General features: G+C 50.8%; 2 long non-coding RNA genes across 2 annotated transcripts; both read left to right on the top strand.

Moving 5' to 3' along the window:
- The first annotated feature begins 32440 nt into the window (after positions 1-32440).
- Positions 32441-76042, top strand: LOC147091593 (uncharacterized). The gene is made up of 2 exons (XR_015075150.1): positions 32441-32642; positions 75699-76042. It is a non-coding gene; the product is annotated as an uncharacterized LOC147091593 (long non-coding RNA).
- A 55385-nt stretch (positions 76043-131427) lies between these two features.
- LOC147091592 (uncharacterized) lies at positions 131428-143504 on the top strand. The gene is made up of 2 exons (XR_015075149.1): positions 131428-131646; positions 143159-143504. It is a non-coding gene; the product is annotated as an uncharacterized LOC147091592 (long non-coding RNA).
- The last annotated feature ends 675 nt before the right edge of the window (positions 143505-144179 follow it).

Raw genomic sequence — 144179 nt, 5'->3', positions numbered from 1 at the left:
GAGGTTTGGTCTGGGGCATGGGGTGGAGGAGCTGTGGGCTGGGGCTTGGGGTGGGGGAGGTGTGGGCTGGGGCTTGGGGGGAGGAGGTTTGGGCTGAGGCATGGGGTGGAGGAGCTGTGGGCTGGGGCTTGGGGTGGCGGAGGTGTGGGCTGGGTTGGGGTGGGGGAGGTGTGGGCTGGGGCTTGGGGTGGGGGAGGTATGGGCTGGGCTTGGGTTGGGGGAGGTGTGGGCTGGGGTTTGGGGTGGGGGAGGTATGGGCTGGGGCTTGGGGTGGGGGAGGTGTGGGCTTGGGCTTGGGGTGTGGGAGCTGTGGGCTGGTTCTTGGGGTGGGGGAGGTGTGGGCTGGGGCTTGGGTTGGTGAGGTGTGGGCTGGGGCTTGGGGTGGAGGAGGTGTGGACTGGGGCTTGGGGTGGAGGAGGTGTGGACTGGGGCTTGGGGTGGGGGAGGTGTGGGCTGGGGCTTTGGGTGGGGGAGGTGTGGGCTGGGGCTTGGGGTGGGTGAGGTGTGGGCTTAAGCTTGGGGTGGGGGAGGTATGGTCTGGGGCTTGGGGTGGGGGAGGTGAGGGCTGGGGCTTGGGGTGGGGGAGGTATGGTCTGGGGCTTGGGGTGGGGGAGGTGAGGGCTGGGGCATGGGGTGGGGGAGGTGTGGGCTGGGGCTTGGGGTGGGGGAGGTATGGTCTGGGGCTTGGGGTGGGGGAGGTGAGGGCTGGGGCTTGGGGTGGGGGAGGTGTGGGCTGGGGCTTGGGGTGGGGGAGGAGTGGGCTGGGGCTTGGGGTGGAGGAGGTGTGGGCTGGAACTTGGGGTGGGGGATGTGTGGGCTGGGGTTTGGGGTGGGGGAGGTGTGGGCTGGGGCTTGGGGTGGGGGAGGTGTGGGCTGGGGCTTGGCGTGGGGGAGGTGTGGGCTGGGGCTTGGGGTGGGGGAGGTTTGTGCTGGGGCTTGGGGTGGGGGAGGTGTGGGCTGGGGCTTGGGGTGAGGGAGGTGTGGGCTGGGGCTTGGTTTGGGGGAGGTGTGGACTGGGGCATGGGGTGGGGGAGGTGTGGGCTGGGGCTTGGGGTCAGGGAGGTGTGCGCTGGTGCTTGGGGTGGGGGAGGTGTGGGCTGGGGCTTGGGGTGGGGGAGGTGTGGGCTGAGGATTGGGGTGGAGGAGGTGTGGGCTGGGGCTTGGGGTGGGGGAGGTGTGGGCTGGGGCTTGGGGTCGGGGAGGTGTGGGCTGGGGCTTGGGGTGGGGGAGGTGTGGACTGGGGCTTGGGGTGGGGGAGGTGTGGGCTGTGGCTTGGGGTGGGGGAGGTGTGGGCTGGGGCTCGGTGTGGGGGAGGTGTGGGCTGGGCTTGGCGTGGGGGAGGTGTGGGCTGGGGCTTGGTGTGGGGGAGGTGTGGGCTGGGGCTTCGGGTGGGGGAGGTGTGGGCTGGGGCTTCGGGTGTGGGAGGTGTGGTCTGGGTCTTGGGGTGGGGGAGGTGTGGGCTGAGGCTTGGGGTGGGGGAGGTGTGGGCTGAGGCTTGGGGTGGGGGTTGTGTGGGCTGGGGCTTGGGGTGGGGGAGGTATGGGCTGGGGCTTGGGTTGGGGGAGGTGTGGGCTGGTGCTTGGGGTGGAGGAGGTGTGGGCTGGGACTTGGGGTGGGGGAGGTGTGGGCTGTGGCTTGGGGTGGAGGAGGTGTGGGCTGGGGCTTGGGGTGGGGGATGTGTGGGCTGGGGCTCGGGGTGGAGGAGGTGTGGTCTGGGACTTGGGGTGGGGGAGGTGTGGGCTGGGGCTTGGGGTGGAGGAGGTGTGGCCTGGGGCTTGTGGTGGGGGAGGTGTGGGCTGTGGCTTGGGGTGGAGGAGGTGTGGGCTGGGGCTTGGGGTGGATTGAGGTGTGGGCTGGTTCTTGTGGTGGGGAAGGTGTGGGCTTTGACTTGGGGTGGGGGAGGTGTGGGCTGTGGCTTGGGGTGGGGGAGGTGTGGGCTGGGGCTTGGGTGGAGGAGGTGGGGGCTGGGGCTTGGGGTGGTGGAGTTGAGGGCTGGGTCTTGTGGTGGAGGAGGTGTTGGTTGGGGCTTGGGGTGGGGGAGGTCTGGGCTGGGGCTTGGGGTGGGGGAGGTGTGGGCTGGGGCTTGGGGTGGGGGAGGTGTGGGCTGGCGATATGGGTGTAGGAGGTGTGGACTGTGGCTTGGGTTGGAGGATGTGTGGGCTGGGGCTTGAGGTGGAGGAGGTGTGGCTGGGTCTTGTGGTGGAGGAGGTGTGGGTTGGGGCTTGGGGTGGAGGAGGTGTGGGCTGTGGCTTGGGGTGGAGGAGGTGTGGGCTGGGGCTTGGGGTGGGGGAGGTGTGGGCTCGGGCTAGGGGTGGAGGAGGTGTGGGCTGTGGCTTGGGGTGGAGGAGGTATGGGCTCAGGCTAGGGGTGGGGGAGGTGTGGGCTCGGGCTAGGGGTGGAGGAGGTGTGGGCTGTGGCTTGGGGTGGAGGAGGTGTGGGCAGGGGCTTGGGATGGGGAGATGTGGGCAGGGGCTTGGGATGGGGAGGTGTGGGCTGGGGCTTGGGATGGGGAGGTGTGGGCTGGGGATATGTGTGGAGGAGGTGTGAACTGGGGCTTGGGGTGTAGGAGTTGTGGGCTGGGACTTGAGGTGGTGATCCATGTAAATGGCTGGCGGACTGGTCCAAACACCTGCAGTTTACCCAACTTTCCCTGCCACATGTGCCCTACTACCCATCCCCCTTGTTATTCTGCTGTAACCATTTGCACCTCCTCTAGACCCATCTTCTCTTTCTTTAATTGTCCCATTTGCCTTTCACCATCATCCCGTTTGTCATTGAATCACTCCTGCCCTCCAGCCCATCGCAGACTTTATTAATTCCTTATGCACGCGCACTTCTCTCTGATTCTATCATTGCATTACTACAGTTAATCTCTGATATCTTCCTGTTCTGATAAAAGGTCATCGACCTGAAATGTTAACTCTGTTTCTCTCTTCACAGATGCTGCCTGACCCACTGACTGTTTTCTGCATTGTTTATTTATTATATTAAAGCTAGTATTAAGTCAAAGGAGGAAGCTTAAAAGTTTCCAGAAAAAGCGGTCAGCCTGAGGATTGGCATCTCTTTAGAAAACAGCAAAGGGGGACCAAGAAATTGATAAAGAGAGGAAAAATGGAATAGGAGCACAAACTAGCGAAAAATATATAAACGGATTGTAATAGCTTCTATAGGTATGTGAAAAGACAAAGACTGCTGAATGTAAATGTAGGTCCTTTACAGTCAGAGACGTGGGAATTTATAATGGGGAATGAGGAAATGGCTGAGAAATTAAATTAATTCTTTGTTTCTGTCTTCCCGGAGGAAGACACAAAAAGCCTCCCAGAAATACGAGAAAACCAAGGGTGTGGCGAGAAAGAGGAACTTAAAGAAATTATTGTTAATAAAAAAACAGTACTAACAAAATTAATGGGAATAAAAGTGGATGCATCTCAAGGACCGGATGATCTACATCCTATGGTTGTGAAAGAGGTGGCCATTGGAATAGTTTACTCAATGGTTGTCAACTTCCAAAATTCTATAGATTCAGGAACTGTTCCGGCAGATTGGAGGATAGCAAATGTGACCACGCTATTTAAGAAAGGAGGGAGAGAGAAAGCAGGGAACTACAGACCTGCTCGTCTCACATCAGTAGTTGGGAAAATGCTGGAACCTATTATAAAGGATGCAGTAACTGGGCAGTTAGAAACTAATAGTCAGATTGGGCAGAGTCAACATGGATTTATGAAAGGGATATCCTGTTTGACAAACCTATTGGAGTTATTTAGGAATGCAACTAGTGGAGTCGACAAAGGGGAACCTGTAGATTTGGCGTATTTGGATTTACAGATGGGCTTCGATAACGTCCCACACATGAGGTTGGTGAACAAAATTATGGCATATTGAAATTGTAGTAATATACTAGCATGGATTGAGAATTGGTTAACAGACAGAAAACAAAGAGTAGTGATAAATGGGTCCTTTTCAGGATGGCAGTATGTGACCAGTGGGGTACCGCAAGGATCGGAGCTTGGGCTCCAGCTATTCACAATCTATATCAATGATTTGGACGAGAGCACTAAATTTAACATTTCAAATTTTGCTGATGACATAAAGCTAGGTGGCAGTGTCAATTGAGAAATGGAAGTGAAGAGGCTTCAAGGGGATCTCGACAGTTTCAGTGAGTGGGCGACAACATGGCAGATGGATTATAATGTTGATAATTGTGAAGTTAGCCACTTTGGTAGAATAAACAGAAAGGCAGAGTATTTCCTAAATGGTGAAAGATTGGGGAATGCAGATGTTCAAAGGGACCTGGGTGTCCTTGTTCATGAGTCACTGAAAGTGAATGTGCAGGTGCAGCAAGCCATTATGAAGGCAAATGTTATGCTGGCCTTCATTACAAGAGGATTTGAGTACAGGGGCAATGAAGTCTTACTCCAATTATATTGTGCCTTGGTGAGACCACACCTGGAGTACTGTGTACTGTTTTGGCCTCCTTACCTAAGGAAGGATATACTTTTCATAGAGAGACTGCACCGAAAGTTCACGAGATTGATTCCTGGGATGGCGTGACTGTCGTAAGAGAAGAGATTGAGAATGCTAGGCTTGTATTATCTTGAATTCTGAAGAAAGAGTGGGTATCTCATTGAAGCATGCACAATTATTACAGCCCTTGATAGGATGGATGCTGAGAGATTGTTTCCCTTGGCTGGCGAGTCTAAAACGAGAGGCCACAGCCTCAAGATAAAGGGTGGGCCTATAAGGACTGTGAAGAGAAGACATTTCTTCACACAGAGCGTGGTGAATCTTTGGAATATTCTACCCCAGTGTGCTGTGGAGGATCAGTCATTGGATATATTCAAAACAGAAGTCGATAGATTTCTGACTAGTACGGGATATGGTGATAAAGCTGGTGAATGGAATTGAGGCAGAAGTTCAGCCATTATTTCATTTAATGGCAGAGCAGGCTCGAAGGGCTCTAATATTCTAATGTTCTTATCAGATTTACAGCAGTTTCAGTATTTAGCATTTGCTCATATACTTCCGCCTGGATATTAACAGAGGTGGGTTATGTACGATGGCCGGAGGATACGGGGTGGATGCAAAATATCAGAAAGGATACCTGGAAGTCCAGGTATTCCTGGACGTTCGGATGTCTTAACCCAACAGAGTATGCCCTTTGTACTTGACTGGTTTCCTACCCCGGAAGTCAGCCTGATTAACAGTCGGGCGTCCCGTCGAACGGGGACAGGGAGACTCTGGAGCAGGACCAGGTTGGTCCGATCGATGTAACTGGGTTGGATGGGGTGTCTGATACTATGGGGTGACCATTCAAGAAGTCGGTAATTTGACTCATCCCGGGGGGTTTGACCGGTCCCTGGGGTTTGTCCGCTCCCGGGGGGTTTGACCGGTCCCTGGGGTTTGTCCGCTCCCGGGGGTTTGACCGGTCCCTGGGGTTTGTCCGCTCCCGGGGGTTTGACCGGTCCCGGGGGTTTGGCTGGTCCCAGGGTTGTGAATGGTCCCGGGGGGTTGACCGGCCCCGGGGGGGTGTCCAATCCCCAGTCTTGGGGATATTGGAACGCAACCAAAATCACGGACTCAGGGATCTGACTGGTCCTGGGGGGTTGGACCGGTCCCGGGGGTTTGGCCGGTCCCAGCGGTTTGAACAGTCCCAGACGTGTGACCTTTCCCGGGGGTTTGATGTGTCCCAGGGGTGTGACCAGTCCTGGGGTTGTGGCCAGTCCTGGGGACGTGTCCAATCCCCAGACTTGGGGATATCTGAACCCGACCCCAAGTTTCTATCCATGGGGGGGCTGGGGTGTTGATTAGAGCTTGGGGAGTGGGAGTAAAATAATTCCCAAGGCCCAAGATGGCCAGCTAGCCATTATTTAACCTGTAAAAGAGATTGGCCTAGAAATTGAGTTTGCCTCCACCAGGGCTGTAGCGCCCGAAATTTAGCGCCAGCGTTAATTACCGCTGCGCCCACCAAAAATTCAGCTGCGCCACGCCCAGACGGCTGCGGGCGCTAATGGAGGGTGTCAGCGCCTCGCAATGGGCGCTGAATGCAGGATTGCGGTGCTAATCCCCTGCTGTGGCACCCGATGCGGTGCGGCAGGCTGGGGTACTGCAGGCCTCCTCCTTCTGTTAAGGAGGAGCTGCCTGCAGCCGACCGCTGGCCGGTGGAATCGCACGAAAAATGAGCCCGGCACCTTGGAGAAGTGCCGGGCTCGAGGCGCACACACATCTGTGCAGCGGGGGGGTGGTGGAGGAGTCCGGGGAGGGAGGTGCGGGCAGGCGGCCGCTGGGAAAGTGGCCAGCCGCCGCACCACCTTAATGCGCCGGCGCTAAGTCCAGCAAGAAACTTTTGAAAATCGTTGGTTGCGGCTGCCACGGGCGAGGCGGCCGCAACTGAATTTCGGCGTCCGGCCGCATTACCACGGCAACCGGGACGCTGCACACACCGATGACGTCATCGGTGCTGGCGCAGCGCTACCGGCTAACGCCGATGGTAGGGCCCAAATCAATTTCCGAAGCGGCTATAATTCCGGCACAAGGCCCTCTAGCGCCTCTAATTGGGCGCTAACCCCACTCAATTTCTAGGCCATTGAATCAGATGCTGCCCGCCTCTTTAAAATATTAGAATTGCGAACCAACCTCCTGGGAGCGGTTCGCTGCCCGCCCCCTTATCCCTTCTATGTTAAACTCGGAAGTGGGTGGGTGGAGGTGGGTTGAGTTCGGGACGATATTCTTAAATTTTCACCTCTGACCCGAGCCCAACCCGCCATTTTTGGGGTGTTAAATTCCAGCCCTTACTGTCTGGGCTCAGTCACGGAGAATATGTGCTCATTAATTTCCAGTCTCTTTTCCCTTCTGTGTTTTACAGTGAATTTGCTGGCGATTGTGATCCTGTCCCAGGGAAAGTGCGGGCTCTCTACCTGCACCACTCGCTACCTGGTGGCCATGGCAGCGGCGGATCTCCTGTCCATTGTCACTGAGGTCATAATGAGGAAGATCAATGATTATTATTTCCCACTGAATTTCCTGTCTACCTACCCTATGTGTTGTGTTCTCTATGTGCTGACCCGTGTAGCCATGGACTGTTCTGTCTGGTTCACCGTCACTTTCACCTTTGATCGATTTGTGGCCATTTGTTCCCAGAAGCTGAAAAGTAAATATTGCACCGCGAAAACTGCGGCTGTCGTTCTGGCAACAACCGCCACTCTGCAATGTTTAAGAAACGTTCCCATCTACTTTGTAATTCAACCCGGGGAGATAATCTGTGTCCCAATCCCTACCTTTTATACTGATCCCGGGTGGGTGGGGTTTTGCTGGTTTGTTATAGTTTTAACCCCATTCCTCCCTATTGCTATAATTTTGTTGCTTAACGCTCTGACAGTCAGTCACATTTTAGTGGCCAGTCGGGTCCGTAAAGGACTGAGAGGTGAGAGCAAGGGAGAGAATCGCAGTGACCCAGAGATGGAGAGCAGAAGGAGGTCTATGATTTTACTCTTCGCCTTATCCGCAAATTTCATACTGCTCTGGCTGGCCTATGTTATAAATTTCTTATATTATACCATTACAGGAACAGATCCCTTTTATTACAGTGGTTCCTTATTTATCTTTCAACAAGTTGCATATATGCTGATGCATTTAAGTTGCTGCACAAACACATTTATTTATGCGGTGACCCAGTCCAAGTTCAGAGAGCAGGTGAAGAGGGCGGTGAAATATCCATTTACCCCAATTATTCAATTCATTATTAATCAGAAATAACTGATCGCAGCCCAGAGGCGGCTCGCAGTGTTTCCAGCCCAGGAATGTAATATTCAGCCCCAGACTGCAATCCACTAAATTACACCAGCAATCCCTGGAGATCTGAAGATACAGCCAGCGGCGGGGCCAGCACTTTGTTCAGGACTCTGCACTGTTTCTGATTGACATTCCCACATTGTCTTTTGGGACAGGACCATTGGCTTTCTGCTTTCACTCTGAGCTCTTTTGTATAGAGTCCCGCCAGTGATTGAGGTCAGCAACTCATTCGCAGCTTCCAGAGTAAGAGCCTGGTCAATAGATGGGCAGACAGAGCTGAGCTGCAGTTCAGAGGATTATATTACATGGAATATACAGCACACAAACGGGCCATTCGGCCCAATCAGTCTGTGCTGGTGTTTCTGCTCCACACCAGATTCCTCTCATTGTATCTACCTCATCTCAGCCGCTCAGCATATCATTCTATTCACTTTTGTCTCATTTACTCGTCTAGTTATTTTTGAAAGAAACTGAACTATTTGCATCAACCACTTCCTGTGCTAGTATATTCCACATTCTAACCGCTCTCTGAGTTAATATATTGCTCCTGATTTCCCTATTGATTTATTAGTAATTATCTTGTATTTATGAGCCCAAGTGTTGCATTCTCCCACATGTGTAAACACTCTCTCCACTTCTACCCTGTCCAACCCATTCAAAATTTTCAAGATCTCTATCAGGCCTCATGAAGTCCTCTCTCTTCTATAGCAGAAAGGCCCAACCTGTTTACTCTTTCCCGATAGCTGCAATCTTGCAGTTCTGGTGCCATCTAAATAAATATTTCTAAGACTGAAGCTATTGGCCCCCTTCGCAAACCCCGTTGCCTGAACACCAACTCCATTCCCCTCCTTAGCCCCAGTTTGTTGTTTGCAATTTTGGTGTCGGATTTGACCAGGGGATGATCTTCCGACCAGATATATACTCCATCACCAGGACGGCTTACTTCCACCTCTGTAACATCGCCGAACTTCGCCCCTGCCTCAGCTCATCTGCTGCTCAAACCATCATCCATAGCTCTACACTTGATAACATCAACACTTTCCTGGCCGTCTTCCCATCTCCCACCCTCCATAACTTGAGCTCTTCCAAAATCTGCTGCCTGTAACCTAACTCACACCAAATCCCGGTAAACCACCACCCCTGTGCTAGCTGAGCTACATTGACTCCCTTTCCATAGAAACAGCGAAGATAGGAGCAGGAGTAGGCCATTTGTGACCATTTAATGAGATCATGGCTGATCATGCAAATTCAGTACCCTGTCCCTGCCTTCTCCACATATCCCTTGATTCCTTTAGACTTAAGAAATATATCTAACTCCTTCTTGAATATATTTAATGAATTGGCCTCAACTGCCTTCTGGCAATGCCTCAATTATAAAATTATCATCCTTGCTTCCAATTCCCTCCACGGCCTTACCCTCGGTACCTCTGCAGGCTCCACCAGCCTTCCAAAAATTCCGAGATCTCTGTGCTGCTCTACTTCTGGCGTCTTGCACATCCCAGTTTTAACTGCCCCACCAGTGGCGGCTGTGCTTTCAGCTGCCTGGGCTCTAAGCTCAGGAATCCCCTCCCTAAATATCTCTGCTTCTCAAATCTCCCTCCTCCTTTAAGATGCTGCTTAAAACTTACCTTTTTAACCAATCTTATTGTCATCATCCTAATATCCTCTTATGTGGCTCGGTGTCAATTTATGTTTGATTAAACTCCGTGAATTGCCTTGGGATGTTTTCGTACATTGAAGGCGATATATAAATACAAGTTGCTGTTGTTGTCATTATTTGTTGCACTTTCCCCAGCGCTTCTATGTCATTTTTATAGTATGGAGAGCATTACTCCTCACAGTTCTCCAAGTGTGACCTGACAAGGGTCCTATACAAGTTTAACACAATTTACAAATTAATTACAGCACAGAGACTGCCCATTCGGCCAAAAATATCCATGTTGGTGTCCATGCTCCACACGAGGCCCCACCCACCCTCCTTCATCTAACCCCATCAAAATATATTTCTGTTCCTCTCTCCCTCTATGATTCATGCTTATCTCTCTGCCTCTTAAATTTATTTAAATTATTCATATCAATTACTCCTTGCGGTAGCGGGCCCCACAATCTAACCATTCAATGGGTGAACTGGTTTCTCCTGAAGCACCTATTGGATTTATTAATGACTATTGTAAAGGAATGGCCCCGAGTTCTGGTCTCTTCCACAAGTGAAAATATCTTCTCCACTTATACACTATCAAACCTTATTGTCATCCTAAAGACCTTTATCGGGCATCCTTCCATCTTAACTCTTCTAAACAAAAGAGAACCAGCCTCTTCAATCTTTCCTGATACATATAACCTCTCAGTTCAGGTACATTCTAGTTATATTCATAGAGTCATAGCGGTACAGAAGGAGGCTTGTCGGCCCATCCAGTCCATGCAGGCTCTCTGTAGACCAATCTAGGAAATCCCATTACCCCACTCTATCCCTGCAGCCCTGCAACTTTATTACCCTCAAGTGCTGATCCAGTCTCCCCTTGAAAACATTGAGTGTCTCCACTTCCACCACTTCCATCTTCAGCGAGGTTCAGGTCCTCAACACTCGCTGTGTAAAATAGTTTTCCTCACAACCCCCCTTTATCAATTGCCCCAGACATTAAATCTCTGTCCCCTAGTCCTTGTTCGATCAACTATTGGGAACAGCCTTTCCCCATCTAGCTTATCTAAACCCGTCATACTTTGCACATCTCCAGCAAATCACACTTCAACCTCTTTTGCTCTACTGAAAACAAATTCAGCTTCGTCAACCTGTCCTTGTAGCTAAGATCCCCCATCCCCGCAAAGATTCTGGTAAATCTCCTCGGCAGCCTCTCAAGTGCCTTCACATCCTTCCAAAGGATAGTGACCAGAACTGAATGCAATACTCCAGTTGTGGCCTAACCAGCACTTTATACTTTTGCACTCAATACATCTATTTATGAAGCTGAAGATTCCATATTTTTTGCTAACCACTCACTCAATATGTCCCGCCACCTTTGGGGACCTGTGCACATTAACTCACTGCACACTCTTTAAAACTGTGCCATTAAGTGTATATTGCCTCTCCCTGTTACTTCTGCCAAAATGCATCACCTCACACTTCTCTTTATTAAATTCCTTCTGCCAGTTGTCTGCCCATTCTGCTAGGCTTTCTATGTGCTGTTGCAGTCGATTGGTATCACCTCCACTCTTTGCTACACACCCAAGTTATGTGTCATCGGCAAATTTAGAAATTCTACTCTGCATTCCAATATCCAGGTCATTTATAGATATCAAATAAAGCAGTGGCCCCAGCACTGACGCTTGGGGAACACCACTGTCTACCCTCCTCTAGTCTGAAAAACAGCCATTGAACACAACTCGCTGTTATCTGCCCTTTAACCAATTGCTTATACAAGCTGCCACTAAGTCACCTTTTTCATGAGACTCAATTTTGTTAACCAGCCTTCTATGTGATACTTTGTCAAACGCCTTCCGCAAAGCCAAGTAGACAATATCCTTTGCATCCACTTCATCAATCCTCCCTGTTACTTCATCAAAAAATCTATTAGACTAGCCAAACATGATTTGCCTGTTACAAATCTGTGTTGTGTAAGATTCGAAATTTTCAGCAATAATCACGCAAGAAAACAGGCTAAAATAAGACAGTTTATTGACCAAAGTAAGCTTGCACAGAAAAACCTTTGATAAAAGGGCATACAAAATGGCCGCCGGGCCTCGTGATCAGTTTCTGGACCATTTGATTTCTGTTACTGCAAGCCAGACAGGCTTGTGGATTGAAGACAGTAAGCCCGCGAAAGCCAGTATCGGGAAACCGAAACTCAGGGAAACAGCATACATATTCAATGGATTATAAGTACAAGATAGTTTCAGGCAAACAGGATGGGGCCCATCAAGATATGGGCGGACAATGCATGAACACTTAAACCCATTTAATGTACAAAGGAAAAACCGTTTAACAGCCATCAAGGGAAATCTCCAGACCGATCAATATGTGAACCGAGTTACGGTGACAAAGTAAAAGACATTAAAAGACATTATCGGCCAGGAAGGGCAGTTAAGTTATCACCGGCTCCCATTACAAGACAAAGCGCCCCTGCAGAGATTTCTGCCCGCCAAAATATTACAAAGACTGGACTATGATCTGGCGGGAGATAATGCTGGCCCAAAAAGGGTATAAATATGGATTTTGAAAAGTCCATCAGGGCCTCTTCTACCTCGGTAGCTTCGGGATTCGATCAGGAAGTTTCAGACGGACATTTCGGAAGGGACAACGTGGTCGGTGTTCAGCCAGACAAGGCTCGGCCGTGACGAGAAGATGACGAGGGTGGCCCGGGTACCGTTGTCGGGAGATCATCGACGACCCTGGCCGAAGAAGAAGACACCCTCAGGAAAAACGACGATCCAGGCCGGAGAGAAAGGACATTCCGGGCCTAGCTCTTCCGTGCCCCAACATCCCATTGAGGTGTTGTTCTGTTCCATGAACCCAAATCCACAACAGACTTGGTGGATTTCAGCCATGACAAGCGCTCACCGAGGCTGTGTCCACTGCCTCATCGCCTGAGAGAGAGAGAGAAAAACAAGCTGCGCCAGAAGTTTCCAAATCCACGTGACGACGGAAAGCTGTGCCATAAAGGCTGTGAACCCCTCCTTTTTTTGCGATTCTGATAGTGGTGAGCATGATCCCGAGTTCCTCAAGTCGAAACTTAGTTTAGGTATTAGGGGAGGGAGTAAGGTTAAATCTTAATGTGTTTCCCCTTTTACAACGTGCCGTGTGTTCCCCATTTCCATAGAGTCAAGTTCATAAATTTGTGCATGATTGTAGTTACTTTAATCTGTGCCTATGACATGTATTTTGTAATGCTTCAAACTGTTTAAAAATAAAAGCATCAATTTCGTGCTGTTCAACCTGGTCTATTGAGTCCTTTCTCTGCACTACAGTTCTCTGCATCTAAGTCCAAGGTCTAGAACCGTAGGGGAGAGTGGGTCAAACCACTCAAGGGTAATTATTGCACAAAGCCTGGCAGGAGACCAGAACGAGCAAGGGAAACCCCCTACAGAAATGGCGACCGCAGCAGGACCTTGGCAGCAGGAAAGCAGTGTGTTAGATAAGGTCTGAATAAACAAAATGTGATGGATGAAAGAATAGCGGATTATGTTTTTGGAAAGGTAAACCTCACAAAACAATGGATATCTGACCTATTAAGGGATAGGCGCCCGCTAGACGCAGCCATCAAGTGGACAGAAAGCAAAGAGCACAATAGATCTGTAGAAAAGGCGGTCTGGCTGATGTGCTACAAGAAGCAAGTCCAGCTTTTGGACCAGGTCGTTGTAGCACAGACTGTCCAGATCAAAGGGCTACTGACAGAAGTAGAGGAAAAGGTTGCGGGAGGTCAAAAACTGATTGAATCGCTTAACGCGCTGAATCAGGAACGCCAATCCACAACTCGCCACCACGAAACCCGGGTAGAGTATTTAAAATGTCAGGTCATTGAAACCAAGGCCTGTGAAGGTAGAATGAGAGAAAGGTGTTTCCGTCTAGCTAAGCAAATAGAGACCCAAGAGGAAAAACTTCTGGGAGCCAGGGCAGCATATAAGATGGCCATGGAGGATAGATCTGAGAGCACCGACCACAGCGCTTGCCGCCGGGAGCAAGAGGACCTGAGAACGGCCCTAGCCAAGGCAAACGGGTCGGTGTGTCTCGTAAACCCACCAGCGAGCCAGCTATTGCTAGCCAAGGAATCCAAAAGACCGATTCCACAAGAGATAGTTCAGGAACCAACCCCCGAACCCTCTGAGCCTCCTGCTTATGATGAGTCTTGGACTCCGGGAAAGGAAACGGAGACGGTAGATGAAGAGATTCTTGAGGAAGAGCCACCCCAGGTAGCAGAGTCAGGACCGGCACCGATGTGTCCCACGTGACACCGGAGGCTCGGTCCAGGCGCCAATGATGGCGAGGACGGACCCCTTGTGAATCAGATCATAATGCCCCACAGCGCACAACAGCTGAGGGCAATGATAAGTCACATCCCAAAACTCTCCGAGTCAGGAGATCCCTCCGTCCATTTTAGGGACGTGGAGCAGACCGCAGCAGTTAATGACTGCGACGGGGTTGAACAGTCTAAGATGCTGCTGTTCTCCCTGGACAGCTCGCTCCTCCAGTGTCTCCCTGACGAGAGCAAGAGAGGGCACAGGGAATATGAGTTGTTACGGGACGAGATCCTGGAGATTATAGGAGAGAGTGACGGAACTCTGTTCCTCCGTTTAGAAAAGACAGTGCAGCTAGAGGGAGAACCCCCACGGGTTTTCGCCGGAAGGTTATGGCCCGTGTATCGGCGCAGCTGCCCGGGAGGACCGGACCGGGACGTGCTAAATGATGAACAAAGGGCTCATTGGCTCCGGTGCCTGGTAGCAGGTTGCTTGCCAATAGTGAGGGAGCAGGCCAAAGCATGGTTTGACCCCACTAACGCCCGCTCCACGGAAGACGTAGTGCTCGATCAGCTCACGATCAGTTACAGGAACAACAAGGGTAGGAAAATGCCTGCTTTAAAAGGAAAGGTACATGAGGCAAGGCCCGCAGCTTCTGCTAAAAAGGAATGGCATCAGGAGGGGAATCACCCTCCCCAAGCCAAAAGCAGTTGTTACGGGTGTGGGAAGGAGGGTCATTGGCGCAAGGACTGCAGAAATCCATGGAAGGATAATAGAGGGAGATTCCCCGCAGCCCAGGCCCAAGCCCAGACCGTTGCCCCAGCACCAGCCCAAAACCCAACCGTAGCCCCTGCCCCAGCAACAGGAGGTGGTGCGGTTGTGGACCCCGCTATGATTGAGTCAATTTTAGAGACTATGCGGTCTCTGATGACCTCGCAGAGGAAGGTAGCAGTCGCCAACAGCCCTATCGCTCCTGAGACCCCAACCGAAGCACCTAAATGACTGACGCCTGCGCAGCCCGTCTACTTGTGTCTGCTCCGCTATGACGCCTGGAGAAGACCTGTGGTGGAAATGGAGGTGGAAAGGGAAAGGGGTAGTTACCTGTTGGATACGGGAGCTTCGTGCACCGTGATCCACACAGCTAGACCTTTTGCCTCACCTCTGTCCACCCAGGCTCCATTCTCAGTAGCGGGTTTCACAGGCAGAGAACAGGCTGGCGCGTACTCCATCCTGCTCTCCATTCATTTGGGAGCACTCCACACCACATGGACGTGTATCCTATTGAAGTGGAGTGAGGGGGGTGGAAAAGGCATCCTCGGGGCTGATTTCTTGGTGGAACACGGGATCCTCGTGGACCTGAGAAATTACTGTCTCTGGGGAGCCGAGAGCGGTTTAGGTAAGGTAGTTGTAATCCCAGGGAGGGAAGAAAAGGGGGCCCTGTGCACCATGAAGCCGTCAGGAGGGTACAATCTCGAGCTCATGATAGCGAACATCCCAACGGACTTGCAGGCATGTGTGCCGGAAAATCTGACCGCGTTTGCCACCCACAAGCATGACTGTGGGAGAGTCACTGGGTTTGAAGTCAGCGTAGACGGGGACCCCATGACCCGACCCCAAAAGCAGTATAACTTCCCCAAGGAGGCAGAACCCGACATGGAGACCGCAATATCTTCATTGGTGCAGCAGGGCGTATTGAGACCAATAGCCAGTCACGTGAACTCCCCCTTATGGCCGGTAAAGAAGCCGGACAATTTGTGGAGAGCCACGGTGGACTACAGAGTCCTCAATAGTAACATCCCAGCCTGCGCGCCCACGGTAGCAGCAGTTGCAGACCTAATAGGGAGTATTCCAGCATCGGCGACCATGTTCACAGTGCTGGATATCTCAAATGATTTTTGGTCCATTCCGCTGCGGCGGGAGGATCAGTACAAGTTTGCTTTTACTTTCAAAGGGCAACAGTACACTTGGAACTGCTTGCCACAGGGTTTTCACAACAGCCCCAGCATTTTCCATCAATGCATAGTGGGGAGTTTAAAAGAATTTAGCCAGCCCAACCAGATAGTACAGTATGTGGACGACTTACTCCTGTTCACGGACACAAGGGAGGAGCACGGCCCACTATTAGCCGAATTATTGGAGCTGTTAGAAAGGAAGGGTTTCAAAGTGAACCCAAAGAAAGCACAGATCGGCCAGCAGGAAGTCAAATTCCTGGGTCTGGCCATCCACGCTGGAGAAAGAGCCATAGATAAGGCCCGAAGGGAATCAATACAAGATCTGCCGATCCCCAACACAGTAACAGGTGTAAGGTCCTTTTTGGGATTGACCGGGTACTGCAGAAATTTCATCGAGGACTATGCTGCCACAGCAGCCCCGCTACTCCGACTCTTACACAAGGGAATCGAGTGGTCTTGGGATGAGGGGTGCCAGGCAGCATTTGAGAAGTTGAAAAGAGATCTGCAGACCGCGCCAGCCCTAGGGGCCATAGATGGGGGAGGGGAGTTTTCCTGGAGGTAGCCGCTAGTGGGGACAGCCTGAGCGCCGTGCTGCTCCAGGAATGGCACGGCAAGCTGAGACCAGTAGTTTATTCCTCCAGGGTGCTCACGGATGTAGAGAGGAGTTTCTCCAATTGCGAACGGCATCTCCTGGCCACGCATTGGGCTGTGAACAGATCAGTGATCTTCACAGGAACCTCTCCCATTACGCTCCTCACCCATCACACCCCCACAAAGATGCTTCTGGATGGAAGGATTAAGGATGGGACCGTAAGCAGCGCTCGGATGGCGCGCTGGACCCTCCTCCTTTCCCAGATGGATCTCAAAGTTAAAGGCCTCTGCGAGCCAAAGCTCGCAGCCAACATGGTATATCCCGGAACAGCCCATCGGTGTTCCGTAGAAGGGGTATGGGAGGTCAACATAGGTTTACGGGCCGGGATACACCCCGCAGGCCGCGAAATCTACGTAGACGGTTCCAGCACGGTATCTGCTGGTGAACAACTCACAGGGTGTGGAGTTTATGACCCTGCGGCAAACATTGCCCTGGCAATTAAGCTCCCCAGCACTATGAGCGCACAGCAGGCTGAACTGTCCGCGGTGGCGTACGTGGTTACCCACCCCGAGATTTTCCCAACCCCATACATGATTTGCTCAGACAGCATGTTCACGTGCAATTCGTGTACGGAGTACCTTGCCATCTGGTCCCGCCGCGGATATACCTCCGCGGACGGGCGGCCTTTAACAGTTAAGCCTTTGCTGGAAAAGATCCTGGCAGCTGTGGGGGAGGAAGGGGAAGTGTTCATCCATAAGGTGAAGGCTCATTCCACCACAGAACCCCGCAGTCAGGGCAACCAGCAGGCGGATGCACTAGCCAGGGAGGGGGCCCGCAACGGCATTCTCTGGGATCCCTATGGACCCGGACCCATGGCGGTGATCCAAGGCAGGGAGGGAACTCCAGGGAACACAGGGGTGACACCGCCCCCAGACCTAAAGACCGTCCAACCCTGGATCCCGCCCTAAAAACAGTCCTAAAAGCCATCACAGAAGGCAAGCAGGTAGAGGGTCCGTACAGTACGGCAGCCCTCTCAGTCAAAGAAGGCATGCTGTTCCGAGAGGAGCAGTGGGTTGTGCCGCAGCAGCACCAGAGGGAATTCCTGCAACTGGCCCACGAGGGTCCAGGGGTGGGACACCCCGGGCCTGAGGTTACCTGGCAATGGGTAGAGCAGGCGGGATGGTGGCCGGGACTTCGGGACGATGTCTGCGAGTTCTGCACAAGCTGTCTTGTGTGCGCTGCAAACAACCCAGACCCCCACAAAAGGAAGGTGCCCATGGGGCACATCAGGAGGGTAGAGGGACCATGGCAGTCGATTCAGGTCGACTACATAGGGCCCCTGCCCGCCGCCCAGGGAGGATATAAGTACTGCCTTATCCTGGTAGATGTGTTCACCAAATGGGTAGAAGCCTTCCCGTGCAGAACAGCTACGGCACTGGGCACTGCTAAGATCCTGATTCGGGAAGTGTTCTCACCGTGGGGACTTCCCCGTTTTGTAGAGTCTGACCAAGGGAGTCAGTTCACCGGTCAAGTAATGCAGAATGCCCTCATGCTCTTGGGCATTGAGGGGAAGTGGCACGTAGCATACAATCCCCAGTCATCCGGGATTGTTGAACGCATGAATCGGACCCTCAAGGAAAAGCTGAGGAAAGAGACAATGGGCTCGCCCCAGAAATGGGCGGAGGTCCTGCCTTTAGTCCTCATGGGGATCCGGGCCAGCCAGTACAAAAGTACGGGGTATTCCCCGCACGAATTAATGACTGGAAGGATCATGTGAACACCCACCCATGTACTAGCCCCGGTGCTCACTGAGGGCTAGCTCCGAGAGGTGAAGCGAGACAAATTCGTCCAAACCCTTTTGGAGCGCCTGAAACAGATTTATGGGCAGGCGGCTGGGAACATGGGAAGACAGCATCAGGGAAACCGACTGTTACTGGAACCTCGTAAGCAACAAGAGTGGGTAGTCGGAGACCAGGTCCTGGTTCGAAACTATGCCAGGGTAGGGAGTTTTGAACCATTGTACATGGGGCCTTACAGCATTGTAGACAAGGCCAGCCCCATGGTTTATGCAGGGAAGGTGCCCCGACGTACCAAATGGTTTCACATTAACCAGTGTAAACTGTTTAAATCGGGTGCACAAGGGCCAACAACAGGGACCAGGTCTGAGAACAGAAATCCTCAGCCTGTAACAGAGTCACAGACCACACAGGCTGGAACAGTAGCCTGCATGAAGGGAGGGGCCACCCCATCGGAGTGGGAGGTCTCCCCTTTAATTTGGGATTCGGACGAGGAAGAGCCCGAACAGCTCGACCACGCCTTAGACCCAATCACGGAGGAGGAAGAGTCAGAGGACGACGATCCCGCCCTCGACTCAAGCTTGGGGGAGGTAGGGAATGGGGGCAGAGACTCACTACCTGTAGGGACAGGTGAGGTGGAGTCGGAAGCCACAAATCCCGGCCCCGGGGGGGCGGAGCCAGAGGGAAGGGAGCTGGAGCCGGCAGCTGTGGTGGAACCACAGGCTGTGACGGTGACAGTCCCAACCCCCGGTCCATCAGCCCCGGGAGCCTCACCCAAAGCAGCCCCTCGTAGGCTGACTCGAGTGCCCCAGCCCAGAAGGTTTTGGCCAGATTCTCCCTATCCTTCCCAACCTCGGTCTAGAGCAGCCCCAGAAAGGCATGGTTCCCGTTCAACAGCGACAGGCTGCGGGGGATCAAAGCCGAAGGTCAGTGCAGCCCCACCACAGGGTGCGACACGCTGCAGCCCTCACAGGAATTCAGTAGGCCGCCCGGCAGAGGGCGGCACTGTACATAAGTTAAGTTAGGTAATTATGATGATAGTTTAAGGAATATAAAGTTTACGGTGTTAAGAAATGTTAAGGGTACGATTTTGAAGTCTGCCCGGTATGTGTGCTTGTTTGGAAGCGGGGTCCAGGAACCCGCGCGTCCATTTAATTAGGCCAGCACCTATTGGGAGCCTGGCTACTCATTTTATTGGTTACAGAAACCTGGGATATGATGAAAAAGATTCTCATCGTGTTCGTAGTGATCGGGTGCGGGTGGGCCTACCGGGGCCGCACCAAGGACGTCATCATCTTCGGGTGCTCCGGGGACACGGCCCCCATCACGACGGATGGGACAGGGGAGCGAGAGGTTGAGGAAACCGCCACCTACTTCCACCAGGGGAGATGGCCAGGTTGGCTGGGGACGAATTCTACGGAATACTCCAGCAATTTCAGTTTTGCCTACCAAGAGACTTCGTTAACGTGCCCTCGGGTGAGGATCCTTGCACCCAGAGTCAGCGTTACCATGGGAAAGAGGATCTGTCTGGTGTGTAATGGGAACGTACCACTAAGGCGATGGTGGTGGCTGCAAAAGCTGGGAAAGGACATGAAGAATTCTACGGTCGAGTGGGAGCGCCTGGGTAATAATACCCATCGGACTATTACGGGGACTCACGGACAATTACGTGTGTGTTGGGACAAATGGTGGGAACCAGATGAAGGAATATATGTCTGTATGTGGGGTTCAAAACGCGTTTGCCCCAAGGGCGTAAGCATCTTCTTCCAGAGGCAGTGGCAGGATGAAGGAAAGGGGATGAGATGGGATGTCAGCACTCGGGCGTGCGGAGCCCCATACTCCCCTATTCCGGTAAATGCCACTGAACTCATCACCCGCCCATGCAAGCCCCTGCCCACGCTTCCGGTAGCACTAGCCCAGAAAGAAGGGTGCCCCACCACCACCAAGGGACCCGGGAACGGTTTAGTATTGGTACCCACCGGTCAGGTGCTGTACCAAGGGGTGCACTACGTGGTAGCCTCAGTGATTTTAAACCGCACTGAAGTACGATTGCCGGAGTGGTGTACCAAAGAAACGGAACAATTATACCACGTCCTGTTAACCCGAATGTTTAGACAGTTTTACGAGTTTGACTTTGCCGACATCGACAAAGACAAATTATACACCACACCACCGGAAGTTTTGGATCGAGTCGGGAGGCAAAGAAGGGGTACAGTAAATGACATATTCACTGATTTTAATACCTGGACATCTGTCGTCAATGCTCTAGATAACGTGGAGCTGCAGACACAGATCAACGGTTTAAAAGCCCAGTTAAGGAACATACTGACAGACGAAAATAAGGTAGTGGGTTCTGAGTTACATGAAGACCAGGCCATGACACTACACTTTAAGGAAATAATAGCTGAGCTGGAGAAACACGCGAGAACGGTAAATGCGCTCATTAAGGAGGATCGGAATGCGTCCGATCAAGCTGCGCAAAACGAGGTCTGTGTGCTATACGGGGCGTGGTTACTGGGCGAGGGCCGCAGTAATCTTGAGGATTTAAAACAGGGTTTGGTCCCGTCCTGGATCAGCAACAAGCACTTGCAAGCGCTCCACCCTTTTGAGAATGCATTAAGCCCGTGCCAGCTCAGACTAGCTGCAGAAGCGTACCCAGTCCCAGTGGACTGCGGACGTTTGAATCATACTATCATGGGAATAGTGGTAAGAATGCCGGTGTTGGGTCCCGCAGCAAAGCCCGCCCTGGTATACAGGGCAGAGAACATTGGAGTCATTCAGGGGGGCGCGCACATTCATTACACAGTGGTCCCACCTTACGTCATCAATGGGAGCGTACGATGACAGGCACCGACCTCTCGGGGTGTCGGAGCCGGGGAGCACACATCATCCTGTGTCCCCAGCACTTGAATGCCTTTTTGAAACCACAGTGCGGGTTCAGAACCGCAAGCGCGAAGCCGATAAATTGCACCATGGAGGCAATGGCAGAGGACCATGTGCCCCCGCAGGTAGCATATATCGGGGGTGGGACATATTGCGTCACCACCGCAGCGCCTCACTACCGCTACGGACAGCACGAGTGGTGTTCGATCAGTGATAGCAGTTTCTGTTTCAAACCCAGGGCCGAGGTTCAAGTGGCACAATAACGTATTGTCCCCATTCCTGCACCCTCCACCGTTCACCTCACTGTAAAAGAGAATTTCACGGACTTGCAACGATTCGTCGCGCATTTTGGTTATGTCATTCCCCCTCTTCCCGAACACCTCACCAAGATTTTAAAAGCCGTTATAGTTTCACAGAAACATTTTTACACACTGGAGCAGAAGACTTTAGAGATAGGAAAAGACATATTGGACATAGTCATCCCACCATGGTGGGACTTGTTCACTAACATAGAGATCCCAGCCTGGATTAGAATAGCATCCCACATCCTAGTAGTGTGTCAGGTTTTAATTGTGATATTTTTGCTGTTCGTGCATTGCAAGAGAGGCAAACGCCTCCAGAGGCACGAGAACACAGGAGAATGGAGATAACGCTGTGTGCGAATGGGGGAAGAAGACACCCCACTTTTAGCTGCTAGTATTGAAAGTTAGGCGACCCTCCATTTTTAGACTTTGGCCATTTGCGCGTTTTTTTTTTAAGTGTATGAATATTGTTATGTTATTAGTCGTTGTTAAGTTTTTGGATTAATAAAAGGTGTATGCAGGTGGTGCAAGAGGGTATCAACCCCTGCACATCTGACAGATGAATGTGTTATAGTTTAAGAAGTACTGCCTATGATTGTCCAAATGTGCACAAGGTAATTTTCGGTTTTTTCGGAAATGGGAACTGCATGTGTCGTGAGGGTCATAGATAGTTAAGTGCCAGGAATGTTTGGATGTGGGGAATCAGGGAAAATTTGCTCACCAAGGATCATTGATACCTCTAGCAAGCTATCAGTATCACAGGGGGGCCTGTAAGATTCGAAATTTTCAGCAATAATCACGCAAGAAAACAGGATAAAATAAGACAGTTTATTGACCAAAGTAAGCTTGCACAGAAAAACCTTTGATAAAAGGGCATACAAAATGGCCACCGGGCCTCATGATCAGTTTCTGGACCATTTGATTTGTGTTACTGCAAGCCAGACAGGCTTGTGGATTGAAGACAGTAAGCCCGCGAAAGCCAGTATCGGGAAACCGAAACTCAGGGAAACAGCATACATATTCAATGGATTATAAGTACAAGACAGTTTCAGGCAAACAGGATGGGGCCCATCAATATATGGGCGGACAATGCATGAACACTTAAACCCATTTAATGTACAAAGGAAAAACCGTTTAACAGCCATCAAGGGAAATCTCCAGACCGATCAATATGCGAACCGAGTCACGGTGACAATGTAAAAGACATTAAAGGACATTATCGGCCAGGAAGGCCAGTTAAGTTATCACCGGCTCCCGTTACAAGACAAAGCGCCCCTGCAGAGATTTCTGCCCGCCAAAATATTACAAAGACTGGACTATGATCTGGCGGGAGATAAGGCTGGCCCAAAAAGGGTATAAATATGGATTTTGAAAAGTCCATCAGGGCCTCTTCTACCTCGGTAGCTTTGGGATTCGATCAGGAAGTTTCGGACGGACATTTCGGAAGGGACAACGTGGTCGGTGTTCAGCCAGACAAGGCTCGGCCGCGACGAGAAGGCGACGAGGGTGGCCCGGGTACCGTTGTCGGGAGATCATCGACGACCCAGGCCGAAGATGAAGACACCCTCAGGAAAACCGACGATCCAGGCCGGAGAGAAAGGACATTCCGGGCCTAGCTCTTCTGTGCCTCAACATTCCATTGAGGTGTTGTTCTGTTCCATGAACCCAAATCCACAACAGACTTGGTGGATTTCAGCCATGACGAGCGCTCACCGAGGCTGTGTCCACTGCCTCATCGCCTGAGAGAGAGAGAGAAAAACAAGCTGCGCCAGAAGTTTCCAAATCCACGTGACGACGGAAAGCTGTGCCAGAAAGGCTGCGAACCCCTCCTTTTTGCGATTCTGATAGTGGTGAGCATGATCCCGAGTTCCTCAAGTTGAAACTTAGTTTCGGTATTAGGGGAGGGAGTTAAGGGTAATCGTAATGTGTTTTCCCTTTTACGATGTGCCGTGTGTTCCCCATTTCCATAGAGTCAAGTTCATAAATTTGTGCATGATTGTAGTTACTTTAATCTGTGCCTATGACATGTATTTTGTAATGCTTCAAACTGTTTAAAAATAAAAGCATCCATTTCGTGCTATTCAACCTGGTCTATTGAGTCCTTTCTCTGCACTACAGTTCTCTGCATCTAAGTCCAAGGTCTAGAACCGTAGGGAAGAGTGGGTCGAACCACTCAAGGGTAATTATTGCACAAAGCCTGGCAGGAGACCAGAACGAGCAAGAGAAACCCCCTACAATGGAATTCCACAATACCAGCGCTTTCCTCTCATCTGGCACTTCATTCGCCTTGCAGTACACTTCTATGCGTTCGACATATGTCATCCAATCTTCGACTTCATTGTCGAACGCTGTGATACTGCCACTCTTCGGCATCCCTGGGTGTGGTTAGACAGGCTCAAAATGGCATTTTCCCGCGCTCTCCCCTCTTCTCCGCTGCGGCTCAAAATGGCGTTTTCCCGCGCTCTCCATTCTTCTCCGCTGCGGCTCAAAATGGCGTTTCCCGCGCTCTCCCTTCTTCTCTGCTGCGACTGCTCGGCCCTTGAACACCAGCTGTGCTCTGCGCGTTTCCCTTTCTTCCCTGCTGACGCTGCTCGTCCCTTGAACACCGGCTGCGCTCTGCACGTTTCCTTTCGCGCCTCTCTCTCTTCTCCCGTCGACGCCGCTCGGTCCTGTACACCGGCTGCGCCCTGTGCGCTCTACCCTCTCTCTTCTCCCATTGACGCCGCTCGGTCCTGTACACCGGCTGCGCCCTGTGCGCTCTACCCTCTCTCTTCTCCCATTGACGCCGCTCAGTCCTGTACACCGGCTGCGCCCTGTGCGCTCTACCCTCTCTCTTCTCCCCTCGACGCTGCTCGGCCTTTTCTGTGCCGTCGGTCAGCTCTAGCCGCCACTGTCTGGGAAGGGTCATAGAGTTTTACAGCACAGAAAGAGGCCCTTCGGCCCATCGTGTCTGCGCCGCCCATCCATCCCTGTCCAGTCTAATCCCATTTTCCAGCATTTGGTCCATAGCCTTGTATGCAATGGCATTTCAAGTGCTCATCCAAATGCTTCTTGAATGTTGTGAGGGTTCCTGCCTCTACCACCCTTTCAGGCATTGAGTTCCACATTCCAACCACCCTCTGGGTGAAGAAGTTCCTCCTCAAATCCCCTCTAAATCTCCTGCCCCTTACCCTGAATCTATGCCCCCTTGTTATTGACCCCCCTACTAAGGGGAAAAGTTCCTCTTTATCTACCCTATCTATGCCGCTCATCATTTTGTACACCTCAATCAGGTCCCCCCTCAGCCTTCTTTGCTCCAAGGAAAACAACCCCAGCCTGTCCAGCCTCTCTTCATAGCTGAGGCACTCCATCCCAGGTAACATCCTGGTGAATCTTCTCTGCACCCTCTCCAAAGCAATCACATCCTTCCTATAGTGAGGCGACCAGAACTGCACACAGTACTCCAGCTGTGGCCTCACCAGCATTTTGTACAGCTCCATCATAACCTCCCTGCTCTTATATTCTATGCCTCGGCTAATGAAGGCAAGTATCCCATATGCCTTTTTAACCACCTTATCTACCTGTTCCGCTGCCTTCAGGGATCTATGTACATGTACACCAAGGTCCCTCTGACCCTCTGTACTTCCTAGGGTCCTACCACTCATTGTGTATTCCCTTGCCTTATTTGTCCGTCCAAAATGCATCACCTCGCACTTTTCAGGGTTAAATTCCATTTGCCACTTTTCCGCCCATCTGACCAACCCGTTTATATCGTCCTGTAGCCTGAGGCTTTCCTCCTCGCAATTTACCACCCCACCAATTTTCGTGTCATCTGCGAACTTACTGATCATACCTTTTACATTCTCATCCAAATCATTTATGTAGATCACAAACAACAAGGGACCCAGCACCGATCCCTGAGGTACCCCACTGGACACAGGCTTCCAGTCACAAAAGCAACCTTCGACCATCACCCTCTGCCTCCTGCCACTCAGCCAGTTTAGGATCCAACGCGCCAAGGCACCCTGGATCCCATGGGCTCTTACCTTCTTGACCAGTCTCCTATGTGGGACTTTGTCAAAAGCTTTACTGAAGTCCATGTAAACCACATCCACAGCATTTCCCTCATCCACCCCCCTAGTCACCCCCTCAAAAAATTCAATCAGATTTGTCAGACATGATTTACCCTTGACAAAGCCATGCTGACTATCCCCGATTAATCCTTGCCTCTCCAAGTGGAGACTAATTTTGTCCCTCAGAATTTTTTCCAATAATTTCCCTACCACAGAAGTTAGGCTCACTGGCCTGTAATTCCCTGGTTTATCCCTGCTACCCTTCTTGAATAATGATACTACGTTAGCTGTTCTCCAGTCCTCTGGTACATCCCCTGTGGCCAGAGAGGTTCTGAAAATTAGTGTCAGAGCCCCTGCAATCTCCTCCTTTGCCTCCCACAGCAGCCTGGGATACATCTCGTTCGGGCCTGGGGATTTATCCACTTTTTGGCCTGCTAAAACCGCTAGCACCTCCTCCCTCTCGATGCTAATATGTTCAAGTATGTCACAGCCCCCTTGCCCGATTTCTATGTCTGCATCGTCTTTCTCCATAGTGAACACAGATGCAAAAAATTCATTTAAAACCCCGCCTACCTCATCTGGCTCTACACACAGATTGCCACTTTGGTCCCTAATGGGCCCTACCCTTTCCCTGGTTATCCTCTTGCCCTTAATATACTTATAAAACATCTTAGGATTTTCCTTTATTTTGCTCGCCAGTGTTATTTCATGGCCCCTCCTCGCCCTCCTAATTTCTTTTTTAAGTACGCCCCTGCACTTTTTATACTCCTCTAGGGCTTCTTCCGTCTTTAGTCTTTTGTAACTGCCAAAAGCCCCCCTTTTATTCCTAATGCATTTTTGTATATCCCTTGTCATCCAAGGTTCCCTTTGCTTGTTGGTCCCACCCTTGACCTTTACAGGAACATGTTGGCGTTGTACTCTCTCTATTTCCCTTCTGAAAGTCTCCCACTGTTTTGATGTGGATTTTCCTATAAGTAGCTGCTCCCAGTCCACTTTGGCCAGATCCTGCCTTATCATATTAAAATCGGCCTTCCCCCAATTTAGAACACTTATTTCCGGGCCGTCTTTGTCCTTTTCCATGACCACCTTAAATCTCACCGAATTATGGTCACTGTCGCCAAAATGCTCTCCTACTGACACTTCCACCACTTGCCCGGCTACATTCCCTAGAAGTAGGTCCAGTACCGCCCCCTCTCTTGTAGGACTTTCTACATGTTGGCTCAAAAAGCTCTCCTGGATGCACTTTAAGAATTCTGCACCCTCTAAGCCTTTCACACTCTGACTATCCCAATTTATATTGGGGAAGTTGAAATCCCCCACTATTATTACCCTATTATTTTCGCACTTTTCTGAGATTTGCCTACATATCTGTTCCTCTATCTCCCCCTGACTGTTTGGGGGCCTATAGTACACTCCCAGCAAAGTGCTTGCCCCCTTTTTGTTTTTAAGTTCTACCCATATGGCCTCATTAGAGGAACCCGCTAATATATCATCCCTCCTTACAGCAGTAATTGACTCCTTAATTAATATTGCAACACCCCCTCCCCTTTTACACCCCCCTCTGTCTCGCCTGAAGATTCTATACCCCGGAATCTTGAGCTGCCAGTCCTGACCCTCCCTCAACCATGTCTCCGTGATAGCAACAATATCGTACTCCCATGTGTTCAACAACAACTTCAGTTCATCCACCTTATTTGCAAGACTCCTTGCATTAAAATAAATGCCTTCCAGCCCTGCCATATTCTCTTTTGCCTTCACATATTTGCTCTGCCTTCCCAGCTGACTTGTTTTTCCCTCTGTATTTGGCTGTAAATCACCCCCTACTATAGCTCCACTCTGTACCCCATCCCCCTGCCAAGTTAGTTTAAACCCCCCCCAGCAGTGCTAGCAAACCTCCCCGCAAGGATATTGGTCCCCCTCTGGTTCAGGTGTAAACCGTCCGACTTGTACAAGTCCCACCTTTTCCAGAAGCAGACCCAGTGATCCAGGAAACTAAAGCCCTCCCTCCTGCACCATCCCTTTAGCCACGCATTCATCTGTTCTATCTTCCTATTCCTATACTTACTAGCACGTGGCACCGGGAGTAATCCAGAGATTACAACCCTTGAGGTGCTGCTCCTTAATCCTTCACCTAGCTCCCTAAATTCTTGCTGCAGGACCTCATCCCTCTTTTTACCTATGTCGTTGGTACCAATGTGGACCACGACCACTGGCTGTTCACCCTCCCCCTCCCCCTAGACACGAGACTGCAGGTCTGCGCCGTACCTGTTGCCAGCCCGTTTCGTTGGACCACCGTGACTGGAGAACCAAGCCCAGCTCTCAACAGCCTCCCCTGCGATGCTCAATCTCTGCTGGATGACTGGGCGGTTGCTCGTGGTCGACGCCCGTGCTTCTGGCCTCAACTTTCTTCCACTGTTCTCCAGGAGCGAATCCCTGGGAGGTAATGCAGAGTTGCAGGTAGGTTCGAATCTGCCTCGTCGCCAATGTTAGATCCGTGTATTTTTGATGTAGGGTGTCCTTCAATAACTAGACACGAGACTGCAGGAACAATCAACAGGTATTTAGTGGATGAGGGTTACTTTAAAACAAAACATACAGATCCCTACTCAGGGTTTATATACAGGTGTGGTCACTGCCGGTACTACAGTATACAGGAGCTGTAAAAAGTAGTTCTCCCCTTAAAGGTACATACACTACAACTACCATAAGTTCTTGCCGAATTTGTCTACAGTACTACACCCACTGAACACCCTACTGCAAACGGGTGTGCCATGGAAGTGGAATGACGAATGTAAACGAGCTTTCCAGAAGTGCAAAGAATTGATCACATCAAAAGAGGTGTTGGCTCATTCCAACCCAGCACTACCAATTTGGTTGGCGTGTGATGCATCACCCTATGGCATTGGAGCGGTGCTGTCGCACAAATTCCCGGACGGCTCGGAGAGGCCTGTAGCCTTTGCGTCTCGGTCACTAACCTCAGCTGAGCGTAACTCCACCCAGATTGACAGGGAGGCCCTCAGCCTAGTGTGGGGAGTGAAAAAGTTCAACCACTATCTGCACGGGCAGAAGTTCACCTTGCTGACAGACCACCAACCACTTGTCTCCATCTTTAATCCAAAGAAGGGCGTGCCGGTGATGACTGCGCAATGGCTACAAAGATGGTCGCTTTTTCTAGGGGCGAACCAATATGAAATCGAGTATAAGGGCACGAAACAGCATGGAAAAGCTGATGGGCTATCACGCCTGCCACTGCCTACTGCGGAGGAAGCACCAGCAGTGGACCCTGTCGAAATATTTCATTTGACTATAATTGAACGCTTGCCAGTAACTAACGCTGATATAGAGAAGGAGACCCGACACTGTCTCAGGTATATGACTTGACGATGAAGGGATGGCCAACACATTCTCATCCAGAAGAGAACAGCTGTCAGTATGCCAGGGGACCTTGATGTGTGGATCCCGAGTGGTAATTCCACCCAAGTTAAGGGAGAGAGTGCTCAATGAGCTTCACGAAGGCCATCTGGGAGGGGTGAAAATGAAAAGCCTTGCTAGGGCTTATGTGTGGTGGCCGGGGATCGATCAGCAAATCGAGGACCTGACAAAGAGCTGCTCAGGATGCCAGAAGGTCCAAAATGCACCACCACATGTCCCTCTAGACCCATGGGAGTGACCCTCCTCTCCATGGCAACGGGTGCATATTGATTTTGCTGGTCCATTCATGGACTCAATGTTTCTAATAGCCGTGGATGCGCACTCGAAATGGCCTGAGGTCATCAAAATGACCTCCACCACCACGGAGAAAACTATTGCAGTCCTGTAAGATTCAAAATTTTCAGTAATTTAATCACGCAAAAAAACAGGGTTAATAAGACAGTTTTATTGACCAAAAGAAGCTTGTACAGAAAAACCTGTGATAAAAAAAGGGCATACAAAATGGCCACCGGACCTCGTGATCAGTTTCTGGGACCATTTGATTTGTGTTACTGCAAGCCAGACAGGCTTGTGGATTGAGGACAGTAAGCCCGCGAAAGTCAGTATCGGGAAACCGAAACTCAGGGAACTGAGCATACATATTAATTGGATTCTAAGTACAGGACAGTTTCAGGTAACAGGATGGGGCCCATCAAGAAATGGGCGGACATTTGAATGAACACTTAAACCCATTTACTGTACAAAGGAAAAACCGTTTAACAGCCATCAAGGGCAATCTCCAGACCGATCAATATACGAACCGAGTTACGGTGACAAAGTAAAAGACATTATCGGCCAGGAAGGCCAGTTAAGCTATCACCGGCTCGCGTTGTAAGACAAAGCGCCCCTGCAGAGATTTCTGCCCGCCAAAAATATTACATAGACTGGACTATGATTTGGCGGGAGATAAGACTGTCCCAAAAAGGTATAACTGTGGATTGAAAAGTCCATCAGGGCGCTTCGCTTCAGATTCACGCTTCGGGAAGACGCTTCTTCTACCTCGGTAGCTTCGGAATTCGAGCAGGACGTTTCGGGATGGACTCTTCGGTTAAGGCAGCGTGGTCGGTGTTCGGCCAGGCAAGGCTCGGCCACGACGGGAAGACGACGAGGGTGACCCGGGTACTGTTGTCAGGAGATCATCGACGACCCAGGCCGAAGGAGAAGACACCCTCAGGAAAACCGACGACCCAGGCCGAAGGAGAAGACACCCTCAGGAAAACCGACGACCCAGGCCGAAGGAGAAGACACCCTCAGGAAAACCGACGATCCAGGCCGGAGATAGAAGGACACTCCGGGCCTAGCCCTCCAGGGCCTCAACATACCATTCGACCAGGAACTTTCCCTGTGCAGTTCTGCAACATCACATCGGTGATTGAGTCTTCCATGGGCATCCAGTTCTTAAAGTCACGTCGGTAACGGATTCAGCCATGACGAGCGCTCATCGAGACTGTATCTGCTGCTCCATCGCCTGAGAGAAAAACAAACTGCACCAGAAGCTTCCAAATCCACGTGACGACGGAAAGCTGTGCCAAAAGGCTGCGAACCCCCTTTTTGTGAATCTGAAAGTGGTGAGCATGATTCCGAGTTCCTCAAGTCGAAACTTAGTTTAGGTCTAGGGGAGGGGGTTAAGGGAAATCGTAATGTGTTTCCCCTTTTACAACGTGCTGTGTGTTCCCCATTTCCATAGAGTTAAGTTTATAGATATGTGCATGATTGTAGTTATTTTAATCTGTGCTTATGACATGTATTTTATAATGCTGCAAACTGATTTATAATAAAAGCCTCCATTTCGTGCTATTCAACCTGGTCTATTGAGTTTTTCTCTGCACTACAGTTCCCTGCACCTAAGTCCAAGGTCTAGAACCGTAGGGGAGAGTGGGTCGAACCACTCAAGGGTAATTATTGCACGAAGCCTGGTAGGAGACCAGAACGAGCAAGAGAAACCCCCTACAGTCCTACGGACCATATTTGCCAGGAACGGCTTGCCAGAGCAGATTTGCTCTGATAACGGACCACAGTTTGTGTCCGAAGAGTTTCGAAGATTCATGAAAAGGAATGGGGTAAGGCATTACACATCTGCCCCGTATCATCCAGCCACAAATGGATTGGCTGAGAGTTTCGTACAAACCTTTAAGAAAGCAGTAAGGGCCATGTGGGATGATGACATTCCACTGCAGCATAAGGTGGACAATTTCCTGTTAGCCTACAGAAATGCGTCACATGCAGTCACCAACCAGAGCCCAGCCATGATGTTCTTTAACCGAAGGTTGAGATCTCGTCTGGATTTGCTCAGACCAAATGTACGAAGCGATGTTGAGAATAAGCAATTCCAGCACATCAATGAGAAGCCGACAAGGAGCTTCATTGTAGGGCAACCAGTCTTGGCCCGTGAGTATCAAACAGAGAAGTGGCAACCAGGAACGATATGCACACGACAGGGCCCACTAATGTACACAGTGGACGTTGGGGAGAACATTGTGAGGCGCCACGTCGACCAGATCCTAGAGTCACAGGAACGAGTCAACCCCATGTCTCGCGTACCTGGGGATGAACCCGACGTACAGGTAGCATCTACTTCAGAAACAGTAGCAGCGGAAACTGATGAACTAACCGACGAAAGGGGGTCAGAATCGCCTCCGCACCAAGAACAAGAACCTCAGGAAAGGCGCTATCCAGAAAGGATCAGGAAGCCGCCCCAAAGACTGAATCTATAAATGGACTATTTCAGTTTAATGTGCATGTTAAAGTGTTAACTGTTATTTGAATGTTATGGGTACTGCTAATCTAAAAGGGGAGGAATTGTAGTGTATGTACCTTTAAGAGAGAACTACTTTTACAGCTCCTGTATACTGTAGTACCGGCAGTGACCACACCTGTATATAAGCCTTGAGCATGCCTCTGTACTGTCAGTCTTTAGACTACCCTCCTCCAGTAAACACCTGTTGATTGTTAAGTTACAGCCTCCGTCTAGTTATTGGAAAACATCATACTTTAAGAATCACGGATTCAACACCTAGATTCACCAGAATGATACTGGGGCTAAACCGGTTTAATTAGGAGGACTTGTTGATGAGTCCTCTCGGTAACCCCTGCGAGACACCACTAGTCACATCCTTACTCTCTGCCTCCTGACGCTCAGCCAACTTCCTAACCAGGTCAATAATTTCCCCTCAGTTCCGTGGGCTTCTACCTCAGTTAACAGTCTCTTATGTGGGACTTCAACCAAAAAATAACATCGACTGACATTCCCCTGTCCACTAACCTTAAAACAAGAGCCAGGCCTTTCAGGGGTGACATCAGGAAGCACTACTTCACACAAAGGGTGGTGGCAATCTGGAACTCTCCCCCCACTCCCCCAAAAAGGCTGTTGAGGCTGGGGAGTCAATTGGAGCTTTCATACCTGACCCCACCCACCCACCCACACACACAGAGAGCAGGAGAGGCCCAGGCTCGATCCTGGCCTGCACTGAACCAGCCGGCTCCGAACTAGGGGCAGTGCGAGGTGAAGATGCCTGTAACAAGGATGATTGTGCAAGGAGGGGGTTGAACTGGACAGTGTCAGACCCCCCCCGGCCGTGTCACAAGGAGGGGGTGACGGCGAGGTCACAATGCCCAAAGCTCAGTCCCCTCAGGCTGAAGGCCGAGCCAGTTGAGAGGCGCGCGGCATTTCCTCTCCCTCCCTGTCCAGCCCATGCTTGCTGCCACCAGCCCGCACCCTGGAGATGAGATGCTGGGCCAACAGGTCTGGCTCCTGATCAAATTGCTGGGCTTTCTCTCCCTCGCCATGCTTATGCTGTGGTTAGGAATTATTGAGATGAAAACCAACGCCGAGGTTCGGGCCAGACGTCAACCCACAGGTACTCCGGTCTCCCAGGACCCACGAGGCAGGGCGAGGGAGCTTTACTCTGTATCTAACGCGTGCTGTGCCTGCCCTGGGAGTGTTTGATGGGACAGTGTAGAGAGAGCTTTACTCTGTATCTAACCCGTGCTGTACCTGCCCTGGGACTGCTTGATGGGACAGTGTAGAGGGAGCTTTACTCTGTATCTAACCCGTGCTGTACCTGCCCTGGGAGTGTTTGATGGGGACAGTGTAGAGGGAGCTTTAATCTGTATCTAACCCGTGCTGTACCTGCCCTGGGAGTGTTTGATGGGACAGTGTAAAGGAAGCTTTACTCTGTATCTAACCCGTGCTGTACCTGCCCTGGGAGTGTTTGATGGGGACAGTGTAGAGGGAGCTTTAATCTGTATCTAACCCGTGCTGTACCTGCCCTGGGAGTGTTTGATGGGGACAGTGTAGTGGGAGCTTTACTGTGTATCTAACCCGTGCTGTACCTGCTCTGGGAGTGTTTGATGGGACAGTGTAGAGGGAGCTTTACTCTGTATCTAACCCGTGCTGTACCTGCCCTGGGAGTGTATGATGGGACAGCTTAGAGGGAGTTTTACTCTGTACCTAACCCGTGCTGTACCTTCCCTGGGAGTGTTTGATGGGACAGTGTAGTGGGTGTTATACCCTGTATCTAACCCGTGCTGTACCTGCCCTGGGAGGATTTGATGGGACAGTGTAGAGGGAGATTTACTTCGTATCTAACCCGTGCTGTACCTGCCCTGGGAGTGTTTGATGGGACAGTGTAGAGGGAGCTTTACTCTGTATCTAACCCAGTGCTGTACCTGCCCTGGGAGTGTTTGATGGGACAGTGTAGAGGGAGCTTTACTCTGTATCTAACCCGTGCGGTACCTGCCCTGGGACTGCTTGATGGGACAGTGTAGAGGGAGCTTTACTCTGTATCTAACCCGTGCTGTACCTGCCCTGGGAGTGTTTGATGGGGACAGTGTAGAGGGAGCTTTAATCTGTATCTAACCCGTGCTGTACCTGCCCTGGGAGTGTTTGATGGGACAGTGTAAAGGAAGCTTTACTCTGTATCTAACCCGTGCTGTACCTGCCCTGGGAGTGTTTGATGGGGACAGTGTAGAGGGAGCTTTAATCTGTATCTAACCCGTGCTGCACCTGCCCTGGGAGTGTTTGATGGGACAGTGTAAACGGAGCTTTACTCTGTATCGAACCCGTGCTGTACCTGCCCTGGGAGTGTTTGATGGGACAGTGTAGAGGGAGCTTTACTCTACATCTAACCCGTGCTGTACCTGTCCCGGGAGTGTTTGATGGGACAGTGTAGAAAGAGCTTTACTCTGTATCTAACCCGTGCTGTACCTGCCCTGGGAGTGTTGGATGGGACAGTGTAGAGGGAGCTTTACTCTGTATCTAACCCGTGCTGTACCTGCCCTGGGAGTGTTTGATGGGGACAGTGTAGTGGGAGCTTTACTGTGCATCTAACCCGTGCTGTACCTGCTCTGGGAGTGTTTGATGGGACAGTGTAGAGGGAGCTTTACTCTGTATCTAACCCGTGCTGTACCTGCCCTGGGAGTGTATGATGGGACAGTGTAGAGGGAGCTTTACTCTGTACCTAACCCGTGCTGTACCTTCCCTGGGAGTGTTTGATGGGACAGTGTAGTGGGTGTTATACCCTGTATCTAACCCGTGCTGTACCTGCCCTGGGAGGATTTGATGGGACAGTGTAGAGGGAGATTTACTCCGTATCTAACCCGTGCTGTATCTGCCCTGGGAGTGTTTGATGGGACAGTGTAGAGGGAGCTTTACTCTGTATCTAACCCGTGCTGTAGCTGCCCTGGGAGTGTTTGATGGGACAGTATAGAGGGAGCTTTACTCTGTATCTAACCCGTGCTGTACCTGCCCTGGGAGTGTTTGATGGGACAGTGTAGAGGGAGCTTTACTCTGTATCTAACCCATACTGTACCTGCCCCGGGATTATTTGATGGGACAGTGTAGAGGGAGCTTTACAATGTATCGAACCCGCGCTTTACCTCCCCTGGGAGTGTTTGATGGGACAGTATAGAGTTTGCTTTACTCTGTATCTAACCTTTGCTGTACCTGCCCTGGGAGTGTTTGATGGGACAGTGCAGAGGGAGCTTTACTCTGTATCTAACCCCGTGCTGTACCTGCCCTGGGAGTGTTTGATGGGACAGTGTAGAGGGAGCTTTACTCTGTATTTAACCCCGTGCTGTACCTGCCCTGGGAGTGTTTGATGGGACAGTGTAGGGGCAGCTTTACACTGTATCTAACGGATGCTGCACCTGCCCTGGGAGTGTTTGATGGGACAGTGTAGAGGGAGCTTTACTCTGTATCTAACCCCGTGCTGTACCTGCCCTGGGAGTGTTTGATGGGACAGTGTAGAGGGAGCATTACTCTGTATCTAACCCGTGCTGTACCTGCCCTGGGAGTGTTTGATGGGATAGTGTAGAGGGAGCTTTACTCTGTATCTAACCCGTGCTGTACCTGCCCTGGGAGTATTTGATGGGACAGTGTAGAGGGAGCTTCACTCTGTATCTAACCCGTGCTGTACCTGCCCTGGGAGTGTTTGATGGGACAGTGTAGAGGGAGCTTTACTCTGTATCTAACTCCTGCTGTACCTGCCCTGGGAGTGTTTGATGGGACAGTGTAGAGGGAGCTTTACTCTGTATCTAACCTGTGCTGTACCTGCCCTGGGAGTGTTTGATGGGACAGTGTAGAGGGAGCATTACTCTGTATCTAACCCGTGCTGTACCTGCCCTGGGAGTGTTTGATGGGACAGTGTAGAGGGAGCTTTACTCTGTATCTAACCCGTGCTGTACCTGCCCTGGGAGTGTTTGATGGGACAGTGTAGAGGGAGCTTTACTCTGTATACAATCCATGCTGTACCTGCCCCGGGAATGTTTGATGGGACAGTGTAGAGGGAGCTTTACTCTGTAACTAACTCGTGCTGTACCTGCCCTGGGAGTGTTTGATGGGACAGTGTAGAGGGAGCTTTACTCTGTATCTAACCCGTACTGTACCTGCCCTGGGAGTGTTTGATGGGCCAGTGTAGAGGGAGCTTTACTCTGCATCTAACCCATGCTGTACCTGCCCCGGGATTGTTTAATGGGACAGTGCAGAGGGAGCTTTACACTCTATCTAATCCGCGCTGTACCTGCCCTGGGAGTGTTTGATGGGACAGTGTAGAGGGAGCTTTACTCTGCATCTAACCCGTGCTGTACCTGCCCTGGGAGTGTTTGATGGGACAGTGTAGAGGTTGCTTTACTCTGTATCTTACCAGTGTTGTACCTGCCCTGGGAGTGTTTGATGGGACAGTGTAGAGGGAGCTTTACTCTCTATCTAACCATGTGCTGTACCTGCCCTGGGTGTGTTTGATGGGAAAGTGCAGGGGGAGCTTTACTCTGTACCTAACCTGTGCTGTACCTGCCCTGGGAGTGTTTGATGGGACAGTGTAGAGGGAGCATAACCCTGCATCTAACCCGTGCTGTACCTGCCCTGGGAGTGTTTGTTGGTACGGTATAGAGGTTGCTTTACTCTGTATCGAACCCGTGCTGTACCTGCCCTGGGAGTGTTTGATGGGGCAGTGTAGAGGGAGCATTACTCTGCATCTAACCCGTGCTGTACTTCCACTGGGAGTGTTTGATGGGACAGTGCAGAGGGAGCTTTACTCTGTATCTAACCCGTGCTGTACCTGCCCTGGGAGTGTTTGATGGGACAGTCTAGAGGGAGCTTTACTCTGTATCTTTCCCATGATGTACCTGCTTGTGAGTGTTTGATGGGACACGAGAGGTAGCTTTACTCTGTATCTAACCCGTGCTGTACCTGCCCTGTGAGTGTTTGAGGGGACAGTGTAGAGAGAGCTTTATTCTGTATCTAACCCATGCTGTACCTGCCCTGGGAGTGTTTGATGGGACAGTGTAGAGGGAGCTTTACTCTGTATCTAACCCTGTGCTGTACCTGCCCTGGGAGTGTTTGATGGGACAGTGTAGAGGGAGCTTTACTCTGTATCTAACCCTGTGCTGTACCTGCCCTGGGACTGTTTGATGGGACAGTGTAGAGGGAGCTTTACTCTGTATCTAACCCCGTGCTGTACCTGCCCTGGAAGTGTTTGATGGGACAGTGTAGAGACAGCTTTATTCTGTGTCTAACCCATGCTGTACCTGCCCTGGGAGTGTTTGATGGGACAGTGTAGAGGGAGCTTTACTCTGTATCTAACCCGTGCTGTACCTGCCCTGGGAGTGTTTGATGGGATAGTGTAGAGGAAGCTTTACTCTGCATCTAACCCTTGCTGTACCTGCCCTGGGAGTGTTTGATGGGACAGTGTAGAGGGAGCTTTACTCTGTATCTAACCCGTGCTGTACCTGCCCTGGGAGTGTTTGATGGGACAGTGTAGAGGGAGCTTTACTCTGTATCTAACCCATGCTGTACCTGCCCTGGGAGTGTTTGATGGGGACAGTGTAGAGGGAGATTTACTCTGTATCTAACCCGTGCTGTACCTGCCCTGGGAGTGTTTGATGGGACAGTGTAGAGGGAGCTTTACTCTGTATCTAACCTGTGCTGAACCTGCCCTGGGAGTGTTTGATGGGACAGTGTAGAGGGAGCTTTACTCTGCATCTAACCCGTGCTGGAGCTGCCCTGGGAGTGTTTGATGGGACAGTGTAGAGCAGCTTTACTCTGTATCTAACCCCGTGCTGTACCTGCTCTGGGAGTGTTTGAAGGGACAGTACAGAGTTTGCTTTACTCTGTATCTAACCTGTGCTGTACCTGCCCTGAGAGTGTTTGATGGGACAGTGTAGAGGGAGTTTTACTCTGTATCTAACCCCGTGCTGTACCTGCCCTGGGAGTGTTTGATGGGACAGTGTAGGGGGAGCTTTACTCTGTATCTAACCCGTGCTGTACCTGCCCAGGGAGTGTTTGATGGGACAGTGTAGATGGAGCATTACTCTGTATCTAACCCGTGCTGTACCTGCCCTGGGAGTGTTTGATGGGGACAGTGTAGTGGGAGCTTTACTCTGTACCCAACCCATGCTGTACCTGCTCTGGGAGTGTTTGATGGGATAGTGTAGAGGGAGCTTTACTCTGTATCTTACCCGTGCTTTACCTGCCCTGGGAGTGTTTGATGGGTCAGTGTAGAGGGAGATTTACTCTGTATCTAACCCGTGCTGTACCTGCCCTGGGAGTGTTTGATGGGACAGTGTAGAGGGAGCTTTACTCTGTATCTAACCCGTGCTGTACCTGCCCTGGGAGTGTTTGATGGGACAGTGCAGAGGGAGATTTACTCTGTATCTAACCCGTGCTGTACCTGCCCTGGGAGTGTTTGAAGGGACAGTATAGTGGGAGCTTTACTCTGTATCTAACCCGTGCTGTACCTGCCCTGGGAGTTTTTGATGAGACAGTGTAGAGGGTGCTTTATTTGTATCTAACACGTGCTGTACTTGCCCTGGGAGTGTTTGATGGGACAGTGTAGAGGGAGCTTTACTCTGTATCTAACCCCGTGCTGTACCTGCCCTGGGAGTGTTTGATGGGACAGTGCAGAGGGAGCTTTACTCTGTATCTAACCCCGTGCTGTACCTGCCCTGGGATTGCTTGATGGGACAGTGTAGAGGGAGCTATACTCTGTATCAAACCCGTGCTGTACCTGCCCTGCGAGTGTTTAATGGGGACAGTGTAGAGTTGGCTTAACTCTGTATCTAACCCGTGCTGTACCTGCTCTGGGAGTGTTTGATGGGACAGTGTAGAGGGAGCTTTACTCTGTATCTAACCCGTGCTGTACCTGCCCTGGGAGTGTTTGATGGGACAGTGTAGAGGGAGCTTTACTCTGTATCTAACCTGTGCTGAACCTGCCCTGGGAGTGTTTGATGGGACAGTGTAGAGGGAGCTTTACTCTGCATCTAACCCGTGCTGGAGCTGCCCTGGGAGTGTTTGATGGGACAGTGTAGAGCAGCTTTACTCTGTATCTAACCCCGTGCTGTACCTGCTCTGGGAGTGTTTGAAGGGACAGTACAGAGTTTGCTTTACTCTGTATCTAACCTGTGCTGTACCTGCCCTGAGAGTGTTTGATGGGACAGTGTAGAGGGAGTTTTACTCTGTATCTAACCCCGTGCTGTACCTGCCCTGGGAGTGTTTGATGGGACAGTGTAGGGGGAGCTTTACTCTGTATCTAACCCGTGCTGTACCTGCCCAGGGAGTGTTTGATGGGACAGTGTAGATGGAGCATTACTCTGTATCTAACCCGTGCTGTACCTGCCCTGGGAGTGTTTGATGGGGACAGTGTAGTGGGAGCTTTACTCTGTACCCAACCCATGCTGTACCTGCTCTGGGAGTGTTTGATGGGATAGTGTAGAGGGAGCTTTACTCTGTATCTTACCCGTGCTTTACCTGCCCTGGGAGTGTTTGATGGGTCAGTGTAGAGGGAGATTTACTCTGTATCTAACCCGTGCTGTACCTGCCCTGGGAGTGTTTGATGGGACAGTGTAGAGGGAGCTTTACTCTGTATCTAACCCGTGCTGTACCTGCCCTGGGAGTGTTTGATGGGACAGTGCAGAGGGAGATTTACTCTGTATCTAACCCGTGCTGTACCTGCCCTGGGAGTGTTTGAAGGGACAGTATAGTGGGAGCTTTACTCTGTATCTAACCCGTGCTGTACCTGCCCTGGGAGTTTTTGATGAGACAGTGTAGAGGGTGCTTTATTTGTATCTAACACGTGCTGTACTTGCCCTGGGAGTGTTTGATGGGACAGTGTAGAGGGAGCTTTACTCTGTATCTAACCCCGTGCTGTACCTGCCCTGGGAGTGTTTGATGGGACAGTGCAGAGGGAGCTTTACTCTGTATCTAACCCCGTGCTGTACCTGCCCTGGGATTGTTTGATGGGACAGTGTAGAGGGAGCTATACTCTGTATCAAACCCGTGCTGTACCTGCCCTGCGAGTGTTTAATGGGGACAGTGTAGAGTTGGCTTAACTCTGTATCTAACCCGTGCTGTACCTGCTCTGGGAGTGTTTGATGGGACAGTGTAGAGGGAGCTTTACTCTGTATCTAACCCGTGCTGTACCTGCCCTGGGAGGATTTGATGGGAAAATGTAGAGGGAGATTTACTTCGTATCTAACCTGTGCTGTACCTGCCCTGGGAGTGTTTGATGGGACAGTGTAGAGGGAGCTTTCCTCTGTATCTAACCACGTGCTGTACCTGCCCTGGGAGTGTTTGATGGGAAAGTGTAGGGGGAGCTTTACTCTGTATCTAACACGTGCTGTACCTGCCCTGGGAGTGTTTGATGGGACAGTGTAGAGGGAGCTTTACTCTGTATCTAACCTGTGCTGAACCTGCCCTGGGAGTGTTTGATGGGACAGTGTAGAGGGAGCTTTACTCTGCATCTAACCCGTGCTGGAGCTGCCCTGGGAGTGTTTGATGGGACAGTGTAGAGCAGCTTTACTCTGTATCTAACCCCGTGCTGTACCTGCTCTGGGAGTGTTTGAAGGGACAGTACAGAGTTTGCTTTACTCTGTATCTAACCTGTGCTGTACCTGCCCTGAGAGTGTTTGATGGGACAGTGTAGAGGGAGTTTTACTCTGTATCTAACCCCGTGCTGTACCTGCCCTGGGAGTGTTTGATGGGACAGTGTAGGGGGAGCTTTACTCTGTATCTAACCCGTGCTGTACCTGCCCAGGGAGTGTTTGATGGGACAGTGTAGATGGAGCATTACTCTGTATCTAACCCGTGCTGTACCTGCCCTGGGAGTGTTTGATGGGGACAGTGTAGTGGGAGCTTTACTCTGTACCCAACCCATGCTGTACCTGCTCTGGGAGTGTTTGATGGGATAGTGTAGAGGGAGCTTTACTCTGTATCTTACCCGTGCTTTACCTGCCCTGGGAGTGTTTGATGGGTCAGTGTAGAGGGAGATTTACTCTGTATCTAACCCGTGCTGTACCTGCCCTGGGAGTGTTTGATGGGACAGTGTAGAGGGAGCTTTACTCTGTATCTAACCCGTGCTGTACCTGCCCTGGGAGTGTTTGATGGGACAGTGCAGAGGGAGATTTACTCTGTATCTAACCCGTGCTGTACCTGCCCTGGGAGTGTTTGAAGGGACAGTATAGTGGGAGCTTTACTCTGTATCTAACCCGTGCTGTACCTGCCCTGGGAGTTTTTGATGAGACAGTGTAGAGGGTGCTTTATTTGTATCTAACACGTGCTGTACTTGCCCTGGGAGTGTTTGATGGGACAGTGTAGAGGGAGCTTTACTCTGTATCTAACCCCGTGCTGTACCTGCCCTGGGAGTGTTTGATGGGACAGTGCAGAGGGAGCTTTACTCTGTATCTAACCCCGTGCTGTACCTGCCCTGGGATTGTTTGATGGGACAGTGTAGAGGGAGCTATACTCTGTATCAAACCCGTGCTGTACCTGCCCTGCGAGTGTTTAATGGGGACAGTGTAGAGTTGGCTTAACTCTGTATCTAACCCGTGCTGTACCTGCTCTGGGAGTGTTTGATGGGACAGTGTAGAGGGAGCTTTACTCTGTATCTAACCCGTGCTGTACCTGCCCTGGGAGGATTTGATGGGAAAATGTAGAGGGAGATTTACTTCGTATCTAACCTGTGCTGTACCTGCCCTGGGAGTGTTTGATGGGACAGTGTAGAGGGAGCTTTCCTCTGTATCTAACCACGTGCTGTACCTGCCCTGGGAGTGTTTGATGGGAAAGTGTAGGGGGAGCTTTACTCTGTATCTAACACGTGCTGTACCTGCCCTGGGAGTGTTTGATGGGACAGTGTAGAGGGAGCTTTACTCTGTATCTAACTCCGTGCTGTACCTGCCCTGGGAGTGTTTGATGGTACGTTATAGAGGTTGCTTTACTCTGTATCTAACCTGTGCTGTACCTGCCCTGGGAGTGTTTGATGGGACAGTGTACAGGGAGCTTTTCTCTGTACCTAACCCCGTGCTGCACCTGCCCTGGGAGTGTTTGATGGAACAGTGTATGGGGGGCTTTACTCTGTATCTAACCCGTGCTGTACCTGCCCTGGGAGCGTTTGATGGGACAGTGTAGAGGGAGCTTTACTCAGTATCTAACCCGTGCTGTACCTGCCCTGGGAGTGTTTGATGGGACAGTGTAGAGGGAGCATTACTCTGTATCTAACCCGTGATGTACTTGCACTGGGAGTGTTTGATGGGACAGTGTAGAGGGAGCATTACTCTGTATCTATCCCGTGCTGTACCTGCCCTGGGAGTGTTTGATGGGACAGTGTAGAGGGAGCTTTACTCTGTAACTAACCCGTGCTGTACCTGCCCTGGGAGGATTTGATGGGATAGTGTAGAGGGAGATTTACTCTGTATCTAACCCGTGCTGTACCTGCCCTGGGAGTGTTTGAAGGGACAGTATAGTGGGAGCTTTACTCTGTATCTAACCCGTGCTGTACCTGCCCTGGGAGTTTTTGATGAGACAGTGTAGAGGGTGCTTTATTTGTATCTAACACGTGCTGTACTTGCCCTGGGAGTGTTTGATGGGACAGTGTAGAGGGAGCTTTACTCTGTATCTAACCCCGTGCTGTACCTGCCCTGGGAGTGTTTGATGGGACAGTGCAGAGGGAGCTTTACTCTGTATCTAACCCCGTGCTGTACCTGCCCTGGGATTGCTTGATGGGACAGTGTAGAGGGAGCTATACTCTGTATCAAACCCGTGCTGTACCTGCCCTGCGAGTGTTTAATGGGGACAGTGTAGAGTTGGCTTAACTCTGTATCTAACCCGTGCTGTACCTGCTCTGGGAGTGTTTGATGGGACAGTGTAGAGGGAGCTTTACTCTGTATCTAACCCGTGCTGTACCTGCCCTGGGAGTGTTTGATGGGACAGTGTAGAGGGAGCTTTACTCTGTATCTAACCTGTGCTGAACCTGCCCTGGGAGTGTTTGATGGGACAGTGTAGAGGGAGCTTTACTCTGCATCTAACCCGTGCTGGAGCTGCCCTGGGAGTGTTTGATGGGACAGTGTAGAGCAGCTTTACTCTGTATCTAACCCCGTGCTGTACCTGCTCTGGGAGTGTTTGAAGGGACAGTACAGAGTTTGCTTTACTCTGTATCTAACCTGTGCTGTACCTGCCCTGAGAGTGTTTGATGGGACAGTGTAGAGGGAGTTTTACTCTGTATCTAACCCCGTGCTGTACCTGCCCTGGGAGTGTTTGATGGGACAGTGTAGGGGGAGCTTTACTCTGTATCTAACCCGTGCTGTACCTGCCCAGGGAGTGTTTGATGGGACAGTGTAGATGGAGCATTACTCTGTATCTAACCCGTGCTGTACCTGCCCTGGGAGTGTTTGATGGGGACAGTGTAGTGGGAGCTTTACTCTGTACCCAACCCATGCTGTACCTGCTCTGGGAGTGTTTGATGGGATAGTGTAGAGGGAGCTTTACTCTGTATCTTACCCGTGCTTTACCTGCCCTGGGAGTGTTTGATGGGTCAGTGTAGAGGGAGATTTACTCTGTATCTAACCCGTGCTGTACCTGCCCTGGGAGTGTTTGATGGGACAGTGTAGAGGGAGCTTTACTCTGTATCTAACCCGTGCTGTACCTGCCCTGGGAGTGTTTGATGGGACAGTGCAGAGGGAGATTTACTCTGTATCTAACCCGTGCTGTACCTGCCCTGGGAGTGTTTGAAGGGACAGTATAGTGGGAGCTTTACTCTGTATCTAACCCGTGCTGTACCTGCCCTGGGAGTTTTTGATGAGACAGTGTAGAGGGTGCTTTATTTGTATCTAACACGTGCTGTACTTGCCCTGGGAGTGTTTGATGGGACAGTGTAGAGGGAGCTTTACTCTGTATCTAACCCCGTGCTGTACCTGCCCTGGGAGTGTTTGATGGGACAGTGCAGAGGGAGCTTTACTCTGTATCTAACCCCGTGCTGTACCTGCCCTGGGATTGTTTGATGGGACAGTGTAGAGGGAGCTATACTCTGTATCAAACCCGTGCTGTACCTGCCCTGCGAGTGTTTAATGGGGACAGTGTAGAGTTGGCTTAACTCTGTATCTAACCCGTGCTGTACCTGCTCTGGGAGTGTTTGATGGGACAGTGTAGAGGGAGCTTTACTCTGTATCTAACCCGTGCTGTACCTGCCCTGGGAGGATTTGATGGGAAAATGTAGAGGGAGATTTACTTCGTATCTAACCTGTGCTGTACCTGCCCTGGGAGTGTTTGATGGGACAGTGTAGAGGGAGCTTTCCTCTGTATCTAACCACGTGCTGTACCTGCCCTGGGAGTGTTTGATGGGAAAGTGTAGGGGGAGCTTTACTCTGTATCTAACACGTGCTGTACCTGCCCTGGGAGTGTTTGATGGGACAGTGTAGAGGGAGCTTTACTCTGTATCTAACTCCGTGCTGTACCTGCCCTGGGAGTGTTTGATGGTACGTTATAGAGGTTGCTTTACTCTGTATCTAACCTGTGCTGTACCTGCCCTGGGAGTGTTTGATGGGACAGTGTACAGGGAGCTTTTCTCTGTACCTAACCCCGTGCTGCACCTGCCCTGGGAGTGTTTGATGGAACAGTGTATGGGGGGCTTTACTCTGTATCTAACCCGTGCTGTACCTGCCCTGGGAGCGTTTGATGGGACAGTGTAGAGGGAGCTTTACTCAGTATCTAACCCGTGCTGTACCTGCCCTGGGAGTGTTTGATGGGACAGTGTAGAGGGAGCATTACTCTGTATCTAACCCGTGATGTACTTGCACTGGGAGTGTTTGATGGGACAGTGTAGAGGGAGCATTACTCTGTATCTATCCCGTGCTGTACCTGCCCTGGGAGTGTTTGATGGGACAGTGTAGAGGGAGCTTTACTCTGTAACTAACCCGTGCTGTACCTGCCCTGGGAGGATTTGATGGGATAGTGTAGAGGGAGATTTACTCCGTATCTAACACGTGCTGTACCTGCCCTGGGAGTGTTTGATGGGACAGTGTAAAGGTAGCTTTACTCTGTATCTAACCCGTGCTGTAGCTGCCCTGGGAGTGTTTGATGGGACAGTATAGAGGGAGCTTTACTCTGTATCTAACCCGTGCTGTAACTGCCCTGGGAGTGTTTGATGGGAAAGTGTCGGGGGAGCTTTACTCTGTATCTAACCTGTGCTGTACCTGCCCTGGGAGTGTTCGATGGGACAGTGTAGGGGGAGCTTTACTCTGTATCTAACCCGTGCTGTACCTGCCCTGGGAGTGTTTGATGGGACAGTGCAGAGGGAGCCTTACTCTGTATCTAACCCGTGCTGTACCTGCCCTGGGAGTGTTTGATGGGACAGTGCAGAGGGAGCTTTACTCTGTATCTAACCCGTGCTGTACCTGCCCTGGGAGTGTTTGATGGGACAGTGTAGAGGGAGCATTACCCTGCATCTAACCCGTGCTGTACCTGCCCTGGGAGAGTTTGATGGTACGGTATAGAGGATGCTTTGCTCTGTATCTAACCTGTGCTGTACCTGCCCTGGGCGTGTTTGATGGGACAGTGTACAGAGATCTTTACTCTGTACCTAACCCCGTGCTGTACCTGCCCTGGGAGTGTTTGATGGGACAGTGTAGAGGGAGCTTTACTCTGTATCTAACCCGTGCTGTGCCTGCCCTGGGAGGATTTGATGGGACAGTGTAGAGGGAGCTTTACTCTGTATCTAACCCGTGCTGTACCTGCCCTGGGAGTGTTTGATGGGACAGTGTAGAGGGAGATTTACTCCGTATCTAACACGTGCTGTACATGCCCTGGGAGTGTTTGATGGGACAGTGTAGAGGGAGCTTTACTCTGTATCTAACCCGTGCTGTAGCTGCCCTGGGAGTGTTTGATGGGACAGTATAGAGGGAGCTTTACTCTGTATCTAACCCGTGCTGTACCTGCCCTGGGAGTGTTTGATGGGACAGTGTCGAGGGAGCTTTACTCTGTATCTAAACCGTGCTGTACCTACCCGGGGAGTGTTTGATGGGACAGTGTAGAGGGAGATTTACCCTGTATCTAACCCATGCTGTACCTGCCCCAGGAATGTTTGATGGGACAGTGTAGAGGGAGCTTCACTCTGTATCTAAAGCGTGCTGTACCTGCCGTGGGAGTGTTTGATGTGACAGTGTAGAGGGAGCTTTACTCTGTATCTAACCCATGCTGTACCTGCCCCGGGATTGTTTGATGGGACAGTGTAGAGGGAGCTTTACACTGTATCTAACCCGCGCTTTACCTGCCCTGGGAGTGTTTGATGGGACAGTATCGAGTATGCTTTACTCTGTATCTAACCTTTGCTGTACCTGCCCTGGGAGTGTTTGATGGGACAGTGTAGAGGGAGCTTTACTCTGTATCTAACCCCGTGCTGTACCTGCCCTGGGAGTGTTTGATGGGACAGTGTAGGGGGAGCTTTACTCTGTATCTAACGCGTGCTGTACCTGCCCTGGGAGTGTTTGATGGGACAGTGTAGAGGGAGCTTTACTCTGTATCTAACCCGTGCTGTACCTGCCCTGGGAGTGTTTGATGGGACAGTGTAGAGGGAGCTTTACATAGATACATAGATACATAGAAGATAGGAGCAGGAGTAGGCCATTCGGCCCTTCGTGCCTGCTCCGCCATTCGATGAGATCATGGCTGATCCTTTAATTCAGTATCCCGTCCCCGCCTTCTCTCCGTAACCCTTAACCCCTTTTGCCCGTAGAAATATATCTAATTCCCTCTTAAATATATTTAATGAGCTGGCGTACACTGCCCTCTGTGGCAATGAGTTCCACAGGTTCACCACTCTCTGAGTGAAGAAATTCCCCCTCATCTCTGTCCTAAATGGTTTAGCCCTTATCCTTAAATTATGTCCTCTAGTTCTGTTCTCACCCGCCAAGGGAAACATTCCTTCTGCATCCAGTCTGTCTAGACCTGTCAGAATTTTATACACTTCTATGAGGTCCCCTCTCAATCTTCTAAACTCCAGTGTGTACATCCCTAAACTACATAGTCTCTCCTCATAGGTCATTCCCGCCATTCCTGGTATCAGCCTGGTGAATCGCCGCTGCACCCCCTCCATGGCAAGAACATCCTTCCTCAGATGAGGCGACCAAAACTGTACACAGTACTCGAGGTGTGGTCTCACCAGTGCCCTGTACAGCTGCAGCAAGGTATCCCTGTTCCTGTATTCTAACCCTTTTGCTATGAAGGCCAGCATACCGTTTGCCTTCTTGACCGCCTGTTGCACCTGCATGCTCGCCTTCAGTGACTGGTGTACAAGAACACCCAGGTCTCTCTGTACTTCCCCCTCTCCCAATCTATTGCCATTTAAATAATAATTTGCCCTCCCGTTCCTGCACCCAAGGTGGATAACTTCGCACTTGTCCACATTATAGTGCATCTGCCATTTATCCGCCCAATCGCCCAGTCTGTCCAAATCGCTCTGGAGCTTCCTGGTCTCTTCCTCTGAGCCCACCCCCCCTCCTAGTTTAGTGTCGTCTGCAAATTTGGAAATGCTGCATCCGACTCCCTGATCCAGGTCATTAATGTAAATTGTGAACAGCTGGGGGCCCAGGACAGATCCCTGTGGTACCCCACTTGTTACTGCCTGCCATTCAGAAAATGAGCCGTTTATTCCAACTCTCTGTTTTCTATCTGACAGCCAGTTCCCTATCCACGCCAAAACTTTCCCCTTTATCCCATGAGCCTCAATTTTCCATGCTAATCTTTTATGTGGGACCTTATCGAAGGCCTTTTGGAAGTCCAGGTACACCACATCTACTGGCTCTCCCCCATCTATTCTACCAGTTACTCCCTCAAAAAATTCCAATAGATTAGTCAAGCACGATTTACCCTTTGTAAATCCATGTTGACTCTGTCCTATCCTGTCCCCATTTGTTAAGTGCTCCGCTATTTCATCCTTAATGATGGACTCCAGCATTTTGCCCACAACTGATGTAAGGCTTACAGGTCTGTAATTACCTGCTTTTTCCCTACCCCCCTTTTTGAATAGTGGGGTAACGTTAGCTACCCTCCAATCCATCGGCACTGTTCCCGAGTCTAATGAATTCTGAAAAATCATCCTTAGTGCATCCGCTATCTCTAGGGCCACCTCCTTCAGTACCCTAGGATGCATGTTATCAGGCCCTGGGGATTTGTCCACCTTCAATCCCTTTAGCTTCCTTAACACCATATCCTTAGAGATATTGATTTGCGTCAGTTCCTCCTTTGCCAATGTCCCTATTTTTCCCGATATCCCAGGGAGGTTTTTTGTGTCTTCCTTCGTAAAGACTGACCCAAAGTATGCATTTAGTTGATCTGCCATTTCCTTATTTCCCATTATATATTCCCCCGTATCTGACTGCAATGGACCAACTTTGGTTTTCACCAGTCTTTTCCTTTACTCTGTATCTAACCCGTGCTGTACCTGCCCTGGGAGTGTTTGATGGGACAGTGTAGAGGGAGCTTTACTCTGTATCTAACCCATGCTGTACCTGCCCCGGGAATGTTTGATGGGACAGTGTAGAGGGAGCTTTACTCTGTATCCAACCCATGCTGTACCTGCCCCGGGAATGTTTGATGGGACAGTGTAGAGGGAGCTTTACTCTGTATCTAACCCGTACTGTACCTGCCCTGGGAGTGTTTGATGGGCCAGTGTAGAGGTTGCTTTACTCTGTATCTTACCTGTGCTGTACCTGCCCTGGGAGTGTTTGATGGGACAGTATAGAGGTTGCTTTACTCTGTATCTAACCCGTGCTGTACCTGCCCTGGGAGTGTTTGATGGGACAGTGTAGAGGGAGCTTTACTCTGTATCTAACCCGTGCAGTACCTGCTCTGCGAGTGTTTGATGGGGGCAGTGTAGAGGGAGCTTTACTCTGTATCAAACCCCGTGCTGTACCTGCCCTGGGAGTGTTTGATAGGGACAGTGTAGAGGGAGCTTTACTCTGTATCTAACCCCGTGCTGTACCTGCCCTGGGAGTGTTTGATGGGACAGTGTAGAGGGAGCTTTACTCTGTATCTAACCCGTGCTGTTCCTGCCCTGGGAGTGTTTGATGGGAGAGTGTAGAGGGAGCTTTACTCTGTATCTATCCCATGATGTACCTGCTTGTGAGTGTTTGATGGGACACGAGAGGGAGCTTTACTCTGTATCTAACCTGTGCTGTACCTGCCCTGTGAGTGTTTGAGGGGACAGTGCAGAGAGAGCTTTATTCTGTATCTAATCCATGCTGTACCTGCCCTGGGAGTGTTTGAGGGGATAGTGTAGAGGGAGCTTTACTCGATCTAACCCGTGCTGTACCTGCCCTGGGAGTGTTTGATGGGACAGTGTAGAGGAAGCTTTACTCTGTATCTAACCCCGTGCTGTCCCTGCCCTGGAAGTGTTTGATGGGACAGTGTAGAGGGAGCTTTACTCTGTATCTAACCCCGTGCTGTACCTGCCATGGGAGTGTTTGATGGGGACAGTGTAGAGGGAGCTTTACTCTGTATCTAACCCCGTGCTGTACTTGCCCTGGGAGTGTTTGATGGGGACAGTGTAGAGGGAGCTTTACTCTGTATCTAACCCCGTGCTGTACCTGCCCTGGGAGTGTTTGATGGGGACAGTGTAGAGGGTGCTTTACTCTGTATCTAACCCCGTGCTATACCTGCCCTGGGAGTGTTTGATGGGACAGTGTAGAGTGAGCTTTACTCTGTATCTAACCCGTGCTGTTCCTGCCCTGGGAGTGTTTGATGGGACAGTGTAGAGGTAGCTTTACTCTGTATCTAACCTGTGCTGCACCTGCCCTGGGAGTGTTTGATGGGACAGTGTAGAGGGAGATTTACTCTGTATCTAACCCGTGCTGTACCTGCCCTGGGAGTGTTTGATGGGATAGTGTAGAGGAAGCTTTACTCTGTATCTAACCCGTGCTGTGCCTACCCTGGGAGTGTTTGATGGGACAGTGTAGAGGGAGCTTTACTCTGCATCTAACCTGTGCTGAACCTGCCCTGGGAGTGTTTGATGGGATAGTGTAGCGGAAGCTTTACTCTGAATCTAACCCGTGCTGTACCTGCCCTGGGAGTGTTTGATGGGACAGTGTAGAGGGAGCTTTACTCTGTATCTAACCCGTGCTGTACCTGCCCTGGGAGTGTTTGATGGGACAGTGTAGGGGGAGCTTTACTCTGTATCTTACCTGTGCTGGAGCTGCCCTGGGAGTGTTTGATGGGACAGTGTAGAGGGAGCTTTACTCTGTATCTAACCCCGTGCTGTACCTGCCCTGGGAGTGTTTGAAGCGACAGTATAGAGTTTGCTTTACTCTGTATCTAACCTGTGCTGTACCTGAAATGAGAGTGTTTGATGGGACAGTGTAGAGGGAGCTTTACAATGTATCGAACCCACGCTTTACCTCCCCTGGGAGTGTTTGATGGGACAGTATAGAGTTTGCTTTACTCTGTATCTAACCTTTGCTGTACCTGCCCTGGGAGTGTTTGATGGGACAGTGTAGAGGGAGCTTTACTCTGTATCTAACCCCGTGCTGTACCTGCCCTGGGAGTGTTTGATGGGACAGTGTAGAGGGAGCTTTACTCTGTATCTAACCCCGTGCTGTACCTGCCCTGGGAGTGTTTGATGGGACAGTGTAGGGGCAGCTTTACTCTGTATCTAACGGATGCTGCACCTGCCCTGGGAGTGTTTGATGGGACAGTGTAGAGGGAGCTTTACTCTGTATCTAACCCCGTGCTGTACCTGCCCTGGGAGTGTTTGATGGGACAGTGTAGAGGGAGCATTACTCTGTATCTAACCCGTGCTGTACCTGCCCTGGGAGTGTTTGATGGGATAGTGTAGAGGGAGCTTTACTCTGTATCTAACCCGTGCTGTACCTGCCCTGGGAGTGTTTGATGGGACAGTGTAGAGGGAGCTTTACTCTGTATCTAACCCGTGCTGTACCTGCCCTGGGAGTGTTTGATGGGACAGTGTAGAGGGAGCTTTACTCTGTATCTAACCCCTGCTGTACCTGCCCTGGGAGTGTTTGATGGGACAGTGTAGAGGGAGCTTTACTCTGTATCTAACCTGTGCTGTACCTGCCCTGGGAGTGTTTGATGGGACAGTGTAGAGGGAGCATTACTCTGTATCTAACCCGTGCTGTACCTGCCCTGGGAGTGTTTGATGGGACAGTGTAGAGGGAGCTTTACTCTGTATCTAACCCCTGCTGTACCTGCCCTGGGAGTGTTTGATGGGACAGTGTAGAGGGAGCTTTACTCTGTATACAATCCATGCTGTACCTGCCCCGGGAATGTTTGATGGGACAGTGTAGAGGGAGCTTTACTCTGTAACTAACTCGTGCTGTACCTGCCCTGGGAGTGTTTGATGGGACAGTGTAGAGGGAGCTTTACTCTGTATCTAACCCGTACTGTACCTGCCCTGGGAGTGTTTGATGGGCCAGTGTAGAGGGAGCTTTACTCTGCATCTAACCCATGCTGTACCTGCCCCGGGATTGTTTAATGGGACAGTGCAGAGGGAGCTTTACACTCTATCTAATCCGCGCTGTACCTGCCCTGGGAGTGTTTGATGGGACAGTGTAGAGGGAGCTTTACTCTGTATCTAACCCGTGCTGTACCTGCCCTGGGAGTGTTTGATGGGACAGTGTAGAGGTTGCTTTACTCTGTATCTTACCAGTGTTGTACCTGCCCTGGGAGTGTTTGATGGGACAGTGTAGAGGGAGCTTTACTCTCTATCTAACCATGTGCTGTACCTGCCCTGGGTGTGTTTGATGGGAAAGTGCAGGGGGAGCTTTACTCTGTACCTAACCTGTGCTGTACCTGCCCTGGGAGTGTTTGATGGGACAGTGTAGAGGGAGCATAACCCTGCATCTAACCCGTGCTGTACCTGCCCTGGGAGTGTTTGTTGGTACGGTATAGAGGTTGCTTTACTCTGTATCGAACCCGTGCTGTACCTGCCCTGGGAGTGTTTGATGGGGCAGTGTAGAGGGAGCATTACTCTGCATCTAACCCGTGCTGTACTTCCACTGGGAGTGTTTGATGGGACAGTGCAGAGGGAGCTTTACTCTGTATCTAACCCGTGCTGTACCTGCCCTGGGAGTGTTTGATGGGACAGTCTAGAGGGAGCTTTACTCTGTATCTATCCCATGATGTACCTGCTTGTGAGTGTTTGATGGGACACGAGAGGTAGCTTTACTCTGTATCTAACCCGTGCTGTACCTGCCCTGTGAGTGTTTGAGGGGACAGTGTAGAGAGAGCTTTATTCTGTATCTAACCCATGCTGTACCTGCCCTGGGAGTGTTTGATGGGACAGTGTAGAGGGAGCTTTACTCTGTATCTAACCCTGTGCTGTACCTGCCCTGGGAGTGTTTGATGGGACAGTGTAGAGGGAGCTTTACTCTGTATCTAACCCTGTGCTGTACCTGCCCTGGGACTGTTTGATGGGACAGTGTAGAGGGAGCTTTACTCTGTATCTAACCCGTGCTGTACCTGCCCTGGGAGTGTTTGATGGGATAGTGTAGAGGAAGCTTTACTCTGCATCTAACCCTTGCTGTACCTGCCCTGGGAGTGTTTGATGGGACAGTGTAGAGGGAGCTTTACTCTGTATCTAACCCGTGCTGTACCTGCCCTGGGAGTGTTTGATGGGACAGTGTAGAGGGAGCTTTACTCTGTATCTAACCCATGCTGTACCTGCCCTGGGAGTGTTTGATGGGGACAGTGTAGAGGGAGATTTACTCTGTATCTAACCCGTGCTGTACCTGCCCTGGGAGTGTTTGATGGGACAGTGTAGAGGGAGCTTTACTCTGTATCTAACCTGTGCTGAACCTGCCCTGGGAGTGTTTGATGGGACAGTGTAGAGGGAGCTTTACTCTGCATCTAACCCGTGCTGGAGCTGCCCTGGGAGTGTTTGATGGGACAGTGTAGAGCAGCTTTACTCTGTATCTAACCCCGTGCTGTACCTGCTCTGGGAGTGTTTGAAGGGACAGTACAGAGTTTGCTTTACTCTGTATCTAACCTGTGCTTTACCTGCCCTGAGAGTGTTTGATGGGACAGTGTAGAGGGAGTTTTACTCTGTATCTAACCCCGTGCTGTACCTGCCCTGGGAGTGTTTGATGGGACAGTGTAGGGGGAGTTTTACTCTGTATCTAACCCGTGCTGTACCTGCCCAGGGAGTGTTTGATGGGACAGTGTAGATGGAGCATTACTCTGTATCTAACCCTGTGCTGTACCTGCCCTGGGACTGTTTGATGGGACAGTGTAGAGGGAGCTTTACTCTGTATCTAACCCCGTGCTGTACCTGCCCTGGAAGTGTTTGATGGGACAGTGTAGAGACAGCTTTATTCTGTGTCTAACCCGTGCTGTACCTGCCCTGGGAGTGTTTGATGGGGACAGTGTAGTGGGAGCTTTACTCTGTACCCAACCCATGCTGTACCTGCTCTGGGAGTGTTTGATGGGATAGTGTAGAGGGAGCTTTACTCTGTATCTTACCCGTGCTTTACCTGCCCTGGGAGTGTTTGATGGGTCAGTGTAGAGGGAGATTTACTCTGTATCTAACCCGTGCTGTACCTGCCCTGGGAGTGTTTGATGGGACAGTGTAGAGGGAGCTTTACTCTGTATCTAACCCGTGCTGTACCTGCCCTGGGAGTGTTTGATGGGACAGTGCAGAGGGAGATTTACTCTGTATCTAACCCGTGCTGTACCTGCCCTGGGAGTGTTTGAAGGGACAGTATAGTGGGAGCTTTACTCTGTATCTAACCCGTGCTGTACCTGCCCTGGGAGTTTTTGATGAGACAGTGTAGAGGGTGCTTTATTTGTATCTAACACGTGCTGTACTTGCCCTGGGAGTGTTTGATGGGACAGTGTAGAGGGAGCTTTACTCTGTATCTAACCCCGTGCTGTACCTGCCCTGGGAGTGTTTGATGGGACAGTGCAGAGGGAGCTTTACTCTGTATCTAACCCCGTGCTGTACCTGCCCTGGGATTGTTTGATGGGACAGTGTAGAGGGAGCTATACTCTGTATCAAACCCGTGCTGTACCTGCCCTGCGAGTGTTTAATGGGGACAGTGTAGAGTTGGCTTAACTCTGTATCTAACCCGTGCTGTACCTGCTCTGGGAGTGTTTGATGGGACAGTGTAGAGGGAGCTTTACTCTGTATCTAACCCGTGCTGTACCTGCCCTGGGAGGATTTGATGGGAAAATGTAGAGGGAGATTTACTTCGTATCTAACCTGTGCTGTACCTGCCCTGGGAGTGTTTGATGGGACAGTGTAGAGGGAGCTTTCCTCTGTATCTAACCACGTGCTGTACCTGCCCTGGGAGTGTTTGATGGGAAAGTGTAGGGGGAGCTTTACTCTGTATCTAACCCATGCTGTACCTGCCCCGGGATTGTTTGATGGGACAGTGTAGAGGGAGCTTTACACTGTATCTAACCCGCGCTTTACCTGCCCTGGGAGTGTTTGATGGGACAGTATCGAGTATGCTTTACTCTGTATCTAACCTTTGCTGTACCTGCCCTGGGAGTGTTTGATGGGACAGTGTAGAGGGAGCTTTACTCTGTATCTAACCCCGTGCTGTACCTGCCCTGGGAGTGTTTGATGGGACAGTGTAGGGGGAGCTTTACTCTGTATCTAACGCGTGCTGTACCTGCCCTGGGAGTGTTTGATGGGACAGTGTAGAGGGAGCATTACTCTGTATCTAACCCGTGCTGTACCTGTCCTGGGAGTGTTTGATGGGCCAGTGTAGAGGGAGCTTTACTCTGTATCCAACCCATGCTGTACCTGCCCCGGGAATGTTTGATGGGACAGTGTAGAGGGAGCTTTACTCTGTATCCAACCCATGCTGTACCTGCCCCGGGAATGTTTGATGGGACAGTGTAGAGGGAGCTTTACTCTGTATCTAACCCGTACTGTACCTGCCCTGGGAGTGTTTGATGGGCCAGTGTAGAGGTTGCTTTACTCTGTATCTTACCTGTGCTGTACCTGCCCTGGGAGTGTTTGATGGGGCAGTGTAGAGGGAGCTTTACTCTGTATCTAACCCCGTGCTGTACCTGCCCTGGGAGTGTTTGATGGGACAGTGTAGAGGGAGCTTTACTCTGTATCTAACCCGTGCTGTTCCTGCCCTGGGAGTGTTTGATGGGAGAGTGTAGAGGGAGCTTTACTCTGTATCTAACCCGTGCTGTTCCTGCCCTGGGAGTGTTTGATGGGAGAGTGTAGAGGGAGCTTTACTCTGTATCTATCCCATGATGTACCTGCTTGTGAGTGTTTGATGGGACACGAGAGGGAGCTTTACTCTGTATCTAACCTGTGCTGTACCTGCCCTGTGAGTGTTTGAGGGGACAGTGCAGAGAGAGCTTTATTCTGTATCTAATCCATGCTGTACCTGCCCTGGGAGTGTTTGAGGGGATAGTGTAGAGGGAGCTTTACTCGATCTAACCAGTGCTGTACCTGCCCTGGGAGTGTTTGATGGGACAGTGTAGAGGAAGCTTTACTCTGTATCTAACCCCGTGCTGTCCCTGCCCTGGAAGTGTTTGATGGGACAGTGTAGAGGGAGCTTTACTCTGTATCTAACCCCGTGCTGTACCTGCCATGGGAGTGTTTGATGGGGACAGTGTAGAGGGAGCTTTACTCTGTATCTAACCCCGTGCTGTACTTGCCCTGGGAGTGTTTGATGGGGACAGTGTAGAGGGAGCTTTACTCTGTATCTAACCCCGTGCTGTACCTGCCCTGGGAGTGTTTGATGGGGACAGTGTAGAGGGTGCTTTACTCTGTATCTAACCCCGTGCTATACCTGCCCTGGGAGTGTTTGATGGGACAGTGTAGAGTGAGCTTTACTCTGTATCTAACCCGTGCTGTTCCTGCCCTGGGAGTGTTTGATGGGACAGTGTAGAGGTAGCTTTACTCTGTATCTAACCTGTGCTGCACCTGCCCTGGGAGTGTTTGATGGGACAGTGTAGAGGGAGATTTACTCTGTATCTAACCCGTGCTGTACCTGCCCTGGGAGTGTTTGATGGGATAGTGTAGAGGAAGCTTTACTCTGTATCTAACCCGTGCTGTGCCTACCCTGGGAGTGTTTGATGGGACAGTGTAGAGGGAGCTTTACTCTGCATCTAACCTGTGCTGAACCTGCCCTGGGAGTGTTTGATGGGATAGTGTAGCGGAAGCTTTACTCTGAATCTAACCCGTGCTGTACCTGCCCTGGGAGTGTTTGATGGGACAGTGTAGAGGGAGCTTTACTCTGTATCTAACCCGTGCTGTACCTGCCCTGGGAGTGTTTGATGGGACAGTGTAGGGGGAGCTTTACTCTGTATCTTACCTGTGCTGGAGCTGCCCTGGGAGTGTTTGATGGGACAGTGTAGAGGGAGCTTTACTCTGTATACAATCCATGCTGTACCTGCCCCGGGAATGTTTGATGGGACAGTGTAGAGGGAGCTTTACTCTGTAACTAACTCGTGCTGTACCTGCCCTGGGAGTGTTTGATGGGACAGTGTAGAGGGAGCTTTACTCTGTATCTAACCCGTACTGTACCTGCCCTGGGAGTGTTTGATGGGCCAGTGTAGAGGGAGCTTTACTCTGCATCTAACCCATGCTGTACCTGCCCCGGGATTGTTTAATGGGACAGTGCAGAGGGAGCTTTACACTCTATCTAATCCGCGCTGTACCTGCCCTGGGAGTGTTTGATGGGACAGTGTAGAGGGAGCTTTACTCTGTATCTAACCCGTGCTGTACCTGCCCTGGGAGTGTTTGATGGGACAGTGTAGAGGTTGCTTTACTCTGTATCTTACCAGTGTTGTACCTGCCCTGGGAGTGTTTGATGGGACAGTGTAGAGGGAGCTTTACTCTCTATCTAACCATGTGCTGTACCTGCCCTGGGTGTGTTTGATGGGACAGTGTAGAGGGAGCATAACCCTGCATCTAACCCGTGCTGTACCTGCCCTGGGAGTGTTTGTTGGTACGGTATAGAGGTTGCTTTACTCTGTATCGAACCCGTGCTGTACCTGCCCTGGGAGTGTTTGATGGGGCAGTGTAGAGGGAGCATTACTCTGCATCTAACCCGTGCTGTACTTCCACTGGGAGTGTTTGATGGGACAGTGCAGAGGGAGCTTTACTCTGTATCTAACCCGTGCTGTACCTGCCCTGGGAGTGTTTGATGGGACAGTCTAGAGGGAGCTTTACTCTGTATCTATCCCATGATGTACCTGCTTGTGAGTGTTTGATGGGACACGAGAGGTAGCTTTACTCTGTATCTAACCCGTGCTGTACCTGCCCTGTGAGTGTTTGAGGGGACAGTGTAGAGAGAGCTTTATTCTGTATCTAACCCATGCTGTACCTGCCCTGGGAGTGTTTGATGGGACAGTGTAGAGGGAGCTTTACTCTGTATCTAACCCTGTGCTGTACCTGCCCTGGGAGTGTTTGATGGGACAGTGTAGAGGGAGCTTTACTCTGTATCTAACCCTGTGCTGTACCTGCCCTGGGACTGTTTGATGGGACAGTGTAGAGGGAGCTTTACTCTGTATCTAACCCCGTGCTGTACCTGCCCTGGAAGTGTTTGATGGGACAGTGTAGAGACAGCTTTATTCTGTGTCTAACCCATGCTGTACCTGCCCTGGGAGTGTTTGATGGGACAGTGTAGAGGGAGCTTTACTCTGTATCTAACCCGTGCTGTACCTGCCCTGGGAGTGTTTGATGGGATAGTGTAGAGGAAGCTTTACTCTGCATCTAACCCTTGCTGTACCTGCCCTGGGAGTGTTTGATGGGACAGTGTAGAGGGAGCTTTACTCTGTATCTAACCCGTGCTGTACCTGCCCTGGGAGTGTTTGATGGGACAGTGTAGAGGGAGCTTTACTCTGTATCTAACCCATGCTGTACCTGCCCTGGGAGTGTTTGATGGGGACAGTGTAGAGGGAGATTTACTCTGTATCTAACCCGTGCTGTACCTGCCCTGGGAGTGTTTGATGGGACAGTGTAGAGGGAGCTTTACTCTGTATCTAACCTGTGCTGAACCTGCCCTGGGAGTGTTTGATGGGACAGTGTAGAGGGAGCTTTACTCTGCATCTAACCCGTGCTGGAGCTGCCCTGGGAGTGTTTGATGGGACAGTGTAGAGCAGCTTTACTCTGTATCTAACCCCGTGCTGTACCTGCTCTGGGAGTGTTTGAAGGGACAGTACAGAGTTTGCTTTACTCTGTATCTAACCTGTGCTTTACCTGCCCTGAGAGTGTTTGATGGGACAGTGTAGAGGGAGTTTTACTCTGTATCTAACCCCGTGCTGTACCTGCCCTGGGAGTGTTTGATGGGACAGTGTAGGGGGAGCTTTACTCTGTATCTAACCCGTGCTGTACCTGCCCAGGGAGTGTTTGATGGGACAGTGTAGATGGAGCATTACTCTGTATCTAACCCGTGCTGTACCTGCCCTGGGAGTGTTTGATGGGGACAGTGTAGTGGGAGCTTTACTCTGTACCCAACCCATGCTGTACCTGCTCTGGGAGTGTTTGATGGGATAGTGTAGAGGGAGCTTTACTCTGTATCTTACCCGTGCTTTACCTGCCCTGGGAGTGTTTGATGGGTCAGTGTAGAGGGAGATTTACTCTGTATCTAACCCGTGCTGTACCTGCCCTGGGAGTGTTTGATGGGACAGTGTAGAGGGAGCTTTACTCTGTATCTAACCCGTGCTGTACCTGCCCTGGGAGTGTTTGATGGGACAGTGCAGAGGGAGATTTACTCTGTATCTAACCCGTGCTGTACCTGCCCTGGGAGTGTTTGAAGGGACAGTATAGTGGGAGCTTTACTCTGTATCTAACCCGTGCTGTACCTGCCCTGGGAGTTTTTGATGAGACAGTGTAGAGGGTGCTTTATTTGTATCTAACACGTGCTGTACTTGCCCTGGGAGTGTTTGATGGGACAGTGTAGAGGGAGCTTTACTCTGTATCTAACCCCGTGCTGTACCTGCCCTGGGAGTGTTTGATGGGACAGTGCAGAGGGAGCTTTACTCTGTATCTAACCCCGTGCTGTACCTGCCCTGGGATTGTTTGATGGGACAGTGTAGAGGGAGCTATACTCTGTATCAAACCCGTGCTGTACCTGCCCTGCGAGTGTTTAATGGGGACAGTGTAGAGTTGGCTTAACTCTGTATCTAACCCGTGCTGTACCTGCTCTGGGAGTGTTTGATGGGAAAGTGTAGAGGGAGCTTTACTCTGTATCTAACCCGTGCTGTACCTGCCCTGGGAGGATTTGATGGGAAAATGTAGAGGGAGATTTACTTCGTATCTAACCTGTGCTGTACCTGCCCTGGGAGTGTTTGATGGGACAGTGTAGAGGGAGCTTTCCTCTGTATCTAACCACGTGCTGTACCTGCCCTGGGAGTGTTTGATGGGAAAGTGTAGGGGGAGCTTTACTCTGTATCTAACCCATGCTGTACCTGCCCCGGGATTGTTTGATGGGACAGTGTAGAGGGAGCTTTACACTGTATCTAACCCGCGCTTTACCTGCCCTGGGAGTGTTTGATGGGACAGTATCGAGTATGCTTTACTCTGTATCTAACCTTTGCTGTACCTGCCCTGGGAGTGTTTGATGGGACAGTGTAGAGGGAGCTTTACTCTGTATCTAACCCCGTGCTGTACCTGCCCTGGGAGTGTTTGATGGGACAGTGTAGGGGGAGCTTTACTCTGTATCTAACGCGTGCTGTACCTGCCCTGGGAGTGTTTGATGGGACAGTGTAGAGGGAGCATTACTCTGTATCTAACCCGTGCTGTACCTGTCCTGGGAGTGTTTGATGGGCCAGTGTAGAGGGAGCTTTACTCTGTATCCAACCCATGCTGTACCTGCCCCGGGAATGTTTGATGGGACAGTGTAGAGGGAGCTTTACTCTGTATCCAACCCATGCTGTATCTGCCCCGGGAATGTTTGATGGGACAGTGTAGAGGGAGCTTTACTCTGTATCTAACCCGTACTGTACCTGCCCTGGGAGTGTTTGATGGGCCAGTGTAGAGGTTGCTTTACTCTGTATCTTACCTGTGCTGTACCTGCCCTGGGAGTGTTTGATGGGACAGTATAGAGGTTGCTTTACTCTGTATCTAACCCGTGCTGTACCTGCCCTGGGAGTGTTTGATGGGACAGTGTAGAGGGAGCTTTACTCTGTATCTAACCCGTGCAGTACCTGCTCTGCGAGTGTTTGATGGGGGCAGTGTAGAGGGAGCTTTACTCTGTATCAAACCCCGTGCTGTACCTGCCCTGGGAGTGTTTGATAGGGACAGTGTAGAGGGAGCTTTACTCTGTATCTAACCCCGTGCTGTACCTGCCCTGGGAGTGTTTGATGGGACAGTGTAGAGGGAGCTTTACTCTGTATCTAACCCGTGCTGTTCCTGCCCTGGGAGTGTTTGATGGGAGAGTGTAGAGGGAGCTTTACTCTGTATCTATCCCATGATGTACCTGCTTGTGAGTGTTTGATGGGACACGAGAGGGAGCTTTACTCTGTATCTAACCTGTGCTGTACCTGCCCTGTGAGTGTTTGAGGGGACAGTGCAGAGAGAGCTTTATTCTGTATCTAATCCATGCTGTACCTGCCCTGGGAGTGTTTGAGGGGATAGTGTAGAGGGAGCTTTACTCGATCTAACCCGTGCTGTACCTGCCCTGGGAGTGTTTGATGGGACAGTGTAGAGGAAGCTTTACTCTGTATCTAACCCCGTGCTGTCCCTGCCCTGGAAGTGTTTGATGGGACAGTGTAGAGGGAGCTTTACTCTGTATCTAACCCCGTGCTGTACCTGCCATGGGAGTGTTTGATGGGGACAGTGTAGAGGGAGCTTTACTCTGTATCTAACCCCGTGCTGTACTTGCCCTGGGAGTGTTTGATGGGGACAGTGTAGAGGGAGCTTTACTCTGTATCTAACCCCGTGCTGTACCTGCCCTGGGAGTGTTTGATGGGGACAGTGTAGAGGGTGCTTTACTCTGTATCTAACCCCGTGCTATACCTGCCCTGGGAGTGTTTGATGGGACAGTGTAGAGTGAGCTTTACTCTGTATCTAACCCGTGCTGTTCCTGCCCTGGGAGTGTTTGATGGGACAGTGTAGAGGTAGCTTTACTCTGTATCTAACCTGTGCTGCACCTGCCCTGGGAGTGTTTGATGGGACAGTGTAGAGGGAGATTTACTCTGTATCTAACCCGTGCTGTACCTGCCCTGGGAGTGTTTGATGGGATAGTGTAGAGGAAGCTTTACTCTGTATCTAACCCGTGCTGTGCCTACCCTGGGAGTGTTTGATGGGACAGTGTAGAGGGAGCTTTACTCTGCATCTAACCTGTGCTGAACCTGCCCTGGGAGTGTTTGATGGGATAGTGTAGCGGAAGCTTTACTCTGAATCTAACCCGTGCTGTACCTGCCCTGGGAGTGTTTGATGGGACAGTGTAGAGGGAGCTTTACTCTGTATCTAACCCGTGCTGTACCTGCCCTGGGAGTGTTTGATGGGACAGTGTAGGGGGAGCTTTACTCTGTATCTTACCTGTGCTGGAGCTGCCCTGGGAGTGTTTGATGGGACAGTGTAGAGGGAGCTTTACTCTGTATCTAACCCCGTGCTGTACCTGCCCTGGGAGTGTTTGAAGCGACAGTATAGAGTTTGCTTTACTCTGTATCTAACCTGTGCTGTACCTGAAATGAGAGTGTTTGATGGGACAGTGTAGAGGGAGCTTTACAATGTATCGAACCCGCGCTTTACCTCCCCTGGGAGTGTTTGATGGGACAGTATAGAGTTTGCTTTACTCTGTATCTAACCTTTGCTGTACCTGCCCTGGGAGTGTTTGATGGGACAGTGTAGAGGGAGCTTTACTCTGTATCTAACCCCGTGCTGTACCTGCCCTGGGAGTGTTTGATGGGACAGTGTAGAGGGAGCTTTACTCTGTATCTAACCCCGTGCTGTACCTGCCCTGGGAGTGTTTGATGGGACAGTGTAGGGGCAGCTTTACTCTGTATCTAACCCTGTGCTGTACCTGCCCTGGGACTGTTTGATGGGACAGTGTAGAGGGAGCTTTACTCTGTATCTAACCCCGTGCTGTACCTGCCCTGGAAGTGTTTGATGGGACAGTGTAGAGACAGCTTTATTCTGTGTCTAACCCATGCTGTACCTGCCCTGGGAGTGTTTGATGGGACAGTGTAGAGGGAGCTTTACTCTGTATCTAACCCGTGCTGTACCTGCCCTGGGAGTGTTTGATGGGATAGTGTAGAGGAAGCTTTACTCTGCATCTAACCCTTGCTGTACCTGCCCTGGGAGTGTTTGATGGGACAGTGTAGAGGGAGCTTTACTCTGTATCTAACCCATGCTGTACCTGCCCTGGGAGTGTTTGATGGGACAGTGTAGAGGGAGCTTTACTCTGTATCTAACCCATGCTGTACCTGCCCTGGGAGTGTTTGATGGGGACAGTGTAGAGGGAGATTTACTCTGTATCTAACCTGTGCTGTACCTGCCCTGGGAGTGTTTGATGGGACAGTGTAGAGGGAGCTTTACTCTGTATCTAACCTGTGCTGAACCTGCCCTGGGAGTGTTTGATGGGACAGTGTAGAGGGAGCTTTACTCTGCATCTAACCCGTGCTGGAGCTGCCCTGGGAGTGTTTGATGGGACAGTGTAGAGCAGCTTTACTCTGTATCTAACCCCGTGCTGTACCTGCTCTGGGAGTGTTTGAAGGGACAGTACAGAGTTTGCTTTACTCTGTATCTAACCTGTGCTGTACCTGCCCTGAGAGTGTTTGATGGGACAGTGTAGAGGGAGTTTTACTCTGTATCTAACCCCGTGCTGTACCTGCCCTGGGAGTGTTTGATGGGACAGTGTAGGGGGAGCTTTACTCTGTATCTAACCCGTGCTGTACCTGCCCAGGGAGTGTTTGATGGGACAGTGTAGATGGAGCATTACTCTGTATCTAACCCGTGCTGTACCTGCCCTGGGAGTGTTTGATGGGGACAGTGTAGTGGGAGCTTTACTCTGTACCCAACCCATGCTGTACCTGCTCTGGGAGTGTTTGATGGGATAGTGTAGAGGGAGCTTTACTCTGTATCTTACCCGTGCTTTACCTGCCCTGGGAGTGTTTGATGGGTCAGTGTAGAGGGAGATTTACTCTGTATCTAACCCGTGCTGTACCTGCCCTGGGAGTGTTTGATGGGACAGTGTAGAGGGAGCTTTACTCTGTATCTAACCCGTGCTGTACCTGCCCTGGGAGTGTTTGATGGGACAGTGCAGAGGGAGATTTACTCTGTATCTAACCCGTGCTGTACCTGCCCTGGGAGTGTTTGAAGGGACAGTATAGTGGGAGCTTTACTCTGTATCTAACCCGTGCTGTACCTGCCCTGGGAGTTTTTGATGAGACAGTGTAGAGGGTGCTTTATTTGTATCTAACACGTGCTGTACTTGCCCTGGGAGTGTTTGATGGGACAGTGTAGAGGGAGCTTTACTCTGTATCTAACCCCGTGCTGTACCTGCCCTGGGAGTGTTTGATGGGACAGTGCAGAGGGAGCTTTACTCTGTATCTAACCCCGTGCTGTACCTGCCCTGGGATTGTTTGATGGGACAGTGTAGAGGGAGCTATACTCTGTATCAAACCCGTGCTGTACCTGCCCTGCGAGTGTTTAATGGGGACAGTGTAGAGTTGGCTTAACTCTGTATCTAACCCGTGCTGTACCTGCTCTGGGAGTGTTTGATGGGACAGTGTAGAGGGAGCTTTACTCTGTATCTAACCCGTGCTGTACCTGCCCTGGGAGGATTTGATGGGAAAATGTAGAGGGAGATTTACTTCGTATCTAACCTGTGCTGTACCTGCCCTGGGAGTGTTTGATGGGACAGTGTAGAGGGAGCTTTCCTCTGTATCTAACCACGTGCTGTACCTGCCCTGGGAGTGTTTGATGGGAAAGTGTAGGGGGAGCTTTACTCTGTATCTAACACGTGCTGTACCTGCCCTGGGAGTGTTTGATGGGACAGTGTAGAGGGAGCTTTACTCTGTATCTAACTCCGTGCTGTACCTGCCCTGGGAGTGTTTGATGGTACGTTATAGAGGTTGCTTTACTCTGTATCTAACCTGTGCTGTACCTGCCCTGGGAGTGTTTGATGGGACAGTGTACAGGGAGCTTGTCTCTGTACCTAACCCCGTGCTGCACCTGCCCTGGGAGTGTTTGATGGAACAGTGTATGGGGGGCTTTACTCTGTATCTAACCCGTGCTGTACCTGCCCTGGGAGCGTTTGATGGGACAGTGTAGAGGGAGCTTTACTCAGTATCTAACCCGTGCTGTACCTGCCCTGGGAGTGTTTGATGGGACAGTGTAGAGGGAGCATTACTCTGTATCTAACCCGTGATGTACTTGCACTGGGAGTGTTTGATGGGACAGTGTAGAGGGAGCATTACTCTGTATCTATCCCGTGCTGTACCTGCCCTGGGATTGTTTGATGGGACAGTGTAGAGGGAGCTTTACTCTGTATCTATCCCATGATGTACCTGCTTGTGAGTGTTTGATGGGAGACTGGAGGGAGCTTTACTCTGTATCTAACCCGTGCTGTACCTGCCCTGGGAGTGTTTGAGGGCACAGTGTAGAGAGAGCTTTATTCTGTATCTAACCCATGCTGTACCTGCCCTGGGAGTGTTTGATGGGATAGTGTAGATGAAGCTTTACTCTGTATCTAACCCCGTGCTGTACCAGCCCTGGAAGTGTTTGATGGGACAGTGTAGAGGGAGCTATACTCTGTATCTAACCCGTGCAGTACCTGCCGTGCGAGTGTTTGATGGGGACAGTGTAGAGGGAGCTTAACTCTGTATCTAACCCGTGCTGTACCTGCTTTGGAAGTGTTTGATGGGACAGTGTAGAGGGAGCTTTACTCTGTAACTAACCCGTGCTGCACCTGCCCTGGGAGGATTTGATGGGATAGTGTAGAGGGAGATTTACTCCGGAGCTAACACGTGCTGTACCTGCCCTGGGAGTGTTTGATGGGACAGTGTAAAGGTAGCTTTACTCTGTATCTAACCCGTGCTGTAGCTGCCCTGGGAGTGTTTGATGGGACAGTATAGAGGGAGCTTTACTCTGTATCTAACCCGTGCTGTAACTGCCCTGGGAGTGTTTGATGGGAAAGTGTCGGGGGAGCTTTACTCTGTATCTAACCTGTGCTGTACCTGCCCTGGGAGTGTTTGATGGGACAGTGTAGGGGGAGCTTTACTCTGTATCTAACCCGTGCTGTACCTGCCCTGGGAGTGTTTGATGGGACAGTGCAGAGGGAGCCTTACTCTGTATCTAACCCGTGCTGTACCTGCCCTGGGAGTGTTTGATGGGACAGTGCAGAGGGAGCTTTACTCTGTATCTAACCCGTGCTGTACCTGCCCTGGGAGTGTTTGATGGGACAGTGTAGAGGGAGCATTACCCTGCATCTAACCCGTGCTGTACCTGCCCTGGGAGAGTTTGATGGTACGGTATAGAGGTTGCTTTGCTCTGTATCTAACCTGTGCTGTACCTGCCCTGGGCGTGTTTGATGGGACAGTGTACAGGGATCTTTACTCTGTACCTAACCCCGTGCTGTACCTGCCCTGGGAGTGTTTGATGGGACAGTGTAGAGGGAGCTTTACTCTGTATCTAACCCGTGATGTACTTGCACTGGGAGTGTTTGATGGGACAGTGTAGATGGAGCATTACTCTGTATCTAACCCGTGCTGTACCTGCTTGTGAGTGTTTGATGGGACACTAGAGGGAGCTTTACTCTGCATCTAACCCGTGCTGTGCCTGCCCTGGGAGGATTTGATGGGACAGTGTAGAGGGAGCTTTGCTCTGTATCTAACCCGTGCTGTACCTGCCCTGGGAGTGTTTGATGGGACAGTGTAGAGGGAGATTTACTCCGTATCTAACACGTGCAGTACATGCCCTGGGAGTGTTTGATGGGACAGTGTAGAGGGAGCTTTACTCTGTATCTAACCCGTGCTGTAGCTGCCCTGGGAGTGTTTGATGGGACAGTATAGAGGGAGCTTTACTCTGTATCTAACCCGTGCTGTACCTGCCCTGGGAGTGTTTGATGGGACAGTGTCGAGGGAGCTTTACTCTGTATCTAAACCGTGCTGTACCTACCCGGGGAGTGTTTGATGGGACAGTGTAGAGGGAGATTTACCCTGTATCTAACCCATGCTGTACCTGCCCCAGGAATGTTTGATGGGACAGTGTAGAGGGAGCTTCACTCTGTATCTAAAGCGTGCTGTACCTGCCGTGGGAGTGTTTGATGTGACAGTGTAGAGGGAGCTTTACTCTGTATCTAACCCATGCTGTACCTGCCCCGGGATTGTTTGATGGGACAGTGTAGAGGGAGCTTTACACTGTATCTAACCCGCGCTTTACCTGCCCTGGGAGTGTTTGATGGGACAGTATCGAGTATGCTTTACTCTGTATCTAACCTTTGCTGTACCTGCCCTGGGAGTGTTTGATGGGACAGTGTAGAGGGAGCTTTACTCTGTATCTAACCCCGTGCTGTACCTGCCCTGGGAGTGTTTGATGGGACAGTGTAGGGGGAGCTTTACTCTGTATCTAACGCGTGCTGTACCTGCCCTGGGAGTGTTTGATGGGACAGTGTAGAGGGAGCATTACTCTGTATCTAACCCGTGCTGTACCTACCCTGGGAGTGTTTGATGGGACAGTGTAGAGGGAGCTTTACTCTGTATCTAACCGATGCTGTACCTGCCCCGGGAATGTTTGATGGGACAGTGTAGAGGGAGCTTTACTCTGTATCTAACCCGTACTGTACCTGCCCTGGGAGTGTTTGATGGGCCAGTGTAGAGGTTGCTTTACTCTGTATCTTACCTGTGCTGTACCTGCCCTGGGAGTGTTTGATGGGACAGTGTAGAGGTTGCTTTACTCTGTATCTAACCCGTGCTGTACCTGCCCTGGGAGTGTTTGATGGGACAGTGTAGAGGGAGCTTTACTCTGTATCTAACCCGTGCAGTACCTGCTCTGCGAGTGTTTGATGGGGGCAGTGTAGAGGGAGCTTTACTCTGTATCAAACCCCGTGCTGTACCTGCCCTGGGAGTGTTTGATAGGGACAGTGTAGAGGGAGCTTTACTCTGTATCTAACCCCGTGCTGTACCTGCCCTGGGAGTGTTTGATGGGACAGTGTAGAGGGAGCTTTACTCTGTATCTAACCCGTGCTGTTCCTGCCCTGGGAGTGTTTGATGGGAGAGTGTAGAGGGAGCTTTACTCTGTATCTATCCCATGATGTACCTGCTTGTGAGTGTTTGATGGGACACGAGAGGGAGCTTTACTCTGTATCTAACCTGTGCTGTACCTGCCCTGTGAGTGTTTGAGGGGACAGTGCAGAGAGAGCTTTATTCTGTATCTAATCCATGCTGTACCTGCCCTGGGAGTGTTTGAGGGGATAGTGTAGAGGGAGCTTTACTCGATCTAACCCGTGCTGTACCTGCCCTGGGAGTGTTTGATGGGACAGTGTAGAGGAAGCTTTACTCTGTATCTAACCCCGTGCTGTCCCTGCCCTGGAAGTGTTTGATGGGACAGTGTAGAGGGAGCTTTACTCTGTATCTAACCCCGTGCTGTACCTGCCATGGGAGTGTTTGATGGGGACAGTGTAGAGGGAGCTTTACTCTGTATCTAACCCCGTGCTGTACTTGCCCTGGGAGTGTTTGATGGGGACAGTGTAGAGGGAGCTTTACTCTGTATCTAACCCCGTGCTGTACCTGCCCTGGGAGTGTTTGATGGGGACAGTGTAGAGGTAGCTTTACTCTGTATCTTACCTGTGCTGGAGCTGCCCTGGGAGTGTTTGATGGGACAGTGTAGAGGGAGCTTTACTCTGTATCTAACCCCGTGCTGTAGCTGCCCTGGGAGTGTTTGAAGCGACAGTATAGAGTTTGCTTTACTCTGTATCTAACCTGTGCTGTACCTGAAATGAGAGTGTTTGATGGGACAGTGGAGAGGAAGTTTTACTCTGTATCTAACCCCGTGCTGTACCTGCCCTGGGAGTGTTTGATGGGACAGTGTAGGGGGAGCTTTACTCTGTATCTAACCCGTGCAGTACCTGCCCTGGGAGTGTTTGATGGGACAGTGTAGAGGGAGCATTACTCTGTATCTAACCCGTGCTGTACTTGCACTGGGAGTGTTTGATGGGAGAGTGTAGATGGAGCATTACTCTGTATCTAACCCATGCTGTACCTGCCCTGGGAGTTTTTGATGGGGACAGTGTAGTGGGAGCTTTCCTCTGTATCCAACCCGTGCTGTACCTGCTCTGGGAGTGTTTGATGGGACAGTGTAGAGGGAGCTTTACTCTGTATCTAACCCGTGCTGTACCTGCCCTGGGAGTGTTTGATGGGACAGTGTAGAGGGAGCTTTACTCTGTATCTAACCCGTGCTGTACCTGCCCTGGGTGTGTTTGATGGGACAGTGTAGAGGGAGCTTTACTCTGTACCTAACCTGTGCTGTACCTGCCCTGGGAGTGTTTGATGGGACAGTGTAGGGGGTGTTTTACTCTGTATCTAACCCGTGCTGTACCTGCCCTGGGAGTGTTTGATGGGACAGTGTAGAGGGAGATTTACTCTGTATCTAGCCCATGCTGTAGCTGACCTGGGAGTGTTTGAAGGGACAGTATAGCGGGAGCTTTACTCTGTATCTAACCCGTGCTGTACCTACCCTGGGAGTGTTTGATGGGACAGTGTAGAGGGAGCTTTACTCTGTATCCAATCCATGCTGTACCTGCCCTGGGAATATTTGATGGGACAGTGTAAAGGGAGCTTTACTCTGTATCTAACCCGTACTGTACCTGCCCTGGGAGTGTTTGATGGGAAAGTGTAGGGGGAGCTTTACTCTGTATCTTACCCGTGCTGTACCTGCCCTGGGAGTGTTTGATGGGAAAGTTTAGGGGGAGCTTTACTCTGCATCTAACCCGTGCTGTACCTGCCCTGGGAGTGTTTGATGGTACGGTATAGAGGTTGCTTTACTCTGTATCTAACCTGTGCTGTACCTGAAATGAGAGTGTTTGATGGGACAGTGGAGAGGAAGTTTTACTCTGTATCTAACCCCGTGCTGTACCTGCCCTGGGAGTGTTTGATGGGACAGTGTAGGGGGAGCTTTACTCTGTATCTAACCCGTGCAGTACCTGCCCTGGGAGTGTTTGATGGGACAGTGTAGAGGGAGCATTACTCTGTATCTAACCCGTGCTGTACTTGCACTGGGAGTGTTTGATGGGAGAGTGTAGATGGAGCATTACTCTGTATCTAACCCATGCTGTACCTGCCCTGGGAGTTTTTGATGGGGACAGTGTAGTGGGAGCTTTCCTCTGTATCCAACCCGTGCTGTACCTGCTCTGGGAGTGTTTGATGGGACAGTGTAGAGGGAGCTTTACTCTGTATCTAACCCGTGCTGTACCTGCCCTGGGAGTGTTTGATGGGACAGTGTAGAGGGAGCTTTACTCTGTATCTAACCCGTGCTGTACCTGCCCTGGGTGTGTTTGATGGGACAGTGTAGAGGGAGCTTTACTCTGTACCTAACCTGTGCTGTACCTGCCCTGGGAGTGTTTGATGGGACAGTGTAGGGGGTGTTTTACTCTGTATCTAACCCGTGCTGTACCTGCCCTGGGAGTGTTTGATGGGACAGTGTAGAGGGAGATTTACTCTGTATCTAGCCCATGCTGTAGCTGACCTGGGAGTGTTTGAAGGGACAGTATAGCGGGAGCTTTACTCTGTATCTAACCCGTGCTGTACCTACCCTGGGAGTGTTTGATGGGACAGTGTAGAGGGAGCTTTACTCTGTATCCAATCCATGCTGTACCTGCCCTGGGAATATTTGATGGGACAGTGTAAAGGGAGCTTTACTCTGTATCTAACCCGTACTGTACCTGCCCTGGGAGTGTTTGATGGGAAAGTGTAGGGGGAGCTTTACTCTGTATCTTACCCGTGCTGTACCTGCCCTGGGAGTGTTTGATGGGAAAGTTTAGGGGGAGCTTTACTCTGCATCTAACCCGTGCTGTACCTGCCCTGGGAGTGTTTGATGGTACGGTATAGAGGTTGCTTTACTCTGTATCTAACCTGTGCTGTACCTGCCCTGGGAGTGCTTGATGGGACAGTGTACAGGGAGCTTTACTCTGTACCTAACCCCGTGCTGTACCTGCCCTGGGAGTGTTTGATGGGACAGTGTCGGGGGAGCTTTACTCTGTATCTAACCCGTGCTGTACCTGCCCTGGGAGTGTTTGAAGGGACCGTGTAGGGGGAGCTTTATTCTGTATCTAACCCGTGCTGTACCTGCCCTGGGAGTGTTTGATGGGACAGTGTAGAGGGAGCATTACTCTGTATCTAACCCGTGATGTACTTGCACTGGGAGTGTTTGATGGGACAGTGTAGGGGGAGCTTTACTCTGTATCTAACCCGTGCTGTACCTGCCCTGGGAGTGTTTGATGGGACAGTGTAGAGGGAGCATTACCCTGCATCTAACCCGTGCTGTACCTGCCCTGGGAGTGTTTGATGGTACGGTATAGAGGTTGCTTTGCTCTGTATCTAACCTGTGCTGTACCTGCCCTGGGAGTGTTTGATGGGACAGTGTACAGGGATCTTTATTCTGTACCTAAGCCCGTGCTGTACCTGCCCTGGGAGTGTTTGATGGGACAGTGTGGAGGGAGCTTTACTCTGTATCTAACCCATGCTGTACCTGCCCTGGGAGTGTTGGATGTGACAGTGTAGAGGGAGCATTACTCTGTATCTAACCCGTGCTGTACCTGCCCTGGGAGTGTTTGATTGGACAGTGTAGAGGGACCTTTACTCTGTATCTATCCCATGATGTACCTGCCCTGGGAGTGTTTGATGGGACAGTGTAGAGGGAGCTTTACTCTGCATCTAACCCGTGCTGTGCCTGCCCTGGGAGGATTTGATGGGACAGTGGAGAGGGAGATTTACTCCGTATCTAACACGTGCTGTACATGCCCTGGGAGTGTTTGATGGGACAGTGTAGAGGGAGCTTTACTCTGTATCTAACCCGTGCTGTAGCTGCCCTGGGAGTGTTTGATGGGACAGTATAGAGGGAGCTTTACTCTGTATCTAACCCGTGCTGTACCTGCCCTGGGAGTGTTTGATGGGACAGTGTAGAGGGAGCTTTACTCTGTATCTAAACCGTGCTGTACCTACCCGGGGAGTGTTTGATGGGACAGTGTAGAGGGAGATTTACCCTGTATCTAACCCATGCTGTACCTGCCCCAGGAATGTTTGATGGGAAAGTGTAGAGGGAGCTTCACTCTGTATCTAAAGCGTGCTGTACCTGCCCTGGGAGTGTTTGATGGGACAGTGTAGAGGGAGCTTTACTCTGTATCTAACCCATGCTGTACCTGCCCCGGGATTGTTTGATGGGACAGTGTAGAGGGAGCTTTACACTGTATCTAACCCGCGCTTTACCTGCCCTGGGAGTGTTTGATGGGACAGTATCGAGTATGCTTTACTCTGTATCTAACCTTTGCTGTACCTGCCCTGGGAGTGTTTGATGGGACAGTGTAGAGGGAGCTTTACTCTGTATCTAACGCGTGCTGTACCTGCCCTGGGAGTGTTTGATGGGACAGTGTAGAGGGAGCATTACTCTGTATCTAACCCCGTGCTGTACCTGCCCTGGGAGTGTTTGATGGGACAGTGTAGAGGGAGCTTTACTCTGTATCTAACCCATGCTGTACCTGCCCTGGGAGTGTTTGATGGGACAGTGTAGAGGGAGCTTTACTCTGTATCTAACCCCGTGCTGTACCTGCCCTGGGAGTGTTTGATGGGACAGTGTAGGGGGAGCTTTACTCTGTATCTAACGCATGCTGTACCTGCCCTGGGAGTGTTTGATGGGACAGTGTAGAGGGAGCATTACTCTGTATCTAACCGGTGCTGTACCTGCCCTGGGACTGTACCTGCCCTGGGAGTGTTTGATGGGACACTGTAGAGGGTGCTTTATTTGTATCTAACCCGTGCTGTACCTACCCTGGGAGTGTTTGATGGGACAGTGTAGAGGGAGCTTTACTCTGTATCCAACCCATGCTGTACCTGCCCCGGGAATGTTTGATGGCACAGTGTAGAGGGAGCTTTACTCTGTATCTAACCCGTACTGTACCTGCCCTGGGAGTGTTTGATGGGCCAGTGTAGAGGTTGCTTTACTCTGTGTCTTACCTGTGCTGTACCTGCCCTGGGAGTGTTTGATGGGACAGTGTAGAGGGAGCTTTACTCTGTATCTAACCCGTGCTGTACCTGCCCTGGGAGTGTTTGATGGGACAGTATAGAGGTTGCTTTACTCTGTATCTAACCCGTGCTGTACCTGCCCTGGGAGTGTTTGATGGGACAGTGTAGAGGGAGCTTTACTCTGTATCTAACCTCGTGCTGTACCGACCATGGGAGTCTTTGATGGGACAGTGTAGAGGGAGCTTTACTCTGTATCTAACCCGTGCTGTACCTGCCCTGCGAGTGTTTGATGGGGACAGTGTAGAGGGAGCTTTACTCTGTATCTAACCCCGTGCTGTACCTGCCCTGGGAGTGTTTGATAGGGACAGTGTAGAGGGAGCTTTTCTCTGTATCTAACCCCGTGCTGTACCTGCCCTGGGAGTGTTTGATGGGACAGTGTAGAGGGAGCTTTACTCTGTATCTAACCCCGTGCTGTACCTGCCCTAGGAGTGTTTGATGGGAGTGTAGAGGGAGCTTAACTCTGTATCTAACCCGTGCTGTTCCTGCCCTGGGAGTGTTTGATGGGAGAGTTTAGAGGGAGCTTTACTCTGTATCTATCCCATGATGTACCTGCTTGTGAGTGTTTGATGGGACACTAGAGGGAGCTTTACTCTGTATCTAACCCGTGCTGTACCTGCCCTGTGAGTGTTTGAGGGGACAGTGCAGAGAGAGCTTTATTCTGTATCTAACCCATGCTGTACCTGCCCTGGGAGTGTTTGAGGGGATAGTGTAGAGGGAGCTTTACTCTATCTAACCCGTGCTGTACCTGCCCTGGGAGTGTTTGATGGGACAGTGTAGAGGAAGCTTTACTCTGTATCTAACCCCGTGCTGTACCTGCCCTGGAAGTGTTTGATGGGACAGTGTAGAGGGAGCTTTACTCTGTATCTAACCCCGTGCTGTACCTGCCCTGGGAGTGTTTGATGGGGACAGTGTAGAGGGAGCTTTACTCTGTATCTAACCCCGTGCTGTACCTGCCCTGGGAGTGTTTGATGGGGACAGTGTAGAGGGAGCTTTACTCTGTATCTAACCCCGTGCTGTACCTGCCCTGGGAGTGTTTGATGTGGACAGTGTAGAGGGTGCTTTACTCTGTATCTAACCCCGTGCTATACCTGCCCTGGGAGTGTTTGATGGGACAGTGTAGAGGGAGCTTTACTCTGTATCTAACCCGTGCTGTTCCTGCCCTGGGAGTGTTTGATGGGACAGTGTAGAGGTAGCTTTACTCTGTATATAACCTGTGCTGTACCTGCCCTGGGAGTGTTTGATGGGACAGTGTAGAAGGAGCTTTACTCTGTATCTAACCCGTGCTGTACCTGCCCTGGGAGTGTTTGATGGGATAGTGTAGAGGAAGCTTTACTCTGTATCTAACCCGTGCTGTACCTACCCTGGGAGTGTTTGATGGGACAGTGTAGAGGGAGCTTTACTCTGCATCTAACCTGTGCTGAACCTGCCCTGGGAGTGTTTGATGGGATAGTGTAGCGGAAGCTTTACTCTGAATCTAACCCGTGCTGTACCTGCCCTGGGAGTGTTTGATGAGGACAGTGTAGAGGGAGATTTACTCTGTATCTAACCCGTGCTGTACCTGCCCTGGGAGTGTTTGGTGGGACAGTGTAGGGGGAGCTTTACTCTGTATCTTACCTGTGCTGGAGCTGCCCTGGGAGTGTTTGATGGGACAGTGTAGAGGGAGCTTTACTCTGTATCTAACCCCGTGCTGCACCTGCCCTGGGAGTGTTTGAAGGGACAGTATAGAGTTTGCTTTACTCTGTATCTAACCTGTGCTGTACCTGCCCTGAGAGTGTTTGATGGGACAGTGGAGAGGGAGTTTTACTCTGTATCTAACCCCGTGCTGTACCTGCCCTGGGAGTGTTTGATGGGACAGTGTAGGGGGAGCTTTACTCTGTATCTAACCCGTGCAGTACCTGCCCTGGGAGTGTTTGATGGAACAGTGTAGAGGGAGCATTACTCTGTATCTAACCCGTGCTGTACTTGCACTGGGAGTGTTTGATGGGAGAGTGTAGATGGAGCATTACTCTGTATCTAACCCATGCTGTACCTGCCCTGGGAGTGTTTGATGGGGACAGTGTAGTGGGAGCTTTACTCTGTATCCAACCCGTGCTGCACCTGCTCTGGGAGTGTTTGATGGGACAGTGTAGAGGGAGCTTTACTCTGTATCTAACCCGTGCTGTACCTGCCCTGGGAGTGTTTGATGGGACAGTGTAGAGGGAGCTTTACTCTGTATCTAAACCGTGCTGTACCTGCCCTGGGAGTGTTTGATGGGACAGTGTAGAGGGAGCTTTACTCTGTACCTAACCTGTGCTGTACCTGCCCTGGGAGTGTTTGATGGGACAGTGTAGGGGGTGTTTTACTCTGTATCTAACCCGTGCTGTACCTGCCCTGGGAGTGTTTGATGGGACAGTGTAGAGGGAGATTTACTCTGTATCTAACCCGTGCTGTACCTACCCTGGGAGTGTTTGATGGGACAGTGTAGAGGGAGCTTTACTCTGTATCCAACCCATGCTGTACCTGCCCCGGGAATATTTGATGGGACAGTGTAAAGGGAGCTTTACTCTGTATCTAACCCGTACTGTACCTGCCCTGGGAGTGTTTGATGGGAAAGTGTAGGGGGAGCTTTACTCTGTATCTAACCCGTGCTCTACCTGCCCTGGGAGTGTTTGATGGGACAGTGTAGAGGGAGCATTACCCTGCATCTAACCCGTGCTGTACCTGCCCTGGGAGTGTTTGATGGTACGGTATAGAGGTTGCTTTACTCTGTATCTAACCAGTGCTGTACCTGCCCTGGGAGTGCTTGATGGGACAGTGTACAGGGAGCTTTACTCTGTACCTAACCCCGTGCTGTACCTGCCCTGGGAGTGTTTGATGGAACAGTGTAGGGGGAGCTTTACTCTGTATCTAACCCGTGCTGTACCTGCCCTGGGAGTGTTTGATGGGACAGTGTAGAGGGAGCTTTACTCTGTATCTATCCCATGAAGTACCTGCTTGTGAGTGTTTGATGGGACACCAGAGGGAGCTTTACTCTGTATCTAACCCGTGCTGTACCTGCCCTGTGAGTGTTTGAGGGGACAGTGCAGAGAGAGCTTTATTCTGTATCTAACCCATGCTGTACCTGCCCTGGGAGTGTTTGATGGGACAGTGTAGAGGGAGCTTTACTCTATCTAACCCGAGCTGTACCTGCCCTGGGAGTGTTTGATGGGGCAGTGTAGATGAAGCTTTACTCTGTATCTAACCCCGTGCTGTACCTGCCCTGGAAGTGTTTGATGGGACAGTGTAGAGGGAGCTTTACTCTGTATCTTACCCCGTGCTGTACCTGCCCTGGGAGTGTTTGATGGGACAGTGTCGAGGGAGTTTTACTCTGTATCTAACCCGTGCAGTACCTGCCCTGCGAGTGTTTGATGGGACAGTGTAGAGGGAGCTTTACTCTGTATCTAACCCGTGCTGTACCTGCCCTAGGAGTGTTTGATGGGGACAGTGTAGAGGGAGATTTACTCTGTATCTAACCCGTGCTGTACCTGCCCTGGGAGTGTTTGATGGGACAGTGTAGAGGGAGCTTTACTCTGTATCTAACCTGTGCTGTACCTGCCCTGGGAGTGTTTGATGGGATAGTGTAGCAGAAGCTTTACTCTGTATCTAACCCGTGCTGTACCTGCCCTGGGAGTGTTTGATGGGGACAGTGTAGAGGGAGATTTACTCTGTATCTAACCCGTGCTGTACCTGCCCTGGGAGTGTTTGATGGGACAGTGTAGAGGGAGCTTTACTCTGTATCTAACCCGTGCTGTACCTGCCCTGGGAGTGTTTGATGGGACAGTGTAGAGGGAGCTTTACTCTGTATCTAACCCGTGCTGTACCTGCCCTGGGAGTGTTTGATGGGACAGTGTAGAGGGAGCTTTACTCTGTATCTAACCCGTGCTGTACCTGCCCTGGGAGTGTTTGATGGGACAGTGTAGAGGGAGCTTTACTCTGTATCTAACCCGTACTGTACCTGTCCTGACTGCAGGCACACATTGGATGTTAATGAGACTGGGCTCTCTGAGCAGCGACAGTGAGTTCAATCCCCTCCGTCTCCTCTCCTCCTTTGTTGGACTGACGGAACTTGTATTCCGACCCAGACTATTCCCTCTCTTCGATGCGGCGATGTTCTCCAAGGTGATGGATCTGCTGATCATCCTCCAACCCAACGATTTGGCTGAGCTGCTGTGGCACTGGTTAGAGGATGATGATATCACACAGCTTGCCCTGCACTCCCTCTCTGCATAACCCCATGTAAACTGGGAGCAACTGAGGAGTTAAAGCATCACTGAGCAATACCGGGAAACAGCAATAAAGACAGACTGTGAACGAGATCAGGGTCCCTGTTATCAATATAATACACGCACACACTCCGCTATCCAGTTCTATTCAATACATGCACTCTGGGCTGTTAACATACGCAATGTGCCTCAATAAATCCGAGACTCAATGTTAGCGGAACAAAACAAGGCTTTTATTAACTTAGAAGGTAACACACAGTGGAGAGGTGTCTTCCATCCAGAGGTCTGCAGTACTAGATGTGAGGCACGCTGAGCCTGCTTACATAGGGGCCAGGTATGGGCGGAGCCCTACACACAATACAATACAAGGTGAGGAAACAGAACTGAGGTAAGGGAAATGAAACTGAAACTAAACCACAGTCACAGGCACAATCACACAGAGAATACAGATGAGTGATGAATGGCATATTTCATTACATTCACCCCTTCTATAGATATAGTCTGTTCGGGGGTTTGATAGTCCTCTGTGACCGACGTGGCTGTTGTGGTGCCGCGGGTGTCGGCTGGGTGTCCCCGGTGGCCTCCTGGGTCTCTGCCGGGGGCGCCGCCAGGGTTGTTGAAGGGGTAGTTGGTGGGGGTACCGTTGGTCGATGTTCTTCCGGGGGTGATGAAAGAGTAGTGGGTGGGTAAGAGTTGCTGTGATCGTTGTTGCTGCTGTTGTCGTGGTTGTTGTCGTTGCCGGCTGGGGCGACGTCTTTTATGGACACGGTGTCCTCCCTTCCGTCGGCGTGCCGGACATACGCGTATTGGGGGTTGGCGTGGTGTAGGTGCACTGAGTCCACAAGAGGGTCCGTCTTGTGGCCCCTCACATGCCTTCGCACGAATACCGGACCTGGGGTGGAGAGCCATGATGGCATGGATACGCCTGAGGTGGATTTCCGGGGAAAGACAAACATTCGTTCATGAGGCGTGGCATTAGTGTAAGTACACAATAGCGACCGTATCGAATGGAGCACATCTGGGAGGACTTCCTGCCAGCGGGAGATAAGGAGGCCCTTGGTCCTTAGATCTAGAGTGACTGCTTTCCATACTGTCCCGTTCTCTCGCTCCACTTGACCGTTACCCCGGGGGTTGTAGCTGGTGGTACGGCTCGTGGCGATCCCCTTGGACAGCATGTACTGGCGTAGCTCTTCACTCATGAAGGACGCCCCCCTATCCGTATGGATGTAGCTCGGCATACTGAACAGGCAGAACAGGCTGTTGAGGCATTTAATGACCGTGGCGCTGGTCATGTCTGGGCAGGGGAAGGCGAATGGGAAACGGGAGTATTCGTCCACAATGTTCAGGAAGTAAACATTGTGGTCGGCGGACGGGAGGGGGCCCTTGAAATCTAAGCTGAGCCGCTCAAAGGGCCGTGTAGCTTTGATTAAGTGGGCTGTATCTGGGCGGTAGAACCGAGGCTTGCACTCAGCGCAAGTGCAGCAGTTCCTGGTCAGAGACCGAACTTCCTCAATCGAGTAGGGTAAGTTACGGGACTTTATGAAGTGGAACAGCCGCGTGACCCCTGGGTGGCAGAGGTCATTGTGGAGGGTCTGTAGCCGATCCCCGGTGGCGCTGGCACACATCCCTCATGAGAGGGCGTCGGGGGATTCGTTAAGGGCCCCTGGCCGGTAAATGATGTCATAATCGAAGGTGGAGAGCTCGATCCGCCACCTAAGAATCTTATCATTTTAATCTTCCCCCTCTGTTTATTATTGAACATAAACGCTACCGACCGCTGGTCGGTAAGTAGGGTGAAGCGTTTGCCGGCTAGGTAGTGGCGCCAGTGGCGCACTGCCTCCACGATGGCTTGGGCCTCCTTTTCCACGGAGGAGTGTCTGATCTCGGGCCCTTGGAGGGTCCTCGAGAAGAAAGCTACGGGCTGCCCCGCCTGGTTGAGGGTGGCCGCCAAGGCAAAGTCAGACGCATCACTTTCCACTTGAAAGGGAGTGTTCTCGTCCACTGCCTGTAGCGTGGCCCGCTCAATATCCCGCTTAATGCTTTTGAAGGCGGCGTGGGCCTCAGCAGAGAGCGGAAAAGTTGTCGGAGTAGTTGGGGACTGAAATAAAGAATAGATTTGCCTTCCAAAGCTAGGCTTTATTAACTTTAAAATCTGCAGCACATCTTTCCACATCCAGTCCCAACCAAAGCTGGAAAAGAACGGAATTTAAGATGGCCACCACACATCATGTGGCATCAACTACCAATGAGATTACAACATATATCCCAAGGCAGTTAACAAACAACCAATCGCAATACTTTTACTAAACAAGGAATAATCACCACATTCACCCCTCCTTTTAAAATATACTCCAACCTAAATAACCTTTACAATTTATAATTAATTATTTACAACTAAAACTATGCACAACAAGAGTAAAACTGTTTACATGACACAATACTAAGTGAACAACAACAAATAATAACATTGCACATAAGTATTAAGTATCTCTCAACTAAAACAATATAATATAATATTTCAACAATTTTAAAACATTACTATCAATTTAAAAGTCCATTTTCAATCGGTCGACCGGATATCTTGTTCGTGTCGACCTTCTTAACCTTGGTGAAATTCCTTGCCCTCCCACACCAGAAGGCACAGAAGTATCTTCAGCAGGAAGGCTATCCATATCCCGATTTTCAACGGTTTCCGGATTAGAAATCCCATCAGAAGGTAAACTGGGATGGTCATAAACATCCATCAATGGCTGACTAATAGAAGTATAATTATCTGCAATTGGATTGGAGACATTCGGAGTATCTGTAACAGCATCCACATTATCTAAATTATGACTATTGTTAATATCCTGAGAAGAGGGCTGGCCACCACAAGAAGCCAAGTCTTTAATTGAAACGATACTTTCTTTCCCATCTTGGAATCGAATATGAGCATATTGGGAATTTGCCTCCAACAGCTCCACCTCCTCCACTAAAGGATCATATTTTGACAATCTAACATGGCGTCGAAGCAGCACAGGTCCCTGCATAGTAAGCCATGAAGGTACCGAATATCCCGTAGTAGATCTCCGCGGATAGTTAAAGAGCCTTTCATGGGGGGTCACATTAGTAGCCATTGAAAGCAATGATCTAATGGAATGCAGGGCATCAGGCAGTACCATTTCCCACTGTGTATTCTTAAGGTTCCGGGATGTCAAAGCCAACATAACTGCCTTCCAGATCACCCCATTGTATCGTTCGCACTGTCCATTACCTTGGGGATTATACGGGGTAGTTCTACTCGTAGAAATTCCCCGACTCTGAAGATATTCCTTCAACTGGGAAGACATAAAAGAACTTCCCTGATCCAAATGGATATACGCGGGCATCCCAAAGATGACAAAAAGTTGAGTCAGACATTTGATAACTGTAGCAGCTGATACATCTGCACAAGGAAAAGCAAAAGGGAACCTTGAAAACTCATCCACAACAGTAAAAATATATCGGTTTTGAGTAGTTGAAGGAAGAGGCCCCTTAAAATCAACGCTCAAACTTTCAAAAGGAGAAGTAGCCTTTATAAGATGAGCTCGTTGAGGCTAAAAGAAATTTGGTTTACACCGAGCGCAGATAGAACATGATGAAGTCATCCGCTTGACGTCTTCAACTGAAAAGGGCAAATTCTTACTGTGTACGAAGTGTATCATCCTCGTAACCCCAGGATGACATAAGGCATTGTGAAGATTAATAAGCGTATCTCCGTGAATCACAGAACAATAAGCCCTCGACAGCGCATCAGCAGCAACATTATCCTTCCCCGGACGATAAACTATGTCAAAATGGTAACATGCCAACTCAATCCTCCATCTCATTATTTTATCATTTTAAATCTTTCCAAAATGTTTAACATCAAACATAAAGGACACAGATTTTTGATCAGTTACCAACGTGAAATGTCGCCCCGATAAATAATGTCTCCATTTACGCAATGCTTCTACTATTGCGTATGCCTCTTTCTCTATTGAAGAATGTCTTTTTTCACTATTGTTCAAAGTACGTGAGAAAAAGGCCACAGGTCTTCCATTTTGGTTCAGAGTAGCCCCAATTGCAAAATCAGAAGCATCCGTCTCGATCACAAAAGGAACCTGCTCATCAATAGAATGCACAACTGCTCCTAAAATATCCTTTTTAAAATTCTCAAAACATGTCCTGGCCTCCCATGATGGAGGATATGTCGTAACCCGAATAAGAGGCCGGATCTTCCGTGAAAAATTTGCAATCCAATTAGAATAATAAGAAAACAGTCCAACAACTCGTTGCAAAGCCTTAGAATTAGTAGGACAAGGTAAAACAATCAATGGTCGCAGACGTTCTGGATCTGGTTTAATCTTGTTTCCCGAGATAATATACCCCAATAGATTTACCTCAGTAGTCAAAAAGATACATTTCTCTTTATTAAAAGTTAAACCAACTTTTTCCACAGCTTGACGGAATCTTTTTAAATTAGAATCATGCTCCACCCTTGATTTGCCACACACTGTGATGTCATCTAAGTATGAAAAGGTGTCAAAGAGGGAGTTATCACTTATAAAAGCATCCATTGCCCGTTGAAAACAAGCAACACCATTAGTAACACCAAATGGTATTCGGCAAAACTGATACAGCTTTCCACCAGCCTCAAAGGCCGTATATGGTTGATCCTTCTTAACAATAGGAATCTGATGATAAGCACTCTTTAAGTCAATAGTGCTAAAAACCTTATACTGAGATACTTTATTGATAAGCTCATCAATCTTAGGCAAAGGGTACGCATCTAATTGAGTATACCTATTAATAGTTTGGGAATAGTCTATCACCATTCATTTCTTGTGTCTCTCGTTAGTCGTGGCAACTACCTGTGCTCGCCAAGGCGAACAACTAGGTTCAATGATTCCTTCCAATAAGAGACGTTGAACTTCAGAATTAATAAATTCTCTATCCTGACTACTATATCTTCTTGACTTGGTAGCAATTGGCTTACAATCCGGCATCAAATTGGAAAAAAGTGATAATGGAGAAATGGATAAAGAGGTTAATCCACAAATAGATAAAGGTGACTTAGTCCCTCCAAATGAAAGACTAAGAGACTCGTGTAACTGAAGCACATCATGTCCAATCAAAATATCCGCACAGAGATTAGGCAAAACAGATAGGCGTATATCAGTATACGTATTACCTAAAAGAATCATTTTCACAAAGCAACAACCAGCTATTTGTGAAGTAAGGGTCGTCTGAGCCATACACACCTGATACGTAACAGGCGAAATTTTCAAATGCTTCTCCTTCACAAACTGAAGACTTATAAAACTCTCAGTACTGCCCGTATCTATAAGGGCCTTCACTTCCAACCCATTAACTTGAGCCGTAACTATAGCTTTGTTTAGGCCATGAGCAAATGCAGCAGAAATTGATGCAATAAACGCCCTATCTAAAGGCTGAATAGTCACAGAGGAGGAGGTAATTGAACCTGATGATTTGCACACGCGTGCATAATGACCTCTCTTGCCGCATTTACTACACACAGCCTCCCGAGCAGGACACTTCAGACAAGGGTGCCGGATATTCCCACAAAAATAACACTTCTGAATCCCAGAGGCAACAGCCGCTGAAGTAGAAACTGTTTCAGAATCTAGTAAACCACTCCTATTAAGTCCACATAATTCCTTTTCATCCGGAACTGCCAAAACCACAGTCACAGGCCGATTAAAAAGAGCATAAGAATCCGAACTTCTCTGAGCCACATCCAATGTAGAAGCTTGCTCAAAAGCACTCTTAAGATCCAAAGTCTTATTTTCTAACAACTGCTGACGAATTGATCTAGACAGTAATCCATTAATAAAAGCATCCCGTACCGATTCTTCCTTATATTCTTCAGCCGTCACGGCCTTATAATTACAGTTAACACTAAGGCACCGAAGTGCTTGTAAATAAGTATCCAAAGATTATCCCACCTGCTGCCTACGGACAGATAGAAGGTGACGTGCAAATACCTCATTCTTTGGTTTAACAAAAATCTTTTCCAATGTAGAAATAGCCACTTCATAAGTTTTACAGTCCAAAATATATTTATATACATCCGGAGCAATGTAGTTGATCAGCATATTCAGCTTATTTAGAGACTCTTGATCCAACACGCCCAAAAAGTTTTTAAATGTACAATACCAATGTTTCCATTTATCATCCACTCCAGCAGAATTGGGGTCAGCCTTGAATCATTCTGGTTGAAGATATCGCTCAATTCTAACATAAAGTTAATAAATTGAAATAAAGAATAGATTTGCCTTCCAAAGCTAGGCTTTATTAACTTTAAAATCTGCAGCACATCTTTCCACATCCAGTCCCAACCAAAGCTGGAAAAGAACTGAATTTAAGGTGGCCACCACACATCATGTGACATCAACTACCAATGAGATTACAACATATATCCCAAGGTAGTTAACAAACAACCAATCACAATACTTTTACTAAACAAGGAATAATCACCACAGGGACCCATTGGGAATAATAAGAAAATAACCCCAGGCACCTTTTCAGGGCTTTGGGAGTGTTGGGCAGGGGCAGCTCCCGTAGGGGGCTCAATCGGTCTGGGTCTGGTCCGATTTCCCCATTCTCCACCACGCTGCCTAGTATGCAGAGGCGCGTGGTGTTGTAAACGCACTTGTCCTCGTTGTAAGTGAGGTTGAGTTTTTGTGCGGTTTTCAGGAACCTCTCGAGGTTCGAGTCGTGATCCTGCTGGTTGTGACCACAGATGGTGACATTGTCGAGGTAGGGGAAGGTTGCCTGCAAGTGGTGGTCATCAACCATGCGGTCCATCTCCCTCTGGAAGACCGAGACCCCATTCGTCACCCCAAAGGGGACTCTGAGGAATTGGTAGAGGCGTCCGTTCGCCTCGAAGGCGGTGTACGGGCAGTCCTCTGGTCTGATAGGGAGCTGGTGGTATGCTGACTTGAGGTCGATGGTGGAGAACACCCGGTATTGGGCGATTTGGTTCACCATTTCTGATATGCGGGGTAGCGGGTAGGCGTCTAGTTGGGTGTACCTGTTGATCATTTGGCTATACTCGATCACCATCCGTTTCTTCTCGCTACCCCTTACCACCACCACTTGGGCGCGCCACGGGCTGTTGCTGCGTTCAATAATGTGCTCCTTCAGGAGCCTGTCTACCTCGGTCACGATAAACCGCCTGTCCTCCCAGCTGTACCTCCTGCTTTTGGTTGCTATTGGCCGGCAGTTAGGGGTAAGGTTCGCGAATAGCGAAGGCGGCTTTACCTTCAGGGTAGCCAGACCGCACACTGTGAGGGGCGGCTGGGACCCACCGTAATTGAGCGTGATGCTTTGGTGGTGGCACTGGAAATCCAGGCCCAAGATCACTCTCGCACATAGATTCTTCATGATTAGTACTTTAAAATTATCGTATACAGTTCCGTTAACAGACAATTGTACCGTGCAGTAACCCATAATGGTCGATGTCTGGGTTTTATCAGCCATAGAGATGGTACCCCAAGTAGGGACCACCTTTAGGGAGAGTTGTTGTGCTAGTTCAGGGTGGATAAAACTCTCCGTGCTTCCACTGTCAATTAAACATTTAACCCCGCACCTGTTTACCTCGATGTCCACCATTGATTTGGATAGCGGGTGCGGCCTGGTCTGGTCCACTGTGACCAATGCCACTGTAGGGCCCTGATCGAGACAAGATGGCGTCCACGCTGTCTGCTCACAAGATGGCGGACCCCACGAGGTCGGGCAAGATGGCGTCCAAGATGGCCGCTCCCACGGCGCACACGTGGCGGTGGCGGGTTTTCCGGCGGGATTCCCTCTGCACACCTTCCCGAAGTGCCCCTTCTTACCGCACTTAAAGCAGGTGGTGCCTTTCGCCGGGCACAGGTTTCTGGTGTGCTTCGACTGCCCGCAGAAGTAGCAGTTGGGTCCCCGACGCGTCGCGGCTGTCGTAGGGCTTCTGGGGGGAGAGCGGGGCCCCGACAGTGTCGGGCTGCCGGGCGGGGAAGATGCCTTCCAAGATGGCGGCGCCCTTGGTGCACATGTGGTGGCGTGGGCGGCGCGGGCTGAAGAGTAGGCGTCCGAGTTTCTCTGGACCACATCCAGGGATCGCGCTGTGTCCACAGCCTGTTTCAGGTCCAATCCCGTTTTTTCCAGCAGTCTCTGCCGGATGTAAGTGGAGCTGAGGCCTGTGATGAAGGCATCGTGAACAAGCTCGTCAGTGTACACTGCGGCTTTTACGTCTTGGCACTTGCAGTCTTTACCAAGCGTTTTCAGGGTGACTAGGAACTCATCCAGCGATTCCCCAGGTCGCTGTGCGCGAGTAGCGAGCAGATGCCTAGCATACACCTCATTCGTAGGCTGCTGGTAATGCGCCTTTAAGATGTCGCAGGCGGCCGGGTACGTGTCGGCGTCTTGGATGAGGGGGTAAACCCTGTGGCTCACCCAATTCCGCAGGATTCCGAGTTTCATACTTTCAGCGTCCGTAGCGCCTGTGACGGCTGCGGAATTGTCCAGGAAGAATTCCATACACATAAACCAGTGTCCGAAGCGTGCCAATGCGTCCGAAGCATGCTGGTCCAAATTCAAACGTTCGGGTTTCAAGAGTTGATCCATTGTGTTGAAAAGTAAGTTAATAAAATTGATGTGCCTCAATAAATCTGAGACTCAATGTTAGCGGAACAAAACAAGGCTTTTATTAACTTAGAAGGTAACACACAGTGGAGAGGTGTCTTCCATCCAGAGGTCTGCAGTACTAGATGTGAGGCACGCTGAGCCTGCTTACATAGGGGCCAGGTATGGGCGGAGCCCTACACACAATACAATACAAGGTGAGGAAACGGAACTGAGGTAAGGGAAATGAAACTGAAACTAAACCACAGTCACAGTCACAATCACACAGAGAATATAGATGAGTGATGAATGGCATATTTCATCACAATACGCACATAAGAAATAGGAGCAGGAGTCGGCCATACAGTCCTCGAGCCTGCTCCGCCATTCAATAAGATCATGGCTGATCTTCGACCTCAACTCCACTTTCACGCCCGATCCCCATGTCGCCTGCTATCCTGAATATCCAAAAAGACGGGCTGATTCACCCCGCTCCCAAGCCCAGGGGGTCACTGGACAGGGATCAGGAGCAGGAACCAAGGCTGATTCACCCGCTCCCTAACCCAGGGGGTCACTAGACAGGGATCAGGAGCAGGAACCCGGGCTGATTCACCCGCTCCCTAACCCAGGGGTCACTGGACAGCGATCAGGAGCAGGAACCCAGGCTGATTCACCCGCTCCCTAACCCAGGGGGTCACTGGACAGTGATGAGGAGCAGGAGCCCGGGCTGATTCACCCCCTCCCTAACCCAGGGGTCACTGGACAGTGATCAGGAGCAGGAACCCAGGCTGATTCACCCGCTCCCTAACCCAGGGGGTCACTGGACAGTGATCAGGAGCAGGAACCCGGGCTGATTCACCCACTCCCTAACCCAGGGGTCACTGGACAGGGATCAGGAGCAGGAACCCGGGCTGATTCACCCGCTCCCTAACCCAGGGGGTCACTGGACAGTGATCAGGAGCAGGAACCAAGGCTGATTCACCCGCTCCCTAACCCAGGGGTCACTGGACAGCGATCAGGAGCAGGAACCAAGGCTGATTCACCCCGCTCCCTAACCCAGGGGTCACCGGACAGCGATCAGGAGCAGGAATCAAGGCTGATTCACCCGCTCCCAAGCCCAGGGGTCGCTGGACAGCGATCAGGAGCAGGAACCCAGGCTGATTCACCCGCTCCCTAACCCAGGGGTCACTGGACAGTGATCAGGAGCAGGAACCCGGGCTGATTCACCCGCTCCCTAACCCAGGGGGTCACTGGACAGTGATCAGGAGCAGGAACCCGGGCTGATTCACCCACTCCCTAACCCAGGGGGCCACTGGACAGCGATCAGGAGCAGGAACCCAGGCTGATTCACCCGCTCCCTAACCCAGGGGGTCACTGGACAGGGATCAGGAGCAGGAACCCGGGCTGATTCACCCGCTCCCTAACCCAGGGGGTCACTGGACAGTGATCAGGGGCAGGAACCCGAGCTGATTCACCCGCTCCCTAAGCCAGGGGTCACTGGACAGTGATCAAGAGCAGTAACCCGGGCTGATTAACCCTCTCCCTAACCCAGGGGTCACTGGACAGGGATCAGGAGCAGGAACCCGGGCTGATTCACCATCCCCCAACCCAGGGGTCACTGGACAGGGATCAGGAGCAGGAACCCGGGCTGATTCACCCCGCTGCCTAAACCAGGGGTCTCTGGACAGGGATCAGGAGCAAGATCCCAGGCTGATTCACCCCCTCCCTAACAGAGGGGTCACTGGACAGGGATCAGGAGGAAAAACCTGAGCTGATTCACCCGCTCCCAAACCCAGGTGTCACTGGACCGTGATCAGGAGCAGGAACTCGGGCTGATTCACCCCCTCCCTAACCCAGGGGTCACTGGACAGGGATCAGGAGCAGGAACCCGGGCTGATTCACCCCACTCCCTAACCCAGGGGTAACTGGACAGGGATCAGGAGCAGGAACCCGGGCTGATTCACCCCACTCCCTAACCCAGGGGTCACTGGACTGGGATCAGGAGCAGGAACCCGGGCTGATTCACCCCCTCCCTAACCCAGGGGTCACTGGACAGGGATCAGGAGCAGGAACCCGGGCTGATTCACCCCCTCCCTAACCCAGGGGTCACTGGACAGGGATCAGGAGCAGGAACCCGGGCTGATTCACCCCCTCCCTAACCCAGGGGTCACTGGACAGGGATCAGGAGCAGGAATATTATGTCCGTGTGTAATTGTGACACGGACTGCAGGAGTTGGTTATAACAGGTCTTTACTGAGTGGAGACAAACTGGAACTAACTATGCAAAGTTACTACACAGGCTTATATACAGGGGTGGTCACTACTGGTACTGCAGTATACAGGGGCTGCAGAATATAGTTCCTTCTGCAAAGTACATACACTACAATTCCTCCCCTTTTAGCTAAACAGTACATAACATTCGATTAATAATTAAATAACATATTTACAATTACAGTTGTCATATACATTAGCTGAAGTTAAGCAATTATAAGTTCAGTCTTTGAGGAGGCTTCCTGATTCTGTCTGGATAACGCCTCTTTTGGGTATCAGGTTCTTTGGCAGAGTTGATTCGGAATCAACGTCGTTGTTGGGTCCGTCTGCTTCCAATATCACCGATTCTGAGGTAGCTGCAATTGGTACTTCGGTTTCATCACCAGGTGTATCGGATCGTGGTGTGGAATTGACGTTTTCCAGTGACTCTAGAATCTGGTCAGCATGGCGTCTTACAATGCTCTCTCCAACGTCCACGGTATATATTAGAGGTCCTTGCCATGTACAGATCGTTCCTGGCAGCCATTTCTCTGTGCGGTAGTTCCGGGCCAAAACTGGTTGACCTATCTTAAAACTCCTGTTCGGCCTTTCATTCATATTCTGAAACTGCCTGTTCTCCACATCTCTTCGGACGTTTGGCTTAACCAAATCCAAGCGGCATCGTAGTCTTCGATTGAAGAACATCATGGCTGGAGTTTGGTTGGTAACCGCATGTGTCGCATTCCGGTAGGCAAACAAGAAGTTATCCACCTTGTGTTGTAGGGGTATGTCTTCATTACACATTGCCTTGATAGCCTTCTTGAATGTTTGAACGAACCTCTCAGCCAATCCATTGGTGGCTGGATGATATGGGGCGGATGTGTAATGCTTAACACCATTGTTCTTTAAGAACATCCGGAACTCTTCAGACACAAACTGTGGTCCATTGTCGGAGCAAATCTGTTTAGGCAGCCCATTTCTGGTGAATATGGTTCGTAAGACTGTGATAGTTTTTTCTGTGGTGGTTGAGGACATTTTTATTACCTCTGGCTACTTTGAATGTGCATCCACCGCAATTAAAAACATCGAGTCCATAAATGGACCAGCAAAATCAATGTGCACCCTTTGCCATGGAGATGAGGGCCACTCCCATGGATGTAGAGGGGCTTTTGGTGGGGCATTTTGGACCTTCTGGCATCCTGTACAGCTCTTGGTCATCTCTTCGATTTCTCTATCGATTCCCGGCCACCACACAAACGCTCTGGCTAAGTTCTTCATTTTTACCCCTCCCAGATGACCCTCATGAAGCTCATTGAGCACTCTATCCTTCAATTTTGGTGGAATTACTACTCTGGATCCACACATCAAGGTTCCTCTGCACACTGACAGCTGTTATCTTCTTGGCGAGAACGCTGGCAACAGTGGTTCGCCATGTGCTGGCCATCCCTTCACCGTTAAATCATAGACCCAGGAGAGTGTCGGGTCATTTCGTGTTTCCTTTTCTATGTTTGCATCCATCACAGGGAGACATTCGACTATGGTCGAGTGGAATATCTCCACTGGATCCACAGCAGGTGCTTCTTCCACCGTCGGCAACGGTAGGCGCGACAATCCATCAGCATTCCCATGCTGTTTAGTTCCTTTGTACTCGATGTCAGATTGGTGTGCCCCTAGGAAAAGGGACCACCTCTGTAGCTGTTGTGCTGTCATTATCGGGACGCCCTTCTGAGGGTTGAAAATGGAGACAAGAGGTTGATGATCAGTTAGTAGAGTAAATTTCTCACCATGCAGGTAGTGATTGAACTACTTCACCCCCCACACCAGGCTGAGGGCCTCTCTGTCAATCTGGGCGTAGTTACGCTCGGCTGAAGTTAACGAGCGTGACGCAAAAGCTATCGGCCTCTCTGAACCATCAAGGAATTTATGTGACAGTACCGCTCCAATGCCGTAGGGAGACGCATCACACGCCAGTCTTATCGGTAGTGATGGGTTGCAGTGAGCCAATACTTCTCTTGAAGTGATTAGGTCTTTACTCTTCTGAAAGGCCTGCTTACATTCATCGCTCCATTGCCATGCTACTCCAGTTTGTAATAGGGCATTCAGTGGGTGCAGAATTGTGGACAAATTCGGCAAAAACTTATGGTAGTTATTCACCAATCCGAGGAATGACCTCAGTTGCGACACATTTTCAGGCGCTGGGGCCTTAACAACCGCTTCAATTTTGTCAGGGGACGTATGTAACCCCTCTTCATCAATCACGTGGCCACAATACGATATCTGTTTCTTAAAAAACTCGCACTTGGGGCGATTGGCTCGTAGCCCATGTTCTCTTAGTCTAGTGAGCACCTGCTCTAGGTTGGCAAGGTGTTCACTGTCATCTTCACCTGTCACTAGGATGTCGTCCAAGTAACACTGAGTCTCCGGAATCCCTTGCAGGACTTGTTCCATCGCTCTTTGCCATATCGCCGGAGCCGATGCTACTCCGAATATCAATCGATGATACTGGTAAAGACCTTTGTGAGTGTTTATCGTGAGATACTTCCTAGAGGACTCTTCAACCTCCATCTGCAAATATGCTTGTGCTAGGTCAATTTTTGTAAAACACTTCCCTCCAGACAGTGAGGCGAAGATGTCTTCTATCCTTGGAAGAGGATATTGTACTGTGTGAAGGATTGGTTCACCGTCACCTTGAAATCCCCACAGATGCGAATCTTCCTTGGCTCCCCGGACTTATTACTTAACGTTTTCTTCATGACAGGAACGATGGGTGTCGCCCACTCGCTCCAGTTGACCTTAGACAACACGCCTGCCTTCTCCAGATTCTCCAGCTCTGCCTCGACGGCTGGGCGAATTGCATATGGTACCGGTCTTGCTTTGAAAAACTTGGGAACTGCATTCTCTTCTGTTTTTATCGAGGCGGTTATGCCTTTAAGCGTGCCCAGTTCTTGTTGAAATACCTCTTTGGCGTTAGCTAAGATTGTTGACAATCGTCCAGGAGTGACGTCTTCATCTTTTTTACCGTCCACCTTCATTGCATGAATGGAGTGCCAATCTAAGTTTATCTTCCTGATCCATTCCCGTCCCAATAACGGTGGTCCACCATTTGGCAGTATGTAGAGATACAATTTCCGTATTTTCTTGCCGTTGTATTCGACAGGCACCCTTATTTTTCCTCTGGGGTATACTTTTTGCCCCGTATATGTCATCAAGACGATGGATGTCTCTCGCAAGATTATGTGTGAAAATAGCCGCTCGTAGTCTCGTCGATTCATGACGGTTAGCGCTGATCCTGTATCCAATTCCATTCTAACTTGGGACCCTGGTATCGTGAGGGTGACCCAAATGGTTCGGTGATCCTCTTTTGCGATTACATTGTGAAGTTTGAGACAGCTTAGTCTCCTGTTCCCGGATTCACTATCGCTCATCTGGTCTTTGGAACTACTGTCCGTCATCTTTTGTACTTTCTTGTACGGTTCCTTAGTAGCCTTTTTGTTGTCGCTGGTCTTCTTCCCAGACCTGCAAACTCGTGCAATGTGTCCCACCTTCCTGCATTGCCTGCATATTTTGTCTTTGGACCAGCAGTCCTTCTGGTCATGGTTAGTTCTGCCGCAGCGATAACATTTTGCAAATCCCGTGTCATTTCGTGGGTGCCGTATTCCTGTGGTTTTTGTTGAATTTCTGCAGCTCCCCTGGCTGCTGCTTCATACGATACTACCACGCTGAAAGCCTTATCTAGCGTCAGCTTTATGCTGATTTCTCCTGTGGAATTTAAATCTTTCTGCTATCAGCAGCGGTGTAGGATTTAGGTGTTCCTGTAGGACAGCAACAATTTCGTTAAAACTCTTCACCTTCGGTTTGGCTGGAGTAATCAGGTCCCGCAATAGGCCGTACATTCTAGCGCCGATTAAATTTAGCAATATCGATGCCTTTTTCTCCTCAGCTATTTCGTTTGCCTCGAAATATACCTCGACTCTTTCCACATACGTGGTCCAGTCCTCTATTGTATTATCAAAAGCAGTGATACAGCCAGTCTTCGGCATCTTGCAAATCTAAAATGGCGCCTCCCGCGCTTTGCCTTCTTCCCCAATTTAACAAAATGGCACCTCCCGCGCTTTGCCTTCTTCCCCGCTGTTGCTAGCGCTGCTTTCCGCCGTTCCCGTTGCAATCTGCATCTCCTCGCGGTTTCTTGCGCGTTTAATATTTCTTTTTTTTATTATTTTCCCGTCGTGGAACAACCCTGTGGGACTCTTGCCTCCCTCTTCGCGGGTCTATACGCAGCCCGGCTTCATAGCACCGGCCGCATAGCACCGGCCGCGCCCTGTGTGCTCCACCCTCTCTCTCTCTTCTTCCCGACAACGCTGCTCGGCCCCGTTGCAAACCACCCGCTCGAGTTCGCGACCGCCGCAGCCCAGGAAGGATCAGTGCACTACCTGCCACCAGCCCGATTAGCTGAAGCACCGTCGACAGGAACCAGGCCCCGCTTCCGACAGCTTCTCCAGCAATCTTCAACTCCGCTAACACAGGGGCGGATGCCCACGGTTGATGCCCGTTTCTACTGCCTCTTACTTTCTTTTCTTTCTGACCTCGACCTCTGCTCACTTCGCTGTAGGAATGGATCCCAGGAGGTGGTGCAGACTGTAGGTAGGTTCGTATCTGCTCGTCGCCAGTATTACGTCCGTGAATGATTGAGACACGGACAGCAGGAGTTGAACAAAACAAGTCTTTACTGATGGAAGTCAATAGTGAAACTAAAAAAACAAAGGCTCACTAGCGCCTTTTATACAGGGGTGGTCACTGCCGGTACTGCAGTCTGAGACCAGTTATTCTCTTAAAGATACATACACAACAGTTACCATCGCTGAATCCCCCACTATCAACATCCTGGGGGTTGCCATTGGTCAGAAACTTAACTGGACCAGCCATATAAATACTGTGGCTACAAGAGCAGGTCAGAGGCTGGGAATTCTGCAGCGAGTGTCTCACCTCCTGACTCCCCAAAGCCTTTCCACCATCTACAAGGCACAAGTCAGGAGTGTGATGGAATACTCTCCACTTGCCTGGATGAGTGCAGCTCCAACAACACTCAAGAAGCTCGACACCATTCAGGATAAAGCAGCCCGCTTGATTGGCACTCCATCCAGCACCTTCTACATTCATTCCCTCCACCACCGGCGCACTGTGGCTGCAGTGTGTACCATCTACAAGATGCACTGCAGCAACTCGCCAAAGCTTCTTCAACAGCACCTTCCAAACCCGCGACCTCTACCACTTAGAAGGACAAGGGCAGCAGACGCATGGGAACATCACCACCTACAAGTTCCCCTCCAAGCCACACACCATCCTGACTTGGACCTGTATCGCCGTTCCTTCACTGTCGCTGGGCCAAAATCCTGGAACTCCCTTCCTAACAGCATTGTGGGTGTACCTACACCATATTGACTGCAGCAGTTCAAGAAGGCGGCTCACCACCATCTTCTCAAGTGCAATTAGGGATGGGCACTAAATGCAGGCCTAGCCAGCCAGCAACACCCACATCCCATTAATGAATTTTTTAAAAATTTAAAAATCAGCCCAGGTTCCTGCTCCTGGTCCCTGTCCAGTGACCCCTGGGTTAGGGAGCGGGTTGAAACAGCCCGGGTTCCTGCTCCTGACCCCTGTCCAGTGACCCCTGGATTAGGGAGCGGGATGAATCAGCCCGGGTTCCTGCTCCTGACCCCTGTCCAGAGAACCCTGGGTTATGGAGTGGGTGGATCAGCCCGGGTTCCTGCTCCTGCTCATTGTCCAGTGACCCCTGGGTTAGGGAGGGGGTGAATCATAAGAACATAAGAAATAGGAGCAGGAGTAGGCCAATCGGCCCCTCGAGCCTGCTCCGCCATTCAATAAGATCATGGCTGATCTGATCCTAACCGCCAATCTACTATCACAGAACCATCTCCTGAATCTAACAGAATTAGACACACGAAATAGGAGCAGGATCAGGCAACATGGCCCCTGGGCCCGCTCCGCTACCCACAGGGCCATGACCGATCCGAACCTAGACTCATGTCCAAATTCCTGCCCACACCCATAACCCTTAATTCCCTTTACTTCTAGGAAACTGTCTATTTCTGTTTTAAATTTATGTAATGATGTAGCTTCGACAGCTTTTTGGGGCAGCATATTCCATGGACCTACCACCCTCTGAGTGAAGTAGTTCCTCCTCATCTCAGTTTTGAAAGAGCAGCCCCTTATTCTAAGACTATGCCCCCTAGTTCTAGTTTTACCCATCATCGGGAACATCCTCCCTGCATCCACCCGATCCAACCCCTTCACAATCTTATATGTTTCAATAAGATCTCCTCTCATTATAAGAGGGGGTGACTCAGCCCGGGTTCCTGCTTCTGATCCCTGTCCAGTGACCCCTGGGTTAGGGAGCAGGGTGAATCAGCCCGGGTTCTGTAGTGTATGTACTTTGCAGAAGGAACTATATTCTGCAGCCCCTCTATACTGCAGTACCAGTAGTGACCACCCCTGTATATAAGCCTGTGTAGTAACATTTGCATAGTAGTTCCAGGTTGTCTCCATTCAGTAAAGACCTGTTATAACCAACTCCTGCAGTCCGTGTCTCAATTATACACGGACATAATACTGGCGACGAGCAGATACGAACTTACCTACAGTCTGCACGACCTCATGGGGATCCATCCTGAAGCGAAGTTACCAGAGGTCGAGGCCAGAAGGAAGAAAGAAACAGAAGAAACGGGCGTCGACCGTGGGCATCCGCCCCTGAGTCAGCGGAGTTGAAGCTTTGCAGGAGAGGCTGTCGAGAGCGGGGCTTGGTTCCTGTCGATGGTGTTTCAGCTAATCGGGCTGGTGGCAGGTAGTACACTGATCCTTCCTGGGCTGCGGCGGTCTAGAACTCGAGCGGGTGGCTTGCAACGGGGCCGAGCAGCATTGTCGGGAAGAGGAGAGAGAGAGCGTGGAGCACACAGGGCGCGGCTGGTGCTACGAAGCCGGGCAGCGTACAGACCCGAGAAGAGGGAGGCAAGTGTCCCGCAGGGTTGTTCCGACGACGAGGAAAGAATAAAAATTAAACGCGCAGAAAGCCGCGAGGAGCTGCAGTTTGCCACGGGAACCGCGGAGCGCGGCGTTAGCAGCAGCACGGGGGGAAGTGCGCGAAGACCATAGGGCATCGCCATCAAGGCATAAAACGCCAGCAACAGCGCTAGCAACAGCGGAGAAGGCAAAGCACGGGAGGCACCATTTTGTTAAATCGGGGAAGAAGGCAAAGCGCGGGAGGCGCCATCTTAGATTTCCAAAATGCCGAAGACTGGCAATATCATTGCCTTCGATAATGCAATAGAAGACTGGACCACGTATGTGGAAAGAGTTGAGGTATATTGCGAGGCAAACGAAGTAGCCGATGAGAAAAAGGCATCGGTACTGCTAAACTTAATGGGCGCAAGAACGTACGGCCTATTGCGGGACCTGATTACTCCAGCCAAACCGAAGGCGAAGAGTTTTAATGAAATTGTTGCTATCCTACAGGAACACCTAAATCCTACACCGCTGCTGATAGCAGAAAGATTTAAATTCCACAGGAGAAATCAGCATAAAGATGAGAGCAATGCTGATTACCTTATGGAGCTACGCAAGCTATCAAAGCACTGCCAGTTCGGAGCAGGACTGGCAGATACCTTACGGGACAAATTTGTCTGTGGACTCCTGAGTGAAGGAACCCAGAAGAGGTTACTCTCAGAGAAAGAGCTGATGCTAGATAAGGCTTTCAGCGTGGCAGTATCGTACAAAGCAGCAGCAAGGGGAGCTGCGGAAATACAGCAAAAGCCACAGGAATACAGCACCCACGAAATGACACGGGGATTTGCAAAATGTTATCGCTGCGGCAGAACAACCCATGACCAGAAGGACTGCTGGTCCAAGGACAAAATATGCAGGCAATGCGGAAAGATGGGACACATTGCACGAGTTTGCAGGTCTGGGAAGAAGACCAACGACAACAAAAAGGCTACTAAGGAACCGTACAGGAAAGTACAAAAGATGACGGACAGTAGTTCCGAAGACCAGATGAGCGATAGTGAATCCGAGAACAAGAGACTAAGCTGTCTCAAACTTCACAACATAATCGCAAAAGAGGATCACCGAACCATTTGGGTCACCCTCACGATAGCAGGGTCCCAAGTCAAAATGGAATTGGATACAGGATCAGCTCTAACCGTCATGAATCGACGAGACTACGAGCGGCTATTCTCACACATACCCTTGAAAGAGACATCCATTATCTTGAAGACGTATACGGGGCAAAAAGTACACCCCAGAGGAAAAATAATGGTGCCTGTCGAATACAACGGCAAGGAAATACAGAAATTGTATCTGTACATACTGCAAGATGGTGGACCACCATTATTGGGACATGAATGGATCAGAAAGATAAGTTTAGACTGGCACTCCATTCAGGCACTGACGGTGGCTGGTAAAAAGGATGACGACGTCACTTCTGGACGATTGTCAACAATCTTAGCTAACGCCAAGGAGGTATTTCAACAAGAACTGGGAACTCTTAAAGGCGTAACCGCCTCGATAAAAATAGAAGAGAATGCAATTCCCAAGTTTTTCAAAGCAAGACCGGTACCATATGCAATTCGCCCAGCCGTCGAGGCAGAGCTAGAGAATCTGGAGAATGCAGGCGTGTTATCTAAGGTAGACTGGAGCGAGTGGGCGACACCCATCATTCCTGTCATGAAGAAAACATTAAACAATAAGTCTGAGGAGCCAAGGAAGGTTCGCATCTGTGGGGACTTCAAGGTGACAGTGAACCCAGTCCTTCACACAGTACAATATCCTCTTCCAAGGGTAGAAGATATCTTCGCCTCACTATCTGGAGGGAAGCGTTTTACAAAAATTGACCTAGCACAATCATATTTGCAGATGGAGGTTGAAGAATCCTCTCGGAAGTATCTCACGATAAACACTCACAAAGGTCTTTACCAGTATAATCGGCTGGTATTCGGAGTAGCATCAGCTCCGGCGATATGGCAAAGAGTGATGGAACAAGTCCTGCAAGGAATTCCGGGGACTCAGTGTTACTTGGACGACATCCTAGTGACAGGTGAAGATGACAGTGAACACCTTGCCAACCTAGAGCAGGTGCTCACTAGACTACGTGAACATGGGCTACAGGCGAATCGCCCCAAGTGCGAGTTTTTTAAGAAACAGGTATCGTATTGTGGCCACGTGATTGATGAAGAGGGGTTACATAAGTCCCCTGACAAAATTGAAGCGGTAGTTAAGGCTCCAGCGCCTGAAAATGTGTCGCAACTGAGGTCATTCCTCGGATTGGTGAATTACTACCATAAGCTTTTGCCGAATTTGTCCACAATTCTGCACCCACTGAATGCCCGACTACAAACGGGAGTAGCATGGAAATGGAGTGATGAATGTAAGCGGGCCTTTCAGAAGAGTAAGGACCTAACCACTTCAAGAGAAGTATTGGCTCACTACAACCCATCACTCCCGATAAGACTGGCGAGTGATGCATCTCCCTACGGCATTGGGGCGGTACTGTCACATAAATTCCTTGATGGTTCAGAGAGGCCGATAGCTTTTGCGTCACGCTCGTTAACTTCAGCCGAGCGTAACTACGCCCAGATTGACAGAGAGGCCCTCAGCCTAGTGTGGGGGGTGAAGAAGTTCAATCACTACCTGCACGGTCAGAAATTTACTCTACTAACCGATCATCAACCTCTTGTCTCCATTTTCAACCCTCAGAAGGGCGTACCGATAATGACAGCACAACGGCTGCAGAGGTGGTCCCTTTTCCTAGGGGCACACCAAAATGACATCGAGTACAAAGGAACTAAACAGCATGGGAATGCTGATGGATTGTCGCGCCTACCATTGCCGGTGGTGGAAGAAGAACTTGCAGTGGATCCGGTGGAGATATTCCACTCGACCATAGTCGAATGTCTCCCTGTGACGAATGCAAACATAGAAAAGGAAACACGAAATGACCCGACACTCTCCTGGGTCTATGATTTAACGGTGAAGGGATGGCCAGCACATGGCGAACCACTGCTGCCAGCATTCTCGCCAAGAAGAGAACAGCTGTCAGTGTGCAGGGGAACCTTGATGTGTGGATCCAGAGTAGTAATTCCACCCAAATTGAAGGATAGAGTGCTCAATGAGCTTCATGAGGGTCATCTCAGAGGGGTAAAAATGAAAAACTTAGCCAGAGCATTTGTGTGGTGGCCGGGAATCGATAGAGAAATCGAAGAGATGACCAGAAGGTCCAAAACGCCCCACCACAAGCCCCTCTACAACCATGGGAGTTATTATGTCCGTGTATAATTGAGACACAGACGGCAGGAGTTGATTATAACAAGTCTTTACTGAATGGAGACAACCTGGAACTGAAACTACAGAAGGCTGCTAGTGCCTTTTATACAGGGGTGGTCACTGCCGGTACTGCACTCTGAGACCAGTTATTCCCTTAAAGGTACATACACAACAGGAGTGGCCCTCATCTCCATGGCAAAGGGTGCACATTGATTTTGCTGGTCCATTTATGGACTCGATGTTTTTAATTGCGGTGGATTCACATTCAAAGTGGCCAGAGGTAATAAAAATGTCCTCAACCACCACAGAAAAAACTATCACAGTCTTACGACCCATATTCGCCAGGAATGGGCTGCCTGAACAGATTTGCTCTGACAATGGACCACAGTTTGTGTCTGAAGAGTTCCGGAGGTTCTTAAAGAACAATGGTGTTAAGCATTGCACATCCGCCCCATAACTTCCAGCCACCAATGGATTGGCTGAGAGGTTCATTCAAACATTCAAGAAGGCTATCAAGGCAATGTGTAATGAGGATATACCCCTACAGCACGAGGTGGATAAATTCTTGTTTGCCTACCGGAATGCGACACATGCGGTTGCCAACCAAACTCCAGCCATGATGTTCTTCAATCGAAGACTACGATGCCGCTTGGATTTGGTTAAGCCAAACGTCCGAAGAGATGTGGAGAACAGGCAGTTTCAGAATATGAATGAAAGGCCGACCAGGAGTTTTAAGACAGGTCAACCAGTTTTGGCCCGGGACTACCGCACAGAAAAATGGGAGCCAGGAACGATCTGTACACGGCAAGGACCTCTAATGTATACCATGGACGTTGGAGAGAGCATTGTAAGACACCATGCTGACCAGATTCTAGAGTCACTGGAAAACGTCAACTCCACACCACGATCTGATACACCTGGCGATGAAACTGAAGTACCAATTGCATCTACCGCAGAATCGGTGATATTGGAAGCAGACGAACCAAACAACGACATTGAGCCCGACTCAACTTTGCCAGAAGAACCTGATATCCCAAAGAGGCGTTATCCAGACAGAATCAGGAAGCCTCCTCAAAGACTGAACTTATAATTGCTTAACTTCAACTAATGTATCTAGCAACTGTAATTGTAAATATGTTCTTTCATTGTTAATCGAATATTATGTACTGTTTAGCTAAAAGGGGAGGAATTGTAGTGTATGTACTTTGCAGAAGGAACTATATTCTGCAGCCCCTGTATACTGCAGTACCAGTAGTGACCACCCCTGTATATAAGACTGTGTAGTAACATTTGCATAGTAGTTCCAGGTTGCCTCCATTCAGTAAAGACCTGTTATAACCAACTCCTGCAGTCCGTGTCTCAATTATACACGGACATAATAGGTTCCTTCTCCTGATCCCTGTCCAGTGACCTCTGTATTAGGGAGGGGGTGAATCAGCCCGGGTTCCTGCTCCTGGTCCTTGTCCAGTGACCCCTGGGTTAGGGAGGGGGTGAATCAGCCCGGGTTCCTGCTCCTGATCCCTGTCCAGTGACCCCTGGGTTAGGGAGGGGGTGAATCAGCCCAGGTTCCTGCTCCTGATCCCTGTCCAGTGACCCCTGGGTTAGGGAGCGGGGTGAATCAGCCCAGGTTCCTGCTGCTGATCCCTGTCCAGTGACCCCTGGGTTAGGGAGCGGGGTGAATCAGCCCGGGTTCCTGCTCCTGATCCCTGTCCAGTGAACCCTGGGTTAGGGAGTGGGATGAATCAGCCCGGGTTCCTGCTCCTGATCACTGTCCAGTGACCCCTGGGTTAGGGAGTGTATTAATCAGCCTGGGTTCCTTCTCCTGATCCCTGTCCAGTAACCCCTGCGTTAGGGAGGGGGTGAATCAGCCCGGGTTCCTGCTCCTGGTCCCTGTCCAGTGATCCCTGGGTTAGGGACGGGATGAATCAGACCGGGTTCCTGCTCCTGATCCCTGTCCAGTGACCCCTGGGTTAGGGAGGAGGGTGAATCAGCCCGGGTTCCTGCTCCTGATCCCTGTGCAGTGACCCCTGGGTTAGGGAGGAGGGTGAATCAGCCCGGGTTCCTGCTCCTGATCACTGTCCAGTGACCCCTGGGTTAGGGAGGGGTGAATCAGCCCGGGTTCTTGCTCCTGATCCCCGTCCAGTGACCCCTGGGTTAGGGAGCAGGGTGAATCAGCCCGGGTTCCTGCTCCTGATCCCTGTCCAGTGACCCCTGGGTTAGGGAGCGGGGTGAATCAGCCCGGGTTCCTGCTCCTGATCACTGTCCAGTGACCCCTGGGTTAGGGAGTGTATTAATCAGCCTGGGTTCCTTCTCCTGATCCCTGTCCAGTAACCCCTGCGTTAGGGAGGGGGTGAATCAGCCCGGGTTCCTGCTCCTGGTCCCTGTCCAGTGATCCCTGGGTTAGGGACGGGATGAATCAGACCGGGTTCCTGCTCCTGATCCCTGTCCAGTGACCCCTGGGTTAGGGAGGAGGGTGAATCAGCCCGGGTTCCTGCTCCTGATCCCTGTGCAGTGACCCCTGGGTTAGGGAGGAGGGTGAATCAGCCCGGGTTCCTGCTCCTGATCACTGTCCAGTGACCCCTGGGTTAGGGAGTGTATTAATCAGCCTGGGTTCCTTCTCCTGATCCCTGTCCAGTAACCCCTGCGTTAGGGAGGGGGTGAATCAGCCCGGGTTCCTGCTCCTGGTCCCTGTCCAGTGATCCCTGGGTTAGGGACGGGATGAATCAGACCGGGTTCCTGCTCCTGATCCCTGTCCAGTGACCCCTGGGTTAGGGAGGAGGGTGAATCAGCCCGGGTTCCTGCTCCTGATCCCTGTGCAGTGACCCCTGGGTTAGGGAGGAGGGTGAATCAGCCCGGGTTCCTGCTCCTGATCACTGTCCAGTGACCCCTGGGTTAGGGAGGGGTGAATCAGCCCGGGTTCTTGCTCCTGATCCCCGTCCAGTGACCCCTGGGTTAGGGAGCAGGGTGAATCAGCCCGGGTTCCTGCTCCTGATCCCTGTCCAGTGACCCCTGGGTTAGGGAGCGGGGTGAATCAGCCCGGGTTCCTGCTCCTGATCCCTGTGCAGTGACCCCTTTTTTATGGAGTGGGATGAATCAGACCGGTTTCTTGCTCCTGATCCCTGTCTAGTGACCCCTGGGAGTGGAGGGTAGAGGAGGGGAGAGGAGGAGAGGGGAGGGGATGGGATGGATTGGGAGGTGCGGAGGAGTGGTGATAGGAGAAGAGGTGAGGGGAGGAGAGGTGGGGAGAGAAGGAGTGGAGAGGAGGGGAGACGGAGGAGAGGAGAGGAGAGTGGAGATGGGGGGTCGGGAGTGGAGGAGAGATGCTTGGTCTGGTTAGACCCCACCTGGATCACTGTGTCCAGTTCTGGGCCCCGCTCCTCAGGACAGATATAGTGGCCTAGGAGATGGTGCTGCCCAGATTCACCAGAATGATACCGGGGCAAAATTAGGAGGACAGTTTTCTGAGTCCTCTTGGTAACCCCTGTGAGACACCACTCGTCACATCCTTACTCTCTTTCTCCTGACGCTCAGCCTAGTTCCTAACCAGGTCAATAATTTCCCCTCAGTTCCGTGGGCTTCTACCTCAGTTAACAGTCTCTTATGTGGGACTTTAACTGTTGGATCCGTGGTTCAGTGGATATGTTATTATTAATTAATCACACGGATGCTGTACACTAACAAATAACAGGTCTTTACTGGAGGAGTGTAGTCTCTAGACTGGGGGTACAGAGGCATGCGCAAAGCTTATATACCGGTGTGGTCACTGCCGGTACTACAGTATACAGGAGCTGTAAAAGTAGTCCTGACTTAAAGGCACACACACTACAATTCCTCCCCTTTTAGATTAGTAATACCCCTAATATTCAAATAACAATTAATATTTCAACATGTACATTAAACAACAAAAGTCCATTTATAGATTCAGTCTTTGGGGCGGCTTCCTGACCCTTTCGGGATAGCGCCTTTCCAGAGGTTCTTGTTCTTGGTGCAGAGGCGATTCTGACCCCTTTTCATCGGGTAGTTCATCGGGTTCCACTGCTACTGGGTCTGAAGCATATGCTACCGGTATGTCGGGTTCATCCCCAGGTACTCGAGACATGGGGTTGACGCGTTCCTGTGACGCTAAGATCTGATCGACGTGGCGTCTCACAATGTTCTCCCCGCCATCCACTGTGTACATTAATGGCCCCTCCCTTGTACATATCGTTCCGGGTTGCCACTTCTCTGTTCGATAGTCACGGGCCAAGACTGGTTGCCCTACATTGAAGCTCCTTGTCGGCTTCTCATTGATGTGCTGGAATTGTTTGTCCTCAACATTTCTTTGCACATTTGGTCTGAGCAAGTCCAGACGAGATCTCAACCTTCGGTTAAAGAACACCATGGCCGGGGTCTGGTTGGTAACTGCATGTGTCGCGTTTCGGTAGGCTAATAAGAAATTGTCCATCTTATGCTGTAGTGGAATTTCCTCGTCGCACATGGCCTTTATCGCCTTCTTAAAGGTTTGTACAAACCTCTCAGCCAATCCACTTGTGGCTGGATGATACGGGGTGGATGTGTAATGCCTTATCCCATTCCTTTTCATGAATTTTTGGAACTCGTCGGACACAAACTGTGGTCCATTATCAGAGCAGATCTGCTCTGGCAAACCGTTTCTGGCAAATATGGTCCGTAGGACTGCAATCATTTTCTCTGCAGTGGTTGAAGACATTTTTATCACCTCAGGCCACTTCGAATGAGCATCCACTGCTATTAAGAACATTGAGTCCATGAATGGACCAGCGAAATCAATATGCACCCGTTGCCATGGAGAGGAGGGCCACCCCCATGGGTGTAGAGGGGCATGTGGTGGCATTTTGGAACTTCTGGCATCCTAAGCAGCTCTTAGTTAGGTCTTCGATTTGTTGATCGATTCCTGGCCACCACACATAAGCCCTAGCAAGGCTTTTCATTTTCACTCCCCCCAGATAACCTTCATGTAGCTCATTTAGCACTCTCTCCCTTAACTTGGGTGGAATCACCACTCTGGATCCAAACATCACTGTCCCCTGGCACACTGACAGCTGTTCTCTACTGGATGAGAATGCTGGCAACAGTGAGTCGCCATGTGTTGGCCATCCCCTCACCGTCAATTCATATACCCGTGACATCGTCGGATCATTGCGGGTCTCCTTCTCTATATCCGCGTTTGTTACTGGCAATCGTTCAATTATTGATGAATAAAATACCTCGATAGGGTCCACTGCTGGTGCTTCCTGCACAGTAGGCAGTGGCAGGCGCGATAGCCCATCAGCGTTCCCATGCTGTTTCGTGCCTTTATATTCTATTTCATATTGATTCGCCCCTAGAAACAGGGACCATCTTTGTAACCGCTGTGCAGTCATCACTGGAACGCCCTTCTTAGGATTAAAGATGGAGACAAGTGGTTGGTGATCAGTCAGCAAGGTGAACTTCTGCCTGTGCAGATAGTGGTTGAATTTTTTCACTCCCCACACTAGGCTGAGGGCCTCCCTGTCAATCTGGGTGTAGTTGCGCTTGGCTAAGGTTAGTGACCGAGACGCAAAGGCTACTGGCCTCTCCAACCCGTCTGAGAATTTGTGCGACAGCACCGCTCCAATACCGTAGGGTGATGCATCACATGCCAAACGAATTGGTAGTGCTGGGTTGAAATGGGCCAACTCCTCTTTTGATGTGATCAATTCTTTACACTTCTGGAAAGCTCGTCTGCGTTCGTCATCCCACTTCCATGGTACCCCTGTTTGCAGTAGGGTGTTCAGCGGGTGTAATACTGCAGACAAATTTGGTAAGAACTTGTGGTAGTAGTTTACCAGCCCGAGGAACGACCTCAGTTGTGACACATTTTCCGGTGCTGGAGCCTTGACTACTGCCTCAATCTTGTCAGGGGACTTATGTAACCCCTCTTCATCGATGACGTGGCCACAATACGAGATCTGTTTCTGGAAAAACTCGCACTTGTGCCGATTAGCTCGTAGCCCATACTCCTTTAATCTGGTGAGCACCTTCTCCAAGTTGGCGAGGTGATCACCGTCATTTTCGCCCGTGACCAAGATGTCGTCCAAATAACACTGGGTCCCTGGAATCCCTTGCAGGACCTGATCCATCGCCCTTTGCCAGATAGCCGGAGCCGAGGCTACTCCAAACACCAGCCGGTTGTATTGATAGAGACCTTTATGAGTGTTGATCATAAGGTAATGTTTCGAAGCTTCTTCTACCTCCATTTGCAAGTACGCCTGGGCTAGATCAATTTTGGTGAAGCATTTACCTCCAGATAGCGAGGCGAAAATATCCTCAATTCGTGGAAGCGGATATTGCACCATGTGAAGGACTGGGTTCACTGTCACCTTAAAATCCCCACAGATGCAGACCTTCTTTGGTTCCCCAGGCGTATTACTCAACGAGCTGTAAAAGTAGTTCTGACTTAAAGGCACACACACTACAATTCCTCCCCTTTTAGATTAGTAATACCCCTAATATTGAAATAACAATTAACATTTCAACATGTACATTAAACAACAAAAGTCCATTTATAGATTCAGTCTTTGGGGCGGCTTCCTGACCCTTTCGGGATAGCGCCTTTCCAGAGGTTCTTGTTCTTGGTGCAGAGGCGATTCTGACCCCTTTTCATCGGGTAGTTCATCGGGTTCCACTGTTACTGGGTCTGAAGTAGATGCTACCGGTATGTCGGGTTCATCCCCAGGTACTCGAGACATGGGGTTGACGCGTTCCTGTGACGCTAAGATCTGATCGACGTGGCGTCTCACAATGTTCTCCCCGACATCCACTGTGTACATTAATGGCCCCTGCCTTGTACATAACGTTCTCTGTTCGATAGTCACGGGCCAAGACTGGTTGCCCTACATTGAAGCTCCTTGTCGGCTTCTCATTGATGTGCTGGAATTGTTTGTCCTCAACATTTCTTCGCACATTTGGTCTGAGCAAGTCCAGACGAGATCTCAACCTTCGGTTAAAGAACATCATGGCCGGGGTCTGGTTGGTAACTGCATGTGTCGCGTTTCGGTAGGCTAATAAGAAATTGTCCATCTTATGCTGTAGTGGAATTTCCTCGTCGCACATGACCTTTATCGCCTTCTTAAAGGTTTGTACGAACCTCTCAGCCAATCCATTTGTGGCTGGATGATACGGGGTGGATGTGTAATGCCTTATCCCATTCCTTTTCATGAATTTTTGGAACTCGTCGGACACAAACTGTGGTCCATTATCAGAGCAGATCTGCTCTGGCAAACCGTTTCTGGCAAATATGGTCCGTAGGACTGCAATCGTTTTCTCTGCAGTGGTTGAAGACATTTTTATCACCTCAGGCCACTTTGAATGAGCATCCACTGCTATTAAGAACATTGAGTCCATGAATGGACCAGCGAAATCAATATGCACCCGTTGCCATGGAGAGGAGGGCCACTCCCATGGGTGTAGAGGGGCATGTGGTGGCATTTTGGAACTTCTGGCATCCTAAGCAGCTCTTAGTTAGGTCTTCGATTTGTTGATCGATTCCTGGCCACCACACATAAGCCCTAGCAAGGCTTTTCATTTTCACTCCCCCCAGATAACCTTCATGTAGCTCATTTAGCACTCTCTCCCTTAACTTGGGTGGAATCACCACTCTGGATCCAAACATCACTGTCCCCTGGCACACTGACAGCTGTTCTCTTCTGGATGAGAATGCTGGCAACAGTGAGTCGCCATGTGTTGGCCATCCCCTCACCGTCAATTCATATACCCGTGACATCGTCGGATCATTGCGGGTCTCCTTCTCTATATCCGCGTTTGTTACTGGCAATCGTTCAATTATTGATGAATAAAATATCTCGATAGGGTCCACTGCTGGTGCTTCCTGCACAGTAGGCAGTGGCAGGCGCGATTGCCCATCAGCGTTCCCATGCTGTTTCGTGCCTTTATATTCTATTTCATATTGATTCGCCCCTAGAAACAGGGACCATCTTTGTAACCGCTGTGCAGTCATCACTGGAACGCCCTTCTTAGGATTAAAGATGGAGACAAGTGGTTGGTGATCAGTCAGCAAGGTGAACTTCTGCCTGTGCAGATAGTGGTTGAATTTTTTTACTCCCCATACTAGGCTGAGGGCCTCCCTGTCAATCTGGGTGTAGTTGCGCTTGGCTAAGGTTAGTGACCGAGACGCAAAGGCTACTGGCCTCTCCAACCCGTCTGAGAATTTGTGCGACAGCACCGCTCCAATACCGTAGGGTGATGCATCACATGCCAAACGAATTGGTAGTGCTGGGTTGAAATGGGCCAACACCTCTTTTGATGTGATCAATTCTTTACACTTCTGGAAAGCTCATCTGCGTTCGTCATCCCACTTCCATGGTACCCCTGTTTGCAGTAGGGTGTTCAGCGGGTGTAATACCGTAGACAAATTTGGTAAGAACTTGTGGTAGTAGTTTACCAGCCCGAGGAACGACCTCAGTTGTGACACATTTTCCAGTGCTGGAGCCTTGACTACTGCCTCAATCTTGTCAGGGGACTTATGTAACCCCTCTTCATCGATGACGTGGCCACAATACGAGATCTGTTTCTGGAAAAACTCGCACTTGTGCCGATTAGCTCGTAGCCCATACTCCTTTAATCTGGTGAGCACCTTCTCCAAGTTGGCGAGGTGATCACCGTCATTTTCGCCCGTGACCAAGATGTCGTCCAAATAACACTGGGTCCCTGGAATCCCTTGCAGGACCTGATCCATCGCCCTTTGCCAGATAGCCGGAGCCGAGGCTACTCCGAACACCAGCCGGTTGTATTGATAGAGACCTTTATGAGTGTTGATCATAAGGTAATGTTTCGAAGCTTCTTCTACCTCCATTTGCAAGTACACCTGGGCTAGATCAATTTTGGTGAAGCATTTACCTCCAGATAGCGAGGCGAAAATATCCTCAATTCGTGGAAGCGGATATTGCACCATGTGAAGGACTGGGTTCACTGTCACCTTAAAATCCCCACAGATGCAGACCTTCTTTGGTTCCCCAGGCGTATTACTCAATGACCTCTTCATTACAGGAACGATGGGTGTAGCCCACTCGCTCCAGTCCACTTTGGACAGTACTCCTGAACATTCCAACCCTTCCAGCTCTGCTTCAACAGCTGGTCTGATCGCATAAGGCACTGGTCTGGCCTTCAGAAACTTTGGGCTTGCATTTTCCTCTATTTTAATTGTTGCTGTTGTTCCTTTTAGTGTTCCTAGTCCCTCCTGGAACACTTCTTTTGCGTCAGTTAGCATTTTTGACAGTCGTCCAGGTGTGACGTCGTCATCCGTTTTGGCCTCAACCTTCAGTGCCTGTATGGAATGCCAATCTAGTTGTATCTTCCGGATCCATTCACGTCCGAGCAGTGGTGGTCCTCCATTTGGCAATACATATATATCCATTTTAGGTATTTCCTTGCCTTTATATGTCACTTTCACCCTTATTTTTCCTTTGGGGTAGATTTTTGCCCCGTATACGTCCTCAAGACAACCTCTGTAGCTTTCAAGGGTATGTGTGAAAATAGCCGCTTGTAGTCTCTTTGATTTATGACTGTTAGAGCTGACCCTGTGTCCAATTCCATTTCCACTTGGACTCCGTCTATCTTGAGTGTAACCCAGATAGCCTGGTGATCCTCCATTTTGGTTACCTTATGTAGTTTCAGACAACCCAGCTCCTTGCTTCCGGAGTCTGTGTCACTTTTCTGTTCGTCTGAACCACTGTCCATCACCTGGTGTACCTTTTTGTACTTCTCCTGTGGAGATTTCTTACTGTTGGTTTTCTTCCCAGACCTGCAGACTCTTGCTATGTGTCCTACTTTCCCACACTGTCTGCACACTTGGTCCTTGAACCAACAATCTTTCTGGTCATGTGTTGTTCTGACGCAGCGATAGCACTTCCCTGTTCCATAGGACATTTCATTGGTGCCATATTCTTGAGGTCTCCGTTGTATCTCTGCAGCGCCCCTTGAGGCTGCTTCGTGTGATACTGTAGGGGGTTTCTCTTGCTCGTTCTGGTCTCCTACCAGGCTTCGTGCAATAATTACCCTTGAGTGGTTCGACCCACTCTTCCCTATGGTTCTAGACCTTGGACTTAGGTGCAGGGAACTGTAGTGCAGAGAAAGACTCAATAGACCAGGTTGAATAGCACGAAATGGAGGCTTTTATTATAAATCAGTTTGCAGCATTACAAAATACATATCATAAGCACAAATCAAAGCGACTACAAGCATGCACATATCTATAAACTTGATTCCATGGAAATGGGAAACACACGGCACATTGAAAAAGGGGAATCACATTACGATTACCCTTACCCTCTCCCTCCCCTTATACCTAAACTAAGTTTCGACTTGAGGAACTCGGGATCATGCTCACCACTTTCAAACTCGCGAAAAGGAGGGGTTCGCAGCCTTTCTGGCACAGCTTTCCGTCGTCACGTGGATTTGGAAACTTCTGGCGCAGCTTGTTTTTCCCTCTCTCTCAGGCGATGAGGCAGTGGACACAGCCTCGGTGAGCGCTCGTCATGGCTGAAATCCACTAAGTCTGTTGTGGATTTGGATTCATGGAACAGGGAAACACCTCGAGAATGGGATGTTGAGGCACGGAGGTGCTAGGCCCGGAATGTCCTTTCCCTCCGGCCTGGATCGTCGGTTTTCCTGAGGGTGTCTTCTTCTTCGGCCTGGGTCGTCGATGATCTCCTGACAACGGTACCCGGGCCACCCTCGTCGTCTTCTCGTCGCGGCCGAGCCTTGTCTGGCTGAACACCGACCACGTTGTCCTTTCCGAAATGTCCGTCCGAAACGTCCTGATCGAATTCCGAAGCTACCGAGGTAGAAGGGGCGCTGATGGACTTTTCAAAATCCATAGTTATACCCTTTTGGGCCAGCCTTATCTCCCGCCAGATCATATTCCAGTCTTTGTAATAATTTTGGCGGGCAGAAATCTCTGCAGGGGCGCTTTGTCTTGTAACGGGAGCCGGTGATAACTTAACTGGCCTTCCTGGCCGATAATGTCTTTTACTTTGTCACCGTAACTCGGTTCGCATATTGATCGGTCTGGAGATTTCCCTTGATGGCTGTTAAACGGTTTTTCCTTTGTACATTAAATGGGTTTTAGTGTTCATGCATTGTCCGCCCATATCTTGATGGGCCCCATCCTGTTGCCTGAAACTGTCTTGTACTTAGAATCCATTGAATATGTATGCCCATTTCCCTGAGTTTCGGTTTCCCGATACTGGCTTTCGCGTGCTTACTGTCTTCAATCCACAAGCCTGTCTGGCTTGCAGTAACAGAAATCAAATGGTCCAGAAACTGATCACGAGGTCCGGCGGCCATTTTGTATGCCCTTTTATCAAAGGTTTTATCAGTACAAGCTTCTTTTGGTCAATAAAGCTGTATTATTAATCCTGTTGTCTTGTGTGATTATATAATGAAAAATTTCGAATCTTACAGTCCACCCTGTGATACTGATAGCTAGCTTACAGTATCAATAATCCTTGGTGAGCAAATTTTTTCCGATTCCTCACGTCCAAACATTCCCGGTAATTAACTACCCATGACCCCCATGACACATGCAGTTCCCATTTCAGAAAATTACCTTGTGTACAATTGGACAATCATAGGCAGTATAAACTATAACACACTAAATCTTTCAGATGAGAAGGGCCCAATGCTCCTTGCACCACCTGCATACACCTTTTATTAATCAAAAAAACAAACTTCACCAAACGGCTATAACATTACAATATTCACACACTTAAAGCCCTGCCGTATCTGAAAATCAAAAAAAATGGAGGGACGCCTTTTAACTTTTAACGCTAGCTGTTTACACAGGGGTGTCCTCCTCCCCCACTCGTACATAGCGTTCTCTCCATTCTCCTGTGTTAGAAACATAGAAACATAGAGATAGGAACAGGAGTAGGCCATTCGGCCCTTCGAGCCTGCTCCGCCATTCAATGAGATCATGGCTGATCTTCGTCTGAGATCATAGCTGATCTTACCAGTTCAGTACCCCGTCCCCGCCTTTTCTCCGTAACCCTTAATCCCCTTAGCCTTCAGAAATATATCCAATTCTCTCTTGAAAATATTTATTGAATTAGCCTTCACAGCCCTCTGTGGCAGGGAATTCCACAGGCTCACCACTCTTTGAGTGAAGAAATTCTTCCTCATCTCTGTTTTAAATGATTTGCCCGCTATTTTTAGACTGTGGCCCCTGGTTCTGTGCTCCCCGGCCATTGGAAACATTCTCTCTGAATTCAGCCTGTCCAGGCCTGCCATAATTTTATATGTTTCGATGAGATCCCCTCTCAATCTTCTAAACTCCAGTGAGTACAAGCCCAAACTATTTAATCTCTCTTCGTAGGTCATTCCCGCCATTCCAGGTATCAGCCTGGTGAATCGCCGTTGCACTCTTTCCATGGCAAGAACATCCTTCCGCAGATGGGGCGACCAAAACTGTACACAATACTCCAGATGCGGTCTCACCAGCACCTTGTACAGCTGTAGTAAGGTATCCCTATTCCTATACTCGAACCCCCTTGATATGAAGGCCAACATACCATTTGCCTTCTTAATCGCCTGTTGCACCTGCATGCTCTCCTTCAGTGACTGGTGCACAAGAACACCCAGGTCCCTCTGCACTTCCCCATCTCCCAATCTATTGCCATTTAGATAATAATCTACCCTCCTGTTTTTACCCCCAAAGTGGATAACCTCGCATTTATCCACATTATAGTGCATCTGCCACGTATCCGCCCATTCCCCCAACCTGTCCAAATCGCACTGTAGCCTCCTGACATCCTCATCAGAGCCCACCCCTCCTCCTAGTTTAGTGTCGTCAGTGAATTTGGAAATATTGCATCCAATTCCCTGATCCAGATCATTTATATATATTGTGAACAGCTGGGGTCCCAGGACAGATCCTTGCGGCACCCCGCTGGTCACTGCCTGCCACTCCGAAAACGAGCCGTTTATTCCAACTCTCTGTTTTCTATCCGCCAGCCAGTTCTCTATCCACGTTAATACTTTGCCCCCAATCCCATGAGCCTTAATTTTGCATGATAATCTTTTGTGTGGAACCTTATCGAAGGCTTTCTGGAAGTCAAGGTACACCACATCCACTGGCTCTCCCCCATCTATTTTACCAGTTACTTCCTCAAAAAATTCCAGCAGATTAGTCAAACACGATTTACCCTTTGTAAATCCATGTTGACTCTGTCCGATCCTTTCCCCATTTGTCAAGTGCTCCGCTATTTTATCCTTAATAATGGACTCTAGCATTTTGCCCACAACCGATGTAAGGCTTACTGGTCTATAATTCCCTGCTTTCTCTCTACCCCCCTTTTTAAATATTGGGGTAACATTAGCTACCCTCCAATCCACGGGTACTGTTCCCGAGTCAATGGAGTTCCGGAAGATGATCCTTAGAGCATCTGCTATCTCCAGGGCCATCTCCTTAAGTACCCTAGGATGTAGTTTATCAGGCCCCGGGGATTTGTCGGCCTTCAGTCCCCTCAACTTACCCAACACCATATCCCTAGAGATACTAATTTCTGTCAGCTCCTCCCTCTCATTAGTCCCTATGTTTGCCGATATTCCTGGGAGGTTATTTGTGTCCTCCTTTGTGAATACAGAACCAAAGTATGAGTTTAATTGGTCTGCCATTTCCTTATTCTCCATTATATATTCTCCCGAATCGGACTGCAAGGGACCGACTTGGGATTTTACCAGTCTTTTCCTCCTGATATACCGATAAAAGCTTTTGCAGTCTGTCTTTATGTTTGCTGCAAGTTTACTTTCGTATTCTATTTTCCCCTTCCTGATTAATCCCTTTGTCCTCTTTTGCTGTATCCTGTACTGCCCCCAATCTTCCGGTCTGGTGCTTTTTTTTGCCAGTTGATATGCCCTTTTTTTTGATTTTATGCTGTCCCTAATTTCCCTCGTTATCCACGGTTGAGTCACCTTTTTAGGTTTATTTTTATGCCAAACCGGTATAAACATGTTCTGGAATTCTTCCATTCTATCTTTGAATGCTTGCCATTGTCTATCCACTGTCAATCCCCCCAGAAACACCACCCAATCAATCTTACCCAATTCTCGTCTCATACCCTCGTAATTCCCTTTATTTAAGTTCTGGACCTTAGTCTCTGATTCAATTTCCTCACTCTCCATCTCGACTGAGAGCTCGATCATATTATGATCGCTCTGACCCAAGGGGCCTCGTACAAGAAGATTGCTGATAAGTCCCTTCTCATTGCACAATACCCAGTCTAAAATGGCCTGATCTCGAGTCGGCTCCTCGACATATTGGTCCAGATAACCGTCCCGAAACCGTCTCGTGCCTCTGGAGGCGTTTGCCTCTCTTGCAATGCATGAACAATAAAAATATTACAATTAAAACCTGACACACTACTAGGATGTGGGATGCTATTCTAATCCAGGCCGGGATCTCTATATTGGTGAACAGGTCCCACCATGGTGGGGTGACTATGTCCAATATGTCTTTTCCTATCTCTAAAGTCTTCTGCTCCAGTGTGTAGAAAATGCTTCTGTGAAACTATAACAGCTTTTAAAAATCTTGGTGAGGTGTTCGGGAAGAGGGGGAATGACATAACCAAAATGCGTGATGAATCGCTGCAAGTCCGTGAAATTTTCTTTTACAGTTAGGTGAACGGTGGAAGGTGCAGGAATGGGGACAATCCATTGTTGTGCCACTTGAACTTCATCCCTGGGTTTGAAACAGAAACTGCTGTCACTGACCGGACACCACTCGTGCTGTCCGTGGCGGTAGTGAGGCGCTGCAGTGGTGACGCAGTATGTCCCACCCCCGATATATGCCACCTGCGGGGGCACATGGTCCTTTGCCATTGCCTCCATGGTACAATTTATCGGCTTCGCGCTAGCGGCTCTGAACCCGCACTGTGGTTTCAAAAAGGCATTCAAATGCTGGGGGCACAGGATGATGTGTGCTCCCCGGCTACGACACCCCGAGAGGTTGGTGCCTGTCATCGTACGCTCCCATCTGATGACATAAGGCGGGACCACTGCGTAACGAATGTGTGCGCCCCCCTGAATGACTCCAATGTTCTCCACCCTGTATACCGGGGCGGGCCTTGCTGCGGGACCCAACACCGGCATCCTTATTACGATTCCCATGATAGTGTGATTCGAGCGTCCGCAGTCCACTGGGACTGGGTATGCCTCTGCGGCTAGTCTGAGCTGGCACGGACTTAATGCATTCTCGAAAGGGTGGAGCGCTTGCAAGTGCTTGTTGCTGATCCAGGATGGGACCAAACCTTGTTTTAAATCCTCCAGATTACTGCGGCCCTCGCCCAGTAACCACGCCCCGTATAGCACACAAGCCTCGTTCTGCGCAGCCTGATCGGACGCATTCCAATCCTCCTTAATGAGCCATTTACCGTCCTAGCGTGCTTCTCCAGCTCAGCAATTATTTCCTTTAAGTGTAGTGTCATGGCTTGGTCTTCATGCAGCTCAGAACCCACTACCTTATTTCCGCTTGTCAGTATGTTCCTCAACTGGGTTTTTAAACCATTGATCTGTGTCTGCAGCGCCACGTTGTCTAGAGCGTTGACAACAGACGTCCCGGTGTTAAAAGCAGTGAAAATGTCATTTACTGTACCCCTTCTTTGCCTCCCTACCCGATCCAAAACTTCCTGTGGTGTGGTGTATAATTTGGCCTTGTCGATGTCGGCAAAGTCAAACTCGTAAAATTGTCTGAACATTCGGGTTAACAGTACCTGGTACAACTGTTCCGTCTCTCTGGGACACCACTCCGGCAATCGTACCTCAGTGAGGTTTAAAATCACTGAGGCCACCGCGTAGTGTACCCCTTGGTACAGCACCTGACCGGTGGGTACCAATACTAAACCATTCCCGGGTCCCTTTGTGGTGGTTGGGCACCCTCCTTTCTGGGCTAGTGCTACCGGGATTGTGGGCAGGGGCTTGCGTGGGCGGGTGATGAGTTCAGTGGCGTTTACCGGAATCGGGGAGTATGGGGCTCCGCATGCCCGAGTGCTGACATCCCATCTCATCCCCTTTCCTTCATCCTGCTACTGCCTCTGGAAAAAGATGGATACGCCCTAGGGGCAGACGCGTTTCGAACCCCACATACAGACATATATTCCTTCATCTGGTTCCCACCATTTGTCCCAACACGCACGTAATTGTCCGTGAGTCCCCGTAATTGTCCGATGGGTATTGTTACCCAGTCGCTCCCACTCGATAGTAGAGTTCTTCATGTCCTTCCCTAGCTTTCGCAGCCACCACCATCGCCTTAGTGGTACGTTCCCATTACACACCAGACAGATCCTCTTTCCCACAGTAACGCTGACTCTGGGTGCAAGGATCCTCACCCGAGGGCACATTAATGAAGTCTCTTGGTAGGCGAAACCGAAATTGCTGGAGTATTCCGTAGAATTTGTCCCCAGCCATCCTGGCCATCTCCCTTGGTGGAAGTAGGTGGCGGTTTCCTCAACCTCTCGCTTCCCCGTCCCATCCGTCGCGATGGGGGCTGTGTCCCCGGAACATCCGAACACGATGACGTCCTTGGTGCGGCCCCGGTAGGCCAGCCCGCACCCGACCGCCGCGAGTATCACGAGAATCCTCTCCATTGTATCCCTGGTTTCTGTAATCGATAAGATGATGTAGCCAGGCTCCCGACAGGTGCTGGCTTATTTAAACGGACGCCGGGGTCCCTTGACCCCGCTTCCAAACAACCACACATTCTGGGCAGACTCCGAAAACTATTCTATAAACATTCCGTCATCTCAAACTTTACCCAACTTAAACTGACATTAAAATGACTTACACTTGAACATCATTACCTAAACCTATATACAGCGCCGCCCTCCTTCGGGCGGCCTACCTAATTCCTGTGAGGGCTGCAGCGTGCCGCTTCCTGTGGTGGGGCTGCACTGACCTTCGGCTTTGATCCCCTGCAGCCTGTCTCTGCTGAATGGGAATCGTGCCTCTCTCGGGCTGCTCTGTATCGAGGTTGGGGAAGATAGGGAGAGTTGGACCATTGCTTTCTGGGCTGGGGCTTTCGAGTCGATCTACGAGGGGCTGCCTTGGGTGAGGCTCCCAGGGCTGACGGACCGGGGGTTGGGACTTTCATCGTTACAGCCTGTGGTCCCACCACAGCTGCCGGCTCCGGCTCCCCTCCCTCAGGCTCCGCCCCCCCGGGGCCGGGATTTGTGGCATCCGACTCCACCTCACCTGTCCCTACAGGCAGTGAGTCTCCGCCCCCAATCCCTACCTCCCCTAAGCTTGAGTCGAGGGCGGGATCTTCGTCCTCTGACTCATCCTCCTCCGTGATCGGGTCAAGGGCGGGGTCGAGCTGTTCGGCCTCCTCCTCGTCCGAATCCCAAATCAGAGGGGAGACCTCCCACTCCAATGGGATGACTCCTCCCTTCACGCAGGCCACTGTTCCAGCCTGTGTGGTCTGTGACCCTGTCGCAGGCTGAGGATTTTTGTCCTCAGACCTGGCCACTGTTGTTGGCCCTTGTGCACCCGACTTAAACAGTTTGCACCGGTTAATGTGAAACCATTTTGTACGTCGGGGCACCTTCACTGCATAAACCATGGGGCTGGCCTTGTCTACAATGCTGTAAGGCCCCATGTACCGTGGTTCAAAACTCCCCACCCGGGCATAGTTCCTAACCATGACCTGGTCTCTGACTTCCCACTCTTGTTGCTTACGAGGTTCCAGCAACAGTCGATTTCCCTGATGCTGTCTTCCCATGTTCCCAGCCGCCTGCCCATAAATCTGTTTCAGGCGCTCCAAAAGGGTCTGGACGAACTTGTCTCGCTTCACCTCTCGGAGCTAGCCCTCAGTGAGCACCGGGGCTAGTACATGGGTGGGTGTTCACATGATCCTTCCAGTCATTAATTCGTGCGGGGAATACCCCGTACTTTTGGACTGGCTGGCTCGGATCCCCATGAGGACTAAAGGCAGGACCTCCGCCCATTTCTGGGGCGAGCCCATTGTCTCTTTCCTCAGCTTTTCCTTGAGGGTCCGGTTCATGCGTTCAACAATCCCGGATGACTGGGGATTGTATGCTACGTGCCACTTCCCCTCAATGCCCAAGAGCATGAGGGCATTCTGCATTACTTGACCGGTGAACTGACTCCCTTGGTCAGACTCTACAAAACGGGGAAGTCCCCACGGTGAGAACACTTCCCGGATCAAGATCTTGGCAGTACCCAGTGCCGTAGCTGTTCTGCACGGGAAAGCTTCTACCCATTTGGTGAACACATCCACCAGAACAAGGCAATACTTATACCCGCCCTGGGCGGTGGGCAGGGGCCCTATGTAGTCGACCTGAATCGACTGCCATGGTCCCTCTACCCTCCTGATGTGTCCCATGGGCACCTTCCTTTTCTGGGGGTCTGGGTTGTTTGCAGCGCACACAAGACAGCTTGCACAGAACTCGCGGACATCGTCCCTAAGTCCCGGCCACCATCCCGCCTGCTCTACCCGTTGCCAAGTAACCTCAGGCCCGGGGTGTCCTGCCCCTGAACCCTCGTGGGCCAGTTGAAGGAATTCCCTCCGATGCTGCTGCGGCACAACCCACTGCTCCTCTCGGAACAGCATGCCTTCCTTGACTGAGAGGGCTGCCGTACTGTACGGACCCTCTACCTGCTTGCCCTCAACAATGGCTTTGAGGACCGTTTTTAGGGCGGGATCCAGGGTCTGGATGGTTTTTAGGTCTGGGGGCGGTGTCACCCCTGTGTTCCCTGGAGTCCCCTCCCCGCCTTGGATCGCCGCCACGGGTCCGGGTCCATAGGGGTCCCAGAAAGTGCCGTTGCGGGCACCCTCCCTGGCTAGCGCATCCGCCTGCTGGTTGCCCTGACTGCGGGGTTCTGTGGTGGAATGAGCCTTCACCTTGTGGATGAACACCTCCCCTTCCTCCCCCACAGCTGCCAGGATCTTTTCCAGCAAGGGCTTAACTGTTAAAGGCCGTCCGTCCGCGGAGGTATATCCGCGGCGGGACCAGATGGCGAGGTATTCCGTACACGAATTGCACGTGAACGTGCTGTCCGAGCAAATAGTGTATGGGGTCAGGAAGATTTCGGGCTGGGTGACCACGTACGCCACCGTGGACAGTTCAGCTTGCTGTGCGCTCATCGTGCTGGGGAGCTTAATTGCCAAGGCAATGTTTGCCGCAGGGTCATAAACTCCACACCCTGTGAGTCGTTCGCCAGCAGATACCGTGCTGGAACCGTCTACATAGATCTCGCGGCCTGTGGGGTGTATCCCGGCCCGTAAACCTATGTTAACCCCTTCGACGGAACACCGATGGGCTGTTCCGGGATATACCATGTTGGCTGCGAGCTTCGGCTCGCAAAGACCTTTAACTTTGAGATCCATCTGGGAAAGGAGGAGGGTCCAGCGCGCAATCCGGGCGCTGCTTACAGTCCCATCCTTAATCCTTCCATCCAGAAGCATCTTTGTGGGGGTGTGATGGGTGAGGAGGGTGATGGGAGAGGTTCCTGTGAAGATCACTGATCTGTTCACAGCCCAATGCGTGGCCAGGAGATGCCGTTCGCAATTGGAAAAACTCCTCTCCACATCCGTGAGTACCCTGGAGGAATAGACCACTGGTCTCAGCTTGCCGTGTCGCTCCTGGAGCAGCACGGCGCTCAGGCTGTCCCCACTAGCGGCTACTTCCAGGAAAAACTCCTCCCCCCCATCTATGGCCCCTCGGGCTGGCGCGGTCTGCAGATCCCTTTTCAACTTCTCAAATGCTGCCTGACACCCCTCATCCCAAGACCACTCGACTCCCTTGTGTAAGAGTCGGAGTAGCGGGGCTGCTGTGGCTGCATAGTCCTCGATGAAATCCCTGCAGTACCCGGTCAACCCCAAAAAGGACCTTACACCCGTTACTGTGTTGGGGATCGGTAGATCTTGCACCGATTCCCTTCTAGCCTTATCTATGGCCCTTTCTCCAGCGCGGATGGCCAGACCCAGGAATTTCACCTCTTGCTGGCCGATCTGTGCTTTCTTTGGGTTTACCTTGAAACCCTTCCTTTCCAGCAGTTCCAATAATTCGGCTAATAGTGGGCCGTGCTCCTCCCGTGAGTCCGTGAACAGGAGTAGGTCGTCCACATACTGCACTATCTGATTGGGCTGGCTAAATTCTTTTAAACTTCCCGCCATGCATTGATGGAAAATGCTGGGGCTGTTGTGAAAACCCTGCGGCAAGCAGTTCCAAGTGTACTGTTGCCCTTTAAAAGTAAAGGCAAACTTGCACTGATCCTCCCGCCGCAGCGGAATGGACCAGAAACCGTTCGAGATATCCAGCACCGTGAACGTGCTCGCGGATGCTGGAATACTCCCTATTAGGTCGGCAACTGCTGCTACCGTGGGCGCGCAGGCTGGGATGTTACTGTTGAGGACTCTATAGTCCACCGTGGCCCTCCACGAATTGTCCGGCTTCTTTACCGGCCATAATGGGGAGTTCACGTGAGTGGCTATTGGTCTCAATACGCCCTGCTGTACCAATGAAGATATTGCGGTCTCCATGTCGGGTTCTGCTTCCTTGGGGAAGTTATACTGCTTTTGGGGCCGGATCATGGGGTCCCCGTCTACGCTGACCTCAAACCCGGTGACCCTCCCACAGTCGTGCTTGTGGGTGGCAAACGAGGTCAGATTGTCCGACACAAACGCTTGCAAGTCCGTTGGGACGTCCGCGACCAGAAGCTCGAGGTCGTAACCCCCTGACGGCTTCATGGTGCACAGGGTCCCTTTTTCTCCCTTCCCTGGGATCACAACTACCTTACCTAATCCATTCTCGGCTCCCCAGAGACAGTGATTTCTAAGGTCCACGAGGATCCCGTGTTCCACCAAGAAATCAGCCCCGAGGATGCCTTTCCCACCCCCCTCATTCCACTTCAATAGGATGCACGTCCATGTGGTGTGGAGTGCTCCCAAATGAATGGAGAGCAGGATGGAGTACGCGCCAGCCTGTTCTCTGCCTGTGAAACCCGCTACTGAGAATGGAGCCTGGGTAGACAGAGGTGAGGCAAAAGGCTTAGCTGTGTGGATCATGGTGCATGATGCTCCCGTATCCAACAGGTAACTACCCTTTTCCTTCTCCACCTCCATCTCCACAACGGGTCTTCTCCACGCGTCATAACGGAGCGGACGCAGGTAGACGGGCTGCACGGGCTTCAGTCATTGGGGCGCAGCGGTTGGGGCTGGGGGAGCAACAGGGTTGTTGACAACTGACACCTTCCCCTGCGAGGTCATTAGGGACCGCATTGTCTGTAAAATCGACTCAATCGCGGCGGGATCCACAACTGCACCAGCTCCTGGTGCTGGGGCAGGGGCTACGGTTTTGCTTTGGGTTGGTGCTGGGGCGGGAGCTACGGTTTGGCTTTGGGTTGGTGCTGGGGCGGGAGCTACGGTTTGGCTTTGGGTTGGTGCTGGGGCAGGAGCTACGGTTTGGTTTTGGGCTGGTGCTGGGGCGGGAGCTACGGTTTGGTTTTGGGCTGGTGCTGGGGCGGGAGCTACGGTTTGGTTTTGGGCTGGTGCTGGGGCGGGAGCTACGGTTTGGTTTTGGGCTGGTGCTGGGGCAGGGGCTACGGTTTGGCTTTGGGTTGGTGCTGGGGCGGGAGCTACGGTTTGGTTTTGGGCTGGTGCTGGGGCGGGAGCTACGGTTTGGTTTTGGGCTGGTGCTGGGGCGGGAGCTACGGTTTGGTTTTGGGCTGGTGCTGGGGCGGGAGCTACGGTTTGGTTTTGGGTTGGTGCTGGGGCGGGAGCTACGGTTTGGTTTTGGGCTGGTGCTGGGGCGGGAGCTACGGTTTGGTTTTGGGCTGGTGCTGGGGCGGGAGCTACGGTTTGGTTTTGGGTTGGTGCTGGGGCGGGAGCTACGGTTTGGTTTTGGGCTGGTGCTGGGGCGGGAGCTACGGTTTGGTTTTGGGTTGGTGCTGGGGCAGGGGCTACGGTCTGGTTTTGGGCTGGTGCTGGGGCAGGAGCTACGGTTTGGTTTTGGGCTGGTGCTGGGGCAGGAGCTACAGTTTGGTTTTGGGTTGGTGCTGGGGCAGGGGCTACGGTTTGGTTTTGGGCTGGTGCTGGGGCAGGAGCTACGGTTTGGTTTTGGGCTGGTGCTGGGGCAGGAGCTACGGTCTGGTTTTGGGCTGGTGCTGGGGCAGGAGCTGCGGTTTGGTTTTGGGTTGGTGCTGGGGCAGGGGCTACGGTCTGGTTTTGGGCTGGTGCTGGGGCAGGAGCTACGGTTTGGTTTTGGGCTGGTGCTGGGGCAGGAGCTACAGTTTGGTTTTGGGTTGGTGCTGGGGCAGGGGCTACGGTTTGGTTTTGGGCTGGTGCTGGGGCAGGAGCTACGGTTTGGTTTTGGGCTGGTGCTGGGGCAGGAGCTACGGTCTGGTTTTGGGCTGGTGCTGGGGCAGGAGCTACGGTTTGGTTTTGGGCTGGTGCTGGGGCAGGAGCTACAGTTTGGTTTTGGGCTGGTGCTGGGGCGGGGGCTACGGTTTGGTTTTGGGTTGGTGCTGGGGCAGGAGCTACAGTTTGGTTTTGGGCTGGTGCTGGGGCAGGGGCTACGGTTTTGCTTTGGGTTGGTGCTGGGGCGGGAGCTGCGGTTTGGTTTTGGGTTGGTGCTGGGGCAGGGGCTACGGTTTGGTTTTGGGCTGGTGCTGGGGCGGGGGCTACGGTTTGGTTTTGGGTTGGTGCTGGGGCGGGAGCTACGGTTTGGTTTTGGGTTGGTGCTGGGGCGGGAGCTACGGTTTGGTTTTGGGCTGGTGCTGGGGCGGGGGCTACGGTTTGGTTTTGGGTTGGTGCTGGGGCGGGAGCTACGGTTTGGTTTTGGGTTGGTGCTGGGGCAGGAGCTACGGTTTGGTTTTGGGTTGGTGCTGGGGCGGGGGCTACGGTTTGGTTTTGGGTTGGTGCTGGGGCGGGGGCTACGGTTTGGTTTTGGGTTGGTGCTGGGGCAGGAGCTACGGTTTTGCTTTGGGTTGGTGCTGGGGCAGGAGCTACGGTTTGGTTTTGGGCTGGTGCTGGGGCAGGAGCTACAGTTTGGTTTTGGGTTGGTGCTGGGGCAGGAGCTACGGTTTGGTTTTGGGTTGGTGCTGGGGCAGGGGCTACGGTTTTGCTTTGGGTTGGTGCTGGGGCGGGAGCTACGGTTTGGTTTTGGGCTGGTGCTGGGGCGGGAGCTACGGTTTGGTTTTGGGCTGGTGCTGGGGCGGGAGCTACGGTTTGGTTTTGGGCTGGTGCTGGGGCGGGAGCTACGGTTTGGTTTTGGGCTGGTGCTGGGGCAGGAGCTACGGTCTGGTTTTGGGCTGGTGCTGGGGCGGGAGCTACGGTCTGGTTTTGGGCTGGTGCTGGGGCGGGAGCTACGGTTTGGTTTTGGGCTGGTGCTGGGGCGGGAGCTACGGTTTGGTTTTGGGCTGGTGCTGGGGCGGGAGCTACGGTTTGGTTTTGGGCTGGTGCTGGGGCAGGGGCTACGGTTTGGTTTTGGGCTGGTGCTGGGGCAGGAGCTACGGTTTGGTTTTGGGCTGGTGCTGGGGCAGGAGCTACGGTTTGGTTTTGGGTTGGTGCTGGGGCAGGAGCTACGGTTTGGTTTTGGGTTGGTGCTGGGGCAGGGGCTACGGTTTGGTTTTGGGCTGGCGCTGGGGCAGGGGCTACGGTTTGGTTTTGGGCTGGTGCTGGGGCAGGAGCTACGGTTTGGTTTTGGGCTGGTGCTGGGGCAGGAGCTACGGTTTGGTTTTGGGTTGGTGCTGGGGCAGGAGCTACGGTTTGGTTTTGGGTTGGTGCTGGGGCAGGGGCTACGGTTTGGTTTTGGGCTGGTGCTGGGGCAGGAGCTACGGTTTGGTTTTGGGCTGGTGCTGGGGCAGGAGCTGCGGTTTGGTTTTGGGCTGGTGCTGGGGCGGGAGCTATGGTTTGGTTTTGGGCTGGTGCTGGGGCGGGAGCTACGGTTTGGTTTTGGGCTGGTGCTGGGGCAGCGGTCTGGGCTTGGGCCTGGACTGCGGGAAATTTCCCTCTATTATCCTTCCACGGATTTCTACAGTCCCGGCGCCAGTGACCCTCCTTCCCACACCCGTAACAACTGCTCTTGGCTTGGGGAGGGCGATTCCCCTCCTGATGCCATTCCTTTTTAGCAGGAGCTGCAGGCCTCGCCTCATGCACCTTTCCCTTTGAGGAAGGCACGCTCCTACTCTTGTTGTTCCTGTAACCTATCGTGAGCTGATCAAGTACTATTTCCTCCGTGGAGCGGGGGTTAGTGGGGTCAAACCATGCTTTGGCCTGCTCCCTCACCGGCGGCAAGCAATTGCCGACCAGACACCGGAGCCAATGAGCCCTTTGGTCATCATTTAGCGCGTCCTGGTCCGGTCCTCCCGGACAGCTGCGCCGGTACACTGGCCACAACCTTCCGGCGAAAACCCGTGGGGGTTCTCCCGCTAGCTGTATCATCCTTTCCAATCGGAGGAATGGACTTCCGTCACCCTCCCCTATAATCTCCAGGATCTCATTCCGTATCTCCTCGTACGTTTTGCGCCCTCTCTTGCTCTCGTCAGGGAGACACTGGAGGAGCGAGCTGTCCAGGGAGAACAGCAGCATTTTGGACATTTCGGCCCCGTCGCAGTCATTAACTGCTGCGGTTTGCTCCACGTCCCTAAAATGCACTGAGCGATCTCCTGACTCGGAGAGTTTTGGGATGTCACTGATCATTTCCCTTAGCTGTCGTGCGCTATGGGGCATTATGATCTGATTCACAAGGGGTCCATCATCGCCATTCGCTTGGTCCGGACCGAGCCTCCGGTGTCGTGTGGGACACACCGGTGCCGGTCCTGATTCTGCTACCTGGTGTTGCTCTGCCTCAAGTACCCCTGTGTCTGACTCCTCCGTTTCCTCCCCCAGAGTCCAAGACTCGGTATAGGTGGGAGGTGCTGAGGGCTCGGGGGTTGGTACCCTAACTGCCTCCTGTGGAATTGGTCATTTGGATTCCTTGGCTAACAGTAACTGGCTCACTGGCGGATTTATGAGACACACCAATCCGTTTGCCTTGGCTAGGGCCATTCTCAGGTCCTCTAGCTCCCGGTGGCAAGCGCTGTGGTTGGTGTTCTCAGATCTATCCTGCATGGCCATCTTATAGGCTGCCCTGGCCCCCAAGATACTTTCCTCCTGTGTCGCTACCTGCTTGGCTAGGCGGAAACACCTCTCTCTCATTCTACCTTCACTGGCCTTGGCCTCAATGACCTGACATTCCAAATACTCTATCCGGGTCTCATGGCGGTGAGTTGCAGATTGGCGTTCCTGATTCAGCGCGTTAAGCGATTGAATCAGTTTTTGACCTCCCGCAACCTTTTCCTCTACTTCTGTGAGCAGCTCTTTGATCTGGGTTGTCTGTGCCACAACGACCTGGTCCAAAAGCTGGACTTGCTTCTTGTAACACATCAGCCAGACCGCCTTTTCTACCGACTTCTTATGCTCTTTACCTTCTGTCCACTTGATGGCTGCGTCTAGCGGGCGCCTATCCCTTAATAGGTCAGATATCCATTGTTTTGTAAGGTTTACCTTCCCAAAAACATAATCCGCTATCCTCTCATCCATCACATTTCGTTTATTTAAACCTTGATCTAACACGCTACATTCCTGCTGCCAAGGTCCTGCCGCGGCCTCCATTTCTGTAGGGGGTTTCTCTTGCTCGTTCTGGTCTCCTACCAGGCTTCGTGCAATAATTACCCTTGAGTGGTTCGACCCACTCTCCCCTACGGTTCTAGACCTTGGACTTAGGTGCAGGGAACTGTAGTGCAGAGAAAGACTCAATAGACCAGGTTGAATAGCACGAAATGGATGCTTTTATTATTAAACAGTTTGAAGCATTACAAAATACACATCATTAGCACAAATCAAAGCGACTACAAGCATGCACATATCTATAAACTTGATTCCATGGAAATGGGAAACACACGGCACATCGAAAAAGGGGAAACACATTACGATTACCCTTACCCTCTCCCTCCCCTTATACCTAAACTAAGTTTTGACTTGAGGAACTCGGGATCATGCTCACCACTTTCAAACTCGCGAAAAGGAGGGGTTCGCAGCCTTTCTGGCACAGCTTTCCGTCGTCATGTGGATTTGGAAACTTCTGGTGCAGCTTGTTTTTCTCTCTCTCTCTCAGGCGATGAGGCAGTGGACACAGCCTCGGTGAGCGCTCGTCATGGCTGAAATCCACCAAGTCTGTTGTGGATTTGGGTTCATGCAACAGAACAACACCTCAATGGGATGTTGAGGCACAGAAGAGCTGGGCCCGGAATGTCCTTTCTCTCCGGCCTGGATCGTCGGTTTTCCTGAGGGTGTCTTCTTCTTCGGCCTGGGTCGTCGATGATCTCCCGACAATGGTACCCGGGCCACCCTCGTCGCCTTCTCGTCGTGGCCGAGCCTTGTCTGGCTGAACACCGACCACGTTGTCCCTTCCGAAATGTCCGTCCGAAACTTCCTGATCGAATCCCGAAGCTACCGAGGTAGAAGGGGCGCTGATGGACTTTTCAAAATCCATATTTATACCCTTTTTGGGCCAGCCTTATCTCCCGCCAGATCATAGTCCAGTCTTTGTAATAATTTTGGCGGGCAGAAATCTCTGCAGGGGCGCTTTGTCTTGTAACGGGAGCCGGTGATAACTTAACTGGCCTTCCTGGCCGATAATGTCTTTTACTTTGTCACCGTGACTCGGTTCGTATATTGATCGGTCTGGAGATTTCCCTTGATGGCTGTTAAACGGTTTTTCCTTTGTACATTAAATGGGTTTTAGTGTTCATGCATTGTCCGCCTATATCTTGATGGGCCCCATCCTGTTTGCCTGAAACTGTCTTGTACTTAGAATCCAATTGAATATGTATGCTGTTTCCCTGAGTTTCGGTTTCCCGATACTGGCTTTCGCGGGCTTACTGTCTTCAATCCACAAGCCTGTCTGGCTTGCAGTAACAGAAATCAAATGGTCCAGAAACTGATCACGAGGTCCGGCGGCCATTTTGTATGCCCTTTTATCAAAGGTTTTATCTGTGCAAGCTTCTTTTGGTCAATAAAGCTGTATTATTAATCCTGTTGTCTTGTGTGATTATATAATGAAAAATTTCAAATCCTTCATACTGCCTGTTGAGTCTGTGCTTTTAAATGTAGTTATGCTGAATAACTGGACACAGACAACAGAATACTTAAACAGGTCTTTAGTAACTGAGGGTCAGGGCTGAACTGAAATACACTTGCTCCACAGGGTTTATATACCGGTGTGGTCACCACCGGTACTACAATATACAGGAGCCATCAGAAAGTAGTCCATCACTTTAAGGTAGCCTCTTAAGGTGGTACAGGTTACATACACTACAATTCCTCCCCTTTTAGCTTAACAGTGTACACCCCAATTTAAACATAACATGGATAACATATATACAACTTTCATACAAAACTGTTCAAAGATTCAGTCTCTGAGGAGGCCTCCTGATCCGAGTTGGATAACGCCTTTCAGGGGTCTCTGGTTCTCGTTGCTGGGGTGACTCATCCATTTGATCTCTTATGGATTGAACATCATCATGTACGTTCGAGTCTGAGGTAGATGCTACAGGCTCAATAATTTCTTCAACTGGTGTCTCTGCCGTAGACATGGGGTCGACCCTTGTTCTCGATTCCACAAGTTGGTCAGCATGACGTCGTATTACGTTCTCACCAACGTCTACCGTGTACATCAAGGGTCCTTGTCGGGCACGAATTGTTCCGGATTGCCATTTATCATTCCTATAGTCCCTGGCCAGCACTGGTTGTCCTATTTCGAAACTCCGAGTGGCCTTGTTATTTACGTGCTGGAATTGCTTGTTTTCGACTTCCCTACGCACATTGGGTTTTAACAAATCCAACCGGGACCGCAACATCCTGTTAAAGAACATTATGGCAGGGCTTTGATTTGTCACTGCATGTGTGGCGTTTCGATATGCCATCAGGAAATTGTCCACCTTGTGTTGTAGTGGAATATGGTCTTCGCTCATGGCCTTTATCGCCTTTTTGAACGTTTGTACAAATCTCTCGGCCAACCCATTGGTAGCCGGATGATATGGGGCAGATGTATAGTGTTTCACCCCATTCTTTTTCATGAATTTCTGGAATTCTTCTGACACGAACTGCGGTCCGTTGTCTGAACATATTTGTTCCGGCAACCCATTCCTTGCAAATATGGTTCTTAGAACTGTGATCGTCTTTTCAGAGGTAGTGGTCGACATCTTAATCACTTCTGGCCATTTAGAATGTGCGTCTACCGCTATCAAAAACATGGAATCCATGAATGGACCTGCAAAGTCGATATGCACACATTGCCATGGGGTTGAAGGCCATTCCCACGGATGCAGCGGTGCAATTGGAGGTGCGTTTTGAACTTTTTGACACCCTGAGCAGCTTTTAGTCAGATCCTCTATTTGTTTGTCGATACCTGGCCACCACACATAAGCCCTAGCAAGGCCTTTCATCTTGACTCCCCCCAGATGACCTTCATGCAGTTCCTTCAGAACCCTCTCCATTAATGTAGGAGGAATAATCACCCTTGTTCCATACATCAATGTTCCTTGACAGATGGACAGCTGTTCTCGTCTGGCTGAGAATGCTGGTAACAGTGGGTCGCCATGTGCTGGCCATCCCTTCACTGTCAAATCGTAGACCCGAGACAGTGTCGGGTCGTTTCGGGTCTCTCTCTCAATACTCGAATTGGTGACTGGTAAGCATTCGATGATGGTCGAGTGAAATATCTCGACAGGGTCAACTGCCGGTGCCTCTTCCGCTGTAGGTAGTGGCAGGCGCGACAGCCCATCAGCATTACCATGTTGCTTTGTACCTTTGAATTCGATATCATATTGGTGTGCCCCTAGGAAAAGGGACCATCTCTGAAGCCTCTGCGCCGTCATAACCGGAACACCCTTCTTAGGGTTAAAGATGGAAACCAACGGCTGGTGATCTGTCAGCAGCGTAAACTTTTGGCCTTGCAGGTAATGGTTAAATTTCTTAACTCCCCACACGAGGCTGAGAGCATCCCTATCTATCTGAGCATAGTTGCGCTCTGCGGAGGTCAATGATCTGGATGCAAATGCGACTGGCCTTTCCAAGCCATTTGGCAACTTATGTGAGAGCACTGCCCCGATACCATATGGAGAAGCATCACAAGCTAAATGAATAGGCAGCATTGGGTTAAAGTGAGCCAACACTTCCTTAGAGGTGATCAGTGCCTTGCTTTTTTGAAAAGCCCGCTTACAGTCCTCGCTCCACTTCCGTGGTACTCCCATTTGCAAAAGAGTGTTCAGCGGGTATAACACCGTGGATAAATTTGGAAGGAACTTGTGGTAATAGTTAATGAACCCAAGGAACGACCTCAACTGGGATACATTTTCCAGAGCGGGAGCTTTCACAACAGCTTCGATCTTGTCAGGTAACTTATGAAGCCCCTCCTGGTCAATGACGTGGCCGCAGTATGAGATTCGCTTCTGAAAGAACTCACATTTCTGGCGATTAACTCTGAGTCCATATTCTTTCAATCTGGTGAGCACCTGCTCCAAATTCGCGAGGTGTTCCTTATCATCATCTCCTGTAATCAGAATGTCGTCCAGGTAGCATTGTGTGCCTGGAATTCCCTGCAATACCTGCTCCATGGCCCTTTGCCAAATCGCTGGAGCCGATGCCACTCCAAAAACCAGTTTATTATACCAATATAAGCCCTTATGTGTGTTGATCGTGAGATACTGGCGTGACGCTTCATCAACTTCCATCTGTAGGTACGCCTGCGCCAGGTCTATCTTGGTGAAGTGTTTCCCGCCAGACAGCGAAGCGAAGATATCCTCAATCCGCGGAAGCGGATATTGCACCGTGTGGAGAACCAGATTAACAGTGATCTTGAAATCGCCACGGATGCGAACCTTCCCAGGTTCCCCCGGCTTGTTGCTCAACGAACGCTTCATGACAGGAACAATTGGTGTGGCCCATTCGCTCCAGTCCACCTTTGACAGTACTCCTGAACGTTCTAGCCCTTCCAGCTCTGCTTCCACAGCAGGTCGTATCGCATAAGGTACTGGTCTGGCTTTGAAAAATTTGGGGTTTGCATGTTCTTCAACCTTGATGTTTGCCGTAATTCCTTTCAGTGTTCCCAATCCCTGTTGGAACACCTCCTTAGCATCGTCCAATATTTTGGACAGTCGTTTAGGTTTGACGTCGTCCTCTTTACAGGAATCTACAGTTAGTGCTTGTAAGGAATGCCAGTCCACATTTATTCTCCGGATCCATTCCCGTCCCAGTAGTGGCGGACCTCCCTCAGGTAACACATACAAGTCCATTCCCTGACTTTCTTTACCATTGTAGACCACCTTTACCTTTATCTTTCCGATGGGGTATACTCTTTGCCCCGTGTATGTTTTCAATACAATCTCCGTATCCCTCGGAATGTGTGAGAATAACCTTTTGTAATCTTGCTTATTCATGACCGTCAATGCCGATCCAGTGTCCAATTCCATCTTCACTTGGACTCCTGCTATCCGAAGCATGACCCAGATAGTTTGGTGGTCTGCTGTGTTACCCACATTATGTATTTTTAGACAACCCAGTTCCTTACTGCTGGAGTCTGAATCCGTCTTCTGTTCATCCGAACTGTTCTCTGTCACCTTGTGTACTTTTTTGTACTTCTCCTGCGGCGACTTTTTGCTGCTGGTCTTCTTTCCTGACCGGCATACTCTCGCTATGTGACCAAGTTTGCCACATTGCCTGCATTCTTTATCTTTGAACCAGCACTGGTTCTGGTCATGAGTTGTCCTTCCGCAACGATAGCACTTTACTGCGCCCAATGCCATTTCATTGGTGCTGAATTCCGATGGCCTTTGCTGCATTTCTGCAGTGCCTCGTGCTGCTGCCTCGTGCGATGCTGCAATGCTGAAAGCTTTGTCCAGCGTAAGATCCTTTTCCTCTAGCAGTCGCTTCTGGGTTCCTTCCTTTAGTAGCCCACACACAAACATATCTCTCAGAGCGTCTGCTAGTCCTGTACCGAACTGACAGTACTTTGATAACTTGCGCAGTTCGATTAAGAATTCAGCGTTGCTTTCCTCTTTAAGCTGAATTCTTTTGTAAAATTTAAATCGTTCCGCTATCAGCAGCGGCGTGGGGTTTAAATGCTTTTGCAGGATAGTAACAATATCCGCGAAACTCTTTCCTACCGGTTTATCTGGTGTTACAAGGTGCCTTAATAACCTGTACGTCTTCGCACCCATCGAGTTTAATAGGGTTAGTGCTTTCTTATCCGCCGGTACCTCATTCGCTGTACAGTAAACTTCAACGCGTTCCACATAAGTGGCCCAATCTTCTACATCGCTATCAAAAGCAGTGATGTTACCCGTTTTTGGCATCCTTGTTGAGTTTCCTTTATTTTATTTTATTTTTCAAAATGGCGGCTTCTCGCGCTTGGCGGCTTTTCCCGCGCTTGTCTTCTTCCCCCGCCGACTAAAATGGCGATTACCACGCTGTTGCTGTTCTCGCCTCCCAGCGGTCCTTTATTTCCCCCGACGCTGCTGCTCTTGTTCCCCGCCGCTCCCGCGGTCCTCGTGGACATCAACGCTTTTCTGGCTGCTGCACATCTCTGCCCCGATTGCAGTCCGGCCCCTGACACCGGCTGCGGTCATGTTCTCCACCCTTTTCTTCGTTTTCCCTCCCCTTCTCCCACTGACAACTCGGCCGACTTCCCCTCCGTGCCGCTCGATCGGGCTTACCCGCCGCTGTCGTAGAAGGGATGATCACTGCCTGTTGCTGATGGTAGACTTCGTGGCCAGCAAACCAACCCGGGTTCCCGATGGCCTCCCGTGCGATGCAGTGCTCAGCAGGATGTTGAGGGCGGATGCCCCTTTTCGACGCCCATTCTGAGGACGAAGCTTCCTTGGATGCAAAACTGCCGCTAGGTACGATCAGACTCGTCGCCACTGTTGAGTCTGTGCTTTTAAATGTAGCTATGCTGAATAACTGGACACAGACAACAGAATACTTAAACAGGTCTTTAGTAACTGAGGGTCAGGGCTGAACTGAAATACACTTGCTCCACAGGGTTTATATACCGGTGTGGTCACCACCGGTACTACAATATACAGGAGCCATCAGAAAGTACTCCATCACCTTAAGGTAGCCTCTTAAGGTGGTACAGGTTACATGCACTACACTGCCATACAGAAAGCTTTGTCCACCGTAAGGTCCTTTTCTGATAGAAGCCGTTTCTGGGTTCCTTCACTTTGTAGCCCACTGATGTGCCTCAATAAATCCGAGACTCAATGTTAGCGGAACAAAACAAGGCTTTTGTTAACTTAGGAGGTAACACACAGTGGAGAGGTATCTTCCATCCAGAGGTCTGCTGCACTGGATGTGAGGCAGGCTGGGCTTGCTTACATAGGGGCCAGGTATGGGCGGAGCCCTACACACAATACAATACAATGGTGAGGAAACGGAACTGAGGTAAGGGAAATGAAACTGAAACCAAACCACAGTCACAGGCAGAGAATACCGATGAGTGATGAATGGCATATTTCATCACACCCACACACAAACTTGTCCCTTAACGTGTCTGCTAATCCCGCTCCAAACTGGCAGTGTTTCGATAGCTTGCGCAGTTCCGTTAGGTACTCAGCATTGCTTTCGTCTTTGTGTTGGTTCCTTTTATGGAACTTAAATCGTTCTGCTATCAGCAGCGGTGTGGGGTTTACGTGGTCCTGTAGGATTTCTACTATGCTTTCAAAATTCTTGTTTACCGGCTTCTCTGGGGTTATTAGATTTCGCAGTAACCCATAAGTTTTTGCACCCATGGAATTTAACAGAACCAGTGCTTTATTAGCATCTGGCACTTCATTCGCCCTGCAGTACACCTCAATACGTTCCACATATGTCGCCCAATCTTCGACTTCATTCTCGAACGTAGAGATACTGCCACTCTTCGGCATCCTTGGGTATGAGTTAACTATCACAAATGGCGCCTCCCGCGCTTCCCCTTTTTCTCCGCTGGCACAAAATGGCATCTCCCGCGCTTTCCTTCCTTCCCGCGCTCGCGCTTCTTCTCTGCTGCGGCTTCTAAAAATGGCGCCTCCTGCGCTCTTCCTTCTTCTCCGCGGCTCAATGGCGTCTCCCCTTTCTTCGCCCCGCGGACCCTGTTCAGCCCGTGAGCACTGGCTGTGCTCTGCACGTTCTTCTTTTTATATTTTTCGACGCCGCTCAGTCTAGAACCCGGCTGTTTCTTACCCTCTCTCTCTCCGGTTTGTTTTCTTTTTCTCGGCGCCGCTCGGTGTTCAACCCCCGGCGGCGCCCTGCGCTCTTCACCCTCTGTCTTACCCCATCGACGCTGCTCGGCTTTCTCTCCGCCGTCGGTCGGCTCCAGCCGCCGCTGCTCGGGAAGGGTCTGCGCTGGACCTGTCGTCGGTCTCTTACTGCTCGTTGTGGCTGGGGAACCAAGCCCGGCTCTCCACAGCCTCCCCAGCGAAGTTGGATCTCTGCCTGACTGCTGGGCGGTTGCTCGTGGTCGACGCCCGTGTTCCTGGCCTCGAATATTTAAAAAAAAAAATGTTTTTTTATGTTGTAGGTAGATTCGAATCGACACTCGTCGCCACTGTTGTATCCGTAGTTCACTGGATATGTTATTATTAAATAATCACACGGATGCTGTACATTAACAAATAACAGGTCTTTACTGGAGGAGGGTAGTCTCTAGACTGGGGGTACAGAGGCATGCGCAAAGCTTATATACCGCTGTGGTCACTGCCGCTACTACACTATACAGGAGCTGTAAATTGTTCTGACTTAAAGGCACATACACTATATTAACCATATAAATAACATCGACAGACATTCCCCTGTCCACTAACCTTAAACCAAGAGCCAGGCCTTTCAGGGGTGACATCAGGAAGCACTACTTCACACAAAGGGTGGTGGAAATCTGGAACTCTCCCCCCACTCCCCCAAAAAGGCTGTTGAGGCTGGGGGGTCAATTGGAGCTTTCATACCTGACCCCACCCACCCACCCACACACACAGAGAGCAGGAGAGGCCCAGGCTCGATCCTGGCCTGCACTGAACCAGCCAGCTCCGAACTAGGGGCAGTGCGAGGTGAAGATGCCTGTAACAAGGATGATTGTGCAAGGAGGGGGTTGAATTGGACAGTGTCAGCTCCCCCCCCCGGCCGTGTCACAAGGAGGGGGTGACGGCGAGGTCACAATGCCCAAAGCTTAGTGCCCTCAGGCTGAAGGCCGAGCCAGTTGAGAGGCGCGCGGCCTTTCATCTCCCTCCCTGTCCAGCCCGTGCTTGCTGCCAACACCCCGCACCCTGGAGATGAGATGCTGGGCCTACAGGTCTGGCTCCTGGTCAAATTGCTGGGATTTCTCTCCGTCGCCATGCTAATGCTGTGGGTAGGAATTATTGAGATGAAAACCAACGCCCAGGTTCGGGCCAGACGTCAGCCCACAGGTACCCCGGTCTCCCAGGACCCACGAGGCAGGGCGAGGGAGCTTTACTCTGTATCTAACGCGTGCTGTGCCTGCCCTGGGAGTGTTTGATGGGACAGTGTAGAGGGAGCTTTACTCTGTATCTAACTAGTGCTGTACCTGCCCTGGGAGTGTTTGATGGGACAGTGTAGAGGGAGCTTTACTCTGTATCTAACCCGTGCTGTTCCTGCCCTGGGAGTGCTTGATGGGGACAGTGTAGAGGGAGCTTTACTCTGTATCTAACCCGTGCTGTACCTGCCCTGGGAGTGTTTGATGGGGCAGTGTAGAGATAGCTTTACTCTGTATCTAACGCATGCTGTACCTGCCCTGGGAGTGTTTGATGGGACAGTGTAGAGGGAGCTTTACTCTGTATCTAACACCGTGCTGTACCTGCCCTGGGAGTGTTTGAAGGGACAGTGTAGAGGGAGCTTTACTCTGTATCTAACCCCGTGCTGTACCTGCCCTGGGAGTGTTTGATGGGGACAGTGTAGAGGGAGCTTTACGCTGTATCTAACCCGTGCTGTACCTGCCCTGGGAGTGTTTGATGGGACAGTGTAGAGGGAGCTTTACTCTATATCTAACCCGTGCTGTACCTGCCCTGGGAGTGTTTGATGGGACAATGTGGAGGGAGCTTTACTCTGTAACTAACCTGTGCTGTACCTGTTGTGTATGTAATATGTATGTTGCTTTAGACCTATGGCCAGGGCAGCACTACTTTGTAGGGCGGAGCGATACCATAGTACCACCCCTGGCCATAGGGGTATAAATAGTTCTGTGGGCACTGATTTCCCCTCAGTTCCCGCCTGTTGCTTTGAAGTAAAGGCCTACGTTGAATCTTCCAAGCTGTCTCTTCATTATTGAATTAAGTATAGACACATACTTTACAGTACCTGCCCTGGGAGTGTTTGATGGGACAGTGTAGAGGGCGCTTTACTCTGTATCTGGCCCGTGCTGTACCTGCCCTGGGAGTGTTTGATGGGACAGTGTAGAGGGCGCTTTTCTCTGTATCTAACCCCGTGCTGGACCTGCCCTGGGAGTGTTTGATGGGACAGTGTAGAGGGAGCTTTACTCTGTATCTAACCCGTGCTGGAGCTGCCCTGGGAGTGTTTGATGGGACAGTGTAGAGGGAGATTTACTCTGTATCTAACCCGTGCTGTACCTGCCCTGGGAGTGTTTGATGGGACAGTGTAGAGGGAGGTTTACTCTGTATCTAACCCGTGCTGTACCTGCCCTGGGAGTGTTTCATGGGACAGTGTAGAGGGAGCTTTACTCTGTGTCTAACCCGTGCTGTACCTGCCCTGGGTGTTTGATGGGAATGTGTAGAGGGAGCTTCACTCTGTATCTAAACCGTGCTGTACCTGCCCTGGGAGTGTTTGATGGGACAGTGTAGAGGGAGCTTTACTCTGTATCTAACCCCGTGCTGCACCTGCCCTGGGAGTGTTTGAGGGGACAGTGTAGAGGGAGCTTTACTCTGTATCTAACCCGTGCTGTACCTGCCCTGGGAGTTTTTGATGGGACAGTGTAGAGGTAGCTTTACTCTGCATCTAACCCATGCTCTACCTGCCCTGGGAGTGTTTGAGGGGACAGTGTAGAGGGAGTTTACTCTGTATCTAACCCGTGCTGTACCTGACCTGGGAGTGTTTGGTGGGACAGTGTAGAGGGAGCTTTACTCTGTATCAAACGTGTTCTGTACCTGCCCTGGGAGTGTTTGATGGGACAGTGTAGAGGGAGCTTTACTCTGTATCTAACCCCGTGCTGTACCTGCCCTGGGAGTGTTTGATGGGACAGTGTAGAGGGAGCTTTACTCTGTATCTAACCCCATGCTGTACCTGCCCTGGGAGTGTTTGATGGGACAGTGTAGAGTGAGCTTTACTCTGTATCTAACCCCATGCTGTACCTGCCCTGGGAGTGTTTCATGGGGACATTGTAGAGGGAGCTTTACTCTGTATCTAACCCGTGCTGTACCTGCCCTGGGAATGTTTGATGGGACAGTGTAGAGGGAGCTTTACTCTGTATCTAACCTGTGCTGTACCTGCCCTGGGAGTGTTTGATGGGACAGTGTAGAGGGAGCTTTACTCTGTATCTAACCCATGCTGTACCTGCCCTGGGAGTGTTTGATGGGACAGTGTGGAGGGAGCTTTACTCTGTATCTAACCTGTGCTGTACCTGTTGTGTATGTAATATGTATGTTGCTTTAGACCTATGGCCAGGGCAGCACTACTTTGTAGGGCGTAGCGATACCATAGTACCACCCCTGGCCATAGGGGTATAAATAGTACTGTGGGCACTGATTTCCCCTCAGTTCCCGCCTGTTGGTATGAAGTAAAGGCCTACGTTGAATCTTCCAAGCTTTCTCTTCATTATTGAATTAAGTATAGACACATACTTTACAGTACCTGCCCTGGGAGTGTTTGATGGGACAGTGTAGAGGGCGCTTTACTCTGTATGTAGCCCCGTGCTGTACCTGCCCTGGGAGTGTTTGATGGGACAGTGTAGAGGGCGCTTTACTCTGTATCTAACCCCGTGCTGGACCTGCCCTGGGAGTGTTTGATGGGACAGTGTAGAGGGAGCTTTACTCTGTATCTAACCCGTGCTGGAGCTGCCCTGGGAGTGTTTGATGGGACAGTGTAGAGGGAGATTTACTCTGTATCTAACCCGTGCTGTACCTGCCCTGGGAGTGTTTGATGGGACAGTGTAGAGGGAGGTTTACTCTGTATCTAACCCGTGCTGTACCTGCCCTGGGAGTGTTTCATGGGACAGTGTAGAGGGAGCTTTACTTTGTGTCTAACCCGTGCTGTACCTGCCCTGGGTGTTTGATGGGAAAGTGTAGAGGGAGCTTCACTCTGTATCTAAACCGTGCTGTACCTGCCCTGGGAGTGTTTGATGGGACAGTGTAGAGGGAGCATTACTCTGTATCTAACCCGTGCTGTACCTGCACTGGGAGTGTTTGATGGGACAGTGCAGATGAAACTTTACTCTGTATCTAACCCATGCTGAACCTGCCCTGGGAGTGTTTGATGGGACAGTGTAGAGGGAGCTTTACTCTGTGTCTAACCCGTGCTGTACCTGCCTGGGAGTGTTTGATGGGGCAGTGTAGAGGGAGCTATACTCTGTATCTAACACGTGCTGTACCTGCCCTGGGAGTGTTTGATGGGACAGTGTAGAGGGAGCTTTACTCTGTATCTAACACGTGCTGTACATGCCCTGGGAGTGTTTGATGGGACAGTGTAGAGGGAGCTTTACTCTGTATCAAACGTGTTCTGTACCTGCCCTGGGAGTGTTTGATGGGACAGTGTAGAGGGAGCTTTACTCTGTATCTAACCCCGTGCTGTACCTGCCCTGGGAGTGTTTGATGGGACAGTGTAGAGGGAGCTTTACTCTGTATCCAACCCCATGCTGTACCTGCCCTGGGAGTGTTTGATGGGGACAGTGTAGAGGGAGCTTTACTCTGTATCTAACCCCATGCTGTACCTGCCCTGGGAGTGTTTGATGGGACAGTGTAGAGGGAGCTTTACTCTGTATCTAACCCCATGCTGTACCTGCCCTGGGAGTGTTTGATGGGGACATTGTAGAGGGAGCTTTACTCTGTGTCTAACCCGTGCTGTACCTGCCTGGGAGTGTTTGATGGGGCAGTGTAGAGGGAGCTATACTCTGTATCTAACACGTGCTGTACCTGCCCTGGGAGTGTTTGATGGGACAGTGTAGAGGTAGCTTTACTCTGTATCTAACCCCGTGCTGCACCTGCCCTGGGAGTGTTTGAGGGGACAGTGTAGAGGGAGCTTTACTCTGTATCTAACCCGTGCTGTACCTGCCCTGGGAATGTTTGATGGGACAGTGTAGAGGTAGCTTTACTCTGTATCTAACCCATCCTGTACCTGCCCTGGGAGTGTTTGAGGGGACAGTGTAGGGGGAGCTTTACTCTGTATCTAACCCATGCTGCACCTGCCCTGGGAGTGTTTGATAGGACAGTGTAGGGGGAGCTTTATTCTGTATCTTACCCGTGCTGTACCTGCCCTGGGAGTGTTTGATGAGACAGTGTAGAGACAGCTTTACTCTGTATCTAACCCATGCTGCACCTGCCCTGGGAGTGTTTGATGGGACAGTGTAGAGGGAGCTTTACTCTGTATCTAACCCGTCCTGTACCTGCCCTGGGAGTGTTTGATGGGACAGTGTAGAGGGAGCTTTACTCTCTATCTAACCCATGCTGTACCTGCCCTGGGGGTTTTTGATGGGACAGTGTAGAGGAAGCTTTGCTCTGTATGTAACCCGTGCTGTACCTGCACTGGGAGTGCTTGATGGGACAGTGTAGATGGAGCATTACTCTGGATCTAACCCGTGCTGTACCTGCCCTGGGAGTGTTTGATGGGACAGTGTAGAGGGAGCATTACTCTGTATCTTACCCGTGCTGTACCTGCACTGGGAGTGTTTGATGGAACAGTGCAGATGAAATTTTACTCTGTATCTAACCCATGCTGAACCTGCCCTGGGAGTGTTTGATGGGACAGTGTAGAGGGAGCTTTACTCTGTGTCTAACCCGTGCTGTACCTGCCTGGGAGTGTTTGATGGGGCAGTGTAGAGGGAGCTATACTCTGTATCTAACACGTGCTGTACCTGCCCTGGGAGTGTTTGATGGGACAGTGTAGAGGGAGCTTTACTCTGTATCTAACACGTGCTGTACCTGCCCTGGGAGTGTTTGATGGGACAGTGTAGAGGGAGCTTTACTCTGTATCAAACGTGTTCTGTACCTGCCCTGGGAGTGTTTGATGGGACAGTGTAGAGGGAGCTTTACTCTGTATCTAACCCCGTGCTGTACCTGCCCTGGGAGTGTTTGATGGGACAGTGTAGAGGGAGCTTTACTCTGTATCCAACCCCATGCTGTACCTGCCCTGGGAGTGTTTGATGGGGACAGTGTAGAGGGAGCTTTACTCTGTATCTAACCCCATGCTGTACCTGCCCTGGGAGTGTTTGATGGGACAGTGTAGAGGGAGCTTTACTCTGTATCTAACCCCATGCTGTACCTGCCCTGGGAGTGTTTGATGGGGACATTGTAGAGGGAGCTTTACTCTGTATCTAACCCGTGCTGTACCTGCCCTGGGAATGTTTGATGGGACAGTGTAGAGGGAGCTTTACTCTGTATCTAACCTGTGCTGTACCTGCCCTGGGAGTGTTTGATGGGACAGTGTAGAGGGAGCTTTACTCTGTATCTAACCCATGCTGTACCTGCCCTGGGAGTGTTTGATGGGACAGTGTGGAGGGAGCTTTACTCTGTATCTAACCTGTGCTGTACCTGTTGTGTATGTAATATGTATGTTGCTTTAGACCTATTGCCAGGGCAGCACTACTTAGTAGGTCGTAGCGATACCATATTTCCACCCCTGGCCATAGGGGTATAAATAGTTCTGTGGGCACTGATTTCCCCTCAGTTCCCGCCTGTTGCTTTGAAGTAAAGGCCTACGTTGAATCTTCCAAGCTTTCTCTTCATTATTGAATTAAGTATAGACACATACTTTACAGTACCTGCCCTGGGAGTGTTTGATGGGACAGTGTAGAGGGCGCTTTACTCTGTATCTAACCCCGTGCTGTACCTGCCCTGGGAGTGTTTGATGGGACAGTGTAGAGGGCGCTTTACTCTGTATCTAACCCCGTTCTGGACCTGCCCTGGGAGTGTTTGATGGGACAGTGTAGAGGGCGTTTTCTCTGTATCTAACCCCGTGCTGGACCTGCCCTGGGAGTGTTTGATGGGACAGTGTAGAGGGAGCTTTACTCTGTATCTAACCCGTGCTGGAGCTGCCCTGGGAGTGTTTGATGGGACAGTGTAGAGGGAGATTTACTCTGTATCTAACCCGTGCTGTACCTGCCCTGGGAGTGTTTGATGGGACAGTGTAGAGGGAGGTTTACTCTGTATCTAACCCGTGCTGTACCTGCCCTGGGAGTGTTTGATGGGACAGTGTAAAGGGAGTTTACTCTGTATCTAACCCGTGCTGTACCTGCCCTAGGAGTGTTTCATGGGACAGTGTAGAGGGAGTTTTACTTTGTGTCTAACCCGTGCTGTACCTGCCCTGGGTGTTTGATGGGAAAGTGTAGAGGGAGCTTCACTCTGTATCTAAACCGTGCTGTACCTGCCCTGGGAGTGTTTGATGGGACAGTGTAGAGGGAGCTTTACTCTGTATCTAACCCCGTGCTGCACCTGCCCTGGGAGTGTTTGAGGGGACAGTGTAGAGGGAGCTTTACTCTGTATCTCACCGGTGCTGTACCTGCCCTGGGAGTGTTTGATGGGACAGTGTAGAGGTAGCTTTACTCTGTATCTAACCCATCCTGTACCTGCCCTGGGAGTGTTTGAGGGGACAGTGTAAAGGGAGTTTACTCTGTATCTAACCCGTGCTGTACCTGCCCTAGGAGTGTTTGATGGGACAGTGTAGAGGGAGCTTCACTCTGTATCTAACCCGTCCTGTACCTGCCCTGGGAGTGTTTGATGGGACAGTGTAGATGGAGCATTACTCTGGATCTAACCCGTGCTGTACCTGCCCTGGGAGTGTTTGATGGGACAGTGTAGAGGGAGCATTACTCTGTATCTAACCCGTGCTGTACCTGCCCTGGGAGTGTTTGATGGGACAGTGTAGAGGGAGCTTTACTCTGTGTCTAACCCGTGCTGTACCTGCCTGGGAGTGTTTGATGGGGCAGTGTAGAGGGAGCTTTACTCTGTATCTAACCCGTGCTGTACCTGCCCTGGGAGTGTTTGACGGGACAGTGTAGAGGGAGCTTTACTCTGTATCTAACCCTGTGCTGTACCTGCCCTGGGAGTGTTTGATGGGACAGTGTAGAGGGAGCTTTACTCTGTATCTAACCCATGCTGTACCTGCCCTGGGAGTGTTTGATGGGACAGTGTAGAGAAAGCTTTATTCTGTATCCAACCCGTGCTGTACCTGCCCTGGGAGTGTTTAATGGGAAAGTGTAGAGGGAGCTTTACTCTGTATCTAACCCGTGCTGTACCTGCCGTGGGAGTGTTTGATGGGACAGTGTAGAGGGAGCTTTACTCTGTATCTAACCCCGTGCTGTACCTGCCCTGGGAGTGTTTGAGGGGACAGTGTAGAGGGAGCTTTACTCTGTATCTAACCCGTGCTGTACCTGTCCTGGGAATGTTTGATGGGACAGTGTAGAGGGAGCTTTACTCTGTATCTAACCTGTGCTGTACCTGCCCTGGGAGTGTTTGATGGGACAGTGTAGAGTGAGCTTTACTCTGTATCTAACCCCATGCTGTACCTGCCCTGGGAGTGTTTGATGGGGACATTGTAGAGGGAGCTTTACTCTGTATCTAACCCGTGCTGTACCTGCCCTGGGAATGTTTGATGGGACAGTGTAGAGGGAGCTTTACTCTGTATCTAACCTGTGCTGTACCTGCCCTGGGAGTGTTTGATGGGACAGTGTAGAGGGAGCTTTACTCTGTATCTAACCCATGCTGTACCTGCCCTGGGAGTGTTTGATGGGACAGTGTGGAGGGAGCTTTACTCTGTATCTAACCTGTGCTGTACCTGTTGTGTATGTAATATGTATGTTGCTTTAGACCTATGGCCAGGGCAGCACTACTTTGTAGGGCGTAGCGATACCATAGTACCACCCCTGGCCATAGGGGTATAAATAGTACTGTGGGCACTGATTTCCCCTCAGTTCCCGCCTGTTGGTATGAAGTAAAGGCCTACGTTGAATCTTCCAAGCTTTCTCTTCATTATTGAATTAAGTATAGACACATACTTTACAGTACCTGCCCTGGGAGTGTTTGATGGGACAGTGTAGAGGGCGCTTTACTCTGTATGTAGCCCCGTGCTGTACCTGCCCTGGGAGTGTTTGATGGGACAGTGTAGAGGGCGCTTTACTCTGTATCTAACCCCGTGCTGGACCTGCCCTGGGAGTGTTTGATGGGACAGTGTAGAGGGAGCTTTACTCTGTATCTAACCCGTGCTGGAGCTGCCCTGGGAGTGTTTGATGGGACAGTGTAGAGGGAGATTTACTCTGTATCTAACCCGTGCTGTACCTGCCCTGGGAGTGTTTGATGGGACAGTGTAGAGGGAGGTTTACTCTGTATCTAACCCGTGCTGTACCTGCCCTGGGAGTGTTTCATGGGACAGTGTAGAGGGAGCTTTACTTTGTGTCTAACCCGTGCTGTACCTGCCCTGGGTGTTTGATGGGAAAGTGTAGAGGGAGCTTCACTCTGTATCTAAACCGTGCTGTACCTGCCCTGGGAGTGTTTGATGGGACAGTGTAGAGGGAGCATTACTCTGTATCTAACCCGTGCTGTACCTGCACTGGGAGTGTTTGATGGGACAGTGCAGATGAAACTTTACTCTGTATCTAACCCATGCTGAACCTGCCCTGGGAGTGTTTGATGGGACAGTGTAGAGGGAGCTTTACTCTCTATCTAACCCATGCTGTACCTGCCCTGGGGGTTTTTGATGGGACAGTGTAGAGGAAGCTTTGCTCTGTATGTAACCCGTGCTGTACCTGCACTGGGAGTGCTTGATGGGACAGTGTAGATGGAGCATTACTCTGGATCTAACCCGTGCTGTACCTGCCCTGGGAGTGTTTGATGGGACAGTGTAGAGGGAGCATTACTCTGTATCTTACCCGTGCTGTACCTGCACTGGGAGTGTTTGATGGAACAGTGCAGATGAAATTTTACTCTGTATCTAACCCATGCTGAACCTGCCCTGGGAGTGTTTGATGGGACAGTGTAGAGGGAGCTTTACTCTGTGTCTAACCCGTGCTGTACCTGCCTGGGAGTGTTTGATGGGGCAGTGTAGAGGGAGCTATACTCTGTATCTAACACGTGCTGTACCTGCCCTGGGAGTGTTTGATGGGACAGTGTAGAGGGAGCTTTACTCTGTATCTAACACGTGCTGTACCTGCCCTGGGAGTGTTTGATGGGACAGTGTAGAGGGAGCTTTACTCTGTATCAAACGTGTTCTGTACCTGCCCTGGGAGTGTTTGATGGGACAGTGTAGAGGGAGCTTTACTCTGTATCTAACCCCGTGCTGTACCTGCCCTGGGAGTGTTTGATGGGACAGTGTAGAGGGAGCTTTACTCTGTATCCAACCCCATGCTGTACCTGCCCTGGGAGTGTTTGATGGGGACAGTGTAGAGGGAGCTTTACTCTGTATCTAACCCCATGCTGTACCTGCCCTGGGAGTGTTTGATGGGACAGTGTAGAGGGAGCTTTCCTCTGTATCTAACCCGTGCTGTACCTGCCCTGGGAATGTTTGATGGGACAGTGTAGAGGGAGCTTTACTCTGTATCTAACCTGTGCTGTACCTGCCCTGGGAGTGTTTGATGGGACAGTGTAGAGGGAGCTTTACTCTGTATCTAACCCGGGCTGTACCTGCCCTGGGAGTGTTTGATGGGACAGTGTAGAGGGAGCTTTACTCTGTATCTAACCCATGCTGTACCTGCCCTGGGAGTGTTTGATGGGACAGTGTGGAGGGAGCTTTACTCTGTATCTAACCTGTGCTGTACCTGTTGTGTATGTAATATGTATGTTGCTTTAGACCTATTGCCAGGGCAGCACTACTTTGTAGGTCGTAGCGATACCATAGTTCCACCCCTGGCCATAGGGGTATAAATAGTACTGTGGGCACTGATTTCCCCTCAGTTCCCGCCTGTTGCTTTGAAGTAAAGGCCTACGTTGAATCTTCCAAGCTTTCTCTTCATTATTGAATTAAGTATAGACACATACTTTACAGTACCTGCCCTGGGAGTGTTTGATGGGACAGTGTAGAGGGCGCTTTACTCTGTATCTAACCCCGTGCTGGACCTGCCCTGGGAGTGTTTGATGGGACAGTGTAGAGGGAGCTTTACTCTGTATCTAACCCGTGCTGGAGCTGCCCTGGGAGTGTTTGATGGGACAGTGTAGAGGGAGATTTACTCTGTATCTAACCCGTGCTGTACCTGCCCTGGGAGTGTTTGATGGGACAGTGTAGAGGGAGGTTTACTCTGTATCTAACCCATGCTGTACCTGCCCTGGGAGTGTTTCATGGGACAGTGTAGAGGGAGTTTTACTTTGTGTCTAACCCGTGCTGTACCTGCCCTGGGTGTTTGATGGGAAAGTGTAGAGGGAGCTTCACTCTGTATCTAAACCGTGCTGTACCTGCCCTGGGAGTGTTTGATGGGACAGTGTAGAGGGAGCTTTACTCTGTATCTAACCCCGTGCTGCACCTGCCCTGGGAGTGTTTGAGGGGACAGTGTAGAGGGAGCTTTACTCTGTATCTCACCGGTGCTGTACCTGCCCTGGGAGTGTTTGATGGGACAGTGTAGAGGTAGCTTTACTCTGTATCTAACCCATCCTGTACCTGCCCTGGGAGTGTTTGAGGGGACAGTGCAAAGGGAGTTTACTCTGTATCTAACCCGTGCTGTACCTGCCCTAGGAGTGTTTGATGGGACAGTGTAGAGGGAGCTTCACTCTGTATCTAACCCGTCCTGTACCTGCCCTGGGAGTGTTTGATGGGACAGTGTAGAGGGAGCATTACTCTGTATCTAACCCGTGCTGTACCTGCCCTGGGAGTGTTTGATGGGACAGTGTAGAGGGAGCTTTACTCTGTGTCTAACCCGTGCTGTACCTGCCTGGGAGTGTTTGATGGGGCAGTGTAGAGGGAGCTTTACTCTGTATCTAACCCGTGCTGTACCTGCCCTGGGAGTGTTTGACGGGACAGTGTAGAGGGAGCTTTACTCTGTATCTAACCCTGTGCTGTACCTGCCCTGGGAGTGTTTGATGGGACAGTGTAGAGGGAGCTTTACTCTGTATCTAACCCATGCTGTACCTGCCCTGGGAGTGTTTGATGGGACAGTGTAGAGAAAGCTTTACTCTGTATCTAACCCGTGCTGTACCTGCCGTGGGAGTGTTTGATGGGACAGTGTAGAGGGAGCTTTACTCTGTATCTAACCCCGTGCTGTACCTGCCCTGGGAGTGTTTGAGGGGACAGTGTAGAGGGAGCTTTACTCTGTATCTAACCCGTGCTGTACCTGCCCTGGGAGTGTTTGATGGGGACAGTGTAGAGGGAGCTTTACTCTGTATCTAACCCGTGCTGGAGCTGCCCTGGGAGTGTTTGATGGGACAGTGTAGAGGGAGCTTTACTCTGTGTCTAACCCGCGCTGTACCTGCCCTGGGAGTGTTTGATGGGACAGTGTAGAGGGAGCTTTACTCTGTATCTAACCCCGTGCTGTACCTGCCCTGGGAGTGTTTGATGGGACAGTGCAGAGGGAGCTTTACTCTGTATCTAACCCCGTGCTGTACCTGTCCTGGGAGTGTTTGATGGGACAGTGTAGAGGGAGCTTTACTCTGTGTCTAACCCGCGCTGTACCTGCCCTGGGAGTGTTTGATGGGACAGTGCAGAGGGAGCTTTACTCTGTATCTAACCCCGTGCTGTACCTGCCCTGGGAGTGTTTGATGGGACAGTGTAGAGGGAGCTTTACTCTGTATCTAACCCGTGCTGTACCTGTCCTGACTGCAGGCACACATTGGATGTTAATGAGACTGGGCTCTCTGACCAGCGACAGTGAGTTCGATCCCCTCCGTCTCCTCTCCTCCTTTGTTGGACTGACGGAACCTGTATTCCAACCCAGACTATTCCCTCTCTTCGATGCGGCGTTGGTCTCCAAGTTGATGGATCTGCTGATCTTCCTCCAACGCAACGATATGGCTGAGCTGCTGTGGCACTGGTTAGAGGATGATGATATCACACAGCTTGCCCTGCACTCCCTCTCTGCATAACCCCATGTAAACTGGGAGCAACTGAGGAGTTAAAGCATCACTGAGCAATACCGGGAAACAGCAATAAAGACAGACTGTGAACGAGATCAGGGTCCCTGTTATCAATATAATACACGCACACACTCCGCTATCCAGTTCTATTCAATACACGCACTCTGGGCTGTTAACATACGCACATCAGATATAAGAGCAGGAGTGGGCCATACAATCCCTCGAGCCTGCTCCGCCATTCAATAAGATCATGGCTGATCATCGACCTCAACTCCTCTTTCCCGCCTGAACCCATATCGCTTGCTTCCCTGAATATCCAAAAAGACGGGCTGATTCACCCCGCTCCCTAACCCAGGGGGTCACTGGACAGGGATCAGGAGCAGGAACGAAGGCTGATTCACCCCGCTCCCTAACCCAGGGGTCACTGGACAGGGATCAGGAGCAGGAACCCGGGCTAATTTACCCCCTCCCTAACCCAGGGATCCCTGGACAGGGATCAGGAGCAGGAACCCGGGCTGATTCAGCACCTCCCTATCCCAGGGGTCACTGGACACTGATCAGGAGCAGGAACCCGGGCTGATTCACCTCCCTCACTAACCCAGGGGTCACTGGACAGGGATCAGGAGCAGGAACCCGGGCTAATTTACCCCCTCCCTAACCCAGGGATCCCTGGACAGGGATCAGGAGCAGGAACCCGGGCTGATTCAGCCCCTCCCTATCCCAGGGGTCACTGGACACTGATCAGGAGCAGGAACCCGGGCTGATTCACC

The sequence above is a fragment of the Somniosus microcephalus genome, unplaced genomic scaffold, assembly GCF_052327205.1.
Source record: "Somniosus microcephalus isolate GS21.2 unplaced genomic scaffold, FLI_Smic_1.0 unresolved_chr3, whole genome shotgun sequence".
Lineage (NCBI taxonomy): Eukaryota > Metazoa > Chordata > Chondrichthyes > Squaliformes > Somniosidae > Somniosus > Somniosus microcephalus.
Note: the sequence above shows the minus strand (reverse complement) of the source record. Positions and strands in the feature narration are given on the sequence as shown.